General features: G+C 50.2%; 4 protein-coding genes across 16 annotated transcripts; 3 read left to right on the forward strand and 1 right to left on the reverse strand.

The window, feature by feature from the left end:
• Positions 1-258: 258 nt before the first annotated feature.
• Positions 259-28331, forward strand: LOC125684983 (excitatory amino acid transporter 4-like). 12 transcript variants are annotated; one of them, XR_007373371.1, is made up of 14 exons: positions 260-589; positions 1756-1799; positions 8447-8610; positions 13982-14229; positions 14652-14789; positions 15668-15872; positions 17784-17826; positions 18714-19054; positions 21224-21457; positions 22359-22553; positions 22990-23124; positions 24030-25584; positions 26034-26291; positions 26718-28331. XR_007373371.1 is itself a non-coding variant. In XM_048927637.1 (13 exons), the coding sequence occupies exons 3-12, from the start codon at positions 14016-14018 to the stop codon at positions 26036-26038; spliced, it is 1614 nt and encodes a 537-aa protein (XP_048783594.1). In that variant the 5' UTR covers positions 260-589; positions 8447-8610; positions 13982-14015; the 3' UTR covers positions 26039-26070; positions 26718-28331. The 12 variants fall into 12 exon arrangements, 3 of the variants coding, with proteins under 3 accessions (XP_048783595.1, XP_048783594.1, XP_048783593.1); XR_007373372.1 differs by lacking the exon at positions 1756-1799 and having other exon boundaries at positions 15668-15706; positions 15791-15872; XR_007373370.1 differs by lacking the exon at positions 260-589 and adding an exon at positions 2712-3890 and having other exon boundaries at positions 596-1799.
• Positions 28332-35605: 7274 nt separating this feature from the next.
• LONP1 (lon peptidase 1, mitochondrial) lies at positions 35606-50558 on the forward strand. Its single transcript, XM_048927329.1, has 18 exons — positions 35606-35829; positions 37086-37174; positions 37529-37648; positions 39792-40020; positions 40525-40586; positions 41096-41225; positions 41557-41640; positions 42295-42515; positions 43490-43628; positions 44506-44684; positions 45410-45497; positions 46259-46381; positions 46727-46843; positions 47122-47262; positions 47346-47511; positions 48583-48791; positions 49488-49652; positions 50188-50558. The coding sequence occupies exons 1-18, from the start codon at positions 35725-35727 to the stop codon at positions 50350-50352; spliced, it is 2532 nt and encodes an 843-aa protein (XP_048783286.1). The 5' UTR covers positions 35606-35724; the 3' UTR covers positions 50353-50558.
• Positions 50559-52032: 1474 nt separating this feature from the next.
• Positions 52033-54779, reverse strand: RPL36 (ribosomal protein L36). Of its 2 annotated transcripts, none has more exons than XM_048927333.1 (4): positions 54702-54779; positions 54426-54520; positions 52727-52861; positions 52033-52166 (listed from the first exon to the last, which is right to left on the reverse strand). In XM_048927333.1, exons 2-4 carry the CDS (start codon positions 54516-54518, stop codon positions 52077-52079), a joined length of 318 nt encoding a protein of 105 aa, XP_048783290.1. In that variant the 5' UTR covers positions 54519-54520; positions 54702-54779; the 3' UTR covers positions 52033-52076. The 2 variants fall into 2 exon arrangements, with proteins under 2 accessions (XP_048783290.1, XP_048783289.1); XM_048927332.1 differs by having other exon boundaries at positions 54656-54771.
• Positions 54780-67043: 12264 nt separating this feature from the next.
• LMNB2 (lamin B2) lies at positions 67044-97660 on the forward strand. The gene is made up of 12 exons (XM_048927330.1): positions 67044-67444; positions 78799-78935; positions 81605-81761; positions 82374-82499; positions 84039-84209; positions 86079-86204; positions 88087-88307; positions 88864-89155; positions 89592-89699; positions 90485-90604; positions 91457-91558; positions 92740-97660. Exons 1-12 carry the CDS (start codon positions 67142-67144, stop codon positions 92779-92781), a joined length of 1905 nt encoding a protein of 634 aa, XP_048783287.1. The 5' UTR covers positions 67044-67141; the 3' UTR covers positions 92782-97660.
• Positions 97661-139314: the final 41654 nt, after the last annotated feature.

Genomic DNA, 139314 nt, shown 5'->3' on the forward strand with positions numbered 1-139314 from the left:
CACATGGTTCATAATTAATGTCAGACAACATTAGTACCACTTGCAGTCACTTTTCTCTCCAGGACAAGCTGTCTCCCTCAGCTCTCTGCATTGCAAAAACTGAGTTCAGGCCTCCTGGCTCCATCACTTCAGCAGCTCCTGCTGCCCTCTGCAGCCCTTGCCCAACATCTGCCCACAGTGAGGGATTGGGGCACAAATCGTGCTCTTCCCACACCGCTGTCTGTGCAGCCTGGCAGATATCTGCAGTGCACTGGAGGTTGCACTCACACTGGCTTCCAGCCCGGCTGGGAGGGCAGCAGCGTGGCCTCGCTCTTGGAGGCCAGCAAGAGTCAAAGTCACGAGAAGGAAAAAGAAGCAAGTCAGATGTGATGCTGTGTGGGGCTGGTGGATAACTGCTCCTCTCCAAAGGATTTATTTCCCTCTCACCTTGGTGCCTGGCTTTTCTCTGCAGCTGGAGGTTTGTAAATGCTGTTGTTCAGTCTCGGCAGGCAGAGGTTGGCCTCTGGACAACGCTGGGCTCCCTGCTACCGTCCCGATGCTTCACTCCAGCTGGTGTTTTGCATGAAGATGCAGTGAGGGCCCTGTGAAGGTAATGCTTGGTTTGCTGACTGATTTTGCGTGAAGGTGTTATGTTATCCATACAGGAGATTCCAAACTTGGAGAGGACTCCTGTCCAGGGGAAGCGTTAAAGGTGCTAAGACTTGCAAGTACTGGGAAATACTTATTCTTCTTCCTGGGGTTCGTAGATTTTGTGCTATTTCCCGTTCTCACAGCAGTGGGTGATGATGGGATGTCTGTAATACAGTTTGCTCTTCTTACAGAATTTGTGCACATTCAGGCTTTGTGAGAAGCTCACACCCCTGCACCTTTCAAGAAGTAGCTTTCATTTTTGGTTTCATATAAGCATTTTTGGTTTCATATAAGCAAAGGCAGGACACTGACTGTCACTTCACTCACTTTAGTTCCATCTTTCACATTTTCTGCAATAGCTCTGCAAGATGCGCACTTTAACCAGAACTTGAGAATTAAGTTATGTGCTAGATGCCTGGAAATGTTGGTTAGAGTGAGCAAACTTCCCTTCTTCAAATGTCTGTCCCTCTTCTGATACCTTATTTTAAAATAGCTGACCTGGAAAGTGGTAACAGACCTCCTCCATCAACTCATTTTTGAGGCAGTGTTTCAAATGTGTAGATAAAACTTAGACATGCGTCTAAAAACCTGCCTAAGGGGAAGCATACAGTAGAATGGAAGCATTAGTAAATAGTCTTGTTATTCAGTACAGAAGGAAAATCCTTCAGAGAGCGTTTCCTGACTGCACCTCACTGCCCTTGTCAGTGCCAGGAGCAGCGGATTGCTGCAGGCTGCACGACTGTTTCTTGGGTAGTTGTGGAGATTTGCCCTGCACCTCCTCGTGCATCCAGTGATCACACGCAGCTGGGTGCCTTGTGGTTATTAGCAAGTGAGATGCTTTTTTAGGGATGTGACATTAAAAGTCTGAATAATGTTTGTTCCTTGATTTGCTGTTGAAATGTGTAGGTTTCTGAGATGCCCTCTGTACTCCTTTAGCATGTAGTATTAAAAGGAGCTCAGCAAAAGTACATTCAAAGCGTGGAGCATAGTTTCCAGGATTTACAGCTCCCTAATTCCTGTGGGATTTATTCCCAGTGGCTCTAATGGGTGTATGTGTGACCTAAGTGACATTGTAACACGAGGCTTTCCACCAGGCACTTGCAGGCATTTCTCACTTCCTAACAGGGGATGAAACATACCTACCGTGAGCACAGCTGCAAATCCAGAAGGTAAGAGCGTGTGGATGGGAGGGAAAGGGCAAGCATTAAAGAGGAAACGGGGAAAAGGTGTGCGAGACAGGCAAAGAGAGAGAGATTGGGGCTGGTAGCGCTTGAAAGCTTTCAGATCCTCAGCCTGTCAGTATTCCTTCAACAATGTAAGGCTAAATATATGTGCTGGGATTACTTTAGTCTTGATAGATGGTCAGAAGTAAGAAAACTCCACTGTACATCATTTTACCAACTTCACACAAGTTAGCAGATTTCAGGTTGGTCTGGGGCAGCGATGTCTGGGGCCGATCACATAGCAGAGGTGACAGTAGTGAAAACATCACACAAACTTGTTTCTTGTGCACTGCCTGGCCAGAGCCACAGGAGAAGCAGGTTCTGCTGGCAGCCCTGTTCCAGAGCTTCACCCATCATGTCGCCCTGTACTGACTGTCAGCAGTGCTAAAAAAAATACAGTGAAACAGAGCAAAGGAAGCAGGACGCTGCTCCATCACTACTCCTTATCGTGGTGCTAAGAGGGCTGAGCGGATAGCGCGGGTGTCCTGCTAAATGTGACATGGCAGCCAAGCAGAGCAGCAGCCCAGCGAGCAGATAATCACAGCGCCAGCAAGGCTTGCTTCCTAAGTGCCTGCGTGTGCTCTGCCATGGCCAACAGAGTGGAATTTTCCAGCTGGTTAGTCAGACTGCGCGTGCCATGCTCCCGGCTCCCCACCGTCGCCGCTTGCTGATGCCCGTTTAGCTTCAGGCTACAAACTGTGAGATTTCTCAGGGGCTTCTCCTAGGTCAGGAACAATCACTGGAAAAGTAGATCAGAGAGCTCACAGAGGAGGTGGCCTGATAAGCTGCGAACGTGCCTTCCCTCTAGCTCAGTTTCTGTAATGAGCTGTGAGACAGTTTGCGTTGCTCTGTTGACAGCGTGCAGCCAGCACCACTCCAAGATTCTCCATGCTGCTGTTTGGGCTTCGTGTGCCTGCCTGAGCCGAGTCTGACGGCCTCCTGGCCACCGCCTCACCCGTCTGCTTTAAGGTCTGCAACAGAGGAGAGGAAGAAAGCCGGGAACTCGGCGAGGATGCTGGGTTAAGGAAGGAGGCACCTCATATCGTGTGATAGCTCCCTTGTTGCCAGGCTGCAGGCTGGCAGGTGCGTCCTGCCCACAGCACCCTGAGTGCACACGCAGGCCTCCTGAATCACGACCCAGCGCTGCATGTACAGCTGGGTTCTTCCTGGGTGTTTAGGGAGACACAGGCTCCAAAGCCCTGCAGCAGGACCCAGACCCGCATGCATGCCCCAAACCCACACAGCAGGACCCAGACCCACACGGCAGGCCTTGAGCCCCCATGGTTGGCAGGCACCAAAGCCACGTGGCAGGCCCCAAGCCTTCTGTAGCTCTGCGTGGGGCAGAATTTTCCCTGGAACACAAGTTCTGGAGATCTCTGTGAAGGGAAGACTCTGCTTGCACCTGGAGTTCTTCAAAGTATTGGGCTTTAGAGCAACATTCTACACCAAGGCAAAAATGTGTTTTTGTCAACATTAGGAGTCAAAGAAACGTGACAAAAGGATAAAAAAAAGTGAACAAAGTCTCTGAAGAAGAACATGAACAAGAAGAAATTCTTTCCTAGAAAGAATTGGTGAGAACAAATTATGAAGTCCATCAGGAGTGGCTACGAGCAGCTGGTTTTAGAGGATTCTGCAATTCAGTGAAGGAAAGCCAAGGCTGTGGACTTCCTACACAGCTGTTTTCTCTGAGAAATCCTGTGATTTGGAATTATTCTCCTTCAAGAAAGTTAGCTGGTAAATAATTGGATGGATCTCTAAGGAAAAGCAAATTGCAAAATCAGAAGTCAATAAAAGAAGCACTTGGGTTTGCAGTCAAAGATCTCACTTGGGAATAGAAGACAGGGAAGCCATTAATGTGTCCTAAGGGAAGCAACTGTTTGAAGCGGGGATCTGGAAGAAACTTGGAGCTGCTAACTGTCCTGTCTGCTGCAGGACCATCCACACTGATTAAGCTTTTGTATCTCAGATCTCAAGCGCATTTTAGTCTGAGCCTGCAAGTGCTGTATGCACAGGTGTTTCCACGTCACATTCACTAAGGTATGCTACAGCCCCTTGGTGTGTTAGTATTAATATTAAGTTCTGCTCAGCTTATCTACAGCAGCAGCTGGCTGCTTCTTCCAAATTATCATACATACATTCAAGGGTCAGGTAGACCCAGGCTTATATAATTTGCCTGGAATTGTGGTGAATTCATCACCACCAGGAAAGAGTAATGCAGGTTCAGAAATATTTCTAAATAGTATATTCTACTTAAAAGAAAATTAATTAACACAGGGCTATTCCTGTCCTAAAAAAGGAGGTCAGACTAAATGATCACAAATGGTCCCTTTTGTCCTTGTAATACACACATACACAGAGTTGGGAACTGATGGAGAAGAGCATAATGCCAGTGGTAATGCCATGTGGAGAATACCAGAGAAAATGGGCCGAGTTAAATTTGGACAAATATATCATCAGAGCAGCAGAAGTATTGCCACCCTGTTTTCCCAGCTCAGAGAACGCAGACTTAACCCACGGTAGCACTGGAACAAGCCATGTGAAATATTAGTAAGGTTTTTTGATGCTCTCTAACTTGTACAGCTCAGTCATGTAGGGTGTAAGGTAATGTTGATGCAAAGCCACGTAAGCCATTCCCCTGATGTAATGAGGCGTTTTAGGATGTAAATACGGAGCATGGCATAGGAGAGCATGTGGCTGTGCTGCTTCACAGTGTCTCATCCTCAGAAACAAACCACACACGGAAGTAACAGTTGTACCCACTACGTTCTCTGGACTGCCAAGAAATATTGCTCACTGTTTTTGCATTGCTTGGCTGCACAGCAGTTGCAGTCAGACAGTATGGTGCATGCTGCATGCAGCTCGGCAGCTTCCTCTCAGCCCAACAGCTGTTCAGTTTTGGTCTTCCTACCTTGTGGCCGTCCTATGGGATGCTATTCCCCATATTAATTAAATCTTCCACCCCGTGACTTCCCAGGTGCCAGGGACCCACTCACACCCCTCAAGCCAGAGACCATCCCAGAGCAGTTGCTGCCAACCTAATAACCCATTTCCTTAGCGCCCACCTCTTATTTGAAAATTGGGTGAGATTCTCTTCTTCCAAGCTGCTCTGGCTGCCCCATCAGCACCCAGCTGTGTGGGCAGGGAGGCTGGGGAGGGGGAGCAGCTTCTTCAAGCCATCCTAACAACAAATGCAAGCTCTGTGCTAATGCACAATGAGGCAGCTGATGTCTGCTGGCAAATAGGATGTGACCAGAAGGCATGAGAGCTGGAGAAGCTGTGCAGCATGAAGTACAGCCAGGCATAGGGTGGTGGAAGGAGGGAAGTGTAAAGTGCAGTCTGCTTATGGAAGAGAAGAAATAGAGAAAACAATTCTCAATAAGCAGTGCCACGTGCACATGAGAACCGTGTCTGCATTGCACAAAGCCCATTCCCAATTAATGGGCAAGACATTAAGTAGAGTAGAGTTCAGTGTAAAAACACCGTAAGGGAAGTGAAACAAAGATCCTTAGGAAGAACTTGTTTGTGACATGAAACCTGAATAAATCCTCTTTCAAATACGTAAGGCAGAACTGCTAGACAATTTGTATTGCTGAGGGGAAAGCAAAGGGCTGAAAGGGAGAGTCAGAGGTGGGTTTGGGCAGAGAAGGGAATTTAAATGACTCCTTGTATCTCTTCCCCCCTATCGCTGGAGGGATTTGGGTGAGATTTTTATGGGAGCTGCCATTTCTAGGTATTTTGCACGGTAAAAATCTGATAGAGAAGCAATGTTACAGGTCAAGTGGGAGCAGATTTGCATGGGTCTGATTCCAAACAAAACATTACTTTTCTGCTAGGACTTTTCTGCACTTCATGTGTTGCAAGAGTTTAAATTTTGGCTTTTTGTTTCAAAATAGGGCAAAAATAAATGTCGAAATATTGGCTTTTCCCATAGGAAGGAAATGCCATTATTTGAGCAGCTCTGCTTAACACAAAGGAGATTCATTTGCAGAAACTCTGCTAACTTGGAATGAAGGTCATGGCTGCATAATTGGACTCTGCTCCCTGGGCCAAGCCGGCAGCACAAGATATAAAATTAATCCCAACCCCCAAATTAAGGTTACTGTAACAAGGAGAACCAGACCACAGAATTGCAAAATCCAGCAGAGGAAGATTTGAGGGATTGCTTAACATATCAGAAAATCACATCTTTCCCTGTGGCAATTAGCAAGGGGAATATTAACACCTGGGTTTTTGCACTTGAGATTCATGGCAGCATGCTTCCTAGTGGTTCTTCTCAGCAGCTGGGAGAAACTGAGTGCTGTCAGAAGGCCGAAGCGATAAATGCTGACTGGTAGGTAGCGAACATCTGGGCATAGGTTTCTGCTGGATGCTTTCCGACCCAGCACTGCAGCTGCTCCACTGCGCCTGAATATCTGTTAGATGACCAGAAGCCCCCGTGCAGACTTTACTTCAAGAGTCCTTTGCTCAGATCCTCACTCTTTTACGACTGAGGTCTCTTCAAGCTGAGCAGAGGCACAGGCTGAGGGCACGCTTCAAGAGGGTGCAAAACAAGCTGCCCTGCACCTATGGGACATTTTTAGTCTACTTACGAGATAAGCACAAATCTTTTTGAAAGGCTCTTTGTGAAGGAACTCGAAGGGAGATGATTTGGGAAAGCAGTTCCGTGCAGCGCCAGGTTGCTGCATTTGTCCTGTTTTATAACTTGAAGTGCCTGGGAGTTGCCCAGGTCAAAGTCAATATGAAATGTGGATGAATTTGGTGAAAGAGAAGTTCTAAGGTACTCATCATCATGTGTTCGTGGCTAAAGAAAGCACAGTGATATCAAATGGGGTCTAAGGAACTGGGTAGGAATTAGTACAGATTCTATGAGCCAAGCTGAGCTACAGGCAGGGAAGGTGGGAACAGACAATTAACCACCATTAATCAACCATTTTGTGCAACTGCTGAGCTGGCCATGTGCAGGGCAGCTCTGCCCCTCTCTGGGTAGTGCCAGAAATACACTGTGCATGTGAGGAGCACTTTTGTGACTGCAGCCAATCACCCAGGCCTGCAGCAGGCAGCTAACAGCAAGATCAGGTGCAATCCTATGGGGACAGCTGCTGGCTGGAGGTGGCTGAGCTCTGAACGCTCTCCTGAACGCTCTGCTGCTGGAGCCTGTGCCACATAACCAGAGGCATTTTGGAAAAAAATCAACTCACATTCCAATACATGCTTTGTTGAAAGGGTGGCTGACACTTTGCAGCGCACGGGGCTTGGGTTTCCAGTCCAGCTGATGCTCACATGAGCTGAGACTTCATTGAGCTTGTGCAGCCTTTGGTAGGAAAACCTGTGCCTGTTTCCTCCATTTACAGATGAGCCACTGAGTCATGTGCAGCAATTTGCCTGGTGCAGGCGGTGTGTCCTTGCCTCCTGATGCAGCAATGGCCTGTGTCCGTGCTGATTTGGCAGATAGAGGAAGGGATAGAGCTAGTCAGGCCTGCAGCTCCAAATGGCCCATCCAGAAAAGCCCCACGTGGGCACCCTGCGAGTGAACGTCTGCCTGCTGCTGCAGGAAAGCCCGTGTGTGCTGGGAGCTGTGACCCGAGGCTGAGGAGAGCTCTTCCCTTCCCAGGGAATCTGATGGGGTCGGAGGGCTCAGGGGCATTTCAGCGCCATGAGCTGACACTGAGTCTTTGATCTGCCCCTTGCTGGAGGAGTCATGCTATGGAGCAAGTTCTGGCTGCAGACACAGTGCATTGCTGCGGCTCTGCACTGGAGCTGGGTGCACAGCGAAGCCCCTGCTCTGGGGTCAGCTGGAGCAGGGGGGTGCACACCTCCATGTGACCTGTGTGTCTGGTAGGAATGGGCACAGAGGTGCTGCTGTAACCTTGGCACTGGGGCGTGTATTTGGGAACTCATTTTTTCACTCTGCCTCACCTGGCTGCATGATGCTTACAACCTGAGCTGTGCATTAATGTAAATATTGAGATGCAGGACTGCTACTGAAAGGAAGCACGGCAGGAACGGACATTTCACAGATCAGTGAACAAAGGCAGTGCCTCCTTCCTTGAAAGCAGAGTTTGGCTCTCTGACAGTCCGTGTCGCTAACACATTTCCTTTGCACACTCAGTGAATGTGCTCTGCCTTGGGACTTGCCTAACCCACCACCAGGAAACTGCAGCTACTTGGCTGAGGCACAGGCACATGTCCATCCCCTTGGGCTGCTGTGGACAAACCACGTCGGTTTGTCTGGATCTCAGAGGTCCTGCTCACAAGGACGGGGCTGAGAAGGATCTGCCTGCTCAGAGGGATGCAGATCCTGCTGTTCCTGCACACAGCCACCCCACCCAGGCAGCAGGGGATGGGGATGGAGATGAGAGTTGGTTCTTGGTGAACAGCTTGCCCTGCTAACTTTCTTGTGTGAGGAGGGAGAAGAAAGTGCAGTGATAGCGTTCAGCCCAGTATGGACTGTGTGCAACATCACGCTGACAGGTGCTTCTGTCCTCTGGTCTCCTGCAATCGTCAAAGATTTCTTCAGTCTCCTCCTCCATGCCACTCCCCCACCCCTGCTCCATGTATCCTGAGCATATTACAGTCTTCCTTTCCTCTCTCAGGAGGCATTGCTCAGAGCTCTCTGCTAACGCTGTGCCTTTCAAAGGAGAAAATCCTACACCCTGCCTTTGAGCTTCGAGAATCAAGGAACAAAACAACTCAGAATAATCCCCTGAGAAGAAAAAGACCCACTGTCCTTCTGCCTGACCACTGACACTTGTTCCAGGTGAGCAGTTTTGTTGGGAAATCTGAATGCATGAATCAGAGCGATGCCTGGTCCGGTGACGGGATAGGGGCAAGAGGGTGGATGGAGATTGCCTTGGGTACGGGTGTGGGGGGCAACAGGGACCCCCACACCCCACGTTAGGAGAGGGTACTGCCCACATGGGAATGCTTTGGAAGTGGGGCTGTATTTGGGACAGGGTGCCATAACGGTGGGCGGGTGGAGAGAGCCAGCATGACATTGGCTATAGGAAGAAAAGCACTTGTCTTCCCAAGGTTGGATTTAGGGCCCCAAACTGCAATTGGTCACCACTGTCACTGTGCTCAGCGGGGATGGAATTCCTGCCCTATGACATCCCCTTTGGTCCCCTCGCCCTGACAGCTGGTCCCCAGCACCCATGGCTGGGCCTGGGCAGATCTGCTCTCCTGCAGCGCCTGTTGTAGAGGGACAGGTTGGCTGGAAAGGAGCTGGGAGATGAACATGGGCAAACCCCAGCGCTTCCCGAGTGCAAAGCCTTGCCAGGGGCTGCTATAGCAACTCAGCAATAGCTGAGCCCACCCCAATTGGGCTGGCGAATGGAAGCCTTCGGCGTAGGCACTTTGGTGTCATTGCCTTCAGCGTGTGCTGCCCTTCTAAGGACAAGCAAGGGGCTGGGCTGCTAAGGCTCCAACTGGCGTAGGGATGAGGGTGACTCCAGCCCATGGCCCATGAGTCATCTCTGTCCTGTCCCTCTCAGCACTGGGGGCAAAAAAACAATAACGGCACAGAGGCTGGATTCAGTGCTGCTGACAGCAGGCGCTGAGCCACTGCTGGGGAGTGGGACAGGAGGGGGCAGCCAGGCAGCCCCTGTGAAATACTAGTTCTTGTGCCAAACCCCTTCCCAGCCCCTCTCCTCCTGCAGAGATTCCCCTTCCCTCCTCTCCCTGCCGGTGTGCTTCCCCACTACTCCCCAGGGAGACTTTCCTCCCTGAAAATCCTACTGCTGTTGACATTAAACATGATAGCAGAGTTTCCTTGGAGACGAGAGAAACAGTGGGCTCCAAAATGCTGATTATTTCACGGTTTCTGGCTGGCTTTCAGTGATGAAATAAAAAGAAAAGAGTTGTGATAGCAGAGGGAGCCCAGGGCAGCCTGTGTTGAGCAGGGCACTGACTCTGCTTTTCCAGTGCCACCTCTTTAACAGGGTTTCCTGAGTGTGCCCCAAGCAGCAGTGCAGCAGCACGTGCCATGTCAAACTGGCTGCTCTGCGACTGCGCTGCCCCTCTTCCCAGGCCCCTGGAGGCCAAAAAACTGGAGAGAAACTTTACTGTGGGCAGTTCTAATTTGGCTGACTTCTGCCAGTCCCAGGAGTAAAACTGGCTAATTAGATTAACCCTTCTGTATTATTGTACATCAGCGTTAGCAGTAGGGGGACAACAATATGAGTATCAACATTTGGATCTTTCTCTCCTGTCCATTTGTCCCAAATGGTGACAGTGAAGTTTGTCCCAAGATGACAGAACTTCAGCTTTGCTTTTACCATCCCCAAGCCAGTCACTATGGCAGGAGTGCCCTGCAGTGCCACGTCCCAGTGGTGGTCAGAAGCTTGCTTGGCCTCGAGGAACATCTCACAGAGGACCCACTAAACTGATAGCACCCATTCCTGCTGAGACATCTCTGGGGTCCCCACTCAGTCATTTCAATGAAGCAGCATTTTCTGTTTTATGTTTCAGACTGGTGTAAGAGTGCTGAGCAGGGTTTAGAGGGTGAGAGAAGAGGCGTGAGGAACCAGGTCTAGTTCTGTGCCAATTATGCAGAGACCTGCTCCAGGACACTGCTGGGGACAATCCTGCTGAGCCTTGTCACACAGTGTGCCACCGTCCCTGGAGGAGCATAAAGAAAGGGTAGATGTGGCACGAGTGACATGGTGTGGGGGGCATGGTGAAGATGGGCTGATACTCGGATTAGAGGATCTTAGAGTCATTCCCAACCTGAATGATTGAGTCGGTGATGATGAGATGGAGGGACCGCAGAATGGCTGAGGTTGGCATGGACCTCTGGAGATCATCTTGTGAGCATCTCTGCTCAAAGCAGCATCAACCAGAACTGGTTTCTCAGGACCATTGCTCAGGACATGTCCTGTCAGTTTTCAACATCTCTAAGGACAGAGATCTCACAACCTTTCTGGGCAGCCTGCTCAGTGCTGAACCACTCTTACAGTGAAAAAGTGTTGTCTTATGCATGAATTCTTGTATTTCAATTTGTGTCCATCACATCTCTTCTGATCACCGGGCACTTATTAGGGTCTGGTCCATCGATGCACACCGTGCTGTTAGTTGCCTTGTTCCATCTGCACAGGGATCCTGAATTCCAGCTCCCCACCTCTCCACCACATCCCTGTGAGCCCAGCAAGAGTGCAGCCCTATTGCTTTACATGGATCTCTACTTTCTACTCTTGATCCTGCGGTGCTGTGCCCATTCATGCAGAGGCACTTCAGAGGAGTTCTCGTTTGTGCTGTTCTCCCCACAAAGTGTGAGTTAGTGCCTTTGTCCCTTGGTGCCACATGCACACATCTCTTCAGTACCTCCAGGGAGGAGTACTCCACCATTTCCCTGTTCAGGCTGTTCCAACAACTGACCGCCTTCTCCATTAAGTAAATCTTCCTAATGTCCACCCTAAACCTCCCCTGGTGCAACTTCAGGCTTTTTTCTCATATTCTTTCCCTTGTCATCCAAGAAAAGACTGATGCCCTCCTTGCTGCAACCTCCTCTCAGGCATAAAAGTATTTTAAGAAACCAGCCTTAGTGCTGAGCACTGAGAAGGGCTGCTGGTGGCCAACTGACAACTGGATTGAACTTCATTCACTGTGGCTCTTTGAGTCCATCCAGTTCAATGCACCCCAAAATGTGGTTTGCCCCTGGCTGCCCGGGCATACTAAGTTGAGCGTGCATCACCAGCACCTCCAGACCCCTTTCTGCTGAGCTGCTCTCCAGTTTCTTGTCTCCCAGACTGTACCCATGTCTGGCATTGCTCATCCCAAGTGCAGAACCCAACCATTTCCTTTGTTGATCTTCAAGTCATTGCTAATCTCTCTGTGCTCCAATATATCCAAGGCTTCTTGTCCCTGCGCCTCCCAGTTTAGCACAATGGGGAAAACTGCTTAGCGTGCACTTCTGTCCCGCATCCAGATAATTGATAGGAGTGGTGAATGCAGAGCTGAGCCCTGGAGAACATCACTATTGACCATCTGCCACCAGCTGTAACCCCATGCACTGTGACCACTGGAGCTCTACCAGTGCTCCAGTTCATCACCAAGCATAGCGTGAACTGTCCAACTCACAGCTGGTCAATTTGTCCAGAAGGATGCTGTGAGGAATGGCACCAAAAGCCCTACTGAAACCCAGAATGGTCACATCCATCACCTTCCCTTCATGCACCATGACCTTACCCCAGAAGATCAGATCACTGAGGCAGGACCTTCCCTTGATGAACCCATGTTGACTATTGGATAGCAGCTTTGGTCTTTGAACAAAATGATAAACGTCTTCCTTCCCCATTTTTTACTTTCACCATCTTCTGACTGCTGGCCTTAAAATGGCCAACATTCCACTGGTTATGACAAACCTCACTGCCAGGAACCAGGCATTAGTTTTGCAACAGTGGGCTTTCTTACAAAATATCCTGTGCTTCCTCATCTATCCTTGAAGTTACCTCCAGAGCTGCTCTCTTGAATATCTCAGTTCTGGCAGAGCAGAGGCTGAAGAAGCAGTCATGATTAGGAAAGCCTTCACCAAGAAAGCAAAGCTACCTTTTTCCTTCTGGGAAGGAAAATCCATGCCATAGCAGACTGCTTGTCTGCAAGAAGTGTGTTTTGACAACTTAGCGCAGCAGCTGGAGGACTTCCAGCTGATGCAATAGAGAATATTTACACAATTACAGGCTGGCGATGCAGTGGGAATGTGCTGTAGAGAGGGCTGCTGGATTGCAAAATGTACAGATGGAGAAAGGCAGCTAGACAGCGAGAGGGTGGGGACATCACAGAGCGGGTCCTGGTGAGCTCTTCTGTGCCATGAGCATTGCTCTGACAAGGCTGCTGAGCATATGGTGCAGCATGGCATCCCAGTGATTCATCCTGAACTTTCCTGCATCAAAATAGAGATTTTGTTTTCTTTGCATGAAAATACCTCTTTCCTGGTACGTGTGGATGGGGAGACATCTGGAGAACAAAGCAGGTGAGTCCCTCTGCATGCGTGGGTGCTGCTCCCACCTTCCCTGTGTGGGAACCCTTGTCATTGCTGTGATGTGGTCTAAGGAAGGCGAGGTCTGGAGGAGAGCTCAGTCTGCATTCTCCTCAATCAGTGCGGGTCTCCTCAGGTCGCTGTGGCAAATGGGAAGCCTGCTTTGCACCAAGCAAGCCGTGGTGGTGACAGCAGATTCCATTCACTGAGAAATGGAGCACTGCATACAAAGTGCCTTTTGCCTTCCCGAAGTGTGCTGGGTGCTCGGTGAGGAGCAAGCAGTTTGGGAGCAAAAAAGCCTCAGAGGATCTGACCCTTTATTTGTCAATTCACTTTGCAGGAGTTTGTTTGCAGGAAGTCAGACTGCATCCCTCCAGCAGACACATTTCTCACCATGAGGGCAGTAAGCTCTGGGACAGGCTGCTGGAAATCCTGCAGATACATGTGATCTTCTTTGGCTCAGGGAAGGGATTGTTCAGGGAGTTTGTGACAGCAATGGGTGAGGTGTGAGAGGTGATGCTGGTAAGGTCAGACAGGAGGACACGAGATGTGTGAAAGGCCTTCTGGGGCACAGGGACCATTTCTTAATGTGCCATGAAGGCACAAACATTCTTGTGTGGCCAAAGGCTGGATGCTTAAAGCCTTCTTTCTAGAGGTGGCTGGATTTTAGGGAAGCAAAGAGATGTCTGAAGGGACTTTCTGAAGCATCAATGCATCTCCTGCATCTCTCAATTCTTACATATATTTAAAAATCTGCTTCTTGGTAGCAACTCAGATAAAGATGGAAAGATCTATTTAATCATTAAAATTTATAAAAAAAAAAAGAGGAGTCCAAATAAATCAAGTTGCACCATGAAGCATTGGCTGTTTAATGCCTCGATCTCATGGTAGGCATTTGTTTGGTCCAAAGCAGAGGCGGTGTGCACTTCATGAGGAATAGGATCTCGGTGCCTGGGGGTTTCTTTGACTTAAATTCAGGATTGCAAATGGAGAGGCTGTCATTTGCATTGCAGCACTGAAGAAAGGTCTCCCGGCAGCTGCTGAAGTGCCGAAGTGCCCCTTGGGTTCCTGTATCCATCCAGTCTTATATTTTCTTCGCAAACCCTTGGGAACAAGAGTCATTTTCAGCTCCTTTCCCTCCCGTGCTCCTCCCCAGCCAGGGCAGGCAGAGCAGCGTGCAGGGGCCGACCATGAGCGAGCAGAGCCACGTCAACAGCCTGTTCCTCAACGAGGACGCAGCCAAGCGGCTCCACGCCGAGGGCCGGGTGCAGCGCCTGCGGCAGGCCGTGCAGAAGCGGGCAGCGCGGGCCAAGAAGAGGATGAGCAGCATCACTGCTGACAGCGCCAAGATCTTCTTCCGCAGAAACGCCTTTGTCCTCTTCACCATCGCCGCGGTTTTGCTCGGTATGGGGCAGCGTTGGGCTCCGGGTGTAAGCGTGGGGGAAAGTCTGCTTATCTGGTAATGGTTTTGTTTTATTGGAGTGGTTTGGCTGGGGAGATGGAGCTGAAGGGGCCCTGTGTCTGTTGCTGCTCTCGTAAGAGTGAGCACTTTGGTGGTAATGGTCTCACAGGGAGCAGCCCAGCGGAGCAGCAGGAGGTGGCGGTTCAGCACAAGGCTGCCATGCATGTACACACGTAGAGGGGAGAGAGCAGGCAGAGAAAGCTAGAGTGCAGCATTGCAGAAAAGAAAGGGCATTACACTCCTCTGGGGAGGGCAGGAGCGGAAGGGAGAAGAGAAAGAGGGAAACCATGCTGTAGGATGGAGTGAGGGCAGGCCACCAGCTCACTATGACCCGTGTCCATTTTCATCCCTTGTTGACCCACAGGGATCATCCTGGCCTTTTCCCTCAGGCCCTACCAGCTGACCTACCGCCAGATCAAGTACTTCTCCTTCCCAGGAGAGCTGCTGATGCGCATGCTCCAGATGCTGGTTCTTCCTCTCATTGTCTCTAGCTTGATTACAGGTGAGAAGAGCTTTCTGGTGCTTTCAGCCAAGGCAATACTCAGCAAAGTCTGGTGCTGGCTGTTGTTGGAGTTCCCTTTGTGCCCTGCCTGCAGGTGCTCGGATAAGCAGGGCTAGTAATGACAAGCCTGAACCTACAGCTATAGTGACTGTGGTTTACACTCATAACCCAGCTGGTTCAGTAGTGGTGAAGAGAAGCAGAAGGCTTTGTGCTTTCTCAGAAGGCTGGGGAGGGCACAGTGTAGTGCTTCCAATGCCCAACAGTTGAGCATTAAGAAGGGTTTATCTGTTCCACGTATCCCTACTTGTGCAGGGGGGTTGGACAAAATAATTTCCAGAGGCCCCTTCCAAGCCAAACTTCAACTATGACTCTGTGATTTCATTCAGATTAACCTTGGATGTCAAAGTTTGTTGTCCAAGTGTGATTCAGATTTCCACTAGCCTAAATGAGGTTAATTTGTGCCAATCCAAGAGTCAGAGTTGATTCTCAGCTGGAGAACCTGCCTCATCCAGGTCCTGGTAGAAGACAGACCAGCCAGCCGACCCTTCAGAGGGCAGAAGGGGCTGCAATGCAATCCATTCTGTGAAACATCCCACCAGTAGGGAATTAAAGACCCGTTGTCCTGTGGCGGCATTATTTCCCTTCTGAGAGCTTTAGGAGGAAGTTGCTATATTCCCAAATTCAGCCTAAGATTTATAAATGTTCTGCATCTTCATAAGCTTAAGCAACTTCCCCCCATATCTACATCACCCTGGAGCTCCAAAGTCTGCCCCTTGCACTTCCTAGAGACTCAGCTCCCATCCCTGTCCCCTGCGTGCTTCGAAACTTCCTCTAAGATATCAGATTTGCTCACCTTGTCTGTCTGCCTGACTCCCCAGGAATGGCCTCTCTGGATGGCAGAGCCTCAGGGAAGATGGGTATGCGGGCTGTGGTCTACTACATGGTGACCACAATCATAGCAGTTTTCATTGGCATCCTCATGGTGATCATCATCCACCCAGGCAAAGGATCTAAGGACAAGCTTCACCGAGAAGGCAGAATTGAGCAGGTTCAGACCACAGATGCCTTCATGGACTTGGTGAGGTAGGTGGACCAGTTGGCCGCATGTCAGTCCGTGTCAGTGAGAGCAGACTCCTCCTCTGAACATCCCTTTGAAATGCCACAGCTTTAGGTTTATACTGTCAGGGAAAGAGGTCTTTGCTGAGTCTTTCTCAGCGTGCTACTTTTAGCTCAGTCAGGGGAGGCCTATCACCTTCCTGCAGAGCTGCAGCCTTTATCCCATGTTTGAGGGAACGGGGATTTTTTAGCCTGGGAAAAATTGGGGGTGATATATTTACAGTCTTCTGCTGCCTGGAGAGGAGCTGAAGAGAATATGGAACCAGATTTTTCTGAGAGGTATACAGGGAAAGGGCAAGAGCAAGCTGGAACAAGCAAAATTCTGATTGAGCACAGGGAATAAGCTGTACCCACAGCTAGCGCAGACTGGGTGCTGGGAGCCAAGGAGATGGAGGAATCTCTGTCCTTGAAGAAACTCAAAGTTCTGCTGAACAGCCTGAAGAAATCCAGCATTGAATGAGGCCACCAGCAGTCATTTTTCAGTAATTTCTATGACTTAGAATAATGGTGATCAAAATCAGTATTTAACAGTGAGGTTGGGCCAACACTTCTTGGTTTGACTACATTTGAAGCCAGGCTTGGAGGACTGCAAGGTGGTTACCCAGCTTTGTCACGCTGACATGCAATGCTTGGTCTGCAGCCCTGGAGTCCTGCCCTTCTGTTGGGAGTCAACGTGTGGCTTTGACAAGATCAGTTTAATCTAAAGGCTGTCAAACTAAGAGATGGACTGAGACCTGACGAGTGCACGAGGATCCAGTGTCACTTCTCCATTGGAAGTTCAGAGATGTGTTATTTCTGACATTGTTTCATTCATTCATTGCTCGTTTTACTTAAGAGTCTCTCCTGGTTGGGAAGAAAAGGGGCACCCCACAGTACAGTGTTTGCACAAAATAATCTGAAGGGATTGGAGAACAGTCAGATTGAAAAATAGCTGTAATGGAAATGTGGGAAGCAGGATTAGCAATGGCCATGTGCACTTCAGAGATCCATCTAACAAAGACTGCCCCAAGCATCCAGCAAGTTGAAGAAATGATACCCAATATATTGTCTGACCCCCCTTGCCATGACCTTCTGCAGCCAACTGTGACATGAAGCTTCGTTTCTGAGGTACAGGATAACTGAGATCAGATGAGTGCTGTAGAGATGAGGCTGAGAACATGGCAATATGGTACATTTTCAAGATCCAGTTAGTTCTGATGATGCTTTTGCAATGAACCCATGTCCCAGTGAAAATCTCCAGCCAGTGCTACCATCCAGGAACCAAGTGACTGGTCATGATGTCTAAGCACTGACTTTGCAGAATGGGAAATCAGTCAGAAGACACCCAGAAGAAATGAGGCTGGCTGCTGGATGCTCTGGGTTCAGCTGAGAATGATAGGATGGAGTCAAGAAAGAAACCATTCAGATTGAACTTCATGCTTTGTGAGGGTAGGCTGAGGGAGCCGACCTGCTTCGATGTGGGGGCCAAGGGATGATCTAATAGCAGCAAACAGCTACTTCAGTACAGCTACAAAGGTGACAGAGCCAAACTCCTCTCTGAGATGGCAGAAATCTTGACAAAATGTGCAAACCAGAAATATTGGCTTGGGGGGGCCCTGTGCTTAATAAGCCACAAAGATGGAAAGCATCGTTTCTGAGGCATACCTGCAATTTACTTCACTGCTCACCCTGCTTCGACTTTTTAGGATTTTTTATGCATGTGTCACCTAGATCCAGATCAGCTCCAGATCTTCAGCCAGACAGAAAGGGCCAATCTGCTCATAGGCGTTGTGGCTGTTGTGACAAACAATATTGCTTTCAGACAGAGGCCTTGGCCATGAAGCCCACATTTGCTGGGAAGTCAAACAGGACAATAACCTCTCCTTGTTTTATCTGCAGGAACATGTTCCCACCCAACCTGGTAGAAGCCTGCTTCAAACAGGTATGAGATCCCACCCGTCCTCCCTTTGTGCACTGTGCAGTAGAATATATTCCAGACTAATTCAACTAAGGGTGATTACAGGGATTTCTTTTATGCTTCCCTTCATGCTTCCCTAATTCCAAACACTCAAGGAGGCATTCTAGTCGTTAGTCTGTATTGTAGCATTCCCCAAGCAAGTGACCATGAGCCTTTATCCTGCAATTATATGGTCCTGTGTCAGTCCTGGATTACCAAAGAAAATGTTGGCATCTCTCACTGGAAAGAGAAATGTTGCATGTGGATTAAATAATCTCCTTTTTAGAGTTGTAAAAATTAGAAGGTACAGGAGATAACTGCAGTGCAGAGAAGAACTGATAAAGGATTAGATATAAGTGAACAACTTCAGTCCATCGAGTAAAGACAGAGCATTTGACTTGCAAGATTATAGACACATTCAAAGGAGAGAACAATTCTATCTTAAGACCAAAGAGTAGATATGGACTTAAAGGTAACAGTGACTTAAAATGAAAGCAAGAGTTCACATGGAGAATTTTATGCAGATTTCAACATTAAAACAAACTATTTAGGACAGAATGGAACTCTGTCTTTTGAAATTGACATTAAAAAAAAAAAAAAAAAGGATGTTTTGGCCATACATGAGTCAGGAGGTGGCATCTGGATGCAGTTCTCTAGATGCTCCAGTGCTCTCTTTTGACCTTAGGCTCTGTGAACTTCTCAGCCAAAGCATTAAAACTGGGAGTTCAAGAGCAAGCATGGCAAGTGTCCCACTGAGGTCAGTGAGAGCTTGCAGTTCTCTCTGTCCTTTGGGCAGAGATTCGACAGCCCGGCATGTTGTCCTGAGCTCCTGAGCGAGGGCCTGGAGTCACCTGAAGTCTCTGTCATTTCAGTACAAGACGCAGTACAGCACCCGAGTCTTCACCAGAACCGTCCTTCACAGCAGCAATCTCACAGCAAGCGTGGCAACCACTCAGCTCCCTGCGCCTGAGAACTCCACCGGCATCCTGGAGAATGTCACGCAGGCCCTGGGGACCATCTCCGAGGTGCTGAGCTTTGAAGAAGTCATTCCCATCCCGGGCTCGGCCAATGGGGTGAACGCGCTGGGGCTGGTAGTGTTCTCCATGTGCTTCGGTTTGGTGATCGGCAGCATGAAGCAGAAGGGACGGGCCCTGCGGGAGTTCTTTAACTGCCTCAACGAAGCCATCATGAGGCTGGTGGCCATTATCATCTGGTGAGGAGCACGGCCGGTTGGAGCAGGAGGTCTGCAGGTGCAGTTTCCGCTGACCTGATGAGAAATGGAGTAGCTTTAAGGATGACGTGCATAGGAAAAGTAGATGGGCACAGCTCTCCTCCAGCTCTCCATCAGGCTGGAGGGAAAAGTCCGGATGGGATATTTGTTCACATTTCATTTCCTGTTGTTCTTTGTTTGTTTGTTTTGTTTCCACCTTAGAAATATCAGGTACACCAGGACTTGCTTTCCCCGAGGCTGCTGGAAACATCCTTGGAAGACCAGAAAGCTGAAGTGGAAGATCTCTTAGCCTTACCAGCAGGCGTAGGGCATGAGGCTTTCCCACAGAAAGCTTTCCTTCCAGCTGTGTTCCAGGAGCCCGAGCTAGCTGAATCACAGTCACTACTGCCAGTTTCCTGCCCCTTGGGGCAGCACTCTCATGCCTTGGCTGTGAAAGCTGAGCTGGGTTGACAGGATGAACTCCAAGTTGCTGCCTTTCAGCTGGAGGTATCCCAGATCCCACCTCCTCCAGATCTCAGCTCCTTGTTGCTTCTTATGCCTGCACTACACGGTCCAGACAAGGAAGGCATTGCTGCAAAAAATCTTCTTAGTAAGCAGGATTTTACCAAATCTTGTTATGTTAAGCTCCTTACCTGTCTGTGGCTCAAGCTCTGAACGGGAGCTTGCTGTCGGAGAGATATGGGACTGGCAGAACATGTGGAAATGCCTGACAGGGAAGGATCTGTCAGCTCCACATCTTCTCCCCCATTCTCAGTCACTCCAGCTTTCTTTCCCTGGTGTCCCAGTGGCAGTCTTGTATTGCAGAGAAACATCCTAGGCACAGGATATGGCCTCACACAGAGATAAGGGGCAAGAGCAACCTTGATCTCACAGCAGAGCCATGCACTGCCTGGGAGCCCCAGCCCCTCTGGCATCTTTTCCTCCATGGATGAGCCAGAATCTGGGGCCTTGCTTTCCTGAGGGGAGATAAGAGTTGCTCAAGGGCAAAGGAAGGGAGAGCAGAGTGGAAGAAGAGGACCTGCACACTCTTTATTCTCAGAGACCATTTGAAGCTACCTTCAACTACCTCAAAAGGCAGAATGCTGATGGGTTGGACGTTGGTTATGCTCAGGAAATGGCCTGTGCAAATACATTAGGTAATGTTTGAAGACATCCCCTGCCTCACCAAAACACTGCTGGTGCAGGAGGCAGGAGTGTCCCCCCAGCACGCCTTCCTGGAGCCACAGCCTGCAGATTATCTCCCAGGAGCTGCTTTGTCCTGGGGAGATCTGGTCACAACCTGCAGCCAAGAATGTCTTCCAAGAAAAAGGTCAGAGGAAATGAAATATTTGTGAAATCCTTTCCTGAAACTTTTCCAAACCTCCCAGGCTAAATTGGAGTTTGGCATGTGGACCTCTGAGCTTTGTGCATGAGTTGCATGTGAGCTCCTGAGCTGTAAGAGGCCAACCCCTGAGAGGGGTGGCCACGGAGCTGGGATTTCCTTCGGTCCAATTATTTGTTTAGTTCAGTGCCCATGATAATTCCCTTGCCTGTGTTATGGCTTCCTTCCCATGGAGCCTCTGCTGCTCATGAGATGCACTGTTGGGAGAAAAAGCTAGAAGAAATGGGAAGGGTAGCAGCATGCCTCAAAAAGAGGTTGCACATAAACCACTGCCTTCACAGATTGTTGTCCCAGTCCTCAGCACACCAGCTGTGGGTGCTCTGTATGCTCCTCTTCCCTGCACGAGAACCTCTAAAGATAACAAGGCATATTGCTAGGCACACAGGACACTTGCTTTTACTCCCATTTCCTTCTTATTTCTGTAACTGTGCCTCTCAGTGAAAAAGATCCCCTCAGCCCAAGCTCTGCTAGGAAAGGAAGGGACCGTGAGGGCTCCTTATAACCCCCAGCAATGCCACAAGCAGTGTTGAGGAGAGAGATAGGAACCTGGAAGGAGGAAGAAGCCTCTACCAGTGCCCAAGCTGTGCACTCAGCTGGTTTTTGACTCGGAGATCTCTCCACATTGCCAGAAAAGAAACCAGCAGTACAGCCCACCAACCAGCAGGCTCCTGGTGTGCTGGCTTATGGAGATGTGCCCAGAAAGCATGCACTGAAGCAGGTGTGGAGATGGGATATCAGTTCTGAGCGCTGTCCGTGTGTTTCATCCACAGGTACGCCCCAGTTGGGATCATGTTTCTAATTGCTGGCAAAATCCTGGAGATGGATGACCTGGCGGTGATGGGAGGCCAGCTGGGGATGTACACCCTCACCGTCATCGTCGGGCTCCTCATTCACGCCCTCTGCATCCTGCCGCTGCTCTACTTCATCGTCACCCACAGGAACCCCTGGGTATTCATTGCAGGGCTTCTGCAGGCCCTCATCACAGCCCTGGGCACCTCCTCAAGGTACAGTGGCTGCATCGCCTCGGGGAGAAGTGAGGTTGGAGGTGGTGTGGATATTCCAGGGCTGCTGCTCAGTGCTTTGGTTGCCCTCAGTGCAGCTCTCAGGTCTCACCATTTCAGGCACTAACAGCATTTTGCGTTGGTCCAGACAACTCATTTCAGAGCAGAAAGATTCCCAGTTCCCTGCCCAGGAGACCTCATAGTGGGCTCCTCTCTACCCATCGGCTCACAACCAGCAGTCCTCACAAACATGGTGGTGACGGTGCTTGCAGCCCTGAAACACTCAGCTCAGGACACAAATCAAACCCCACTGAATCCCAGCATTATTTCCCGTGCTCACACCTCCACATATATATGCTCACAAACATTTGCACACTTCTTTTTTGCCTTGTGTCCAGCTGGTGTCAAACTGCCAGGAGTGTCCTCAGTCACTCACACACCAAAGCAGTGGATTGTGGGGTGCTGTTGCATCAGTTTCTCCTACATGCATTTTCACGCTGAAACACAAAAGATACCCTCACGTATTCTTTTCTTATGTACTGAGTTGGGGAGGGGAAAGGACACGAGTTTTTTAAGAGCTGGAAAAGAAGTTTTGGTCTTGAGGCTCCATTCTGTGCACCCAGAATCCCCCAAATCCTCTTCTTTTGGTGTTACACCAGCACCACCAGCACCACACAGCCCCTGCCCACCCCCCTGAGGAAAGCTGTGTCTGAGCGGGCAATGCAGCGTGCACCATACTGAGGAACCCTTGCTTAGACTGTTCTTTCTCCTAGCAGCATCTGGCCTCTGGCTCACATGGCAGGGTGAGAAACAGGTGGGTAAGGTGACAACCCAGGCAGCAGTTTGGTCCCCCTGGCACAGCCAGCACATACCTGATTTGTGCTGTTTTCTAAATCCCTTTTAGCTCAGCGACTCTGCCCATCACCTTCAGGTGCCTGGAAGAAAACAACGGCGTGGACAGGCGCATCACGAGGTTTGTTCTGCCCGTGGGAGCTACCATTAACATGGATGGCACCGCTCTGTACGAGGCCCTCGCTGCCATCTTCATTGCACAAGTCAACAACTACGAACTCGACTTTGGGCAGATCATCACAATAAGGTGACTTTTGAAAGGTCTAGGGGGTTTGGGAGGGATCCCATAGCCAGCCCTTGGGTAAGCCTGTTTTGTTGGCTTGCCTGAGCTTTAGGTTCCTCTGAACGGAAAGGAAGGGGAGACTTTCAGGAATGGAAGCTAATAGGGCTTGAGTGCCATGTCTTCGAGACCCCCCTGAGACCTTATTGCATTCCCAATTTGGGGCCAACCCTTGGGCAGAGCTGCTGTGTGCACTCTGCTGTGGCTGGTGCTGGCAGGACGTGCCGGGCTCAGTCTGATGCCCCACTTTCCTTCTCTGTGTCACTTTCCTTCTCTGTGACGGGGCAGAAAGGCTGCCAAGATGGTTTGTAGAAAACGTGCTGAGCCTCTTCCTGATGCTTCTGCAAATGTGACTGCCTGTATTCTTCCTTCTGCTGAGAGATGTGCTTTGCCTTCCCTCCAGCATCACTGCCACGGCAGCCAGCATTGGTGCTGCAGGCATTCCCCAGGCAGGGCTGGTGACCATGGTCATAGTGCTGACGTCGGTGGGGCTGCCAACTGAAGACATTACGCTGATCATCGCTGTGGACTGGTTCCTGTGAGTTCTCTGCTCAGCAGCATGCCCTGCCCTGTGCTCCCTGTGTCTGCACTCCCAATGTCTGTGCTACAAGCAGGCTCCGTGATCTGTATCAGGAGGCCTTTGCACAGAAGCCCTCTCTGTTCGTTCATCTTCACCATATACTTCAGTGACCCAATGCATCAGAATTCACTTACAGATCAGCTTGGTGACCAAGCAGCATGTCCTTAGTTTGCTTTATCTTACTAGATAACAATTGGAAATGATCTCCAGATCAACAGGGACAGGTTGTGTCAGTAACACAAAAATTCACACTGCTGAGTGACAGTGGCTCTGTGCTACCAAACAAGGACAGTGGGAGGGGATGGGATGGGATGGGATGGGATGGAAGGGACTGGCCGGATGAACCTGAGCATCTAACCAGCCACACAGTTCCACTTCTGTCCCTTTTAAACTCTGGGACAAGTGGTTTCACAGGAGCACCCTCAGGAATGAGATTGAAGAATGTTCTGTCTTCTTAAACAAGAAAAATACACCGGCAGTGTTTCCTCTGTTCTTCTGTCTTGTGTATTGCTGGTCTGTAGCCAAAGCAGCCCAAGTCTGCTCCCAGCCACAGCTGAACAGTGGGAAACAGTCTGGTCCAACACTTCCATTCATTCTGGGAGGGGTGCATAAGATCAGAACTGGCTGGAAAAGCTCACACCTCCTAAGATACTGAGTTATCTCTTGCACTTACCCAGAAAGATTGCTTTCAGTGAGGTACAAAAGTCCTACCTGCTGTTGTAAATGCTGCAGGATATTTTGGCTTGCTGGACTGATGACAGGTTTTCAATATTCAGGCTTATATATCAGGTTTTCTTGAAATGTTCTTCATCCCCTTAGCTGATACAAGAAGTTACATACCACTTTTCTCTCTAATTTTTCAGAGACCGCCTTAGAACGACCACCAACGTCCTGGGGGACTCTCTGGGTGCTGGCATTGTGGAGCATCTCTCCCGGCAGGAGCTGGATGCGCAGGAATGCGAACTCGGTAATTCTGGGATAGAGGAGAAAGAGCAGCCCTGCCAGCAGGTCTGCACACACAGCAACAGCCTCAGGCACCCCAGCAGGGAGACAGCGCTGTGAAGTCAGGCAGCATTACACATTCATGCTGTATAAAGCCAAGACTTGAAGCAGAAGTCTTGGGGGCCAGAGAGGAGGACAGAACACGACAGACTTTCCAACATCTACACTGTTCTCCCCCACATGCAGTCTCCCCTGATCCCTTTTATCCCCCATCTCTTTCTGACTGACTTTAAAGAGGAGAAAATTAAATGGCAAAGAAACTTTTGTTCCATGAAAGCCTGGTTTAATCATTCTTCCTGGAGTTCAAGAGCTAGACCTGAGTAAATAAGGCGCAGTGGATGAGCTGGACCAGGAGCTCTCTCTGTTGTGAGCTGAAGTTGAAGCATAGTTAATGGACAAGGTGGGCCGGTGACACCCCCCCTGCGGACTGGCACCAGGATGTTGGCATGATGACTATTGCTAATCCTGCAGATGCAGAGTAGCAAAGCCTTCACTTGGTCAGTGGCTTCCCTTCAAGATTTTGGCAGCTTTGAGACCTCTGGTGGGCACCAGGGCTCCACTTCGACTCTTCAGTGGCCAGTGCTTGTGAAAAACCAGTGTTCTCCTTGTGTGCACTGCCAGCATTTGCACAGTGACACCACCGATGCCTCCTGAGGTCTCCTCACCCCTCTGGCAATCCTTCTGGCTGTGGGTACTGAGGTCTTCTATCTCTCAAAAGAAGATGGGACCAAAGAATAGGGACAGGGCTGTGCTGGTTGGCAGCACAGAGGTCAGAATGGCTTTCCATTCATGGAAGCAGTGAATTATGAAAGCAGCAAACAAATAATGGAACGGATCCACTGTCCAGCCTTTGGACCAGTTCTCCTCTCAGCCAAGCTCTGCCGAACAGTTCACTTTGTTTCCTTCTAAAGATCTCCTCTCTTAGTGAAAGCAGAAGGGGAATTGCAAAGCTTAAGAGCAGTGCCTCCCCGAGCAGCTGGTGCTGCCTGCGTGCCAGGGCTGCTCTGTGCCAGCTGTTTCTCAGCTCAGAGGCAGGGACAAAATCACAGAGCTGTCCTGTGCTCTTCTTGCATTAATCACCTTCATCCATGCTGCAGTGTTGCAGGGAGAATGCTGCTGTCTTGGGCTTTTCTCACACTTAAAGTATACTTAAGCTGTGCTATCAAAGCTGGTCGGACTGTGCCTGCAGCATTTGCTGCTAGAGCAAGAGAAAAGCGACGGTCTGTTTCTCACAGATTTTTATAAGCTTTGATTTTGGAGTCCAATTTTTGAGGCAAAACTGAGCCCTCCAGGCAGAAGGCTGGAACACGTGGTGTGCAGCACTGTTTGTTACTCTCCACATTCAAGTAAAGGATTACGAATGTTCTGAACATCCGAGCAGCTCCTTGGGCAGCAATTCTGGGAGTACAGCTGCAGGTACAATTACAGAAGTGCATCATCTGGGAATGTCTGAAATGCTGAAAGGCAGCAAAATCCAAAAGCTGAAATCCAGCTGCCCCAAAAGCTGAAATCCAGCTGCCCAAAAACTTGGCTGCAATGCTGTTTCTACTTAGAAATAGAGCAGTTTCTATGGTTTTCAGAATATATTGGGAAGAAAACCAGTCTTTTATAAGACTTATGGAGAATTGGACAGGAAAAGACCCCCAGACCCCAGGCAGGAATGCAGGCAATCCCAACAGGCCTCTCTGAGCAGTGCTGATCTCCAGGTCATACGCCCCAGTGCATTTTCTCCCCCCTGACATAACCCTCTCCTTGTCACAGTGTAGGAACGTTGTCTCTCATCCTGACTTGGTGAGTGGGATAAGAAATCGTTATCCTCCCCTTTGCATGAATATAATTATGATGTCTGCTCTTCTCCTTTCTAGACTAAACAGAGGCAGTTCTTTCAGTATGCCCTCTCAGGTAAAAATTACTCACAGTCCCATCCTCTGGACTTTTCCCTCTCTGTTCCACACCTTTCTCCAAGTGGATTGAGGACAGCTGGGCAGAACGATCCAACTGAAGATCTATTAGCACAGAGGAAAGAACATTTCATGCACACTGAGATAGAGACCTTGGCTTCAGCTTAGCACGAGTAACAGCACGCTGCTCAGGGGAACCGCTCACAGCTGCAACAAATTCAGGTCTGCTCAGCTTATCTTAAATCCATCAGGTATCCTAGCGAGGTTAGACCTGAACTTTGATGAGATGGCTGTATCTGAAGGCTGGATCTTACCCTAAGAGTTCTAAGGTGCGTTAGCTTGCATCTACAGTGAGCTAGGACAGCACTGGCGTAGCACTGACACGGCTCAGCTGACGTGAGTCCAAACCAGCAGAAAGAACAGACCTTACAAAATCCAACAGCATGATGATTTCACAGCAGCATGACAGCATTGCCTCCACCCCGCTGATGGTCCACGATAATTCCTACTCCATTTTAAGTAGAGCTGCTGCCTAGCCAGTAATTTCCCAGCCTATGTTTGAGCAGTTGATTACTGACTGTTACCTAAAAACAGTAATTTCTATTTATCCTTATTGAATCACATCTTGCTTTTCTTTTTTTTTTGCAGATTATTTGTCCAACTTCTCAAGAAAGCATTGAATTCTACTCCTGAAGAGACTTCTTGTATATATATATATATATATAAAGGGCAAACCAAGGGATGAATTGGAAGACAAGGAGAGATGGTTGGATTGGACTCTAGCTCAAATGGAATTAATTCTGGGAAGCCCTACGGCGTGGGTTGTGCAGAGAGGCAGACGAGTTGATCATGAGTGTCCCTTCTGGCTTTGTAATATATGCACATGCTTTCTGGTTTAGAGGTACTGCAGAGGCTCTGCTGATTGTTTCCAAAAGCTATCAGAAAGGATCCTTATGGTAACTTCTCTGAACTCAGCAGGACTCTGACCTGTTTTCAGTTGCTGTTAGCAGATGTAAGCCTGTCACAAAGGGCTCTCATACTGTATTGCATTGGCATCATCTCACTTGTTCCCACCAGGCAGCATGCCCCAAGCCTTGCTGTGTGATTTCTTGCCTTCAACAAAAGATTAACGAGCACAGATGAGTAGATGGCTCCTTTTCCAATCTTGCAAGCCAGTTTGCTGTGGGGAGTTTCAGAATATTTTTTTGCTGTGGTGTCCACCCATGTTGTGGACCAATCTATGATCAGCATTATCCATTTGTTTACAACACCCAAGCAGTATGGTCAGGAATTTGCTTATATATGCACAAATATCTACATGCAGGTGTGTGTGTGCCTATGAATGGGGTGCACACGTACAAACACACAATCATTCTGCTGCTGATCCAAGGACAGGCAATGCTGAACCCTCACTCTGTGAGGTTGCATCCTTAATTTTGACACCCAGTGTGATTTGCAAAACTACTCCCATCCCTAAAACAACACAAACTGTTTGACATTACAGTAATGAGTCTTCTAAAGCAAGGTTTATTAGGAAGGAGCTCATTGTGCTGACTGTGGGCTGTGGCTGCTCCCGGTGCGTACATCCCAAGGTCTCGGGTCCCCACGCTGTCCAGCTTTGCAAGGAGGCAAGCTTTCAAGTGCTCAGCCAGCAATACAGAAGTGTTTGTACTCCTTCCAAGCTCAAACTCTGACCTCGTACCAACTCAGCCTTCAGAACTGCGCAACTGAAAACATGAAATCATTTTATCAGCTGTCTTTTTAAGTCATCGGCTATTTGGGAACGTGTGTGGTCTTTTCTTTACTGCAGTGCTGCTGCTTCTAGTTGCAGAAACACAGCGAGTTTCTTCTCGTGGCAAATAATTTATCCCTGATGATTGGGTGGGCAATGTTTGGGCTGAAACGGGGAGCTGCTCGATGCACACAGCCATGAGGAGCTCTTGGATCAGGACACATCCCTTCAAAGGGAATTTAGGAGAGCAAAGACACGGAACGCAGGTTTTCACACAGCGGGCCGCAGATTCAGCACATGGTTTTTGTGTTCCTTCAGGGGCCGGATCTGCCCATGGAATCCGGAATCACGAAATCTTTTGCTCTCCGCAGGGGTGAAGGCGGTAACTGGAACTCACTGCTGCAGTGTCGTCGTCGCATTCGGGCAGTTTGACTGTGTTGATTGCCAAGGCCTTTCTTTCCATGCTGTGAGTTTCAGTGTCAATAAAGATAGTTTGCAGATTTGAAAAATAAAGGGAATCTTTTTCCACAGTGCTCCTCCATGACCTTTTTTCCCCCCCCGCTCTTTTCCCTCAGAGCCGTGACCCCACGAAGTCAGGGATGCCGCGTTCAGCATTGCGTGTTACACAGCCTTATCTGCACGTCTCTGTGCTACAGGTCAAGAGCTCAATTCAGATTTTTACAAGGTCTTTCCCCAAAGCTTTTCCTTTGATGCTGCCTTCTGCGTATGTCTGCTATGGCACAGCAGCGCAGGGCTGGCTTACTTGCTGCGTGTGCTGTGCATCGCACACAGGCACAGAACTTCTGCCTGCAAATCTACCCAAAGGATTCTGGGGCTTAACAAGAATGAATTTATATTTCTCCCAGAAATGCTCCATTAGTGGCACGGTAATTGAGCAATGCTCAGCTCCTTCTCCCTTTGAGAACCCTTCTTTCTGCTCCATAAGGAGCCCCAGCGTCTCAAATGGAAGAAGAAAGTCTATGGAATGTGGGAAAGGGGCCTGGCTGTAGGGGGGGATATAGGAACACTGTCAGGGCATGCAGGGATGGCACAGGCAGGTCGAAGGCCCACATAGAATTGCATCTAGCGAGAGAGGTCACAGCAAAGAAAGGCTTTTGTAAAGCACAGCCAGAGCAAAAGGAAGACTGGGGAAAATGTGTGGCTGCTGATGAATGAGGTGGGCGCCGTGGTCAGGGAGGACACTGAGAGAGGGGGACCTGAACACCTCTGCTTCAATCTTTATTGCTAAGGCTGCCCCTCGAGAATCCCAGATGCTGGAGATATTTGAGAGCTATTGGTGATCAGTGGATGGTTGGACTGGGCGATCCTCAGGTCATTCCCAACCTTGGTGATTCTATGATTCTATGATAAGAGAGTCTGGGGGATGGAAGGCTTCCCTGTGGTGGAAGTGGATCTGATCAGAGATCATCTGGGCAAACTCGGTGCACAGAAATCCACAGGCCCTGACAGGATGCACCCATGTGTGCTGTGGGAACTGACAGAAGGGACCGCCGCTCTACATCATCGATCAAAGGTCATGGGGAGCAGGAGAGGTGCCCCAGGGCTGGAGGGTGGGCAACGTCTCTCCTGTGCCCAGGAGGGCAAGAAGGAGCATTTGGGAAGTCCAAACCAGTCAGCCTCACTGCCACCCTGGGAAAGTGATGCAGCAGTTACTCTGGATGTCACCTCCAGGAAAACAGAAGAGAAGAAGCTTATCAGGAGTAGTCAACATGGATTCACTGAGGGAAATCAAACACAAGGAAGCCGGTTGCCTTCTGTGATGCTGTGCCCAGATGGGTAGATGAGGGGAGAGCAGTGGGTGTTGTGAGCACTGACTGCAGTACATCTGACATGACCTCCCACAGCATCTCACAGTGAAGCTAAGGAAGCAGGGAAGGATGGGCAGGCAGTGAAGTGGACTGGACAGTGAGAAGAACTGGAATATGGGCAGAGCTCAGAGGGCTGCGATGAAGGGATGGAGTGCATCCTCAGCCAGTTTGCTGATGGTACAATGCTGGGTGGAGTGGGTGACACTGCAGAAGGCTGTGCTGCCATCCAGAGAGAGCTGGGCAGGATGGAGAGGGGCAGGGAGGAACCTGATGAGCATTAATGAGAACAAGAGCCTGGGGAGGGATAACTGCATGCATCGGGAGGCTCCAGGGAGACCAATGTGGCCTTCCAGCACTTGAAGGGAGCACCGTGGTAGCAGTGGTGATGGGAGGTTGGACACGATGATCTTGCAGATCATTTCCAACCCTGTGATTCTAGGATTCTCAGAAGGGCTCCTTTCAGCCACGGGAACCACAGGCATTCAACAAGCACGCAGCCACGTCTGCACGGGCTCTGGGAAGGAAAAAGCACTCCTCCCACTGCTGTGCTACAGGGCCTTGTTCCCCCTCCATCTCATCACCTCCTGCCTGGCTTCCCGTGGAGATGGGAGAAAGGGAATGGCTGTGATCCTCATGCTCACATGGCCTAAGTACCATCAGGCACCAACTCAAGAACGACTCATTGCTCTCTTTATTACATGCACAGCAAAAGGCAGCAGCCCCATCCCAGGCAGCACCAGCCCTGCTGTGTCATGGCCACATCACCAGGAGCAGCCACCAGCTCCAGGAACCACACCCCAACTGGCACAGCCATGTCACAACACAACATTGGTGGTGCCTCAGTTCCACAGTGAGCTTGATGTCGCAGCAACCTGGAATGCAGACCAGAAGGGCAGTGCCAAGCTGAGGTGGGCAGGAGCAGCCCATGGGGATGGATGGGAGCTGCTCCTCTTCTGCCTCGCAGCCACACACGGGGACACAGCGGGACGGCGAGGTGCTCCTGTCCTCACCTGGATTCACCTCTGGACAAGAGGGCCACTCTGCAGGACAGATAAGTCTCTCCCATACTGTAACCCACCTTGGTCCTACAGGACCCTGCAAGCTCCCCAAAGACCCCATGCTGCAAATCCCAGGTTTTGCCCTGGATTGCTGAAACCTGGCCCCACTGCAGGGCTGGCACCAGACCGACTGACTGCAGTGACCTTTTCAACACACAGCCATGGAAATGGTGGCAGACAACAACCCGGTGAGCAGGGCAATGTTGGGGAGGGCAGCACAGGGAAGCAGGGTACGTGGCTGCTCCTTTCTTCCTTCCCATGTGCCTTGCAGACGGCCATCCACACAAAGATGGAACCAAAGCAGGACACACGCTGATCCTCAGCTCTCTGTTTGGTCTCCATGCGGCCATACAGAAAAGATAAGTCAGACACAAACAGTGTCCTTTCCTGATCAGAAGGGAAAGCTCCCCAAGATCCCCCTGCCCTCACCCCAGCATTTTATATTGCTTTGCTGAAACCTGACCCCACTGCAGGGCTGGCACCAGACCTACTGACTGCAGTGGCCCTTCCCACACACGGCCATGGAAATGGTGGCAGACAACAACCCGGTGAGCAGGGCAATGCTGGGGAGGGCAGCACAGGGAAGCAGGGCATGTGGCTGCTCCTTTCTTCCTTCCTTTGGTTGGCCTTGCAGACGGCCAACCACACAAAGATGGACCCAGAGCAGGACACATGCTGATCCTCGCCGATCCTCAGCTCACTAACTGGTCTCCATGCTGCCATACAGAGCAGATAAGTCAGACACAAACCTCGCCCTTTCTAGGTCCTAAGGGACCCTGGAAGCTCCCCAAGATCCCCCTGCCCTCACCCCTGCATTTTATATCGCTTTGCTGAAACCTGGCCCCACTGCAGGGCTGGCACCAACCTACAGATTGCAGTGGCCCTTCCCACACACGGCCGGGGAAATGGCTGGCAGACAACAACCCGGTGAGCAGGGGCCTGCAGGGGCCCTGTGACTCTGTGATAGCACAGAAGCTATCACAGCATTAAAAAAATTACAGCCTTCAAAATAAACTTTGTGCTTCATTAAACCAGTGGTGCTCCTTCCATCTCGTGACGTCTGTAACACAAGCCTTTTGGGGGAGAGTTCACTTGTTTTCATCATCTCCTCCTGTTTATGTATCTGTGTACTTTAGCATCGCAGAACGGTTTGGGATGGAAGGGACCTTGGAGATCACCTCGTTGCAACCCCTCTGCTGCAGGCAGGGACACCTCCCTCTAGACCAGGCTGCTCACAGCCCCATCCAGCCTGGCCTGGAGCGCTTCCAGACAGACGGCATCCACCACCTCACTGGGCAACCTGTGCCAGCGTCTCACCACCCTCACAGGAAAGAATTTCTTCCTAATATCAGGTCAAATCTCCCTCTTCCAGTTTAAAACCGTTTCCCTTCCTCCTGTAGCTGCATGCCCGCATAAAAAGTCCCTGCACAGCTTTCCTGCATTTTGTCACAACAACCCTACAGCCTTGGGGAGGAGTGGCTGGAAGCTGCCTGACGGAAAGGGACCTTGGAGGACTGATGGACAGGCGGCTAAATGTGAGCCAGCAGTGTGCCCGGGGGGCCAGGAAGGCCAACGGCATCCTGGCTTGGATCAGGAACGGTGTGGTGAGCAGGACCAGGGAAGTCATCCTGCCCCTGTGCTCGGCACTGCTGAGGCCTCACCTCGAGTGCTGGCTTCAGCTTTGGGCAGCTCAGCACAGAAAGGACACGGAGGTGCTGGAGCAGACGCAAAGAAGGGCAACAAGGCTGGGGAAGGGCTTGCAGAATATGGCCTGAGAGGAGAGGCTGAAGGAACTGGGACTGCTTGTTCTGGGGAAGAGGAGGCTGAGGGGAGACCTTATGGCTCTCCTCAAACACCTGAAAGGTGATTGCAGTGAGAGCAGGGCTGGACTCTTCTCACTGGTGACAGGACGAGGGGAAATGGCCTCAGGTTGTGCCAGGGGAGGTTTAGGTTGGACATCAGGAAGAACTTCTTTACAGAAAGCTTCCCAGGGAGGTGTGGGGAGTCAGCATCCCTGGATGTGTTTCAGAACTGTCTGGCTGTGGTGCTCAGGGACGTGATTGAGTGGTGAATGGTTAGTTAGGGCAGTGTGGTTGGGCTGAGGTGGGACTTGATGATCTTGAAGGTCTTTTCCAACCTGAGCAATGTTATGGTTCTATATTCCTATGCGCCCCGTTCAGGCCCTGGAAGGCCACTATAAGGTCTCCTCAGAGTCTTCTCTTCTCCAGGCTGAAAAGCCCCAGTTCTCCATCCTCCAAAGCAGAAGAAATTGAGCAGAGGAGGCAGGCGACCAGCATGGCTAAGCACGGACCTGCAGCTTAAACTGAGGGCAAAGAGAGAGATGTACAGGAAGGGGAAGCAGGGTTGTGCAGCCTGGGAAGAATATCAGGACGTTGTGCACATGTGTATAAAGATGATCAGGAAAGACAAGGCACAGATAGAGGTGAACTTGGGATGGGATGTGAGAAATAACAAGGAGGAGCTCTGCAGGTACATAGGCAGAAGGAATCAGATGTAGGAGAGCATCACACCTCTGCTAAATGAGGATGAAGAACTGGCTTCCTCAGACATGCAAAAAGCTGAGGTGCTCAATAAATGCTCTGCCTCGGTCTTCACTGGTGGTCAGGCTTCTGCCCATGTCTGCCTGCACCCTGAAGCTCCAGGTGTGGCTGAGAGGAGCGGATTCCAACCCGCTGTTACAGTGGAACAAGTGGGAGAGCTCCTCATGAAGCTGAATGTGTGTAAGTCCATGGGGTTGGATGATAGCCATCCTGGGGTTCTGAGAGAGATGGCTGATGTGGCTGCTGAGCTGCTCTGCATCATCTGCAAAATATAACGGCTGTCCAGTGAAGTCCTGGTGACTGGAAAAAAGGAAACGTTACTCCCATTTCTAAGAAAGGGAGAAAGGAGGACCTGGGGAACGACATGCTGGTGAGCCTCACCTCTGTGCCTGGGAAGATCATGGAGCAAATGCTCCGAGGAGCTGTGTTAAGGCACATATAAGATAAAGAGGTGATTCAAGACGCCAGCATGGCTTCTCCAAAGGGCAGACCGTGCCTGATCAATCTGGTGGTCTCCTGTGATGGAGTGACAGCATCAATGGACAGGGGAAGGGAGGTGGATGTCATCTACCTGGACTTCTGCAAGGCTTTTGACGTGGTCCCTCACCACATCCTGCTCTCTAAATTGGAGAGGTGTGGGTTTGAAGGATGGGCTGTTCGGTGCATTAGGAACTGGTTGGCTGGATGCAGCCAAGGGGCTGTGATCAATGGCTGTGTGTCAGGGGAGGCCGCTCACAAGTGGTGTCCCCCAAGAATCAGTCTTGGGACCAGTGCTCTTCAACATCTTCATCAGTGGCACAGATGATGGCACTGAGTGCAAGTTTACAGGCAACACCAAGCAGAGCAGAGCAGTCGATATACTGGAGAGAAGGGAGGCCATCCAGAGGGACAGGCTGGAGAAGTGGGCCCATGAGAACCGAATGAGGTTCAGTAAGGCCAAGTGCAGGGTGCTGCATCGGGTCGGGGCAATCCCAGGCATTGATACAAACTGGGGGGGATCTCCTTGAAAGCAGCCGTGTGGAGGACTTGGGGGTCCTGGTGGACGAGAAGATGGACATGAGCCAGCAGTGTGCGCCTGCAGCCCAGAAGGCCAACTGTGTTCTGAGCTGCATGAAAAAGGGGCGACCAGCAGGGACAGGGAGGTGATCGCCCCCCTCTATCGGCTCTTGTGAGGCCCCATCTGCAGCGCTGCGCCCAGGCCTGGGGTCCCCAGTACAAGAAAGACGCAGAGCTCCTGGAACGGGTCCAGGGGAGGGCATTGAGATGAGCAGAGGGCTGGAGCAGCTCTGCTGTGAGGAAAGGTTGAGGGAACTGGGCTTGTTCAGCTTGGAGAAGAGAAGGCTCTTGTGGCCTTCCAGTATTTGAAGGGAGCGCATAAACAGGAGGGGGAATGGCTGTTTGTGAGGGTGGATGGTGATATGATGAGGGGGAATGGTTTTAAAGTGAGACAGGGGAGGTTTAGGTTGGATATAAGGAGGAAGTTTTTCACCCAGAGGGTGGTGAAGCACTGGCACAGGTTGCCCAAGGAGGCTGTGGATGCCCCATCCCTGCAGGCATTCAAGGCCAGGCTGGATGTGGCTCTGGGCAGCCTGGGCTGCTGGTTGGCCACCTGCACACAGCAGGGGGTTGGAACTGATGAGCGTTGTGCTGCTTTTCAACCCAGGCCATTCTGTGATGATTCTGTGATCTCACCAAGAGTGCAGTGCTGCCCAGCACATCCTCCAGCCTTCCTGCCCTGAGGCGTGCTCAGAGCAGAGCTGCTCTGGGGGCTTTAGCCCAGGGTTTGCCACAGCCCTTTGGTTCTGCCCTTCTACTTCACTGCGTACTTCTATTTCTAATTCCTTAATTGCAGATTGGTGCACACACAGTCATACATCAGCAGGCCATCCCGTAGTTCTATGATCAGTACACGTGGGGGCTGCCCTGCGTGCTCTGCGAAAGACCATGGTGGCCAACAGATGGCCGTGAGCCAGCAGCGTGCCCTGGTGGCCAAGAAGTCCAACGGCTCGGGCGCGAGGTTCGGATGCGGGACCCCTCGCTCCGCCCGCTCTCCCACAGCACCGGGCAGCGCCGGGATTCGAACTCGCGGCCCCACCCTCACGCTCCCGCAGACGTGCGCCGCCCCACGCTCCCCGCGCCGCTGCCTCGCCCGGCGCCTGCGCGGCGCGAACCGGAAGCGGCTCATCTCCCGCCGGCAGCATGGCGGCCGCGCGCTGCTTGCGGCTGTGCGGGCGCTGGCGGCCGGTCCTGCTGGGCTCCGCGCGGCGCCGTCTCCCGGCGGCCGCCTCCTCCGTCAGCCCCGCGGTCCCGCCGGGCCCCGCGCCGCCGCCCCGCGCCGCCCTCAGCACCGCCCCGCGGTGGCAGCGGTGGAGCTCCGGCGGTTTTGCGGGGAGCGACGGGCTGGAAGGCGGCGGAGGGGGCGAGGAGGGCGGCGGCGGCGGCGGCGGGGCGGACCCCGGCGGGAGCGGCCCGGTGATGACGGCGCTGACGCCGCTGATGGTGCCCGAGCATTTCCCCAACGTGCCGCTCATCGCCGTGACGCGCAACCCCGTGTTCCCGCGTTTCATCAAGATCATCGAGGTGGGCGGGGGCTGCGGGGCGGCCCGGCGTCCCCCGGTTGTTTGCCGGTCGCTTCTCCTGCTGCGGGTTCGGCGTTGGGCCGATCGCTTTGGGCCGCGGGGCGGTTCGGGTCGGAGGATCACCCGTCCCACCGCGCCGCACCGCGCTGCTCGTGGCTCCGTCCATTGACTGAGCGGGGCTGACGCTGCAGTGCCAGACGGAGCGTTTGGCCGTCTGAGAACGTGGATTCGTTCGAGGGGTTTCTAAGGGGAGCGCTCTCTCCGCCAGCTTTTCTAACTATGCTTCTCCACGTTGACCGCCGGTTGCTCGTCACGGATCCTTAGGGTTGGAAGGGACCTTTAAAGGTCATCTCACCCCACTGCCCTGCAGTGCATGGGGACACCGCAGCTCTGACAGGCTGCCCAGGGCCTGATCCAGCCTGGTCTTGAGAGTCTCCAGGGACAGAACATCCACCACATCACTGCAGCCTGTGCCACCTCTGACCAGAGCCACCATACAGGCAGCACTGGCACTGCTGGCTCTGCTTCTTCAGGAACTGATAGGCAAACAGAAAGGCTGAGCACCTCAGAGTGAAGCTTAGAGAGCAGGGAATGCAGAAGTTTGTGTATTGGAATCATTAGGTGTGCAGTCCTGCAGAACTTCTGTATGGAAATGGTTGATATCAATGCTCTGTGATCTTAGCACTTCTAAGCTGCTCTCTGCTCCCTGTGCTGGGTGCAGGAGGGGGCTGGAAGTCAAAGTGTGAGAGCTCATGGCTTGAGCTGAAGAGAGCTGAATGTGTAAAGCCAGAGCTGCGTGCATAAGCAAAGCACAACGGGATCCTTTGCTTCAGGACAGCAGGGCTCGCCTCGTTTATTGGGAACACAAACATTTTCTGAACATCCCCTGGTTCTGTAGTTCAGTGTGACATCAGGTGGGGTGGGATGTCCCCTTGGCCAGCGTGGATCAGCTGTCCCAGTGCTGTCCCCCCCAGCCCCACACCTAAAACATCCCCAGTTCTGTGCAGCACTGCTTGGCAGTGTGTTACCTCTGCTATGTTAATCAAAAACTCACAACACAGCGACTTCTTAAATATTCAGTGTTAGTGTCTTCTAATATTCTTCCATTTCTATGTTGCTGTCTTTTAATGTAGGCAAGATCAGAAGAAAGATTAGACTTCATAGTTCAGAGGGTTCCGGTTCCATCATGCGTGGTTTGGTGTGCTGAGAGTGCAAAGCTGAAGGAAAATCCTTACCTGACTGTGCTTCTTGTTCTAGGTGAAAAATAAGAAGCTGGTTGAGCTGCTGAGGAGGAAGGTTCGTCTTGCCCAGCCTTACGCTGGTGTTTTCCTTAAGAAGGATGATAAGTAAGTTGTTTCTCTTCATCTTTACGGCAGTGAGATGTTTTTGTGCCTTCACACTAGAGGCTGTGCTCTGAGATTCCTTGCCTGTCATAGCGTTCCAGTAATCATGCTTAGACCTCCTCTTAGCACAGCATCCGTTGCCACCAGCATTTTGTTGCTGGAAAGGCTGCTGCTGTCTGGGATGGGCTGAGCATGCAGAGATGTGCAGAGGGGCTGCCTAACCGTGAGGACAGTGTGAAATCCTTGCTTCCGAATGCAGGTCAAAGTTCTGCAACCAATTGCTTTTTTTCCTTTGTTGACATTAACCCACTCTTTCTCAAGTTTCTTTATATCCTGTGTTTTTTTCTTCCTCGATAGCAATGAATCGGATGTGGTGGAGGATCTGAACGAAATCTACCAGATGGGAACATTTGTACAGATCCACGAGATGCAGGACCTGGGAGACAAACTGCGCATGATCGTCATGGGGCACCGGAGGTACTGAAGCTGGGGCTGAAGGCACTGGAAGGACTGGAGAAGCACACCTCCCTCTGTCACTGTCACCACGTGTTTCATGTGCAGCTCCTGCATGACAAGCTTTTGTTACTGCACTGTGTTCTGATGCTGCTCATTCTTTGTGCTCTTGCAGAGCGAGGCAGCTTCACCCCAAAAATAAAGAGCTAGCACACATCATTCTCCCATAAGCCATTAGGTGATGCAAGCAAGTATTTGTTGTTCTGAGGTTCATCAGTTTCTTTGGAAAATACAGCAGGAAAAAAGGGAGAAGAAAAAAGAAAAAAGTGGTCCAGAACTGTAATTGTGATTGTCCTGGAAGTGGATTGAGTGAAACAGGATTATGCACGGGGCTGTAGGTTTGGCTGTCTGTGCTAAGTGTTTTGAGATGAGGCAGTGTAGAACAGCAGCTCTAACAGCCTCAGGTAACTGATTTTGGGCTGTGTGTTGCTTTGAAGCTTTGCTTTTTTTCTTCCTCTTGCTTTGCTGCACCAGGTCTGTTTTTATCTGGACAGCAAAAAATAGGTGCTGCTTCTCAGAGCTGAGTTTGCCTGAGCTTGCCAGGAAGAGGGTGAGATTTTGGTCCCAGTCTGGAGAGCTAAGGGTCGTGCTCTGTGTTTTAGATGTCTGACATGAGGCTGTTGGTAGAAGAGGCAAAATTCAAGGAAGTTTAAAAATACAAACAGGGAAATGGATTTTGTCTGGAAGGTATAAGGCCGTGCATCTAGCCCTTCCCTTTTAGGGCTTAGTAGTTAATTGCTATAGAATGCACTGTTGCTTTGATCTCTTCCAGTATCATCATGTAGGAAATAGAATGATGGTAGAATTTTGAATGTCTAGGTATGGAAAGGCTTCATGATACACAGGGAGTTTAGAATTAGGGTTGGTACTGCAGCAGGATTGATTGTTAAGAGTCAGAAGAGGGAAAAAGCAGAACAGGATGTTCAGAATGAAGGTGAAGGAGTGAAGCAGCTTTTCAAGAACAGGAGGGGCTGTGATTCCCCTTCAGATCGTAGGTTCGTATAGAAAGCCAGCAGTCTGAGCAGCCACACTCACAGTGATACCTTATTAATCGTCCTGTCTGTGTGCTGTGATGTTTCAGTCTGTGATCCTGAGCTTCGTCGGTGTGTATTTGTTCACCAGGTGATTTAGCTGTGGGTTTGTTAATGGTTTTGGTCCTGGCTTTGCAGTTCGGCAGCTGATCTGAGCAGTAGAGCTGGGGATGGAGATGAGTCCCTGCTGTGCAGCTGCTCAGCCTGTGCTTGTGCTGACCTATGGAAGGGCATAGCAGCAGCAAGGTGGCAGAGGGGAAAAGGTGTCCACCACCTTCATCCCAATGCAGAACTGCACTGGAGATTCTGAAAAGCCTTCCGTATTACAGACAAATGGCTTTTTCTCGTGCTCGAGTTGTTTAGCAGAGCAGGCTCTCATAAAACGTAGTTACCTCTGATTATCAGGACTATGTGACATAAAGGCGTTGTTCAGAGTGAGCAGTTGTCCTTAAGCTTCATGAGGTGAAAAACCATTCAGCAGCCAAACACAGAGCAGTTCTGTGGTAATTTGGGCTGAAGTAAAGCCAATTCTGTCCTGTCAGTGGGAGTTAAAGAGAACATTTCAGGTGATTATTTTAATCCTGGAGCTCTTTGCTTTCCTACTTGAATGACTTACAAGAACTTGAGGAAGGAAATGGAAGAGCTACAATCTGGGAAGGAGATCCCTCTTCCCTTCCTTCTTTCTTTCAAGTGCCCCTTTTCCTTCAGTCTTCCTGTGATTTTTCCAGCTCCTCCTACTTTTATTAAGGAACCTTGTTAGACCGAACCTGCAGAGCAGAAACAGAAGCAGCTGTTTTTATGGCTGGTTAATTTTTGTATATTTCTGCTCACTTGTTGTAAACTTACTAAACAAGACCCACTGGTGTTTACCACTTGAGTGTTACGGTTTTGCTAAGTGACACCTTATTTTAACAGAGTGAACCAAAAATTAAATGTTACAGAAGTGTCTATTATCAATTAGTCACCGTTGTCAAATATTGGCATTTCAGCTCAAAACGAAAGGCTTTCCAGGCTGAAGCTGAAGTCACATAGAGGCAAAGGAGAACTGATTGTGTTTGGTTTCCTTTGGCTTTCAGAATCCGAATAAACCGGCAGCTGGAGGTGGAGCCTGAGGAGCCTGAGGGCAAACAGAAGGTGAGAAGGAAACAGAAGCGCCCTAAGAAAGAGGCTGAGGAGGAGCCTGGAGCAAAGGAGCAAGCTGTGGAGGTGGTGCTGGATCCTGTGGCTGCTTCGTCGCAGGAGGTTCTCATGGTAGAAGTAGAGAATGTGGTTCATGAAGATTTTCAGATCACAGAGGAGGTGAAAGTAAGTGAATTGAGCATACCAGCCTTGACCTGCCCTGTGGATGGCATCTGTGTTGCTTGCTGTAGAGTTCTAAAATGAAGCTCAGACTTCAGGCTTTGGAAACCAGTTCCTTCTTCTCGTAGGGAATTTTATGAAAACAGTGAGTTCTCCTCAGAATGGCTCAATTCCTTAGAACCAATCACTTCCAAAAATTGCCAGCTGAAGAGACTGAGCTGTGCTGAAGTCTGTGTGATAACCTATGTCAAGTTAAGTCTTTGCCCCAGGGTGATCTGAGTGGTCAGTCTGACTGTATCTTGTGTCCCAGCACAGGATACATGTTGTGCATGGAGAAATTCTGCCCCTCCTGCGTTGTCTTGCCTCCTAGGAGGAGTAACTGTGCAGCACGAGCAGCATTTCAGCACAGCACTGGAGATGAGTGGCCAGGGGCTGCCTGTCTGGGCTCCCAGAATGGGGAAGTTGGGGAATGTTGTGTTTGTAGTCATCAAATCTTTCTTGTTCTTACAGGCTCTGACTGCAGAAATTGTCAAAACAATCCGGGACATCATTGCCTTGAACCCTTTGTACAGGTCTGTGTTTCCCTTGTGTGCTCTGGGGATGGAGGACCCTAAGATTTCTGTTCCCCTTGACCTTTTGCTGTAACAAAGAGGAGACACTCACTGAATTGCTGCCCAGAATTTGGTTTGGGAATTAGCATCTGCTGTTGGAAAGTTTTGAAAACCTTATGCAAAGCTTTAATATCTGTTAGGAGAGCAGGACGTGGAGCAGATGGTGTGGGTGTGAGGGGAGCTCACTGCAGTAAGTGCTGCAGCCTTATGCACGTGTTGTGGACGTGAGGCTCAGCACGGCAGGTCACAGATTGTGGACATTTCACATTCATAGCTGTATTTATCAGTGACCATTGCTTTTGTCAAGGTGTGTGTATTTGTCACTGAACACAGCTTTAGTCAGGCTTTTGAAAGCTATTTTGCTATGAAGCAGAGTTGCATTTCATTTCTTTAGATAACTCAACAAGGCTACTCCTTTATGAGTGCAAGAATTTACTGAACATTTTGGGTTTTATCACCATTTTTTCCAGGGAATCTGTACTTCAGATGATGCAAGCTGGACAGCGTGTGGTAGATAACCCCATCTATCTGAGTGACATGGGTGCAGCACTGACAGGGGCAGAGTCACACGAACTTCAAGACATCTTGGAAGAAACCAGTGTAAGATGAAGCTTTCAACTCATGCTGTACTAGCAGAAGTGTGCCTTTCATTTGTCATAATTTCTCTGGCAGCCTCAGTACAGAATGGGCTCCTGTGCTACATTTGGTGGTAGGTTAATATCAGCTCAGAGATTCCTGCTGAAGGATACAGGGAGTAAGTAATAATCTGCTTTCAGGGAGGGTCTGGATGCTCTGTGTCTTTGTGACAGTTGTCTCTTGCGCTGTGGTTGCGTGTTGCTGAGTTGGTCTTTCTACACCTGCAGGTGCTGTGGGGCAGGGAGTCGACACGAGTGCAGTGTCTGACAACTCATTTTGCATCTGTCATTTCCAGATTCCCAAACGGCTTTACAAAGCCCTTTCCCTTCTAAAGAAGGAATATGAGCTGAGCAAACTGCAGCAACGTCTTGGAAGGGAGGTAAGCTTTCAAGTCAGGTACATCTTACACACATTTATAGCATGTCCATCTCTTAATAGTGCAGTACTTAGCACTGCCAGTGGAGAATTTTAAAACAAGACCATGGTGCACACTGAAGGAATGACATTGATGCAGTTAATAACTTGGTACTCCTCTCCAATTGGAAACTTAATTTTTCGTGCTCGTTTGGAAAAGTAATACAGGATCTGCTATTAAATCTGCTTCCTCCTGGAAGCCCTGCAGGCAAAGGAGGGAGGTGATGTAGAGAAGCAAAAGGGGTTTTTGGAGAGCATACCACGCTTATCCTACTTGATTTTCTTCTCTTATGAGAAGGCCTAGAGGACAAAGGGAGAACAGCAAGTACTTTTACACTGACTTCAGCAAGGCTGTAGTCGTGGTCTTTGGTTTTCTTTTGGACAAGCTGGGGTGATGTGGACTGGAAAGATGAAACTCTGAGTTTGGTGTAGATGCTGTGAGAATCAAATGAGCACAGTGAGATTGGAAGTGGCACAACAAGCGGCCGTTCCTTTAGATGCTGCTGAAGATCTCTGCTGTATTTTCAGCCTCCAAAAACTCAGAAGTGCAGGAAAGCATTTGATGTTTATTGCATGGTGCCAGGAGCAGGACAGTCACAGTGCTTGTTGCTGTGTTTAGGTTGAAGAGAAAATCAAGCAGACGCATCGCAAGTACCTTCTTCAGGAGCAACTGAAGATCATTAAGAAGGAGCTGGGTCTGGAGAAAGAGGACAAGGATGCTATAGAAGAAAAATTCCGTGAGCGGCTGAAGGAGCTGGTGGTGCCAAAGCACGTGATGGATGTGATTGATGAGGAGCTGAACAAATTGAGCTTGTTGGATAATCACTCCTCAGAATTCAAGTGAGTGCGCGGCTGTGTCCTGTCAGGTTAGTTAGGAGAATAAGAGCAACCAGCCCAGTTCTGTTAAGCTCTTACCCAGGGAGTTTTTCTCTTTTCTGTCTTAACTGCTTTCTCGGGATGTGTCATAATTGCGCTCCCTCCTTGCAGCCTAAAGCTGCACAGAAATGCTGTGCCATTCCTTTCTCCTCATGAAAAGTGCAGTGATTCCTGCTGCCCTTAAGTGTTGCTCTTCTCTCTCCTCAGATGTTTTCATGAGATGCAGGAGAAGAGAAGCAAAACTCAGCTCCTGTAGTGCTGGGGCAGGGCTGGAGCTGCAAAAGAGCAGCTTTTATCTTCTGTCACATCATCTGTGTGTCACAAACTGAAATTGCTTTGAACATTCGTGTCTGTTGAGGTGCATCTGCTTTGCACTGAGCAGTCAGCACGGTCACCAGTGCAGGTTTGCAACAAAAATATTTGGCAGGAAAACACCAAAGCTGCACACAAAGCTGGTATTACTTTTTCAGGTCTAATTCCAGCATTGCTGTGCACCCGGTGGTTAACAGATCTTTCAAGCCCTTTTTGCTTCACTACAAATAGGATTTTCATGCAGCATTTACTGTGACTGTTCTGGTTATAATAGGGTAATGTGGGGTTATTGTGGCAGACTGACAACTTTTGTCTCCTGAATGATGGAATCAAAAGGGACTAAGCTGCTGAGGGAGTTCAACAGAAGAAAATCACCACCCAGGCCAAGGTTCTTGCTCACATATTTTGGTGTTCTGAGACAAAAGTTTGCATTTTTTGGGAAAGGGGCAAGGGATTGAAGACTGCAGTTACAGGCTAGCAATGCCTGCCCAGATAACAGGGGTATTTTCATCATCTGCCTTTTATGAGTCTGATTCATCCTCCACTTTTTGAGGGGTGAAATTGTTTTGGAAGGCAGTGGAGGAAGAATGGGTTTGTTGCTGAATCACTTTGTTTGTTTCTGTCAGCGTTACACGGAACTACTTGGACTGGCTGACATCCATCCCATGGGGTAAATGCAGTGAGGAGAACCTGGAGCTGAGCAGAGCCCAAGCAGTTCTGGAGGAGGATCACTATGGGATGGATGACGTCAAAAAGCGAATTCTGGTAAGGTGGGAGTGGGCAGAGGGCACAGCTTCAAACTCAGCCCAACATCAGGTGCTTTGGTTACGTTTCAGCTCGCAGCTCTCCGTTAATTTTCGTTAGATCACAAATCACAAAAAGCTGCAGGAATGTTCTGGTGATAAGTTAATGTGTTTAATTGCTATTGGCAGTGAAAGTCACGTTCTGGTTTCGAATGACAGCGTATTCATTTTGTTACTTAAATGCTGAGGAAATGAATAAATATCCCAGGGAAGCACTGCCAGGATTTCAGTCAGTGCACTGAGAAGTTCCTGAAGAGGTTCATCGTGACAGGCAAAGCTCCTGCCTTCCCAGAGCACACCAACCCTCAGTTGAGCAGGGGAGGAGTGTTAGCCAACAGTGAATTGTTGGTGTACGTTCTGAGGCATCCTAGAACGTTGCTTTTATTAAATTGTTTTGCTCCGATCTGGAGAGAAAGATAAAGGCAGTGAAATGCTTTTTCTCTCAGGGGAATTCTGGGGTAACTTTCCCCCAGCAGTACCCAACAGCAGGAACTTAATCTCACTATCTGATTCATTATTTTAAATGGTAAATACTCTTTGGAGTGGCAGCCCAGCACGTTGCTCATCAGTTCCTGCAATGTTCATGCTGACTAGCCTGACAGAAGTGCACTGAGTTGCATCATGCAGGCCTGTGGCTTTGATTACTAATAGAGTTAATTCCATGCAGTGGCAGAGTCCTACCAGTAACCTCAGCATCTCCCCCTGCCCTCCCCGGCTCTTTTGAGGACCTGTTTTGTGTAGGAATCTCATTCTGGAAGCACTGCTTGACCCAATAACAGATACGTTTTGGTGTTGCTGCTGTTTTCCTGTTCATTTTTGCTGCTTCCCTTGCTGTGCAGGAATTCATAGCAGTCAGCCAGCTGCGTGGGTCTACCCAGGGGAAGATCTTGTGCTTTTATGGCCCCCCTGGGGTTGGCAAAACCAGCATTGCCCGCTCCATTGCCAGAGCCCTGAACAGAGAGTATTTCCGCTTCAGCGTCGGGGGGATGACCGACGTGGCAGAAATCAAGGGACACAGGTCAGCGTGCTTGGATTTGTGTTAAAGTTGTGCAAATGGGAGCATGACTGAATTTGAACAGTGCGTGTGATTTAATTCTCTGTTCTGCCAGCTCCTGCTGAAAGGGTTTGGATGCAGGAAGAGGAGAAAGTTAATGCAAAGGGAGGGATTTGTTGTGATCGTGTTCCTGCCTCAAACTGCAGTTGGTTCTTGTGTGTTCTTACAGGAGAGCTTTGGACAGTTGTGTGAGCTTCTCAAAGGCATCAGGCTTAGATGCCAGAGTCATGTCTGTCTACAAATGCCAGCACTTGAGGATAGGAACAGCTTGAACATGGTGATTTCTGTGTGTTCAGGTGTAACTGAGGCCAGGTTTCTGAAGGATCAGGAGGGAGGAAATCTTTGGAACAAGAAAATGCACTGTAATGGTTCTTTAACCCAAACCAACAAGTTGCTGTTCAATGCTCTCTGTGCCCAGCCTCACCTTTTGCTTCTGTCTGCCTTAAAAGAGGATAAAACTAAAGCTGAAAGCTGCAGGTTCAGGAGTATTCTGCCAAAATTCAAGGCTGCTCTCTCCAAAAAGCAGAGCAGATGGATCTCAGTGCTTCTCATGGCAATGGAGAATGCTTTGGTAGATGTTTGGTTAAACACCTTTCCCAGCAGGATAAGCCTGTTCCATCACCTGCGGGTGTTGCTGGTCTGTGCCGTACTTCACAGTTCCCCCCTAAATGCAGTCTCTGGTAAAACAGGAGGACGTACGTTGGAGCAATGCCAGGAAAAATCATCCAGTGCCTGAAGAAGACCAAGACAGAGAATCCCCTGATACTGATTGACGAGGTGATGTCTGCTCTTTTTGGTTTTGCTGTTAAAAACCTGCTTGGCAACTATTGGCTCCCGCAGCTGAAAGATGCAGCAGTGATGGTCCCAAAAGTCATAGATTTGGTGGGGGTGTTCAGTTGTGCTGGGCTGTAATGTTTGGGTTACAGAGATACTTCAGACATTTGTTTTCTCTTCCTATAACAGACCTCAGCTTTTACATTTCAGTCGTTCCTTTCCTTTTCCATTGCAACTATTAGATTCATGAGGATCACAGCCAGAGAATTCAGCAGCTCTCATGTTCCCCACCACTATTGTACATGTGATATTAAATGTGTCACTCTCTCAGCAAGTCTGAAACAATACTATAAGAATTAAGATGCTTACAGTCAAGTTTAGGTCTGCTTTGAGAATAGGTAGGAGCCAGGTCTTCCATCCTACTGCTTTGCACCAAAGCAAGTAAGGACAGGGTGTAACAGCAGGGCTTTAGGGCAGACCAGAAGCTTCTGTGGCTTCATTGTGTGCCACGGCTGGGAAAGACCCAGCAGATGGCCTGGGAATGGAACAGAGGATTAAGCAGCAGTTGTCTGCCCTGTTGTTCAAGCCCTGAGCCTTGTCAGTGCATTGAGTGCTCCTGCACTGGGGGAACCCACAGTGAACTGGTGGAGTGGTGGTGGCTGTTCATAAGCACGTGAAGATTTTGAGATGGAGCCCTTAAACAGTGCTTGCGTGGGAACCTGCTGCCGTGAGAAACTTCTGACTTTAAATCTCATCTCCTGCAGGTGGATAAGATAGGAAGAGGATATCAGGGGGATCCATCCTCAGCCCTGCTGGAGCTGCTGGACCCAGAACAGAACTCCAACTTCTTGGATCATTACCTTGATGTCCCTGTGGACTTATCAAAGGTATTTCGTCTCTTCTGCAGTGCTGTGGAGCTGCAGGGTATGAGTGTATATCAATGCACAGATCTGCACGTGGCAGCAAGAAAAGTCAGGAGTCTGTTTTTCATAGCGACAGGCAGAGTTGCTGTGGTTTCTGCTGCTGTCTGGCTTTTGTATTTGGCTGCCTTTACACACATAGCTCTAGAACCCAAAGCTTTGTCTGCAATAAAAACTAGACTTCACAGAGAAAATAACCTTGCTCCAAACCTTCAGATCCTGCTCCAGCACATCAGCCAGAGAAACACAGCAGTGAGGGAGCAGTGCTTGGAGTAAAGCAGCAGGTCACCTCATAGGCTCTTGTGCTTCCAGGTGCTTTTTATTTGTACTGCCAATGTAACAGAAACCATTCCAGAGCCGCTGCGGGACAGGATGGAGGTCATCAATGTGTCAGGATACGTCGCAGAAGAGAAGCTTGCAATTGCAGAGGTGAGAGGAACTGCTTCAGTGATGTGAATTCCATCTGATAAAATGGTTTTGGCAATGTCAAGCTTACGTATTTACATCCAACCATATCAACCGATAGGAGGCACGTGGTATGATGGACAGAGTTCCCCTAATTTGAAACAATTCCAGCATTCTATAATAGAGAGGCAGTGAACTCTAGAGAATGGCATTGAGCTCATGGCAGAACAAAGGTGGGAAATTGGAGCCATTAGGCTTTTCTCCACAAATGGACAGAAGGATGTGTGCATGTTCTCTTTCAGAGGTACCTGGTCCCTCAGGCACGAGTTCTGTGCGGTCTGGATGAAAACAAAGCCAAAATCACATCAGATGTGTTGACTGTTCTCATCAAGCAGTACTGCAGAGAGAGTGGGGTGAGGAATCTACAGAAACAAGTGGAGAAGGTGAGGGAGAACTGTGTAACCGTGACTTCTTTGCTTCAGCATTCTAAGCTCTTTCTGCAGAAACAAATCCCTGTCTCACACAGGTACTGAGAAAATCAGCCTATAAAATTGTGAGTGGAGAAGCCGAGATGGTCCAGGTGACACCTGAAAACCTGCAGGACTTTGTAGGAAAGCCCATCTTCACCGTGGATCGAATGTATGAAACCACTCCTCCAGGCGTGGTGATGGGTCTGGCTTGGACAGCTATGGGTAAGAGTTGTGCAGGCACAGCGTGCAGTGACACAGTGACCTGAGGGTTAATCGTGTTACCAGGGAATTTGTTGATCTTCTACGTTGGAGTGAGGCTGCAGGTCCTGAAAGATAAAGACTGGCTGGAAAACTCAAATGTGTGTCTCCATCTTCATGTCACTGTCAAGAACTCAGTCTAGTCATTTAGTTTAAACTTCTCTAACCAAGTCCAGTGAAGCTCTTCTGCCATTAGCAATAGTAACTTCTGAGGCTTTTTAGATTCTGACTTCCATTTTCCTGAAGATAAGAGCCTTTTTTAATTAGCCCAGGCTGATTGTGACTTCTCTTCGTGTGCTGTACCCGTGTGAGCCACATCCATTACAGTGGCAGTGATTAAAAGCATAAGCTTTGCTAAGAGCAAGGACCAAACCTTAGAAGAAGGAGGTGTTGTTCTGACTTGCAGCGTGCCTCAGCTGTGCTGTATCTCTCCAGTGATGTGTCACCATGGCTTTCGGTGCCAAGGGCAGATGCAGGCATTCCAGCACTGACTTGGAGTGAGTGAAGGCAGTAGTTACGCTTCACTGGATTGCTCCCCTGCTTATCTGGGGTCCTGTGTGCACCACTGAGGAGACTTACAGCACACGTTAAAGGATTAGACGTCCAGATGTGTTCCCTGTGTGTTTAATTGGCTTTGGGTGGGATTGAAGTCCTGGAAGTGGTTAGAAAGGAAATAATTGTACAGTGGAGAAGGTGAACAGATGCACTGGGAAGTAGAGCTGACAGGTGTGGTGTGAGCATGTCTTATAGCCAGGAAGTGCCTACAAAGATTGCTTCCACTAAATATGGGCTGTGTCTATGGGTGATTGTGAGGTTTGAAGGAGCAGTGAATGGAGACCATCAGTGCAGTCCTGTTGAGATTTCTAGCTAAGCTTTCTGAAGGGATTTGGGGAACAGCTCTCAATTGCTCTTTCCTCAACAGTGTCTCATTAGAAAGCCTTGACTTGAAATTCCTCTCACAGTATCTGCTTCACCAAAGCCACCTGCTTTGATTTTCTTTAACCTTTCTCAGGATGTTTTTCTTCTCTTTCTCAGGAGGTTCCACTCTGTTTGTTGAAACATCCCTGAAGCGACCCAAAGACAAGGAGGGCAAGGATGGGTCCCTGGATGTGACAGGGCAGCTGGGGGACGTAATGAAGGAGAGTGCCAAAATTGCTTACACGTTTGCAAGAGCCTTTCTGATGCAGAAGGAGCCCAACAATGACTTTCTCATGTCGTCCCACATCCACTTGCACGTCCCAGAGGTGATCTGATGGGGAAGTCAGAGACATGCATGGCTGCTTGCCTGTCACGCTTTAATGTAGTCCATGTTTTTCCCGTTGCTTCTTCCAACACAATGGGAACCTGGTTGTTGTTACCTGATGATTGGTTTCTTGCAGGATCAGAAAGCAGTAGATGTTTTCTCTGCCTCTGTTCCTCTCCCATAGCTGTTTCTTTCTTCTCAGAGATCTGTTTGACCTCAGATCCATGCAGACTGTCACTAGCTGAGGTTTTGCTGGGTAAACTGAGCAGTATTTTCTGCCTTGTTTTCAGTATTGCTCTCCACTACTTTGTGATTCTTTATCTGCCCTTGAAATACTGCTTCTTGTTCCCATGGTTGGCTTAGGCCAACAAAAAATGTCAAGGTATTGATGCTCATTTTTTGCTTGAATCAGTTATTCAAAATCCTGAGCTTGATGAATATCACAGATGTATCAGGCCAGAGATCAAGCTGTAGGCTCAGTTTATTATTGTGAATAAGATGAGGAGTGGCACAGTGTCACTGCATGTGCCATTTCAAACAGCACTTTCCCCAGAACCTTTGTGCAGTTAAGTGCAAGACCCCCAGAAATTGCTGCTATGTTAAAACAGCAGTGGACAAAGGTATTGTCTGGCTTTGCTGGTCTGCAAATGGGTTGAAAATATGATTTTTTTTTTTTTATTTTTTATTTTTTTGGCAGGGAGCAACACCAAAGGATGGACCAAGTGCAGGATGTACCATAGTAACAGCACTGCTGTCACTGGCCATGGATTGCCCAGTGAGGCAGAACGTGGCCATGACTGGAGAGGTGTCCTTAACTGGGAAAATTCTTCCTGTGGGTGGAATCAAGGAGAAGACCATTGCAGTAAGAGCCCGTGTGGGCAGAGGCCCACGTTTGTCTTGGGGGGCCGGGCACAGCCAAGCGGGTTTTGCTCCTGGAGTGGCAGAGAGAGGCAGAAATGTGTTGTGGAGAAACCTGCTGGTGGGTGTGGGCATCTTGCTGGTGTCTCCAGGTGTGAGGAAGGAGGTGAAAACCGAGGCTGCTTGCCGGATTTTTCTGTTCTAGAATGGAGGGGATTTAGAACTTGGAATTGCATTTCATCACTGTGAGCTTTTTCTCTGTAAAACATTACGAATCGGCACAGCAGCCCCAGGTGTGCTGTCACTGTTCTGCTAACAAAGCTTGCAGTCCATGCAGCTGCTGCAGGGCGCCTTGGGGCTGGGGGAGCTGCATGGCTGCAACGCCCTGACTGCTCTCTGTAGGAGGGTAAAGCCAGATGGTGCTCCTGAACCAGAGTGCTTGCTCCTTTTCCAAAATGGGAAGGAATCTCTGTTCCTAGTGGACTGATGGATTTCTACGACTGAACACACAGACAACATAACTTTCTTTCTCCCCATAGGCGAAGAGGGCAGGTGTTACCTGCATCATTTTGCCATCAGAGAATAAAAAGGATTATTATGACCTTGCTGGATTCATCACAGAAGGACTGGAAGTGCATTTTGTTGAGCACTACAAGGAGGTATTCGATATAGCGTTTCCAAAACAGGATTCGGCTGCAGGATGATGCCCAACACCTGGGGCTGGAGGGAGGTTTGTCCCTCAGTGCTCTGCCTGACATGGGCTGATCCTGACGTGGGACACGGAGCTATTGCTGCTGCGCAGCTGCTGACATGAGCGAGGGCTTTGGTCGAATGATGTATTTCTCCCCCTTTAATACTGAATTACGATCCAACTTAAGTATTTCCAATAAAATGAAGTTGTGAGATTTTACCAGAGGAATGTGCATGTTATCAGCCACCAGCAGCAGAGCTACTTCAGCCTCTTACACTCCAAGGAGATTTTATAGTTATTTCACTGCACACCAAACATCTGCTTCAAGGAGTATGAACACAAGTGAACACTGTACTGGCGGATGAGGAGTTCCCTGGAACATCTCCCTGCCTTGGTGGGGAATGCTGGAATTCTCGTAGGACACAGAAGCAGAGCTAGCACACTGTGTGGTGGAGGGACATGGATCTCCCAGCATAAGCCATAACTCTAAGCTTAAAGGGAGCACACTGGGACAAAAGAGCAGCCTGCTCAGTACCAGCAGTGAGTTCTGCACACCACTGTTGACTCTTCACCGCAGCAGCTGAATTATGTTCAGAGTGAAAAAAGGAATGAAATGCTTTAGTGTGTCTGTTGTGTATGTCAATAAACACAGGCTTGGGCTTGAGTTTGAGAGCTTCACCTTAGGGTGAGCTTTAGAGAAACTGAGTTTGAGTAGGACTTAATAAATAGAGGAAGAGAAATTCCAAGGAGCATTTGAAATGTATTCCTTCCGCTGGAAGAACTGCACTGTCCCATCTTTCAGCTAGGTGGGCTCTAGCAGGAAATAAAGGATTTTCCTGCTGAAATTCAAGCAGCTTTTAGTGACTGCGTTTCTCTCCTGATTGGAAAACGTGCTGCTGAATGGGCAGAGACTGGGTTTTGAGAAAGGCAGTTCAGTTTGGATCCTCAAAATGTCTCAGTGGGGTGCGAGCAGGAGCAACTCCAAGATGAAATGAGGGGGAAGGGATGTCCCAGCACAAATGAACCCCCTGGTCAGCCTGCTGCTGTCCTGGGATGTTTGCAAGCACCCACAACAGCCCTGGGGGACAGATGCACACAGGCTTTTTTATTGGACCTTGCAGCTCCCAGGACTGGCAAGGCACAGCTCTAACCCCTGTCAGTTTGGGTTTGTTTTGGTGTTGCCCTAATTCCCGATGCAGTGCTGCGCTGTGCTAGAAAAAGTAGGCTCTGTACTTTGCAAAGTTCTGTCACCAAAGCAGGGAGTGGGGGCAGCATTGTATCTCTCTGATGATTTGGGTGCAAGCGTGAAGATAAAGCAGATTTGTTTGTCTTTGCTACAGGAGTGGCAGGAGGCAGGCAGCAGCTGCCCACCACTTGCGGCAGCCATTCCCTCTCTCTCTCAGCAGTACTGATGAACTTGCTTGTTCTGCCCTCTGGAACTTTCTCCTCCTCTTGCACCAATTCTGAGGCAGAACTATGAACAGAGAAGCCCTCCTGGTACCTACAGGCACAAGGAAGGAATGTTAAAAGGAGCAGAAATTCCACTTGGTGAGAATGGGCAGAAGAAGGGAATAAAAGAGCGATGCAAATTCTGGATTGCTGTATTTTAAGGATTGTCAGCAAAACCCCTCAGCATCCCCAGGAGCCACCCAACCCTACGGCCTGAAGCAGGTAAAGCACTGAGCCATTACACTTCTTTTATCAGAAAGGGCTTTATTGAGCTCCAGGCTGTACAACTCAGTCCTTCTTTGCAGCAGCTTTCCTCATGGCTGCCAGGACATTGCTGAGTTCTTCCCGCTTTCGCTTGGCCCGAATGTGAGTGCCAACCTGCAGAGAGCAGAGCAGCATGGTCAGCAGAGCCCAGCAAAGCAGAGAAAAGCAGCTGGTTGGCTTCAGGCATTCACTTGAGAAGCAAATGAGACAGTACTGCCCCAGCATAGATTTGAAGCCCAGCAATCTCAGCTGGCCAGAAGGAGCTGCTTCATGTGATGCTTCAGTAGTGTTTCTACTCTATTCTTGGGGGGAAAGGCAGAGAATGTTCCCAGCCACCAGGGCTGCCTCCAGTGAGCTCTCTTTCAAGTCAGCTGGTTAATGGCCCCCAGCCTCCGCCAGCATCGCTCTACCTTTCCCAGCATCAGTTCACAACTAATGCAAGAAGAGCAATGGAAGTCTGAACTCAGGACCTCAAAGTGTCTCTCCAAATCCAATATCTAAGTCCATCTCCCTCTCTCCCACCCTCCCTCAGGTCAGACACTAACTGCCCTAGCAACTGGAAAAAAAATAATAGAGCAGACCTCGAGATAATAAATAATAGAGCAGAGGACAGAAAACTGGCAGCTCAACCAAAGAGTTTCTGACAGCCTCGTTCAAGCATCAGCTTGACGCACCCGTTTCTTGATGAACTTCAGAGCACGTTTATCTTTGGAGACTTTCAGCAGTTCCATAGCACGTCGTTCGTAGGGCGCGAAGCCGCAGACCTCCCTGATCATGTCTCGCACAAACTTGGTGTGTTTGGTCAGGCGCTGTTGGAAGGGGAAAGAAAAACAACATTCACAATCAACATAAGCACAAAAACAGCCAGGGTGCCAGAGCCACCCCTGCCAACAACACAGCCCTTCCACGTGCTCTGCAGGGCTCTGAACTAGTGGGCTGTGGAGACACGAAGACCTGACTGGATGCTGACCTGTGTGGCCTGTCGGGGGAGCTGCTTTGCAGGGGGTTGGACTCAATGATCCCTCAAGGTCCTTTCCAACCCCTGCGATGTGCAAATTTAAAGCCACACATGCAAGTTCAGGGAAAAAAAAAAAATCAGAATGCTGATGTATGACTGTGTGTGCACCAATCTGCAATTAAGGAATTAGAAATAGAAGTATGCAGTGAAGTAGAAGGGCAGAACTTCTACTGGGCTAAAGCCCCCAGAGCAGCTCTGCTCTGATCACACCTCAGGGCAGGAAGGCTGGAGGATGTGCTGGGCAGCACTGCGCTCTTGGTGAGATCACAGAATCATCACAGAACGGCCTGGACTGAAAAGGACCACAACGCTCATCAGTTCCAACCCCCTGCTGTGTGCAGGTCACCAACCAGCAGCCCAGGCTGCCCAGAGCCACATCCAGCCTGGCCTTGAATGCCTGCAGGGATGGGGCATCCACAGCCTCCTTGGGCAACCTGTGCCAGTGCCTCACCACCCACTGGCTGAAAAACTTCCTCCTAACATCCAACCTAAACCTCCCCTGTCTCACTTTAAAACCATTCCCCCTCATCATATCACCATCCACCCTCAAAAACAGCCGTTCCCCCTCCTGTTTATAAGCTCCCTTCAAATACTGGAAGGCCACAATGAAGTCTCCCCAGAACCTTCTCCAAGCTGAACAAGCCCAGTTCCCTCAGCCTTTCATAGAGAGGTGCTCCAGAGAGATGTGCTACTCTGCTCTCTGAACAGCACCTGAGATGTTGGACATCTGCAGGCACCACCATTTGTATCAAAAAACAGGGCCATAGGAAATGCAGGGGTGCGCTGCTGCACATCTCCAACACAACACGGCGTTTTGTGATTTTTGTGAACACATGACAGAAGCTGCAAACAATTTCTCTCTCTCTCATCAGCACACACACTTAGTGAGCCTCGCTCAGTAAGTCTCATTAGTGGTCATTAACCTGGAAAGCACCTGTTGTCATTACCTAAAGCACGGTGCCAGGAAGGCCTTCCAAAGTCCCCCAGCACGTTTTCTATTTTGCTGCCCGCATTTAAGCTGTAATGTACACGTATCCATCTTATCCTTCCATTACAGGGCGCTCCACTGCTAATTCTGCTCTCACTCAACACCTACACCCATGGATTTCATCCTTGCCATAAACTACACAGCCCCTCCACGCCTGCCAGTACCCCTACCTGTCCCTCTCCATCCCATCGCAGTTTCCTGCCCGTTTCCCACTGCTCTCTACCCTCGCAGCTCGATGCCGCTCGGCACTTTGCAGCCCGCAACCCTCACTGCCGCCAATGGCCGCTCCCGCGTATCTGTACCCGCGACCACCGGGCAGGGCCCAGCTGCACCCCAACCCTCGGCGAAGCGCCGAACCCGCACTCACCCCTCGGCGGCGGCAGTGCCTCGGCTTAGACACGTTCTTCGTCACCTTGTAGCCCTTGTTGAGGCCGACGGCCATAGGGTAGCGGATCGCCATGTCTGCGGGAGAGAGCGGTCAACGCTGCGCCGCGGCCCGGCCCGGCCCAGCCCGCCCCCGCTGCGGGCCCCGATCCCCGCCTCGCTGCGGGCCCTGGCCCGACCCCCACGGGCGCGGATCGCGGCCCCGGCCCTCACCGGCCGCAGATGCCCGCGGATCCCGGGGGCTCCAACCAGCACCAACCTGCAGCCGCACCGCCGGCGCCGCACCGGAAAGAAGGAGCGCGCGCGACGTGCTGGGACAGCGGAACTTCCGGTCCGGCCCTAGAGGGCGCTCTATCCCTGGCGAGACCATACAGACGGGCCGCGGCGGGGCGCTGGGCGGCCGCCCGGTGGCGGAGCGATACCGCCGCTGATAGCGCCGCTGATAGCGATGCCGAGCGGTGCTGGCGCCGAGCTACAGGCGGGCGTTACCGGCGGGTTGGTGGGGCCGTGGTGGGGCCTTTGGGCTCCAGGGCACGCTGCTGCCTCAGACCCGACCAGAACCCCAGGTCCCGTTCTGCAGGCTGCTGTCCGGCCTCTCATCCCCCGCCCGTAGCCGTGGCAGGGCTGCACACCCAGGGGCAGGATTCGGCCCTTGCTCTGGCTGCACTTCACGCTGCTGGGGATTGCCCAGCCCTGCCGTGTGTCAAGGTCTCTGCAAGGCCTCTCTGCCACTGAGGGAGTCAGCAGCTCCTCCAGTTTAGGGCTGTCCTCACGCTCAGCATCCACTCGAGTCCTGCGTCCAGACACCGTCTCCAGACCAGACCTCTCCTTACAGATAAAGCACTGGATCCCATAGAGAGGGGTGTGACTTAAGCTTAGAGAACACCGTTGATCTCACTGGATTGCTTTCTAAATGTCTGAAATATCAAATAAAAGCATAGGAACCAAAGAGGGGTTACACTCCTGTTTATGCCGTCAGCAAAACACACACAGTGTCTTTTTGTAGTTGGAGCTCCAGAGCAGCCTCTGGGAGACTGCTGGCATTGCAGAGCATTGCCTGGGTCCACAGCTACTGCAGCAGAAGCTGTGCTATGGAAATCACGGAGCATTTGCAAGAAACAGCATCAAACTGATTTGAGATTGCTGTCTTCTTTGGTGGCCATCGCGTGGGAACTGATTTGCACCTCCAAAGGTAGAGGGTGGGGACACCAAGGAGACCAGAAGGGAACTATTCAGGGGCCACCCCTGCCATGAAGGTGCCCTAAGAAAGCTGCAGCCTGAATCTGTCTGAAGTCTGAAGATCCCATGAGAGATGCAACAAGTTGACAAAACATGAGATTTGTGTGACACGTTCAACCCAATGAGCTGTTTTCTACTTTCTCCCATTCCATGAGAGGTAAACACCTTCTCCCATATTTCCAGCACTTGCAAATGGTTTGCATCTCAGCAGAATTTCCCCCTTTAATTAATTCTCTGTGCTCTTTGCCCTATTACTCAGAGCTGTTGTAAGCAAAGTTCCATGAGGTGAGTACACACTTTCCCTATTTTATAACGTAACAGGGCAAAGAGTGCGGAGAGTTAATTAAAGGGGGGAGTTTGGGGGCCTCTTCATTCAGCTATTTCTGAATCTCCTTTTTAGAACTGGTAAAGGTCCCAATGACTCTGGGATGACTAATTCCTTTTCTTATATATGACTGTCTTTTGTGCTCTGTAAGGCCTTTTTCACTTGACTCAGCCTTATCAAAGAATAAGGAAGGAAAATGTGGTGTCCATGCTAAATAGGACTAATATGGATAAGGCTGACTCAGTGCCTTTCATGCTTTGGTCTACACCAATAGGTTCTCCCAGGCTTTTGTACCCATAGACAGGATGTTCTTAGCTCTGTGGGATCAAACAAGATGGATACTCTTGGATAGTTTTGTGTCTTTTTTGCACAGTGGTGCCCAAATCTGCACACAGTACCCAAGGCAGTGCAGTGTAGAGCAGGACAATCCCCTCCTTTGCCCAGCAGCGCCATTCTTGATGCACCCGAGTACAGTTGGCCTTCCTGGCTGCCAGGGCACACTCACGTTCAACTTGCTGTCCACCAAGAACCCCAAATCCCTTTCAGCAGATCTGATCTCCAGCCTCTCGTCCTCCAGTCTGCAAGTACATCAATGGCTGCCAACCTCATGGCAGCTCTTGTTGAATTTCACACTGTTGGCAACCACCCAGATCTCTCATTTCTCTAGATCCCTCTGCAAGGCCTCTCTACTCTCAACAGAGTCAACAGCTCTTCCCAATTTAGTATCTTCAGCAAACATGCTCAAAACACCATCGAGTCCTTTAGCTGAGTCATTTAGGAAAACTTAAGAGAACGAGCCCTAAAATCATCGAGGTTGGACTCGATGATCTCTGGAGGTCCCTTCCAACCCCTGCGATTCTGTGATTCTACGATTCTGTGAAAACGGAGCCCAATCTTTTACTATAACCCTTTTGGGCCCAACTCATCAGCCAAGTGCTCACCCATCACATTATGGTTTTGTGTAGCTGTATGCTGGACATTTTGTCCTGAATGATACTGTGAGAAACGGTATTGAAAGCTTACTGAACTACTTGGGCAACCTTGTCAGAAAAGGAAATTCAGTTGTTAAACAGGACCTTTCCCCTCATGAACATGTGTGGCTGGGACCAATGACCACATTGTCCTTAAGTATTTTTCAGTAACTTCCAGCAACATTTTCTCCATCATCTTATCAGGAAAAGAAGTGAGACTGATGGGCCTGTACTTACCAATGTCTTCTTTCATGCCCTCTCTAAACTGGAGTGTTTGCCAGCTTCAGCACGATCCACATAGGCAGCCTGCTGCCTCCCCTATGAGCTGAGACCTTGCTGTTCTCAATGCTGTGGTCTCTTTGGGAAGTGCTGCCCCCCTGTGCACTTCTGGCAATCCCTTCTGGACCTCAGACCCCTGAAAGCTGCATTCACTTCTGCAAGGCTCTGGGCTGAGGTCTGCCCTGTGCTGGTATGTTGCATCAGCTCAACCCCATATGCAACACAGGGTGTTTCCCCAAGTGACAGAACTGCAGTGTTTCCAGGAAACAATTACTCACAAATGTAACCAGCAAAAATCCCTGCACAGGATTCATCATCACAGTTCGGGATGCACCTACACACCAAGCTCTGAAAAGAGGATGTGGGCACAGCAGCAGTGATAACATCTCTGTGCCCCCTAACAAGTGACAGCGGCTGTCAGACACTGAAAGTCCTGCCTGTGCCCCTGCTGCAGACACACCATGCTGTGCTGGCACTGCTGCAGCATGTTGTACAGCTGCCATCAGTTCTCTGCTGTGCTATTCTGAGAGCTGAGGAAGGGGTCAGGGCAGCTTCTGTTGGTGAGATGCTGAAGGTGGAGAAGATCCTGATGTGCACCGGGGCTGATCAGAGCTTCACCAAGGGCTTTGGGAGTGAAGGCCGCTGGGAGCCTGCACTGCTCTATGTTTTAATAAAAACAGCCCTCCTGTGCTGGAACAACTCCAGGGTCTTCGGACACTTTGCCTATCTCCTCTGTAGTGTTTTCTGTGCATACCTCAGCACACAGGAACGCGTTGCATCAGTCCCAACCCAGGCTGACCTCTGGCTGGCTCCCACCAAGCAGTCACTGAGCTGTTTGCCATCCCTCTTGCAAAGCACTGTCCTATTGTGGGTCAATTATTAACTCTGAACACTTTCTTTGGTGGTGCTTTATTAGTTAGATTTAAGCACACCTTATACAAAGCACTGCTTTGCATATCATACGGCAATTTTTACATCGGCTTTTGATTCTTGCAGCTGAAGCAGTTTGAACAGAAGTTAAAGAAAACTCTGCTTTTGGTAAATAAAGTGAGATCCAGACAATATCCCCCAGAAGGGAAGAAGGGCAGATGACCCTGCAGCAGTTCTCCTATTGCTGTATGTAACAGTGAGGGATGGAGAAGGCGAGGTGTATTTCTAGCGCTGAGCCTCGTGCAAAGGCTTCTTTCTGTTAGAGCCTTTCACAGCACAGGCACAGTGCTAGAACTGTTGCCCGAGCTGACCCACACCAGCATCTGTTCCTGAGCCCACCTGCTCCAGGAAAAGCTGGAGAACAACCCCTATCTGTTCCTTGGAGCTTGTGCTGAGGGATGGCTGCTCTCCACCTGGCCAGCACAAATGCTGCTCCTGTCAGAGCAAAGGAACCATCTGCAGCTGCCATTTCGGGCGGCTGCTTCTACTGGAGGCAATGACTTAACCCTTCCAGGGCTGAACAGGAGCTTTTCAAGACAGGCTGATATTAAATCTGCTACTATGCCATGGGATGCCTTTGGTTTTGATCCATTTCTGCAATTATAGGTGGCTGAGTTTTGGTTTTCCTTACAAGCTGCTCCTCACTTCCAAGTGAAAAGGCTAAGCTTAGGTAAAAGATATTGCTCAGAGGGACACAGATTCTTTCTTGTAGGAAATCACACAGAGGAGGACCTCGGTTCCCCTGCAGCTGCTGTACTGGCAGATCACGTGCTGCTTCTCCCTCATGCCAGCATAGCTTTCAGTGGGACCAGTGACTTATCTTCCTATTTGCCTCTGCTGCTGGGGATGGAAAGGTTTCACCCTTATCAGGAAGGAAAGGCCATTTCCAGCCCCTGGGATTTCCCTCAGAATTAGCCATTTCAGTCAGAATGCAACAACCATTTGCGTCACTGTTAACTTTTAGAAGATGTCCGATGTTTTGCAGAGGCTGAATGCCATATGAATATGAATGACTTGCACAGGGATGAACCCATGGCCCCTTCCTTGCAGGGCTGTTCAGATATCTCTGCAGGCACAAAGAAGAGTGGGGCAGCAGGCTGCATTGACCCTTGGGGCAGCTCGGGATGCCAGCTGAGCTCAGCCCAATGGTCGGTGTGTGCCAAGGCCTCGGGCTTCTCCTATCCATCTGCAAGCCAGGTGGGCCAGGCAGGGCAAGAAGGGCTCCAGCACAGGGCACCCCTTCATTTCTCTAGTGACCCCAGTGCAGAGGAGCAGAAAGCTGTGCTGTCTGCTTGCATTGTACACCACCGGGCAAGCTATAAGTTCTAACGTTTCCCACTCCTTGCCTGGAAGAATGGATTACTTGCCCACGTTGTATCCCTGGAGGTTGTGGACAACTGAAGAGTCCAAGGCACACTTTGTGACCTCGTGCTGGGCAGAGGGCAGGTACCCAGCATGGGGGAGGTAGGAAAGATGGAGTGAGGAAAAGATGGATAAAGTGGATAAGTGCTGGCTTAGAGGTGAAAGACAAGAAGGAGGGAGTGGAGAGGTGGAGAGGGGCTGTTGAACTTCAGAGGCAACAGTGATTGTGCAACACAGCTTCCCACTTGTCCTCAGGTCAGGAGAAGCCAGAAAAGCAAGAAGAATGATGCAAGAGATGGGTAAAACGAGGGGACTGCAAAGAGCAATGCCTTCCCAAGGGGAATTCTTACAGGAGAAGGTCCACCTGCCATTGCAGGGTGGTACTCAAGGCTGTACCATTCAAAAGGAAGAGTAATGAGGTTTTCCACCCACCAAGGAGGTGTTGGTCCTTCCTTGTATGTACACCAATGGGAGAGTCCTGTAGAAAGCAAATATTGCTGTTGATTTTACATCAGAAGGTATTTTGACAAGAATGAACAGGAAAGTTGGTCACGAAGTGGTTGGTATGGGCAGAGTGCTGCTGCTGTCAACATCAAAGGAGAGGTGTGCAGGGTACAGAAAAACTGAATGAAAAAGTAAACTGAATTCATGAGATTTGTGCAAGGACAGAGCAAGGGCAAACAGGTGAGCAGTCACAGTGCCCATAGATGGCCTGCACAAATGTAGGCTTTTCAGACAGGATTTTCTCCCTCTGGAAGTCCTGCTTTCTGGTCATGCAGCCAAGATGCCCGGAGGCTTTCTGAGCACCGCTCCAGGTGCCCATCTGCTGCACTGGAAGGAGTCCCAGCTCCTTGCCAGAGGCAGATGGAGGTGCTCTCTAGCTCTGCAGACCCCACCGCTGGGATACTGGGTGCGGTGGCCGCTGAACCAGAACCACTGGGTGATTTATCATTCAAAACGTATTTGCTTAGTAGGAGGAGTGTAGTAGGTAGGCAGTGATTTCTATTTAACAGTTGCATGATGAAGTCTATCACCTGTTTCTTTGTTGTCCAGCACAGCCCAGATGAACCTCACTGAAGCCAGGCAGAGGTTGCTCATGCTGCGTGGGGCTTTCAGGCAGATCGCTCTCACAGACCAGCTGCTCAGGCCTCAGCAGGCACCAGGAGCAAAGTGTGCACGGGGGCTCTGTGGGGGGATTATGGCTGAGGTGAGTGCCTTGGGTTGTGGTCACTGTGCTGGTGAGCACGGCTGGCAGTCTTTCCAGATGCACTTTCAGATATGCAGAGGGAGAACCGGCCTGGGGCATGGGAAGAACTGCCAGCTAGCGAATGCATATTATTTATTAGCTGTTGGCAGACTGGGAAGCTCAGCACTTTAAACTCACCACTTGTTTCTCTGGATTCCACAGAGTGATAATCTTTTGCACTCAGGGGAGCTCAGGGCTTCAATTAGAGCAGGCCCAGTTGTGAAATTGCCCACTCCTGGCCTTACCCACTGAGTAGCGACATCCATGCCTACAGTTCCCTCTGCATGATGTCTCCCATCCTTTCAGTGGGCAAAACAAGCACTCCGTGGCTGCACTGTGTGGGGTTTCACAGCACTGGGCAGCTAAGCCCCAGCACAGCACTCTGTCCCACTCCTCAAAAGAAAATACAATGAAAAAAGGCTCAGGGTTGAGATGAGGACAAAGATCATTTACCAACAGCTGTCACAGGCAAACTGGACAGTACAGGGAGATTAATGAAACTTATTGCCCATTACTAACAGCTTAGACCAGTGAAAACTAAAAACAAACTACAACACCTTTCCCCCATTCTACTGAGATTCCTTGCATATGCAAGATTTCTGCCAACACTGTGAAACAAATTAAGTTCTACAAAGCTATCAAAATCTGCTGTCCAGAAGATGGGGCGGCCTGCAAGCATCTCAGTCAGTTCAGAGCTTCTCCTCATTTGCTGCAGTTCCCATTCATTTACTTCATTAAAGCTCATGCCATTTGTGGCTGCCACAAATATCTGGTTATTGCATCTATCCATTCACAACTGCCTACAGTCCATGGGTGGTAGAGAAACAAGCAACATGGTGATGCTGGCCTTCAAAATTCAGTACACAGAAAGAGAACTGGGTAGGGAAAGTCTCACCTGGTTTGTGTGGTCATGTGCAAAGCTCAAGGCAGCAAAGGGCTTCCTGTTGTAGAGTTGTGATTAATCTGAGCTGTCCCTCACATTAAGAACACACAGCTCCAACACAAGTGATGAATGAGCCTGAGCACCTCGGCGTTGTCACCAATCATGGACTGGAAAAACGATTTCCAGTGAAACTGGTAGAGCCTGACAGCCAGGTCCACCGTGAAGCTCAACAAACTTGACAAATGTTAACCAGGTAAACTTCACACTTAATTTTGGTGCAAGACCATTATAACATTCACTAAGTTATCCTTTGTAATAAAACAGTGAGGTCCTGGGGCAGAGCGTGCTTTGGCAGTGCAGAATGCACTCCTTTAATCTCCTTTATTCATCATCTAATATGCACAGCACAGCACCCCTAAGCTCACACCTTTTTATCTCCACCGCCCTGTCTTCTTCCTCCTCACCTTCACTCTGTGAGCTGCACCTTTGACAGAGGTGATCTGAAAGAACTGCAGCACACCTGGCTGCACAGAGCACTTCTCACCAGTTCTATTTCACAGGAAAGACAATGATTTCTGCTTCCACCTTGCTTTGCTGAACACTGAATTCCAGCTGTTGGGGGCTCCGGTTGTTTGTGAGCACAACCTTAGATCAGCCCAAAGAGAACCTTGTAGAGGCTGAGCCTGCAGGGCCAGACACAAGGTACACAGCAGGTTGTTAGAGCTGCTGCAGGGAAATGTGGAATAGCTCTGTGCTGACGGGCAGTGAGCCAGCAGCAGTGCTTGGTGGATTTCAAAATAAGGCGCCAAATGGTTGTTTTGGGGAAAAAAAAAAAAAGAGACCATAACAAACAAACACTGGGTTTGTTTTCATCAGCGTTTGAGATCGGTGCCAGGCTTTTATATAACAGCAGCACAGGGTGTGAGCTGTGTGTGCTCCCCTCCCACAGCTCCAGTGGGGCTGCAATGATCAGAGCAATTCTCGGAGCCTGCAGCGCTGGGATTGCTTGTGATAAAGCCAGCTTTGTGAGCTCAGAGGAACTGCAGCTCGGCAGCAGCCCACACCCTCCTGCACTGCTCTTCCCAGCTGCCAGCAGGCCGGGGACCTGCCGTGCCCCGAGGAAATCCAAACTGCGCAGCACACGAGGAGCACGATGGCGAGGATTGATCAGCTGGAATGAAACTTGGCTGTGGGTGTGAAAGTCCAAACTCACCACATCTGATTATTGGCCTGATATTTCAATAAAGGCTGTAAGGATAATCTTGACATTAATGTTGTTATACCTCTACATCAATAGGTAAACCCACAAGGGCTCTGACTCCGTGGGCTCCAGGACTGCCTGCAGCCAGGCTAGATATCATTTTGTTCTCAAGTGCATCTCATTTCATTTCAGCTGTATTTTCACAGTATTCTCTCAACAAGAAATCTGTCTTCTTACTACCTTGGAAGAACCCCAGAGCTGTGGGGAGCCAGTGAAGGGAAAGTTCAGTACCGAATGCTCCTTACCCTGATAAAGGCTCTGATTGAGTTTGATTGGGGAATGCTCCTCTGTTGCTCTTGTGTGACAGAAGTGGCTCTTTTTGGCACTGGTAAGAGAAACCACCACTGGGAGAAGTGACAAAGCAGGATTGTTTTAAGGTGCAGAACTCTGAGCCCCCGCCTTATTCCTCTGTTTCTTTTTTGTTGAGATGGGGAAAAACTGAGTTCTCTTTTTTCTTCTTTTTTTTCTTTTTTTTTTTTTTGGTAAAAAGTTCTTAATTCTGGTCACATGAGACCAGTTGCAGCACAAGAGTCTAAAGGGCTGCCCAGGTCATCATAGCAACAGTCACTCCATATCTGCCACAGAAACAAGCACAGAGCTGAGTTCTCTCTCCCAGGTTTGGTTAACACTTCCCCCATTGCAGTTCAGGCTGAATTCTGCCTCAATGAGAAGGCAGATGCTGTAGCAGAAGAGTATTATTATCGAAGCCCTACCAAACATGATCTGCCTGGAATAAGACGTAAATACTTCCTCTATTCATTAGGAGGTGTCTTCTTGTCTTGAAAAAAATCCTTCTACATGGAGTTTGCTGTCTGCTTTAATTCCACAGCTGTGCACTCTGTTCCTCTTTTGACACACCTCTTTCTCATTAGAAGCTGAGGAAGATCTCATCCATGCCATACTACTAATTTTCTCTCCTTGCTTTGGTGCTTTCTGTCCTGACACTGCCAGAAGCAATTTCATTCAGTGAAAGATAAAAATCTATAGTAAGATATGAGCACTTCTTCCAAGCTTGAAGTCATTGCTAACAATTTTTAAATTACTGTTGAGCTGGGCTGAATTTGGACACCTAGTAAATGTTCTGGGCTGTGTGCTCGATTCATGTCTCATCCTGAAATTAATGAAAATATCTGAGACAACTAAACCAGACAGGCAGTTCAGAGTGAGATAAGGAACATGAGGCAGAGGGGAAGTTTGATGACTACAGGAAAGACAGAAATAATCTCACTATTAAAGACGTACAAGTAATACAGGGAGAAAACAGGACACTGCAGCAGCTGCTAAGGTAGGCAGTTGAGGTAAAAATCAGCCACGGAGATGTGGTGTTCCCACTTTTGTGGCAGTATCAGCATTCAGCATCATTATGAAATCCAAGATAGCATCAGAAAACTCGTCACACCAAACTATAAAGTGGCCAACAACTGAAAAGATGCTTAGCATCAAAGGATGTGCAAGGCTTTCCTTTGTCTTGATTCCCTGCTGTAAGCAATCTCTTCATGTCTTTGGTGGGAAGAAGCACCCTGGTGCAAGGCAGAACCTGCCACTGCTGTCTCCATTATCTGACATCTCAAGAATTTATGCTTAACCTACCCAGATAGCCAGATATGTTGCAAGCACCTCCGAGCTGGAGCTCCACATCAGAACCCAGAGCACTTCCAAGCTCCTGACTTGTTATCAGAGCGAATGCTGTACATGCACAGCTTTCACCTGTGCTGTGCTGCCCACAAAAGTCAGTGTGGGGCAGAGGGTGAGGCAGCAACCTTGGCATCTTCCCATCCCACTCCCCGAAGTGTCCTGTTCTCAGTGAGGAAAAGTGAACAAACACGTTCAGCAACAAAGAGGTGAAGCCAATAACAAGGATGAAAGTCTGCAAGTGTTCTGGTTACTGCTTAAGAAAGGCACATTCTAAATATTGTAGAAAATATGAGATCTCAAGTGTGAGGGAGTATAAATATAAAAGGAAGATATTACTGTGGTGTGGTATCATCACTGTAAAAAAAAGAATATTAAAAGGCAAAAAAAAACTTGAAATGTACAAAGTTTATAGGATAAAAAAAAAAAAATCTGACAGAATAATGGAAGAGTTTTGACTAAACTTCATGACCAAAGCAGACTTGCATCTGGATTATATTCTCAATCAAAAAGAGGCAAAAGTTGTAAAAGAATTTCCAAACTATGATCAATGTGCAGAGCATCATGTTAAATCACATGAGAAAAAATGAGCCAACCCAAAAAACGTTTACGCAGAGGCTTTCAGCATTCCTAAAATACTTCTTTTTTTTCAGCTTTATATAATCAAATGTAATTACTGGTCTTCCACAGATTTGTTAGTGCTGGAAACTGCATGTTGGGTCAGAACAAGTTCATTCTAAGCACATGGCTTCACACTCACTCAGAAGCGTTATTTTTTAATGAGTTTTTTTTTTTTTTTGCTTTGCTCGGGGGAAGGCAGCGATGTCTGATTCGCTGCAGGCTCACAGCAGCTCCGGCTGGAGGCACGCGCTGGGCTCTGGAGCTGATCCAGCAGCAGTTGGTTTACAGTTTGCAACTGGCGCCGAAATTCAAAAAACGCACTGTACTTCAAATCCAGAGCGGGGATGGAAACAATGAGGAAGGAGGTGGCTCTGCAGGCTCCTGGGCTGTCCTTGGTGTGGCTCCCAGCCCGAGCGCGAGGTCAGACCTCCCTGCTGAGAAATGAGGCACAGCGCTCTGGGATTTGTAGTCTGTCCTTCCTGCTTCCTCCTGCAGATGCATTTCAAGGCAAAAACGACTGCTTTCAGAGAGCGGTTTCACACTGAGTTTATATCAGATCTCACTAAGATCCGACAGCAGCGCTCTTTACATTCTGATGTGCCTACGCGCCTATAGAAATGACAGAAATGAGGTGGTGATCAGCACGATTATTTTCATCCCTCTGAGTAACCCGCTGACACCCACAGCTTTGCAGGCTCTGTGGAAACCCCTGCCCTCAGCTCTCTGCAGGTGGAGGAGCAAAACTTACCTGAAAACCTACTGCTTACACAGGCAGCTGCTACAGATACATAGCAATTGCAAGAGGGACTCAGAACTGCTCACCCACAGCAGAGCTGTACTGAAGTTTTCCAGTTTGACAAGTACTTGATCTTAGGTTCCCAGATCCTCTAACATGAGAATCAGATCGCTTCTGTTTTGATCATAAACACCTATTTGTTCAGCTTGGCTCCCTGAGTTTCTTTTCATCTATTGCATGCAGTATTTTCTTATTTGTTTTTCTATTTAGTTGTCTTCTATTGCTGGCTTGCATTACACTCATACTCCTTTTTCTTTGCCGTTGTACCACCAACTTCAAACTCGTTTTTCCCGGAAAATCTTCCTCTTCTCAGCCTTCCCTGTTAGTCACAATGCAAAAAACCACACTGAGTGCTTTTTAGTCTCAAGGCTGGGGACAAAAGGAATTCACTGCTAATGCATTTTATACTGGTTAAATGTGTAAGAACTTACAGAAGTCGGAGTATAATCACTAAAAACATGCTTTGGGAAGGTAATACTCCAAGTATTTAGGAAATGAAAAATTCCCAACGGCTCCATTGTGAACTAGCAGCATCCCTTGGGATAGCAAGAGCACTTTCTTCCTGAGCAGCCTGACTTGGGAGCATTGCACCTTCTCAGCATCACCATGGATGTTTTTAATGCCTGCAAAACAGCCCTCCTAAAAATCCCCACTAGGAAGCAGTTGATTGAAACCCCAAGCAGCAAACTGCAGTTCTCAACCTACAGATGCTGAGGGGGAAGCACAGCAAATTAAGGTTAACAGGCCTTGCTGCTAACCCATGCCCCTCTCCCGGGACAGGGAAGGCAGTTCGTTCCTAAGAGGCCGTTTCTGAGGAGCACAGGGGCTGCACCTGCTGTGACACGGGCTGACGAGAAGGAACCCTGATCCCACAGCTCCGCTCCCTCAAGCTTGGAAGGGAAAAACGAACCGAACCCAACGAGCGGTGTCTGCTTTCAGAAGTGGCTTTATGCACACTCAAGGTTATTACGTACAAGGTTATTAAATAACCTTTCTCCTGTGCTTTATTCCCAGTCTCAATGGCTTAACTGTATTCAAAACGCGTTACGAGCGAGCGCGGAGCGGCGGCGGGCAGCCCACAAAATGGCGGCGGCGCGGACTCCTCCTCCCGGCGCGCCCCGCGCGGCCATCTTGGCGCCCAGACTTCATTTCCCATGCGGCGCGGCGGCGGGGCAGGCGATGTCCGCCATCTTACCGCTCCCTCCTCCCCCGGTGCGGCCGGATTGAATGAGCCTGCTGCCCGCGAGCTGAGCGCCATGTCAGGCACCCCGATCCGCGGCACCCCCGGCGGGACCCCGCTATCGCCGACCCGCATCTCCCGCCTGCAGGAGAAGGAGGAGCTGCGGCAGCTCAATGACCGCCTGGCCGTCTACATCGACCGCGTGCGGGCGCTGGAGCTGGAGAACGACCGGCTGCTGGTGAAGATCTCTGAGAAAGAGGAGGTCACCACCCGCGAGGTACGGCCTGCCGCCTTTCCCCAGGGCTTCCGAGGCGGTGGAGGCCGGCGGGGCCGCTCCGTCGCAGGGAGCGGGGCTGGCGGTGCTGCGCTCGGCCCATCCTTCCCCCGCAGCGGCGGTGCTCTGGGTTGTGGGGGTGTGCGTGTAGGGGCCCGGGGGCTGCGGAGAGAAGCGGCTGCCGGCGGCGCGCTGAGCGCGGCTCGGGCTGCTCGCGTCACCGAGCGAGAGCGAAAGGCGGGAAGGAGCGCGGCGGGGGGGGGGGCGGCGGGCCGGGCCTGGGCCGCGCCGGGTGGGGCCGGCGGGAAAAAGCGAGCTTCCCGCCGCGCTGCGGGTCTGGGCGCCGCGCTGTGGGCTCGGGGCCGGCCCGGCCCGCCGTCGCATAAAAACCCGTGAGTGGCTTTTGGTCCCCGCCGCGCGGCTCAGCGCTGGGGGATTTGAAAGGGTCGTGCTAAGTTTGCTTTTTGCCGGAGAAAATCTTTCTTGGTGCCTACAAATAGTGTGAACCGAATCCGTTACGTGTGGCAGATAACCTGTTCTGCTTCCTGTGGCCACTTCTTTTTTCTTGGGAAGCCACGTTTTATTTTTCCATCTTGTCCCGTACGTGCTGCCCCCACGACCCTCCTTCCCGTGTGGGGGATGGCTGGCGGTCCCACCAGGTCCATACCAGCGCACAGCCCTCCTGTGGGATCACTGAGGCTGGGGAAGGGCTCTGAGATCACCGGCTGTCAGCCCGTCCCCTCCGTGCCCACTGACCATGTCCCCATGTGCCACATCTCCACCGTTCTCCAACCCCTCCAGGTGACCTGGGCTTCCACCGTGCTTTCTGAGAGGAAATTGTTCCTCATATCCAACCTGCATCCCCGGAGGCAGCCTGCAAGGCGAGGTGTCCCACTAAGTGAAGTTTGAGTTGAAACTGGCAGCTGACAGGGCTGTGAAGGGGGCGATGTGAGGGATTGCTCTGCCACTTGTGTAGGCTTTTTTTTTTTTTTTTTTTTTTTTTTTCCTTCTTTAAGGATCTGGTGTGATGGTGGCAGCGGGAGAAAAGTTTGAATTTGAGCAGTTTGCTTAAGTAGACCAAATATGGTAATGTCTTGTTGGGGGGAGGTCAGCCTGCCTGCAATCACTGCTCACCAAAGTATCTTGAAATGCGTTTGTGTCACTTAATGATGTAATGTAACATGTGTTTTCAAAGTAACCAGATATTTCTTATCATAAAGAATGCCTGCATCTCTTGTCCTATATGAAATCGTGCTATAAACAAAATAACCATGTCTGGCTCCAAGCACTAGGAAGCTGTGGATTGCTGGAGGCTAGAACATAAAAACAGGGAGTAAACACTTTCAATATATAAAGCAGAATACAATTAACAAGAACACACGTAATCAAAGTAGGTACAGGCACAAGACAGTCTTACATGTAGTGTGAATGTAAGCCAACTTATTGTAGTTGTTCTGTGTGTTACTGAGCCTGGAAAATACTCTGCATTAAATGGGGAAGGTAAGCTTGTGGGTTTTCATACATTTTGCTTAATTTTCCCTTTCAATTATCTTTTTATTAAATCTTAATTCTGAGATTCTGCTCTGGGTCCCTTCCAACTCAGGATGTTCTGGGATTCTTTTGTATTGTGTTAGAGCCAATGCTTGTACAGTCCTTCACCAGGACTGTGTGCTAAAAGCTTGCCTGCTGTCTCTAGGACAGCTTATTTTTTTTCATATGTGTGTCCAGAAGGGGGCTTTGCAGTCTTATAGAGTTTCAATTCAGGCCTGTGGGCAGTGGATTAGGGCTGTGTGAGCAGTGAAACTTCACGTGGCTGTGAAGTTCTGGGTGCACTGAGATAGGAGAGTTCTGTCCTTCTGGCACTGATGTGGTAAGCTGGTTTTTCTGCTGATGCTTCAGTTTCCTAGTTGAATTTGTGTTCCTAAAATAATCAAACTTAGAGTGAAATAAAGAATTTAAGAAAGCAACAAAACAACAGTAGCTTCTATGCAGAGGCACTGTTGAGTGTAGTCTGTTGCCATTCTGTTTGGGATGCATCATTATCTCTTTGTATTAACTCTGCGTGGTTGAATTGGGCTATTTAATTTTCCGGAGTGTTCATGATGAAAATTCCCTTTGGTGATTATCCTCAACCATCTTCAAATTTTAGCTGCTTTGCGCTTTTTTTTTTTTTTTTTTTTTTTTTTTTTTAGCTTAATATTCCTAGTAGCTTTGACTTATTCATGGTTACGTGCTTTCTCTCTGCTGATACTCTCACTACTCTGCCTTTAATAACTGTCTTGACCTTTTATGGATGAGGGAGCCTTTTTTTCCCCCATTCGAAGACTGTTTAATTTCAGTACTTACTAATCACAGAGTTGTAGGGGTTGGAAGGGACCTCCAGAGATCATCGAGTCCAACCCCCAATTAGGTCTGCTACTGTTTCTTCTTCCCAATAAATGCATTGCTTACAAGGAGCCTTCTGATTTTTGTTAATCCATGATGTGTGGCAGACTGCCTGATGGAATAATCATGAGTAACTGAGTGAAGTGATGGTTCCCTTCCCACAAATGGAACGATGGCATTTTAATGTGAATAAAAGAGCAGCTTGTAGAAATGGAGGAATTCCCATATTTTAATTGTCTACTTAATTATGCATTGAATCAGAAAGCATTATTTTTTCTTCCCAGCAGGGAGCAGGCCTGGTTAATTTTTTGTTTCTGCTCCAGAAGGTTTGTTACAGCTTCTGCATGCTCAGTGGGAGACAAGTTGCTGCTGTTACTGAACTGTTTGGGATAATTTTAGCTTAAATTGGCTGAAGATTTTCAGAAGGACCTCAGTGACTGATGCCAGGAGCACATGGTGGATGCAGCCACGTGTGCTGTGGATTGACAAGCACTGCTCATCTGCTGGGCTCTGTGTTAAACCTGAAACTTCTGCCTTGATAGCAGTTGACGCATCTGCTTTTTTTTCGTGACAACCTTTAGCAACTCCTGTTTGCCTTAAAACATGGACACATGGTGATGTTACAGTGGTGTTTGGCCACTGCTTGTCACCCTGGTGTCCTCCCACATGTCCGTGTCTCACTGCAGGTTGGGTGAGACCATTACTGCCGTCTGACCACTGCATGCATGGGAGCAAAGGGGGTGGCATTTCTAATTTGGTTCTGAGAACTCTGGTTCTGTGGAATCATTTCTACATGATTGAATTGTTACTGGTGCTGTTCAGGCAAGGACTGCAGCCACCGTTACACCAGGCTCTTCAAACATCAGCTGGTCATGATGGTTTTTTTCTAATTATTCAAACTGCCAGCCTGCAGAGGAAAGAAGGGAGCAGCCACTTCCTACCAATGCTGGGTCACCTCCTCGGGTCTGCAGGCTTACAGCTGCATGTAGCCTTGGAACAAAATAGCTCCTGCTGCCAACTTTTAACATGAAAGAAGAACTCAACAGAAGTTGAGATTCATCTCCAGTTGTCTGCTAATTACGTTCATCTTTCAAGCTTTTGCAAACCTAATCTAATGCTGTTGTGCCTTTACTAGCATGCAGTTGGCCTCTATCAATAAAACTATGCAATAAGCACTTGGATAAATAAAAATAAAAGTTGCCTTTTCAGCTGGGGAAACCAATGACTGTCCTCATTCTCAGTTTCTTCTCTGGTGTGAATCCACTCGTGTAGCTTAGCCTATGAGAGTAGATAAATTGAGTGTATCCCCTTGTTTTTGTATTCACTAGTATTTGGTTGATATTCTCACCATGATGGGGTCACTGATACATGATCTGTGAGGTTGGGAGAAGGAGTGATTGAAAGGATGAAGGTGGGAAGACTGCTTTCTGATAATACCTTCATTCCTGGTGGTGTTTATGATTGCAGTCTTCCAGAACAGACATTTTTTATGAGTATTGGAGGGCTTATTATGCTGTTCTGAGAGAGTTGTGCTGTCCTCACCCACAACAGAAAACAAGAAAGAGTGGGATGGAGAAAGGAAATGAAGATCCGTGGGGAATCTCAGCCACCCACAGCAGTTGCACTTGGGACAGAAGCAGTATGTAGAGGCTTCCCTCTTCTCTGTCTTTTTAACCTCTCTGGATGTCATTGCAGGCAGCTGCAGTCTTGTGTTAGAGCCATTAAAACTTTACTGCAGCCTCACCTGGTCTCTTCTTACCTGCCAGTGCTGCAGCTGCTGGCCCTTTGCTGCCCCAGCTGTAGCAACCAGAGCTAGCACTAAACTAGGATAGGTGCCCTTGGTGCGACCTTGTTGTCATCTGTGAAACATTTGGATGCTTCTGTGGATGGTGGATCACCTGAGTCCTAACCTGCAAAGCGCAGGATTAGGCAGTGCTGTAGAGATCAGCTGAAGGGAAATGGTGCTGATACACAGCACACATCTTCATTGCTCTTGAGAACTTGGGTCTTCCGGAGGTTATGTTCCATCTCCATGCTGCCCTCTTAGTTTTCTTTTTCCTCCAATCTTCCTGGCCTGTAACAACTCCATTATCTGCTTGTGGTCCCTGTCAGAGTTAACACTGTAGTAAGCAGCCATCTGCTTTGCATGGAAAATGTTTCCCCTGTTAATTGCTGGGAGCATACTTTGTACTACCCCTTGGCTTGACACCTGCCAGACTGCCATGCCGGGCTGAAAAAAAAAAGGAGGAAGTGTATTTTAGCTCTCTTGCTGAAGTATCTGGGCAAAGGCATCTCTGGTCATCTTAGATCCATGACCTCATGGATTGGGTTTTAGTGAGGCTGTGCTGTGGCACTTATTAATCTCTGTGAAGAAACTGGTTCTTAACCATAGGGGCGGGTGACCAGATTTCCTTGGAAGAATGTGATGCTGTTTACAATTTTTGGATAAACTGCCTTTGATGTTGATACCGATGATTGCCTGGCTCTGAGCAGGCATTTCCACATCAGAAGGAGGAATAGCTATATGCCTCCACAGGTGTTCCTGGGGAGGCCGTGAGCCTTCATCAGTCCATAACTGGGTGAACAAGAACACTGTGAGCCATGCCTGGTGGGAACGCATTTGTTTTGCACATTGATGCATATTAAGATAATTAAAGCTTTATCGCCTAATTTGTCCAGCCTAGCAGTCTGGCACATTCCTTGTGTCTTCACTGAGTGCTGTCTCGCAGCTTCTTCCTACTAGTTGCTGTAGGAGGTCTGTAGACCTGACCTGTCTTCTGGGTGGGGGGTGCTTGGGTGAGCAGGTGGGAATGGCAGGACAGATCCTGCAGAGCAACTGCTGCTGGCAACTGTGCAGTTGTATTTCAGGGCTGGTGACTGCTTGGAAGAGACGGGATCTGCCTGGCTAGGCAGGACAAAGGTGTCTTTGCCAACAAGCGGGTCACCTGGGTAAGAACTTCAGACTGGAAGTGATGGGGGAGTGTGAGGTTTCTCTAAGATCGGGTGGGATGGGGTGGACAGGCAAAGGGCCGGGGGCTGTGTGAGCAGGGTAGACAGTAATCAACAAAGCAGTTGTGGAATCATCAAGGAAGTGCCTACAGGACAGTCTGATGGGGAAAGCTCTCCTGTTCTTCCTGACAAATCATCGTGGTGCCTTTCTGAAGTGCCTGCAGCACAAATGCTTGCAATGTGGAGAACAGCCAGGAGGAATTAGCCACCATGGTGGGTGGGTGCTATGACCTCAGTGGGATCATGGGCATGAAGTGGGAAAACTCACAGGATGAGTGCTGCCATGGACATCTAATGAAACTGCGTCCAGGAGAGGCTGGTTGGTTTCATTGTTGGGTTGCTACAAATTATCTTTGAAAAGTCAAGACTGGTGGCTGTAACAAAGCACGTGTCACACCTATGGTTAGCAGGGGGAAGGTGGGAGATGCAGGGGACTACCTGCCTGTCTCCCTCCCCTCAGTCCCTAGAATATGATTTGTGTCATTGTGGACTTCTCAAGTCCTTGTCTGTATCCTTTCTGACTGTTTCCTCTGAGATGGACGAAGCTGTATTGGCTGTTTTTTTTCCATGCTGATGTTCTTCGTGTGCCTGCTGCTTTCCTTTTTTTTTTTTTGTTTTGTTAGATCTGTCATGAAAGCCCATTTCCTGATTTACATGACAGGTCTGGCTGTGAAACTTGTGTTTTGCAGCAGACACTGATTCTTCCTCAGTATGACCCTTACGTGCTTGCCCAGCAGTGCTGTTCTTCAGACTGTCGGCTATCTCGCTGTACGCTCCAGCTTAGTGACAGGTAGTTCCTCTTTAACAACTCCTTTCTAATGGTCAAGAAGAAAGTGAACCCTTATAAGATTAAATATTCACCTAATTGAAAAAGTGGGCTTAGAAAGCTCTTGATACTGTATAAATCTGATGACTTGTTACTGCTTGATTTGTAGTCTGTTCTATGATTCTTTCAACTCATGCTTAAGTGCAGGAAGCTCTTAAAGATTTCTCTAGTATGAATGTAAGTTAAATAATAACAAAAAAATGAAGATATGTTTGTACTTCATCTTTCTGAGATGGTACTTTTGCTTAGCAGATGAGCTTTGGGCCGCAGGCTGTTTATCATGTCTATCTGTACCTTTCTGTAAGTGCAGCAGGAGTGATTATTTTCTACGCCATTTATGAGTTTTCTTCAAACTTAATTTTTTGGCTTGCCATGTGTTTGTCAGAAATCACTATCAGTTTTTATTTGGCATTTGTGCACGAGCTTTGCTTTTGGACAAATGCTGCTCCATGTTCCATATCCTCCTGCTCTGCTGTGTTGCCCAGTAAGTAACCATACCAGTTTTGTTTTATCTTGAATTGTGTGTGATCTTCTTTTAGTTAAGTGCCTACAGTGATGTCTTATACATATTCTGCTTTTTTTTTTTTTTTTTTTCGGTTGCTCTAATAAATTCTTCTGTTTTCTGTAGTTGTCATAATTGCAATGGTTGTAATTACTTCTTGGTTTCTTTTGCTTCTGCAAGGCTGCTGAAAGCAAATCTGCTGAGGTTCTTGACAGTGTTGTGGCAGATCTGGTCCCACCTGCTGCAGAGAGTGAAGAGCTTCCTCTCATGGTTTACCAGATTGACTGCTCCATGATACTCTCACTGCAAACATATAAAATGTAGCTCTGGTATGGTATCACCTCTTGGATTACAGCCTGAGCTATTTGACACCTGCTGGAATGCCTCTCTGATCTCCAGTACGGTTCCTGTTTTCCTTTATAGTTAGTGATTAATTAGCACTGCATATACCAGAGTTGTTTCCCTACTCTGGATGCTGCGTAGAAAATCTTTTTCAGAATGTGTCGAACCTGAGCAAAGTGTGCTCCAAGAATTCCTGGGGCATTTGGGGCATTTAGGCACTGCTTGGTGGCACAGTGCTGAGATGGTGATGAGGCAAAGCACCAGAAATGGTCTTCACAGCTGCTAGGTTCATTTAGTGGTTTTCCTTCCCTTGCTGCTGTGGATGCTGTGATTGCTGGTCCTGTTGCCATTTTTCTTTTTTTGTCCATAAATTCTATATGAGGCATATCCTAGAAGGGCAGCAACAGCTTTTTAAGAATGTGAGCTTGAAGTGTCACTACTGGAGACCAAATTGAGCAAAGTCGTTGCAGTTGCAAAGTAAATTTAAGAGGGAGGAGGCTAAAGAGTGATTGTAGTTTAGAAAGAAAGCAGATTGGAGGTGGACGATCACTAGAGGCAGTGTGGGGACCATACTGCTCTGGTGATTTCCAAGTCAGTGGACTCTGAACGTTACGTTCCTTCCACCAGAGCAGAGCTTTAGGGGCGAAAGTTTCAGACAACAGAAATACTTGCCAGAGTTTCTTTCAGTGCTAGAGAGTGTCCTCGTATCTCAGTTGCTTCTGTCTGTCGGTGCATTAGCTTAAAATGCTGCCCTAAGTGGTGTTCTTGCTAACAACCTGCATTGGACCTGTGTTTACTTTTCATTCAAGTTTCCGGAACAGGAGCAGAGCAGAAGTTCAATGTGCTACAGGAGAAAAGATCCATGCTAAGCTACCACAACAGGTTTTGCAGTGAGGGCGAATCAGACCTTTTTAGCTCGAAATTGTTATCTCTGGTTCTCTTTTTACCAAAAGGTTCTGAAATGGCTTTCATCATTCAATATTTAGTTCGTTCCAGCTATCTTCTATCAAGGCAGGGGTTACTTTAAATGTTTGTTTGCAGTTCAGAGTGTTGTCCTTTTGATGTTGTTAAGCTGTGTGGTGTTTGGAGTACTTTGAATATAAATTGGAGTACTTTGAATATAAAACAAGCATAAATTATTCACTATTTGTTGGTTGATATTGTATTACCTTTTTGTAGCGATGTTTACAAATAGAGGGAAACCTGCAGGTTTTCTCAGATAAGCTCCTTGTCTTGTATGTGCACAACATCTCTTCCAGGATGGGCTGCTCCATGATCTTCCCAGGCACAGTGGTGAGGCTCACTGGGCTGTAGGTTCCCAGACCTTCCTTTCTCCCTTTCTTAAAAGTGAGAGTGATGGTTCCCTTTTTTCACTCGCTGAGGACACCCCAGTCAGCTGTGGTTATTTTTTTCCTTGCAGTTCTCTGGAATGCATGTTGTCTGGCCCCATGTACTGTATGCACTCAGTCTTGTGAGGGGGTCTCAGACAGGCTCTTACAGAGGGGGGGATTTTACTCCCCCCAGCCCACATGCAGAGGGTTCAAGACATGAGGTATGTGGGAAGCCTGACTGGCAGTGAAGATTGAAACGGAGAACTGTTGAGTACCTCAGCCTTCTCCATGTTTGTAGGAGCTGGTTCTGCCTCCTCGTTTAGCAGAGGAGGTATGCTCTCCTTGGCCTGTCTCTTCTGACCATTGTACCTGTAGAACCCGTCATTATTTGTCACATCCCTCCCCAGGTTCAAGTCCATCTGCACTTTGGCTCTCCTGATCACACCATACATGTTTGGTTGGTGTTCCTGTATTCTTCCCAGGCTCCCCATCCTTGCTTCCAGACCTTGTGCACGTCCTCCTTACCCTTGGTCTGACCAGCAGCTCCTTGCTCAGCTGTGACAATTTCCTGCCTCCTCCAAGTTCCCGTGCTCTCAGGAAGGCATCCTTAAAGAGCTGCCAGTTCTGTTCCATTCTCGCCTCCCTGAGGGCAGTTTCCCAGGGAATCCCATCCAGTCCTTAAACAGTTGGAAGTTTGCTGTCCTGAAGCTCAGATCCCTGACTGTTCTTTCCCGGACCCACAGCCCTCGCTCAGCCATGGCACAGCAGCTACAGTGCCTCTGATCTTATCCCCTGTAATGATCCCTCTGTGTTGGCGAGCACCAGGTCCAGCAACACCTCACCTCTGGTTGGTCTGGGCAGTACCTGGAACAAGAAGTTATCCTCAATGGACTCCAGGAGTCCCCTGAATTGCTTGCAGCCCACCATGTTGTCTTCCCTCCTGCTCCTGCCTCGGGGAATCCCTTCTGAAAAGCACGTAGCCCTCAAATGTAGTATTCCAGTGTGTGATTTTGTGTTGTGATTTGCAAATACTGTGTTTTCATGAAGGCTCACAGTTATTGAGAGGCTTAACAATTAACATTTGATTGGCGTGGTGGAGTGGTGTAAGAAGGATCTTAGCACAGTCGTAACTCACATCTTTGTGGAACTTTCTGCAACTGGTAAAGCAGAGTTGTATTAGCTTGTGCCATAGGGAATTTCTGGCTGTAAGCTGTGACAAAAGAAGAGGAAAAACAAACAAAAAAATGGAATAAATCTTGAAAGAATAATTCTTCAGAAAAAGAATTCTCAGCTCTCAGACTGTCACATTGTTGGAAATATCCAAGTCATGTTTGTCAGGACGGTATCTCTGGTAACAGCAGAATTTATTCGCGATTGCAATGGCGGCATCCCGCAAGCAGGAGCGCCTATGGACACAACATGGCAGCCTTTAGACCCTGTTTGCTCCCCCTTGCCTCCCCCGTCCCCTGTTTCCCCACTGGCTGCTACTCCAGGTTCACAATCTTACAGAAGGTTGACATTTGCTATTTACTTGTTAATTTATTTGTTACCTGCTGTCAGTCAGCAGCCGTGCTGTTGTTTCCAAGCTGTCTCGGTGCTCTCCTTGCCGTATTGATGTGGTGATTTTCTTTAAAGACTTCGTTAAACAAAGAGCACTGGGGATGATGCCAGGCCTGCCGATGTCTCTTCAGGCGCTTCCTCGGGCAGGCCATGGCTGTTCCCTGGTTTGCTCTCGTTCAGGATATTCCTGCAGTGTGTGACCAAATGTACAGATATACACCTCTATACAGAGTGTGCGTGCCTGGGAAGGTTCGTCTAGAGGATCAGTGATGCAAACTATCAGAGATCTTCCCGAGGTGAAGTAGAAGGGTTCCCAAAAAGAACTATGATAGCGGAGATCATGAAATAAAAATAATATTGTCTAATTCTAATGCAGAAACAACACTTAATTCCCACAACATCTAGGTTCATTTCAGAAGTTTTATGAAAATATGTTCTGTCAGGGTCTTGATTTATTTTCTGACTGCCTTTAATCTGTCTTTCTGAAGACCAGATGGTTGAGTCTGTCGTTGGGGCTGTTGGAATAGGCACTCCTAGGAACAGCACAGTTGCCTCGTGTCTGCAGTTGATGCTTTGTTATGAAATTTCTCTTCCTAAAGCTGTTGTATTCTGCTTTTCGCTCTTCCCACACCACGATTGCTCTGTTTCTGAATTTACATCAGTAAGAGCTGTTCTGATATCCTTTGATAGAAGCAATGCCACCAATCTTACCTTCAGTTTTTAGCTATCTTGATACGCCTTTCAAATGATCCTGTGTTCTACAAAGAGTTATTGGTGTTGAAGACTTTGAGGTGCCTTGTTCCAGTCTGAATGGTGGATTATCTTATCTTTTTTCTGAGCTGGGACAGGGAGAGATCTGCAGATCCTTATCGTCTGAGGCAGAGAACAAGAGTAGAAGCATGTTTCTGAAGGTCTCTGGAGTTCATCTCATTTCAGAGTCTTCTTTTGCTTTGTAGTACAGAGCAACAGAATTGAATGAGGCTTCCATTTGTATTCCAGAAAGTGTTTTTCCTACTTTGTTTTTAAATGACGTTGCTGCTTAAAAAAATGGTTCAAAGCAATGGTCTGTGGAATGGGAGCAAATGGTTCAAGGTCTGTGTGCAGGGTGTGCTGCTCTGCTTCAGTCTGTCTCTTTGGAAGACACACATTTCAAACACGTTTTGTTACATCCTGCTGGGAATGAATCTCCAGTGTTGTCTTTGGGGTTGGGTCACAGTAGATCACAGCACATAGGCATGCAGGTGCGTATTAATTGAAAATGGTCAGAATTTCATGCACTTCAACAACAGAAGTCATATCAAACGTTCTCTTCCAAAGAAAGCTGAGTGAAACCTGTGAAACTCAGTTTGCTGATGCTTAGGCTTGGGAATGTTTCATGTCTGAACACTTTTTTCCCCTTTAGGTCAGTGGCATCAAGAACCTCTATGAGTCTGAACTGGCTGATGCTCGAAGAGTTCTGGATGAAACAGCCAAAGAGAGGGCGAGGTTACAGATTGAGATAGGAAAACTGAGGGCTGAACTTGAGGAGTTCAATAAAAGGTAAGGAAAATCTTACGTGCTACATTGTGGGTTTTTTCTTTAAATGATGAATTGGTGATCTGCAGTGTGAACGACACTGCTGTTGCCTCTTAAAATGCCTTAGTGGGTGTCGTGAGGAAGTGATGCAGGCTTGTCAGTGGAATTCCTCAGATGGTATAGCTAGTATATACACAGATCTATTTGTAGATAGAGGATGAATAAGCTGCGAGTTGATGGGCTGTTCACACTGCAGATGTTAAAACAATCAGTCGTACCTCCTTCCATCCTGGTCTCTTTGTTTCTCTCTCCCTCCCCCCCTCACGGATTGTATTGTGTGCCGCTTGAAGTTAGACAGCCATCAAGGTTGTCTCCGTTGTCCTGGAGGCAGCAAATCCTTTGCTTGATTGTGTTTTAAAGCAATTTCCAAAAGTGAACTGCAGCAGGAACTGTGGGAATTTGGCTCCGGTTATCCTCCCTTCACTGCCCAGCTAGTGAGAATCGCTGCAAGTTGATCTCTGTTTTTTAGGCCTTTGCTAATACTGAGAGATTTTACAAATACCCTGTTGGAAAACACTGTGCACTTGAAATGCTGCTGCTGCTTTCTTTTGGGTCATCTCCCTTGCCCTGTGTTTGGGTGGTTGAGTTGTCCCTCATCAGTCACTTCGGGGACTTGACAGGGTAATTCTACCAGCCTCTTTCAAACGTACTTGGTATTCTGAGATACACTAAATATGAGGAAAGTGTGCCAGGTTTCCTGTCCTCTTAGTTCATAATAGAACTGAATTATTTCTTGGCTCAGAAGTTTCTTTTAGCAGATTGCTTTCAGTCCCTTGAGGTGTACTTGCAGAATCTTGCTGTGCCTGGTGTATAACCAAGATGTTATAATCACTATATAATTGTGTATAATCAATAGATATCAAGATGTTATAATCGCAATATAATCAAGAGAGTAAGGCAAAGCAGACAACGATCACAAAAGAGAATAAGTGGAAGAGCTTACCCTTGGGTTGAGCTCACCAGAAGACACCAAAAGAGGGGATCTCCAGAAGAGATCCTTCCCCTCTGGTAGCCAGCTCTTAAATAGGTCCAGGAGGGGTGGAGCCTGGCTCCACCCCTTCCAGCAGCACAGGTGAATTGCCTTCACCTGTGCTCCTCTGGCTGACTCATGGCTCACCTCAGGTGATCTATCAGAGGTTCAGGCCGTGACTCAGCAGTTCCCATGCAGCCTGGTGTAATACGTACAGAAAGTCACGCCTGGGACATACAACCTGACTTCAGATGCAATTCTTGAAAACAACTTTGTGTCTGTTTGCACAGGGTTCCTTGACAGGCAGCAAGTGATGAAGTCCTCCCTGCACACTGTCCTGCTCACCTCCCAAGCTTCAGTGCTTTGTGCTTGAAGGAGGAGGATGGCGATGTATAACACTGTGTTTGCTACAATTTCCTCAGTGTCTCTTTCAAGTTCACTGCATGGTAGACCCAACTCCTGAAGGATTGGGGAGCAGCAAGAACTTGGCTGATACACGAGGATTTGTAACAGGTTATGGTATAGAAAGCATATGGTTTTCCTGCAGTGTACAGGACTTCAGAGCTGTTATCTTTCTGCCATGTATGTGCAGCTCGTTGATGACAGATGTCATCAACGATGACAGATGATGACAGCTGTTGTCACCCAGTGTTCTCCATGTGTACAGATTATTCTTTTGGGATTTTGGATGCCCTGGCACATACTTTGGTCATTTTGTTTCTTTATACTTATCTGCCATGTTTGATGCTGATCTGATGTTTTCTGGATTTTTTAGTACTTAGGGTAATTGGACAGTAAGAAGCATCCCAAGCTATTGTTTAGACAGTGGGCAGTTGTCAAATAGACAGTGGGCAAAAAAAATCAGCTCCAAAAGGCTGCACTTTGAAGCCAAGTTTGAGATTGAGTGGTACTTTTTACATGTTTAGAGTTATATTGTGATTGTTTGTCTACCTTAGGAGTGAGAACAGCCTGGAAAGAAAAGGGAGGTACAAGGCCAGTGGGATGAGTCAGAAGCTCCCAGGCTTTGGAAGGTTCTAGGGCACAGAAGTGATAACAACTATAACAACTATAACAGTTGTTAACCATTACAGGACTCGGGAGCTGCCCTTTGTCAGCAGTACCTGAAGGGAGCCTAGAAATGTCGTGGCTCCAGACTCTGAATGCTGCGACTCTCCATCGTGGAAGAGAAGTGATTTGTTGCCATCATCCTTTTTCACAGGAAAGCACTTCCCTGGGCAAGGCTCTCTTCTTTAGGAAGGGATTCATAGTTCTTGGAGGGAACTGAAGGGGACATACTGGTCTGGAACCAGCAGAGAAGCGACTGCTTGTGGGCTTCAGTGAGAGAAATGTGTGCTCTGCTCCTTGGGAGCTGTAGTCCAAATGTTTCCTCTATGAGATGAGGAAATGCTCTTTAAGGGATTGTTTTTGCCCTTGCCATCCAGTAATGAACTTGCCAGCTGGGCAGTACGTATACAGAACATTGTTCTAAAACTCCATTTGTACCAGGTTTATAATTATTTTAAGTAACTGTAGTTGCAGATTACTCCAGAGCCACCTGCTGGTACAATGACTGTATACCAAAACATCTGTAACTGTAACCAAAGTATTCTCCAGGTGTGTGTGTGCACCCATGTGTAAATATGGTAACTTTTGTTTGTTTCAGCTACAAAAAGAAAGATGCAGATTTGTCTGTTGCTCAAGGTCGCATTAAGGATCTTGAAGTCCTCTTCCATAGAAGCGAAGCAGAACTCAATACTGTTCTGAATGAGAAACGCAGCCTGGAGGCAGAGGTGGCTGATCTGCGTGCCCAACTTGCAAAGGTATCGCAGCGAGTGCTTGCTTGCTTGAGCACAGCAGGAGTTACTGCTTGTGAAATCTGTTGGGACTTTGCTCTTAGTTTGTCTGAACATCATTGCTTCAGCTCCCTTCTGCTTAACCTTTCCCTGCCCCTCTTAGATGTGGAAATAAATTAAGAGGTCTGTAAAACAAGCTAAGTATTAAGGTGTGTTAGAAATATTGATAGCATAAAGATTGGTGCGTTCCTGGTTACTTAATGTTCTGCTTTGTAACATCCTGGGTAACTTTAATTTATGGTGAAGTATCCAGAGGAGCTGTGTTGTCAAGAAAGAGAAGAACATACAGTTAATATTTGAGAAGTTAATAATCTTTGGATTCGTTACCAAGCTACACTGAAATAATCCTGTGTTTTATAGGTGGGGTAGAATCACAAAAGCTTTTCTAAGTATCCATACATGCTCACACATGCATTTTCCTTTTTTTCTTTTTCTTTACTTTTGTAATAGCTTGAGATGAGATTTATTGTTGTGTGTTGTTGATCCAAAGATGTCAACTGAAGGCTGTGAAGGGCTCGTGGATGGGGAGAGAAGGGATCCAGTCAAAATTAAATATTTATCTTTGCAATTCTCTACCAGGCTGAAGATGGTCATGCTGTGGCTAAGAAGCAGTTGGAGAAGGAGACACTTATGCGTGTGGACCTGGAGAATCGGTGCCAGAGCTTGCAGGAGGATCTGGATTTCAGGAAGAATGTGTTTGAGGAGGTAGAACCAGCCTTGTAATCTCATTATATTCTGAAGCTTATGTAGTTCTTACTCAGACTGACCATAAGCAATGTCTAATGAGACCAGGTAGTGAAAATCAGTATTATTTCATCTTTGCTGTGAATCAGCTGATTTTAAAGGTTGTGTAAGAGTTGCATAGCAGATCAGTGGCAGAACTAGCATAAAAGCCAAGTGACGAGGGTATTATTGTTCTGTGGGTTAACTTAACAGCTTGCTTCTGCTTGAGAGGGAAGTCCTATTCCCTCTTTACACAGACTGCGTGGCCCTGCCCCTAGTTTGCTGTGGTGTCTGTTAGAGCTGACTGTAACCTGTTTCCATTGGTGAGAACACTGCACCAAAAACTGCTTTTTGCTGGGAGTAAAGCAGTAGTTTTGTAAACAGTAGGAATGCACAGATGGGGATTGGGAGGAATGGAGAAAGGAAGCATGGCCACTTCTTGAAAAGTGAGGTCAGTTTATTCCTTGGAGTCCAACCCTGACCTTTGATTCTTCAGCAGCACAAACTCATTCCTTAGTGGCTGCTGAGCAGCTGCCACAGACTCCTGCCCTTTGTCTCACCCGTGTGATGTTTGGCTGACCATGCACCAAACTCTTTCAGCATGATTAATGAGAAAATATTTTGACTGTTTTGTTGAGTTGAATGTTTGCCAGTTTAATGGCTGAGTTTTGTTTCAGCATGGAATAAAATGAGTGTACAGACCGGGTGGAGGGGTTAGGCAAGGCTCTGTGGCTAGGGACAGGTATTGGGAAATGAAGGAAGACATCCTGAGCTATGATCGTTGTTTGACCTCCGTGCCACAAAGCAGTTGGGTTGCTGTGTGTACCTGCAGGTGACAGACCCTTCCTTGTTGGTAGGCCATTAAAGTAATTTTTTGCTCTGTGAGGACTTCTGCAAAGCAGCTCATATACAGTGGCCCTGAATTTTTGTTAGTCTGCTGTGACTTCAGTTTAGCCATGGGAAGTAAGCCTTAATTCTCTTGTCCTCTGCTCCATCTCATGACTGCACTGCTATTTTCGGGCCTCCTGACGGAGTTTACAGCTGCTCCTTTAGTTTGCCTTACTCTGAAGGCAGAAATGAATTCTTTCTCATACCACGCATTCAGACCTGGGTGGGTCTTTGCAGGGCCCAGCATGAATAAGTTAATGAGTAAATCTCAACTTCACTGGTTTAGGTGCAGTGTTACAGACACAGAGATCTCATCATTCACCAGAAAAAGAGTATTTTGTACAAACTGACAAGAAAAAAGATTGTTTTCAGAGCAATAGCATAGAGAATTTGTTTGGGTTGTTTCTTTATTACTAATGTTATGAAAACCTAATTAGCAGAGGTCATAGAATATATAGAAAAAAGAGATCTGCATATGCCTGAGTGAAATTTGAACATCTGTATTTTGTTTATCTTCAGCATTCAGAATGGTTGCAAAACGTGTTGATTTTATCTGGCTCCTTGTAGACTGCTTGCTGTTGTAGGCACAAACACGTTGCTGTGTAGGACTTTGTCCTCTTTTTTTCTGTGTAGGAGATAAGAGAGACAAGAAAGCGGCATGAGCATCGCTTGGTCGAAGTGGACACCAGTCGCCAGCAGGAGTATGAGAACAAAATGGCTCAGGCCCTGGAGGATCTGCGAAATCAGCATGATGAGCAAGTCAAGCTGTACAAAATGGAGCTGGAGCAGACCTACCAGGCTAAGGTAACTGCTGCACTCCCCTTCTGGTGGGCAGGAGGTCCAGTCGGGAGATAGAACCATTTCCATCAGACCTGCTGTCTTTAAGGACACAGGTGGTAGTGATGTGAAGCTCCGTGATGATGTCCAAGTGGTTCCTCCTGTTCAGGTCACAGGCACGTTTCCAGCGAGGTTTAGCCCAGGGTAACAGCTTGGAACAGCAGTAGCCAGGAGAACATGTGGAACTGCTGCTCCCTGAGGACAGGGTGCGAATAGAGGATGTCACACAATAGCTGATACAGTCGTTTTTTTCCTGTGGTTTGGGGTTGTTTTTTTTTTTTTTTTTTTGGTGCATTTGTGGTTTCATTGGGGCTGGTGGTGGGGAAATCAGACAAGATACTGGATGCTTTTTTGACAAGTGTGGGTGTTGAAAACTGTGGTGTGCAGTTTGGAAGTGTGAACATAGTGAGGCGTAATTTGATGCAGAAGAATGCTCCTTGAACTTCTTAAAATGCAGGCACTGCTTTGTTTTACCTGCCTGTGCAAATCCTGAGTTAGCAAATCCCCGTTAATTCAGCTGGCAGTGTGGGGGAAGTAGTATGCTCAGTATTACTGGTACAGTTGCTGGCTACAAGTATGTATTTTTTTAATATTATTATTACCCTACCTGAAAAAATAAAGTAGGTGTCAGTTTTCTGGTTATGAAAATCCTTACCTGTAATTATAGCCACTTCTCATTCTCCTGTGGTGGAGAAATTATGGTGCTGCTAACATTGTTTTCCACGCCCTTGACTTTGAGACTCTCTTAAGAATTCTTTGGTTTGCAGTTTGAGAAATACTGATCTAAAAAGTATTTAACTCCTTCTTAGGGCAGCAACAAAATAAGTAATAGGTATTAAAAAGCAAGATAAAGAACCTTTAGCAATCTTAGCATTATTCAGAGAGGTTAGGAACAACCAGATACTTGGATTGACTTGTCCGAAGAGGATCCAAAGTATATCCTTTGTAGAGAAAGCACTGTTTGCTACTTTGCCTTTGGTAGAGAAGAAAAAAATGACAAGATTTGAACAGGAGAGGAAGAAATTAAGGTTCCTCTTGAAATAAGGAGGAGAGGGAAAGACAGGTTTAGCTGTCTGGGTAACATTGGTGTCTGTGTCCAGGGTCATACTCTTATCAGAGAGATCTTGGGCTGCTGGAGAATATGGTGTGGCATATGCCAAACTTCTCCAGGATGAGCTCAGTGTGCTCTTCCTCGCTTGGAGCTCTTGGAGCAGTGCAGTTGATGAAGATCAATTTCTTGAAGTCTTGTGCTATGTGGTTAAGAACAATGTTCTGCCTGAAACTGTTCTTAGAGTTGGAGCACTTTGGTTCCTGTGTGGATTCTGTGGTGTGTGTAGTAGTAGATGAACTTAAGCTGCAAAGCATGAAAAATATGCATTTTCCAGCTACCTTGATGAAAGTTACAATGTAATGTGATCCTGCCTGAAGAATCCATGGAAGAGTGTAAGCATCAAGATCTTCCTCTTACTGAGGAAGTCAGTAAGTTGCTACTGGCCAGCTGAGATTTGGCACTAATAAAATGTTTTATTCAGCTTGCTCTCTGGGCATGCAGAGAACTGTTGGACCAGGACATGAAACTGGGGGCCTGTGTGATCATTCTGACTTCAAACAGGCTGGTAGTGATAACATAAACCTAAGCATTGTAAGGCTATAATCCTGTAGGAATAGAACTGAAATATGTGTTCTCGTTCCTTTAGAGTATGTCTTTGAGGTTCATAAACTTACTAGATTTCCATTTTAAATTATTTAAGATTAAAAAGCTTATATGCAGTACTGCAGGTATATTTATGAGATGTCTAACTTAATACAATGACTCGTGTAAAACCTGTCTTCCAGTTGGAGAATGCCATCCTGGCCTCTGACCAAAATGACAAAGCTGCTGGTGCAGCTCGGGAGGAGTTGAAGGAGGCTCGCATGAGAATAGAATCTCTCAGCTACCAACTTTCTGGCCTTCAGAAACAGGTAAAAGGCACTAAATCTGTTCTTATTTCTAATATAAAGCACTGTAATGTTTGAATATATTCAGATTTGTCCTCTCATATTTTCTGAATTTTATGGAGAGAAGTGGTTGTGCTCTTTGTGGTCTTCGAATCATAGAATGACCAGGGTTGGAGAAGACCTCTGAGGTCATCCGGTTCAACTGTCCTCCAATATCCAGTATTTCCCACTAAGCCATGATGTCACTACAACATCTGAATGTTTCTTGAACACCTCCAGGGTCTGTGACTCCTCCATCCTGAGGCCTGGCGAGGAGTAAAGTTGGGACCCTGAACTTTAGAAGAGTGAAATTCCAGTTGTTTAAAGGATCACAGAATCACAGAATCAGCCGGGTTGGAAGGGACCTCAAGGATCATGTAGTTCCAACCCCCCTGCCTAGCAGGGCCACCAAACATACACATTCAGATCAGGTTGCCCAGGACCCCGTCCAACCTGGCCTTAAACACATCCAAGGGGGAAGAGTTTCCTTGGGATCTGTCCCTAGAGACAAAAGAGCAGAACAGAGCTGATAAATCCTTAAGGCTGCTTTGTTAGGGTGAAAATTCTCCATCTGCACGTGTAAGAAATTAGCCAGGGCTGGCAGGAAAGGCTGAGCTAGGATCTGCTGGTCAAAGTGGGGAGTAAGAAGGAAATACTTGGGATGGATGAAGAGCAGAGATGATGTGCAGAGATGCAGAGATGGGATCAGGAAAGCCAAGGTGAAACTGGACTTGGCAGGGGATACAAAGGATAACAGGGAGTTCTGTGGGTACACTTGTTAGAAGTGAGAGGCCAAGGAGAGTGGAGCCCCTCTAATAAATGGGAAGGGAGAACTGGCTTCAACAGACTGAGGTATTCAATTCTTTGCATCAATCTTCACTGCCAGTCAGGCTTCCCACATCTCATGTCCTTGAACCTTTGGCAGCTGGGAGCAAAATCCCTCCTCCCATAAGCAGATAACAAGTGCTTGACAACCTGATGAAATCGAACATGTACTATGGGGTCCATGGGGCCTGATGACATTTATCTCAGAATCCTGAAGAAACTGGCTGATGTGGTTGCCAAACCACTGTCCATCACATCCAAAAAATCATGGCTGTTTGGTGAGGTCCCTGGTGACTGGAAAAAGGGAAATCACTCCCATTTTTAAGAAGGGTAAAAAAGCCTCATGTCTGTGCCAGGGAAGATCGTGGAATTCAGTGCTCCTGGAAGCTGTATTAAGAGACGTGCAAGATGAGGAGTTGATACTGAAACAACAAGCAGGGCTTCACCACGGATAGATTGGGCCTGAGCAACCTGATGGCCTTCTATGAAGGAATGATGACATCAGCTGATAAGGGAAGACCAACAAATGTTATCTCATGTCTTGAGTTTGCTGATAACACTGAGCTGAGTGGTGCAGTTGGTGTGACAGAAGGAAGGGGCACCATCCAAAGGGACCTGGACAAAGTGGGTCTGCAAAGACAGGAGGGAGCCTGGAGAAGATGCAGGGGAGACCTTGTTGTGGCCTTCCAGTTTCTAAGCAAGATGAAAGATAGACTTTTACATAGGTGCATAGTGATAGAACTAAGGGGAAACAGTTCAAAGCTAAAAATAGGAAGATTTAAGTTAGATGTGATTGGGGAACTTTCCTCCCGGAGGGCAGTGAGGCCCTGGCACAGGCTGCCCAGAGGAGCTGTGGGTGTTCCATCCCTGGAGGTGTTCAAGGCTGGGTGGTCTGGTGAGGGGCAACCAATGCATGGCAAAGAGTTGAACTTGTATGGTCTTTAGGGTGCTTCCAACTCAAGCATTCTGTGATTGTGGTGGGATGGAGGTGATTTCTGTCCTGCATCCACATGGATACAACTAGGTTTTCTATTATCCCTAGGCCAGTGCAGCAGAAGATCGCATTCGTGAGTTGGAGGAAACGATGGCTGGTGAACGGGATAAATTTAGGAAGATGCTTGATGCCAAGGAGAGGGAGATGACAGAGATGAGGGACCAAATGCAGCTGCAGCTTACAGAATACCAGGAGCTGCTTGATGTGAAATTAGCACTTGACATGGAAATCAGTGCTTATCGAAAACTCCTGGAGGGAGAAGAGGAAAGGTATGAGCTCCGTTTTCTTAGGACTAATGTTACTTTGGCTTTTTTTTTTTTTTTGTTCAATTTTAACAGAAATGCTCAGACTTTGTTTCACTGAATTCACATTGTTTTCACACTGTGATGTAACCCCTAACAGGTGTAGAACTCTTACAGCTGTTCTCCTCTGAATATCTGCCTTATGTTTTGGTTTTCATGATGGTGTCAAAGTGCACTGGAATATATAATTCTGAACTCGACATTCATCTCCTCTTTTTAAGTGTTTACTTATAGGTCTTTTCTTGTTTTTAAGTGATCAGACACAAGAATAACAATAGTGTACTGGAGTATATGTAAGTAGTGGATGAGGCAGTCTGTGCTGCCCTCACCGTCGCTGCTTTTCAGGTCACGTATCACCCTGGACAGACCTGTTCCTTCATTTGCAGCCCCGCTGACAGAACAGTGAAGCACAGCAGTCTGGTTACCGAGTTTTGTGCTGTTATTGCTTTGACTGTCGCTCTGTGGACCAGCTAGAAAAATGTTAATTTCCTTCCATCTGATTGAAGTACTTGATCGTTTCCAGGCTGAAGCTCTCTCCCAGCCCCTCGTCCCGCGTTACTGTCTCTCGAGCCACGTCCAGCAGCAGCAGCAGCAGCACTTCACTTGTCCGCTCTTCCCGAGGCAAGAGGCGACGGATTGAAGCAGAGGAGCTCTCGGGCAGTGGGACAAGTGGGATTGGCACTGGAAGTATCAGTGGTAGCAGTAGCAGCAGTAGCTTCCAAATGTCCCAGCAAGCTTCAGCTACAGGAAGTATCAGCATTGAAGAGATAGACCTGGAGGGCAAATACGTTCAACTGAAGAACAACTCGGAGAAGGTGAGTGTCAGCAGAGCTCCTTAAGGAGGAGCTAAACTGAAATGCTGCACTGTGTGTTGAGCACACGTCACTGAGAGAAATGGTACCTTTCAAGGTATGTCGTCTTGTAAAAGCGGCGTGGCATTTGAAAGGTGAATTTTGCTACAGGTGTGATGTTGCAGGATGACCATAGTCCTGAATGTCTGATCCCGTATGCTGGTGCTGTGCTGCTGGGAATGGCCTCGCTGGCTCTAGCAGAGCATTTTTTCGTGTGAAAAATCTCTTTTAAGTTTTTGTTGAATGACCTTAACACAATTACTGGGTGTGGAAAAGTATTCTCAAGTTAGATTGCAGATGTCTAACAACCACATAAGTAAATGGAATGAAGAGATGTAGCAAGACGTTTGATGCCTGTTTGCTCACCCTAAATAAATAACCTTACAACTCTCCTCACTAGGATCAGTCTTTGGGTAACTGGAGACTGAAAAGACAAATTGGAGATGGAGAAGAAATTGCGTACAAATTTACTCCGAAGTATGTCCTCAGGGCTGGGCAGACTGTAACAGTAAGTCATGTTCCATGTGTCAGCAACGTTCATCTGTTGATGTTGTGGCAGCTGTAAATCTGAAGTTTGGGGTGTAACTTTTGGACTTGTGGTTCTTGTTTTAGAGGAGCAGGACTTCAGTTGTAGAAAGGCAAAAAAAAGTTCCATTTCTGTATTAGCACTTCAGTATCTAAGGCCATTTAGCTGAAAAAGAGTTCTGTGGGGGGGGGGGGAGGCAAAGATTGTTGTTTATTTTATTTTTTTCAAGCACCTCTGTTGAAGTTTGGAATACTTAATCCTGCTCTACCCCTTCATGGAACATTTATTTAGTCTGGTAGACTTGTGTTAAGTTTAATACTTGACATTCTCAGCCTTAACTGTAGTATTGCTTTTTGCGATTTTGTTTGACGTTTGGTCTGCAGCAGAATGGCTTTCCTTTAGTCAGCTGCAGTTATTTCTGCCCGAGTATTGATTGCTCAGATGCTTATCAGATGAAATTTGTCTGCACAAGCTGCGGTTTACGTCCCTCCTCTAGGCATTGAGGCTGTGGTGGGAGTGACTGTGTTCAGGACTGATGACTGCAGCGTTAGATTTCTTTCCTCTTGCTATGGCTGGTGATAGCTGTTGTTGCAGACTGAGAGTCATGCCTTCCCACAAGCACTGATGTAAATTAAAGTAGAGTAAATTTACCACTGGGATTTGGAAGCAAAACTGATAAGGAGAGACAAGTGGGAGAGTTAGAAGGTTTGGGATATTTAAAAATGAAATGTGCACGAATAGCTGATGACTGAATGTCTTCTCACCAGATCTGGGGTGCGGATGCAGGTGTATCTCACAGCCCCCCTTCTGTTCTCGTGTGGAAGAATCAGGGCAGCTGGGGCACTGGAGGAAATATCCGCACATACCTCGTGAACTCTGATGGAGAGGTGGGAAGAGAGTTTTCTTTTCATTGTTGGAATTACAGCAGATGTTTCCATTTGGTTCCTTTGTGTTCTGCATTGTCCTACATCTGCCCACAGCTGATTTTTTTTGCAATTCTATGGATGCACTTTGTGCAGGAACAGCAGCACAGGACAGAATAGGAGGGAGGGTCACTTGTACCACAGGAAGCTGGCTTAGAATTCAAACTGGAGAAACAGTTAAAATACTGTCTGAAGGCATTTCAAATCCGTGTCCCTTCCTGCTGTGGTTCCCTTTGTTTCCTTGCTCAGGGTGTCTTGTTCCACAAGTGAAAATTTGCATCTGCAGTTTCAAGGCTGCAAGCGCACAGTACAATTCTGGTTACTAAGAAGTGCTCAAAAATAGTTTAGTAATAAAGGAAGCTTCCTGATGTTTTAAAATTCTTTGTAGTGCCTGATTAGGAATTCCTAGTAATTGACATGAACAGTGGATATAAAGCATTTAGCAGAAAGAATGGCAGTTCCTAATACTGTGTAATCATACAGAGAAACTTCAATTTCTGACATCACACATCTTGGAGAGCTCCTGGGTCAGTTTGCTGTCAGCTTGTCAAACCAACAAGCACCTGCTTCTCAAACACCTGCTAAAGAAAGGAAGCTCCTGAAGCTGCCTTACACCACGATGCCTTTTGGTAGCTGGAATGAGGAATGTTTCTGTGGCTTGCAGGATCTTCAGTGTTTGCTTATACAGCTAACTGTGATCGTGGGGCAAACTGATTTATATCATCCAAACATTACTGGGATTCCTATACTGATGATGCAGCAAAAACTCAGAGCTGGATATGGACCATTAGTCATCTTCTCTTTCCTTTTGTGCAGGAAGTTGCAGTGAGAACTGTTACTAAATCAGTTGTCGTGCGGGAGAATGAAGAGGAAGAGGATGAGGCAGACTTTGGAGAGGAGGACCTTTTCAACCAACAGGTAATGAGATATAGACCGCATTTTTAATTTGTTTTTGGCTGGTTTGAACAATCAGCCAGGAGATAATGGGTTTCCCTTCAGTTTTCACTAGTTCTGAGTTTCTTGGTCCATTTTCTAATGGGTGCTTGCAGAAGATGATGCTAGGGCAGCTTGCAGCCGTGCAGCATTGCTACAGCATGCAGAAAGAATGTTCAAGGAATTGCTGCTTGAATCATTAACTGTACAGCTCAGGCAGTGCCTAATGTCAGTTTGGATGCTGGGTATCTATGGACACACACTGCAGATCAAGTTTACAACACTGCAATGACTTAAACTGTTTTTGGAGTTGGTAAGAGGAGGTTTAGCAGTCAATAATCACTGGACTGCTGTTCCCTATCCCAGTATTGCTTTCTCTGAAAAAGAAAAAGGTATCTGTGGCATTCCTGCTGTGAGCAGAATGTAACCATTGGGAAACAGGAGCTCAAAGCCAAGTGCTGGAGGGAGCTTCTGTTGTTTCAAGTTTGTTTATTTTCTGGTAATATTTGAAGTGACCTTGGGTTTCCTTTATAACATCAGCCCTGTGTTCTCCTAGCTCTCAGTTAAGTATTGTATGGTGACTAAACTAACTGGCTGTTGGCAGAGTGAAAAGGAGAAATATGCTGTGTACAGGGAATATTAGGAAATAGATTAAATGTATTTCAAACCTGACTGCTCGGTTCTTTGGTTCAGTGGCCACAAGTAGCCCTTCTCAAGAACTATTTCTCTGCAGGTTTGAAGTTGAGTTGTGCAAACTTCCTTTGCATTTAGCAGCGTAGTTGAAGCGTAAGGCAACTGAAACACAAGTAATTTTTGCCCCCCAAGAAGCAGCTTTGCAGCACAGATCTCTTGAAAGGAAAGACGTGAACTAAAGGAAGAGAACCTGTTAAGAAGCCGGTGGTGTTGTGATTTTCATTTGCCATTTTTGTCAGTGTTGAAAGTGTGGACGTGAAGCACTCAGCCCATCACAGCAGACCATGGCAGCAGTGTCTTACTGCTGTGCACAGACTGAGTAATGTGCTTCGTTTGCAGCTGCAGTGCTCCCTGAGCACAGCTGAACTAGAGGCAGGAGGAAGGTGCTGTTAACAGGGGGATAACCAGAGTCTGGTGTTACAATACCAAGAGCTGGTAGGAAAGTAGTTAATGCTGTGTCTTTCTGATTTTAGGGGGATCCCAGAACAACTTCTCGAGGATGCTCAGTGATGTGAAGAAAGAAAGAAAAAAAACTATTACTTGCTATTTTTTTCCATTTATTTCCTTTTATTTTTGCTATTTTTTTTTCCTCCAGAGCCACTGAAAACTATTTTTATACGTATCATCTGATTTCTTTGATGGTTACTCCTTGGTACATTTTTATATAAAAAAAAATCTAAAAAAAAAAAAACCTTTACTGAACAAAACTGCCAGAGTTTTTAATAGATTTCTTAATTTCTCTCTCTTTGTTGAAACACTGTATTGGAATAATTGTTTTTCCCTATACAGAGTTTAAAGTCTTATGCACAAACCTGCGGCAGAAATTTTTAGCTAAAATGGGACGAGACCTTGAGTGTATGGTGAACCTGTGCTGTGTGCATCCATGAGCAGGATGACTTAAAAACAAAGCTTAAGAAAGGATGTTTACCTGCAGGGCCTTGGGAGGTCGGTGGTAATGTTTCTCTGACCTTTAAGAAATGATAGGATCCTGTGGGTGCCCAGCTTGGAAAAATTATGCCCCAAATTCATTAGAAGTGCTTCTCCAGCAGTGGAAGTAATAAAGGGTAGCTGCCTTTTAACCAGGTCTTGGCTCAGGACTGTGGATTTCTGTGCTACTCCAGGATTGACAGCCTGATGATCGTCTGAATCCCATCAGTGCTGTGGCTCCAGGCCGTTATTTCAGGAGGTGGAGAGCGATGGCTTCTGCTGTCTGCAGATGTGTGGGAGTGTCAAAAACAGACTTGTAATCATTGTGTTCTCAAAGGATTTTGACATTGTAACAAATGAGATCTTGTTAAATTGTGAATGCAAGTCGTGATGTATAGTATTTATGATGTTAAGCATCATGATTTAACGATTTTGACATATTCAGCATTGAACAGAATGACTAAGATTTTAATGTTGAAAATATTTTTATTTCTGGCATTGATAAATATTTGGGGTTTCAAAGGTTATCTGTGTAAATGTTGATTTCTTTTTGTTTTGTTGAATCAGACCTAAATGCAGCTTATCCATACTTGTCTTACATCCAGAGGGCCGTTGTCAGACACACTGAGTGTCTGCAAAGTAGTACAGAAACAGCTGAGTGCCGTTTTAGAGAGTTAGAAGGAACTGCTGCTGCTGTGGATGGGAGCATTACTTTGCAGATCCTCACAGTAACAGTGGGTGATGTGAACAGTCTTTTTTTTTTATGAAGATGGTTTTTATTTCAGGCAATGACTCTGGTATCTGACAGCGTCCCTTTGGCTTAAGGTTTCTTCTGCTGCACTTCTGTGGAGGTAGCAGTGGCTCTCCTAAGGCCAGCATTCAGATAGCAGCACATCTTCAAGCACTAGGAAGACTTGACTGCCCCAAAGAATGTCTGGGCTGCACTCAAGCAGCTGGTTTTTGCATTGGTTCTTAATTTGGATGCTGTTGGCAGCACAGAACGCTGTTGTTACCTGCACTCTCAAGCTCTGACCTGCCGTTCAAGTAGTTGAGACTCATCAAACCAGCAGCGAGGTTTGGATGTTTTCGGTGGCTTTTGGACATTGTGTTCTCTGAACAACATTATGACTGACAGACGTAACCGAGGAGGTCATTGTAGTGGCTCTGACCGGTGGCTATGCAGTGCAAGCAGAGTGGGAACAGAAGTGAGATTTCTAAGCTTAGGTTGTATTTTTTGCCATCTAAAAATAAATTTGAGACGCTACTTTTCTCTGTTTGGGTGGCGTGATTTAATTACTGAAGTTAATGAGCCGAATTCAGATTTTTGTGTTAGTTCAGCAGGCGGAGCGTTGCAAAAAGCAGTAGGAAGCCTTGGCTGTTGGGGCTGGAGGGGTCGCTCCATGGCTGTCGTTGGCCATTTTTCAAGTGTAATTTTCCCACTCTGCTTGAGTAGAAGGTGAAATATGTAGTAAATCATGTCTCTCTTTCTCTGTAAAGTGTATCTAATGAAATTATGTTTCTCAGACATACTGTTAACCAATTGCCTTTCCTAAATTCATTGGTATACAAATAGATGCAATCAGTGTAAAAGTTTTTTCACAGTGCACCTTCCAACCACTGGGCAGCATTTCCCTTTCTGACCCACACTTCTGTACCACACTCACAGTGTTTCAGAGCTTTTTGCAGTTTTTCCCTGTATTTATTTTTGTTTCACATTGGCCAGTTTTCAGGTTGCTTATTCTTGAGGGTTTTCCTGTAAATATGATTGCTCTGTGATCTTAAATTCTAAAGAAATGAATGTGCTTTTTTTTTTTTTTCTTTTGATTTTTTTGTTTTTTGCTTTTTCTGTGAAGAATGGGCAGAAAGGCAGCTTGAATGAGGGGGAACCTCTTGCTACCTGAGCCACTGATTTCTTAACAGCTGCTGTATGGCAGACGTGTCGCCTTGTAGCCCTACGGAGAGGTGTTTTCTGTTACACCCCTCAGTGACAGCATGCAGAATTTCTCCTTGGATTTGGAGCCGTTTCCTGTAAGTTTGGAAATACTTTCTTTTCTTTTTTCACATATAGAGGTGCTCACAGAAAGCACTAATGTGGGAGAATCTGAATTCAGCAGGCAAAGTGTTGGTGATTCACAGTGCCTTCTAAAAGGCAACCTAGAGTTTGAGAATAATTCCTCACTGTAAACTACAGACACAGGCAAACTACTGTATTCCACTTGTTTTCTTTGTGGGTGTCTGTCTGCTTCAGACAAATTTCCTTCCTCTTGCTTTTGATGCTGAGCTTCGGCATAACTTCAAGTTGGTGCTCGGCACTGGAGGATTTCTTCTGCTTTACTGAACCAGAAAGCATTGCTGCTGCTTTTTCTCTTCATCAAAGATTTTCTCTCTTCATTTTCAGGATAATTGAAATGTTCTGCTCACGTAAAATCCAGTGCCACCTTGCCCTCCTTTCCTGTGTAGTCATGCAGGTGAACCAGCTCTCAGGGATTTGGAGGATAGTCAGCATTTGTGCTCTGCTGTCTGATAGCAGGTGTGGAGCTTGAAGGAGATGTGCAGCGAACTTGTCAGGAAAAATGACCTTAAGGCTTCTCTGATGGGAGAAGTTAATCAGTGCATTTCGTGTCAGTGTTTGAGAGTAACTACCCATAGAGAAGGAACAGTTTTATTCTGGGTGGAACAGTGCAAATGAGTTCTGAGTAACTTACAGTGGGGGAGTCAGGGGGAAGGAATAACAGCCTAACGACAGAAAAAACAATTAAGCTGATCTTCTAACTGCAGATGGGCACAGTGGGGCTCTGTGGGGCCTCTGGCCTTTATGCTTTCCCCACACTTCTGTCTGTCTTGCTTCAGCTGTTGTGTTGCAGTGGCTTGCTCCAAGCAATGCAATGGCTGTGATTCCTGTGTCGCTGCACACCTTTAGCTCACGGTCTGTGTGCATGGGCTGCTTCAGGCCCTGACCGAACCAGCAGCTGATCCTCAGCACCCTTCTGCCGTTAGATGGGCACTGTGTTTGTAGCAGGAGCCAAAATTCTCAGGAAGAAAACAAACATCTGCTTCCCGTGGACTGTAATGGAAAAGCCACACAAGCTGGTCTGCAGCTCTTGTTCATCACCAAAGCTGGACTGCAGTGTGAAGCAGAGCAAACTGTGAAAGGAGATTTCCTTTTGTGCACATTTATCCTCGAGCAACAGGACGCCTCATGTTCAGTTTAGGGATTGTAGAGTTTTTTGTGCAGCCTTTTTCTTTGTAATCCTGTGTGAAGCCTTTTAGCTGCAGCCTGAGCAGGGAGTGGTTGGGAGAGGCTCCTAGAAATCCTCTCTGTCCCCCAGAATGTTTGAGAACCTTTTTCTTCTGTGTGTACTAAGAAGAGTGTGATGCTGTTTGCCAACGCTCTGTGTTGGGAGCCTTGTAGCCACTTCCCTCCCTTCCTTAAGCCATTCATTCTCTTTTTTCTTTTTGAAATCTTCTCTCCAAACAAAGGAGTATCCATATTCCACCCTGGATTTCATTGCCACTGTTGGGTCCAAACCCCAAGCCCTGCGCAAGCAGGGACAAAAGCTCTGTTGTAAACCAGTGAGTGGAAGGTGAGATAGTGATTGCATTTCGGAATCGTTGTTGTAGCTGAACAGCAAGACACATGAGAGGTGGTCATTGGTCCGACGTCTCAAATGGCCTGGGAAACAGAATTTTAAATTGCGCTTCGATGTGCTTAGCTTTAAACCACTTTAAAATAATTTAAGTGTTTTTTATACAAAATCATATTTACATGCAATTACCATTTGTAAGCATAATGCCTTTCTTGAAATGCTAAGGTCTAGAGAGTGAATGGGACTCTTCATGTCACAAGACTCCGTTCAGAGCCACACGAGCAGCGCATGGACACGGAGTTCAGGAAGAAAGTGTTGTACTGGACCCACATTTCCCCATTAACAAAGTGATGATCCTTTGTCTGTAAGGTAAATGCTGCTGTGTATCTCAGCTGCCCAGTGTTCATCACACTAAATCATGAGCAATAAGCTGTCTTAAGCAAGGCGAGGCCAAAGCGCTTTACATCTGATCAGAACAGTAACTTCTCTGTTCAGCTGCTCATAATGATGCTGGTGTTGCCCTGTGATCGAGTTGTGGATTTCGTTCTGCATCACCTTGTAGTTCTGGCAGTGTCACTGCCTGCACTCAGCTGCTGCCAACCCATTTTCAGAAGGCTCTCATTTTATTTAAAAGAAGGGATTGTGAGAAATGTACAAATTGGAAAGCAGGCACAAAAGGACGGGAGCATTACATGGAGCTCATGAAAACTACGTAATGATCTAGACTTTACCATTTCAAAATGTTGTGGTTTTATTTTCATTTTTTTTCCTCTTAGAATATGCATGCCAAATGTCTTGTCTTTTTCAATGATTTGTAATATACATTTTAAGACTGGAAACTTTTTGTACAACAACACTCAAATAAATGTTTTGCATTTTATTTGTTTTGTTTTGTTGAGGGAAATGCAGAGGGCTGTTGAGTCACTCTGTCCCAGGGGAGGATGGCCTGGTGTCCAAGAGACACAGGATCACGGACTGTCCACACTCCAAAAGGGGCTCAGTGGGATCACATGAGTGGAGCGGGTGAGCAATAAACCAATGAACCCTTTCCTTTAAATGTAGTGCAGGCAGCGCTATGGGGAAAACGCTGCCCTTAGCACTGCAGAGAGCCGGCATAGCAGGAGCAGAGGAAGGCACCGCAGTGAGAGCTGGATAGACTGCATCGATGGGCCAAAGTAAACTGAGTTTCAATAGGGCCAAGGGTCGGCTCCTGCATTTTGGTCACAGCAGCCCCAGGCAACCCTACAGCGTTGGGAGGAGTGGCTGGAAGCTGCCTGACAGAAAGGGACCTTGGAGGACTGATGGACAGGCGGCTGAATGTGAGCCAGCAGGGGGCCAGGAAGGCCAACGGCATCCTGGCTTGGATCAGGAACGGTGTGGTGAGCAGGACCAGGGAAGTCATCCTGCCCCTGTGCTCGGCACTGCTGAGGCCTCACCTCGAGTGCTGGCTTCAGCTTTGGGCAGCTCAGCACAGAAAGGACATGGAGGTGCTGGAGCAGTTGCAAAGAAGGGCAACAAGGCTGTGGAAGGGCAGCAGCCCCATCCCAGGCAGCACCAGCCCTGCTGTGTCATGGCCACATCACCAGGAGCAGCCACCAGCTCCAGGAACCACACCCCAACTGGCACAGCCATGTCACAACACAACACTGGTGCTGCCTCAGTTCCACAGTGAGCTTGATGTCGCAGCAACCCGGAATGCAGACCAGAAGGGCAGTGCCAAGCTGAGGTGGGCAGGAGCAGCCCATGGGGATGGATGGGAGCTGCTCCTCTTCTGCCTCGCAGCCACACACGGGGACACAGCGGGACGGCGAGGTGCTCCTGTCCTCACCTGGATTCACCTCTGGACAAGAGGGCCACTCTGCAGGACAGATAAGTCTCTCCCATATTGTAACCCACCTTGGTCCTACAGGACCCTGCAAGCTCCCCAAAGACCCCGTGCTGCAAATCCCAGGTTTTGCCCTGGATTGCTGAAACCTGGCCCCACTGCAGGGCTGGCACCAGACCGACTGGCTGCAGTGGCCTTTTCAACACACGGCCATGGAAATGGTGGCAGATCAACAACCTGGTGAGCAGGGCAATGCTGGGGAGGGCAGCACAGGGAAGCAGGGCATGTGGCTGCTCCTTTCTTCCTTCCCATGTGCCTTGCAGACGGCCATCCACACAAAGATGGAACCAAAGCAGGGCACACGCTGATCCTCGCCGATCCTCGGCTCACTAACTGGTCTCCATGCTGCCATACAGAGCAGATAAGTCAGACACAAACCTCGCCCTTTCTAGGTCCTAAGGGACCCTGGAAGCTCCCCAAGATCCCCCTGCCCTCACCCCTGCATTTTATATCGCTTTGCTGAAACCTGGCCCCACTGCAGGGCTGGCACCAACCTACAGATTGCAGTGGCCCTTCCCACACACGGCCGGGGAAATGGCTGGCAGACAACAACCCGGTGAGCAGGGGCCTACAGGGGCCCCGTGACTCTGTGATAGCACAGAAGCTATCACAGCATTAAAAAAATTACAGCCTTCAAAATAAACTTTGTGCTTCATTAAACCAGTGGTGCTCCTTCCATCTCGTGACGTCTGTAACACAAGCCTTTTGGGGGAGAGTTCACTTGTTTTCATCATCTCCTCCTGTTTATGTATCTGTGTACTTTAGCATCGCAGAACGGTTTGGGATGGAAGGGACCTTGGAGATCACCTCGTTGCAACCCCTCTGCTGCAGGCAGGGACACCTCCCTCTAGACCAGGCTGCTCACAGCCCCATCCAGCCTGGCCTGGAGCGCTTCCAGGCAGACGGCATCCACCACCTCACTGGGCAACCTGTGCCAGCGTCTCACCACCCTCACAGGAAAGAATTTCTTCCTAATATCAGGTCAAATCTCCCTCTTCCAGTTTAAAACCGTTTCCCCTCCTCCTGTAGCTGCATGCCCGCATAAAAAGTCCCTGCACAGCTTTCCTGCATTTTGTCACAACAACCCTACAGCCTTGGGGAGGAGTGGCTGGAAGCTGCCTGACGGAAAGGGACCTTGGAGGACTGATGGACAGGCGGCTGAATGTGAGCCAGCAGTGTGCCCAGGGGGCCAGGAAGGCCAATGGCATCCTGGCTTGGATCAGGAACGGTGTGGTGAGCAGGACCAGGGAAGTCATCCTGCCCCTGTGCTCGGCACTGCTGAGGCCTCACCTCGAGTGCTGGCTTCAGCTTTGGGCAGCTCAGCACAGAAAGGACATGGAGGTGCTGGAGCAGATGCAAAGAAGGGCAACAAGGCTGTGGAAGGGCTTGCAGAATACGGCCTGTGAGGAGAGGCTGAAGGAACTGGGACTGCTTGGTCTGGGGAAGAGGAGGCTGAGGGGAGACCTTATGGCTCTCCTCAAACACCTGAAAGGTGATTGCAGTGAGAGCAGGGCTGGACTCTTCTCACTGGTGACAGGACGAGGGGAAATGGCCTCAGGTTGTGCCAGGGGAGGTTTAGGTTGGACATCAGGAAGAACTTCTTTACAGAAAGCTTCCCAGGGAGGTGTGGGGAGTCAGCATCCCTGGATGTGTTTCAGAACCGTCTGGCTGTGGTGCTCAGGGACGTGATTGAGTGGTGAATGGTTAGTTAGGGCAGTGTGGTTGGGCTGAGGTGGGACTTGATGATCTTGAAGGTCTTTTCCAACCTGAGCTATTCTATGATTCTATGACTGTTGGCAAGGGAGAAATTGTGCACTGGCAGTGAAATCCGTTCTGTTCCGTGCCCTAAACCCGACCAGGTAATGCCTCCCCCGGCACTCCCTGCTTGAGCGTCTCAGGCTCACAATCTTCCCAACACTGTTGCTGTGATACATCTCCACCTATGGGCCGCTACCAATCTCTCGTCTTTAGGAATGCTTTGTACTTTGCAATATCTGCAGCGTTTCGAAGTTAGCACATCCGTTCTGCTTTGTGTTTGGACAGGAGAGCAATATTCCAAAGTTAGCACATCTCTCCTGTCCTGTGCTCAGCTCTCCCCATGCTTTGCCTGACTGTCCCCATGCCGTCCTATGCTGCTCTCTCCCATCCTGCGTACTTTCCTTATCTTGTGCCGTCAGTCCTACCCGAGTCACTACAGCCCATTTCCAACTTCACTCCATCAGCTTTCTTTACGAATCAATAACATTTAGGACTCTTTTGTAAGTTCAGTAAGGGCCCCCGCGGCATACAAACAAACAAACAAACAAATAAATAAATAAATAAATAAATAACTAGAAACAACAGGTTCACAGGAAGGTTCTAATTTCAGGAATACACAACATAGAAAATAAACCTGGAAACTTCTACTGCAGAAACACAGTGTGCCTCTGTTGTGGTTCTGAGACTTTTCGTGGTCACTGTTGCACACCAGAACGCCGTGCGGAGCAGTGGGACTTCACGAGGGAATCTTCTGCTTGCGTTTCCCGCCTTCTACGGGCACGTGGAGCAGCTGAGGGGGGAGGGGCGGCTTCCCGGAGGAGCCGGCGGGCAGCGGCAGCAGCAGCTCTGCTCAGGACCCGAGCGTCTGTCTGTGTCGCTCCTGCCCCAGCTCAGCCCTGGCAAACCTGTGTGCCTGGGAGAAGGCTGCGTAGAGACGTGTTGGCGCCCCATCCCCGAAGACTTCAAAGGCAAGGCTGGAGCAGGCAGGGCATCCGATGGAGCTGTGGTGTCTGTGTTCATAGTGGGGCAGTTGGACGAGATGGCATTCAGAGTCCCTTCCAACTCTACGGATTCTGTGACTCTATGATTCTATGCCTTGGGATATGAATGGATGCAGCATTTGATGTGATCCATTCTCTATGCAGCATGTGAGCATAACCAGATGTGTTTGGTCTGCGCCCCTACAAGCTGCTGAGGGTACAGGCACAGTTCTAAAGGCCGCCCATTGTGTGTCATCAGTGACATCACAAAGGGTGAGGGCAGCCTAGGTAATAGCCAAGGGAAAGCCAGAACAGTCGCACGAGCGACAGCGACAGGAGCACAGGGACCTTCAAGGCTTCTTGAGCACAAGGACCTTCAAGGCTTCTTGAGCACAAGGACCTTCGAGGCTTCTTGAGCACAGTCCACTTCTCGCCATGCCACTTCCGCCTGCCCGTAAGAGCCGGCGAATGTACCTTTCCTTCTCCCCTCCCTATGCCAGCTCTGATTCTCAGTCTGGTGAGATGGAGGTGAGACCCCCCCGCAAGCCAAAGTTGGCTTGGCAGGCGTGGCCTCCTGAAAAGGAGGAGAAGGAGAAGGAAAAGAAGATCACAAATCCACGTGAGTAACGGGTGGGAAGCACTGGGCACAGCGGTCATGCTTGATTCAAAGCTGGCACCCACTTCTTCCTGCACCTCCTTTCCTGAAACTCCCTTTCCCAGCATGGAGTCCAGCTCCAGCTAAAGGGAGCGTGGAACCACGGGATCCAGGAATGGTTGGGTGTGGAGGGACCTCAGAGCCCTCACAGGCCCAGCCCCTGTTGTGGGCTGGTTGCCACCCACTGGATCAGGCTGCCCGCAGCCCCATCCTGCCTGGCCTCGAGCACCTCCAAGGATGGGGCAGCCGCAGCTTCTCTGGGCAGCCTGCGCCAGTGCCAACCTCTCCCAGACTGTTGGGATGGGTGCCGAGAGGCTGCTGGGCTGGCAGGATGTCAGGGAAGCAGGCAGGCAGGATGGCTCCGTGCCATGCGCTGGGGCCGTTCTTTCCCTCACTCCTTGCCTTTGGCCCCTCTCTACGGTACTCATTCTTCTCCTCTTCCTTAGGTATGCGCATCTTGGAGCTGTGGAGAGAATCAGCCATTGCATGCATCTGTGAGTTTCTGCAGAGAAAGGACAAGGTAAGAGCAGCTGTTTCCACTCACTGTGGAAACAGCCCCGGTTCTTCTCCAGGCCGCTACCCTGCAGGCATTGCACCGCGCCCCACGATGCTTGGGGTCCTGCTGGCCGTGGATCTCACCTTCATGCCCCCTCTTGTTCCCTCTGTGACTACCAGGATGTGCAAGAGAAAATCAAATTCCTGAGAGGCATCTGCACGCTGTGCAAATGCAGGGACACGTCGCTCAACTTGGATGCTTTCTGCCAAGAAAAGCAGCTGGCAGAGAATGTCCAGGTGGGGAGAAAGGCAGTGGGCTGGAAAAGGGGGCATGGACCCCCTGCACCCTTTTGTGGACAAGGCTGGCACGGGGAGAATTGAGCACGGACACGCAAGTGTCCTCTGGTGGCTGCCACGTCCCATCCATCCCATCCCTCCTGTGTTCTGCAGGCGCTGATCGATGAGGAGCCCAAGCACACTTTGTCCTCGGAGATAAAGCAGGAAGCCATGATGAGCTTTGCCAACATGAGGTAGCTGCCCAGGCCCACATTTGGCTAGCACGGCCCCATGGCAGGCTCCTGGCGGCCCTGAAGCTGGCAGGGAGGCTTCCTCCTGCCCGTGGAGGTCCACGTCCTCCTTCCCGTGGCCTCGAGGCACGGTGTCCAACGGGCTTCTCTCTCCCCTTGCAGCACTGTGGAGACAGCGCTGGAAGGCAAAACGGAGAGCATTCTGAATTCCTGCTTCAACAGTGTCTTCTTTTTGCCTCCGGAACTGAGCATACCAGAAAAGGAGAAAGAACTCTACAATGAGGTGTGTGCTGGGTGAGCCACTGGAGCGCCAGGTCCCTTTGGGCTGCTCCCTGGCTCCTTGTGCTGAGACCGCAGGAGAGCCAGGCAGGGCAGGAAGCCAGCTTTGCTTTTCCACCCTCGTCTCGTCTCTTCTCTGGGGATAGGGTTAGCATGAGGCGCCCCGTGAGGTGCCGCAGCCGCCCTTCTGCAACTCTCTGTCCTCTTGCAGACCATGTGTGCCATGGACGTCATGCTGGAAGCCTTGGTGCAGAACTGCCCCAGCAGGAGAATGAGCGAGGAGCTGCACAGCATGTTTCAGGTCTGGCAGGCAGTTGCAAAGAGCGGGGTCACTGGGAGGGATGCGAATGTCCCTAGTGCAGTGACACAGACCCTCCTTGCACGTGAAGGTCCTGCAAAGGATCCTGCCCCTGCTGCTCTGTTCTTCTTCCCCCGTGGGGAAGATCCCAGAGCTCCTGCTGGAGCGGCAGAAGCTCCCAGGGCAAGTACCAGCAGATTCTCTCTTTGCAGGTTCTGCTCCGCTTCCTCAGCTCCCAGGATGTGCATGTCCGTACGAGAGCCCTGCGTGGGGTTTTACAGATGATCCGTAATTTTATGGAAAAAGTAAGGAGCCAGGCACCCTCCAGCCAGGCTGTCTCCCATTCTCCATATCCCAGAGCAGCTCAGGGGTGCCTGCAGCCGGGCTGCGGCTGGGAGCTCTCAGCGGGGCTCTGCCCCAAACAAGGGTCCTTGCCCCATCTTTGCCCCCGCTCTTCCCTCTCCAGGCCCTGCTCTGCCTCCACTCAGCCCTTCCTCTCTTCTCCTTCTCTCACCCAGGACTGGGAGGGCCCTGAAGCTTACGAGCCACTCATTGACTTCTACTTCCCAATCCTGGGAGAGCTGCTGGGTCACCTCAGCCTTTTCAACTGTGGCTACGAAAGCACCAGAGCTCCAGCTTTACAAGCGCTTCATCGCCTCCACGTGTTTGTCAAACGACAAAGAAGTAAGAGAAGACGGGTTGGGCAGCATCTCTGCTCCTATGTCTGCTCCTTTCTCCTATTCTTATGCTTTGTGAAGCCTGACCGTGGAGTCCGCAAGCTCTCTGAGCTCCTTTACTCTTCCGAGCAGCTTCACCATTCCTAAGCTGCCTCTTGCTCCCAGCACCCATCACCTTTAGCTGTAAATTTACAGATTTAGCTGTAATCCCTTTCCTTCACTCTCCTCAGCATGGGTCCCATCAACCCATGTCTGCTCACCATTGGTCTCCGTGCTCAGGTCTCCTATACCACGGGTCCCCTCTACCGTGGGTCTCCTCAGAACTCCGTTTTCAGCTTAAAGCACCGTTCACCAATTGCTGAGTTTGATGGCAAAGACATTGTTTCCTTCTGACTCTTCTGTGTTCCCTCCCTTTTAGCAACAAGCCTGTCAGAGGAGATGGAAAACTACGTGCGTCTCCATGAGAAGCCGGAGGATAGAAAGTTCACAGATAATGACTTTCCCACTCCCAAAGATTGCGCCGAGGTAACGTCCTGCCTTGCTGAGGATCTTGTCCATGGCATCAGCAGGAAATGTTTGTGAGCAAGGGGAGTGCAAGGGCAGCAGATCCAGCCCTCCTGGCTGGAGGACCGCAAGGCCTTCTTACCAAATGCCCATGCCCCCACCTGCAATCCATCTCCCAGAACCCTCTCTTGCCATCCTGCGCCACGCAGTGACGGAAGCTGATGCTGCCAGCTTTCCTACAGGCTCTGCTGCCCAGCATCTCTGCAGAGCTGCTCTCCCTGCACTGGAGTGCTCAGTGTGGCATCTCTTCCCTCCCCTGCTTCCACCCACAGTTGTTTGGAGGATACCTCAAGCCTGCTGAGAGGATGGCCGTCGTCCTCACAGCCCTTCAAGCGATGGTTGACTCCAGCATCCATGACAAGGAGGCGGCCTGCAGTGTGATGGCCGTGGCCATGGAAGACCACGCCTTCTGGATGCCAGATGTAAGCCCCTTTTGGCCACTGCCCCATCCTTGAGCCCTTTCAGGCGCTGTTCTTCCCTCCCCAGCCGAGGCCTCTGGGGCTCCTGAAGCCGTTCTCAGCGATGGGAAGTGCAGTGGTTTCAGCGGCACCTGTGCTAATGGTTGTGGTCTGTTCTCGCGTGTGTCCCCTTCAGAAAGCCCAGTTCATGACCTTCATCTGCAAGAACTTGAGGAGCATCACCACAAAGGCAGCGCGGCACTGCCTGGACTCCCTGCTCCTCCTTCTGACCAGCCAGATGCCCACGGAAGAAGTCAGGAGCCTGCTGAAGTCCTCTCCACCAAGCGACAGGTACTGTCCTCAGCAGCCTGGAGGGCTTCTTCCAGGTGCCCTCCTGCTCGCCCAGGGCTCTCCAAGCAACGTGGGCCTGCAGGGTTTTAGCTGTGCTAAGGTAGCTCTGCCTACAATGTATTTGGGCTTGCAGCAACGCCCTGGACACGTGGGAGGTGATGCTCTGCATGCCGCGGACCTTGGAGAAGGTCTTGAAGGAGGTGACCAAGGGCTCACAGCTGAGCAGGCTGGTAGAAGGAGTCACAGAAGACACCTGTATCCTCTTCTTGGCTGTGAGTTAATGGATAACACTTTGCTGCCCTTCGGGGCTGCGTGTGCCCCTGCAGGCTCTCACCTGGCTATGTCTATGTTTCAGCTAATGGCAAAGAGTGAAGATAATGAGGACTTTTTTGGTGACCTACGCCACCTCAAGACTTTTCTGAAGCATCCAAGCGTGGAGATGCACAGCGTGGTGCTCAGAGGGCTTGTCATACTCTCCGAGACACGGGAGAAGGTGAGTGGGGCGTTGTCAACCAAAGCGGCACTGGGCTTCTTGGGCAGCGACGGGAGAAGGGTGACGGTCACGGTGGGGCCTGCTGGCTTTGAGGAGCTTTGAGGATGGGACATCAAAGCCCAGTAAAGTCAGCTTTTACCGTGGGCTAGTTGTCACCTACCAGAGCAGGTTGCCCCTGGCCCCATCCGTCCTGGCCTTGGGTACCTCCAGGGATGGGGTACCTACTTCTCTGGGCAGCCTCACCGCCCTCTGAGAAAAGGACTTCCCCATTGGCCTTGTGACTGCCGTGCCCGCTGCCAGCAAGTGAAGCAAGAGACTGGAGCTCAGAGACGGGAGCGTTTTGCCCAGACGGTCGTTCCCCGCATCAGACAAAGGAACTTGCGTTTCCTACAGGCAAGAAAAATGCAGGTGGTGCTGCCAGAGATCATGGCCACCCTGCAGGATGCCAGCGCAGACATCAAGATGAAGGCCCTGTTTGTCATTCAAAACATCATGGACTGCGCAAAGAGGAAGGAGGCCAGCTCCATCGCCGTGCAGCACGCCGAGGAGCTCCTGCCTCTCTTTGTCGATGTAAGTGAGGCTGCTGCAGGAGGCAGAGCCCTCGCAGGGCACTCTGCAGTGCCCCCGCCTCTGGCCCAGCTGTGTGGGCAGCACTCGCATCGGGCCCTCTCCCCTCCCCGCTCCTCCTGGGGCTCCTTCCGGGCAGTGGGACGGCTGTGGGCCCTCGGAAAGCCCCGCGCCCAGCATCTGCTCCCCACCGTTGGCTTCCGGCCCTCCGTGCCTCCTCCGCTGCCTGTGCAAGGCCAGGCCATGCCTGGTCCCCACGCACAGTGCAGGAAGGCCCGCAGGCGCTGCGTGCCACAGAGGCGGTGTGAAGGCGGCCCGGCCTCCTCGTGCTAGAATTCTCTTCCTTCCTCCCTCCCTCCCAGGAGTCCAGTGATGTGCGGGCGTCCTCCATCCGTCTCTACAGAGACATGGTGCAGGCCGTGGTCTGGTGCCACCGGAGCAGAATGAAGGGGACGGTGCGCAGGGGCCTGGTCCCACTGCTCCTTCGGATGCACGATGAGAACCAGGACGTGGCCCAGGTACAGTTTTCCGCCCCACCGAGGGCACGGTGACACCGTTTGGGTGCTGTGGGTGCCAGGGTGCGTGGCTGCTGCCCGAGGCCCGGAGGACAGGCCCAGCTCCCTGCCGTTCCTCGCACCGGAGCAGGCGGAGGGGTCGTGCATCCACAGCCTGGGCTCCGAGCTCTGCTACCCGCAGCCTGGGTGTTGAAGGCCTGGGATAGTGCCAGCTGGGAGCCCAGCGTTGTGCTGGGTGACCACGGAGGGGCTGTGGCTCCGTGTCTCTGTGTGGCCATCACACCCTGCTGTCCGTGTTCTGTTCCCTTCCCACAGCGTGCTGGGAAAAGGCTCCCGGCCCTGCCGAGAGGAGGGCAATGCCGGGTCTCCTTCCTCGGGCCGTGGTGCCATCTCCCAGCTTCTGCTTCCCCACAGGCTGCCAGGAAAGCCATTGTACAAATGGCCCGTCTCCTGCGCTGGAACGACCTCCTGGAGCTGGCTGAGAAACAGGAGACGTGGAGGATCGCACAGTGCTTGGTAAGGAGAGCCCCAGAGCCCAGAGCAACAGGAACAGCGCGGGGAGCTGGGGAGCGTCTGCAATCCCCACGTTCTTATGCTTTCTCCAGCTGCAGCGGGACCAGAGCAGGGCAGAGGAATACCTGCAGCAGAGCCAGCCCTACCTGCAGGACCCTCAGGCCGCCGTGCGAGTGGAGGCCGTGAGGTTCATTGGTGAGCCACAGCCCCTTTGTCCCTCTTGGCAGTGGTTGGCGGTCCCAGCCACTGCCCTGTGGCCCTAAGAGCCCCTTGAGTGGGTGCCAGGGCCCTGCTGCCTTGCTCAGGCCGCCCTCGGCCACTCTCGCTGCTGGGGAGCAGTGCGGCTCTGCTGCTGGCAGCAGATCTGACGGGTGCTCTGTGCCTAGGGCTTGCTGCGCGCTACTCAAGGGACCTGAGCGAGAAGCAGCGACAGGACATCATCACGGGTAAGTGAGGGCTGTGGTGTGTGTACTGAGGCTGGGGGCAGAGACTCCCATGCCTCGCTCTCCTCCAAGGAAATTCTTGGGGAGATGCCTGGGGTGTGTGAAGGAGAGCCTCCTTTGCAGGATGTGAGAGGAAAGGAGGGAATGTGTCCACCTGCAAACAGGGAAGGACATGTGGGTTATGTGATGCTAATGATCTCAAAGGTCATTTCCAATTGAGATGATTTGGTGATTCTAATGCATTTGGCTCTTACCTGATGGGCCGCTCCGTTTGTCCTACCCAGCCTGGGACAGAGACGTGTGGCATTGGATGGTCTGCAGAGTTCGCCTGCGATCTCTGCAGGTTGCTTCATCCCTGCTCTGTCTCTTCCTGTTGCAGCCCTGGTGCCTTTGGCCCGTGACGCGGAGAGCTCGGTCCAAAGCTTGGCAGTGCAGACCACGTTGATCCTCAGAGCGACCACGAGGACAGCGACATCACGACGGGGCCTGCGAGCGCTGTGCTGTCTGTTCCGCTGAGCTGCAGCACTCCTGTGACAGCTCTGTCCCTCGGAGGAGCACAGCAAACCCAGTGCCCTGCTGCCCTTCTCCCTGGGGCGTCCCTGCCCGTGCTCAGCAGGCGCCGCCATTCCCGGCCTCTGCTCCCGGCGGCTGGACGGCGCATCCCTCTGCACCCCCGCGGCCACGGCTGCCCAAGCTGTTGGCTTGGCTGAGCAGCACTGAGTGAAGAGGGATTGTCTCAGGCCGCATCTGCGCACATATATATCATGTGTAATGTAACATGTAATAATGTAATGGGCTGTGTGTAATGGATAACATTACGTATACATATATGTTCAATGTATAGAAACAACCAACCTTGTATATCTTTTTGTATATCTATTTTTATATTTAATAAAATATTTTTATAAATACAACGGTCCCTTCAAACTTGTGGGAGATTTAACCTTTGCTTCCCTAAAACTAATGCAGCAATTTCTGTTTCGGTGGAAATGGCTGCAATTCTGAATGAGTTCTCGTGGTGCTCATCAGAGATTTTGGATCCAGTTTCACACATGGATTCTCCATGGGGAAATCATGAGCCAACCCGGTAGCTTTCTCTAATGTCATCACCGGCTGCGTAGTTGGGCGGAGAGCAGTGGGTGTTGCGTCCCTTGTCTTCAGCAAGCTCCCTCAGCTGGCTGTCATCAGTGGCGCTGAGTCTGGCTGGTGGCCTGCAATGGTGCTGGGGCTTTGAGAGGTCTTGGAGGACGGGGGAGGTGCCTGAAGACTGGAGGAGAGCCAATGTCACTGCGGTCTTCAAAAAGGGCAAGAAGGAAGATCCAGGCAATTACAGGCCAGTCAGCCTCACCTCTGTCCCTGGAAAGGTGATGGAACAGCTGTGCTGGATGCCATGTCCAGACAACTGGAAGAAAAGGAGGTGATCAGGAGCAGTCAGCACGGGTTCACCAGGGGGAGGTCGTGCTTGACCAATCTGGTGGACTTCTGTGATGTTGTCTCTGGCTGGGTGGATGGGGGGAGAGCAGTGGATGTAGTCTACCTTGACTTCAACAAGGCTTTTGATACTGTCCCCCACGACATCCTTAAAACAAAGCTGAGGAAGTGTGGGATAGATGAGTGGACAGTGAGGTGGGTTGAGAACTGGCTGACTGGCAGAGCGCAGAGGGTCGTTGTTGGCGGCGCAGAGTCTGGCTGGAGGCCGGTAACCAGCGGTGTTCCTCAGGGGTCGGTGCTGGGTCCGGTCTTGTTCAACATCTTCATCAATGTCCTTGATGAGGGGATAGTGGCCACCCTCAGCAAGTTTGCTGATGATACGAAGCTGGGAGGATTGGCTGACACGCCTGAACCAGCTCTCAGGGATTTGGAGGATAGTCAGCATTTGTGCTCTGCTGTCTGATAGCAGGTGTGGAGCTTGAAGGAGATGTGCAGCGAACTTGTCAGGAAAAATGACCTTAAGGCTTCTCTGATGGGAGAAGTTAATCAGTGCATTTCGTGTCAGTGTTTGAGAGTAACTACCCATAGAGAAGGAACAGTTTTATTCTGGGTGGAACAGTGCAAATGAGTTCTGAGTAACTTACAGTGGGGGAGTCGGGGAAGGAATAACAGCCTAACAACAGAAAAAACAATTAAGCTGATCTTCTAACTGCAGATGGGCACAGTGGGGCTCTGTGGGGCCTCTGGCCTTTATGCTTTCCCCACACTTCTGTCTGTCTTGCTTCAGCTGTTGTGTTGCAGTGGCTTGCTCCAAGCAATGCAATGGCTGTGATTCCTGTGTCGCTGCACACCTTTAGCTCACGGTCTGTGTGCATGGGCTGCTTCAGGCCCTGACCGAACCAGCAGCTGATCCTCAGCACCCTTCTGCCGTTAGATGGGCACTGTGTTTGTAGCAGGAGCCAAAATTCTCAGGAAGAAAACAAACATCTGCTTCCCGTGGACTGTAATGGAAAAGCCACACAAGCTGGTCTGCAGCTCTCGTTCATCACCAAAGCTGGACTGCAGTGTGAAGCAGAGCAAACTGTGAAAGGAGATTTCCTTTTGTGCACATTTATCCTCGAGCAACAGGACGCCTCATGTTCAGTTTAGGGATTGTAGAGTTTTTTGTGCAGCCTTTTTCTTTGTAATCCTGTGTGAAGCCTTTTAGCTGCAGCCTGAGCAGGGAGTGGTTGGGAGAGGCTCCTAGAAATCCTCTCTATCCCCCAGAATGTTTGAGAACCTTTTTCTTCTGTGTGTACTAAGAAGAGTGTGATGCTGTTTGCCAACGCTCTGTGTTGGGAGCCTTGTAGCCACTTCCCTCCCTTCCTTAAGCCATTCATTCTCTTTTTTCTTTTTGAAATCTTCTCTCTAAACAAAGGAGTATCCATATTCCACCCTGGATTTCATTGCCACCGTTGGGTCCAAACCCCAAGCCCTGCGCAAGCAGGGACAAAAGCTCTGTTGTAAACCAGTGAGTGGAAGGTGAGATAGTGATTGCATTTCGGAATCGTTGTTGTAGCTGAACAGCAAGACACATGAGAGGTGGTCATTGGTCCGACGTCTCAAATGGCCTGGGAAACAGAATTTTAAATTGCGCTTCGATGTGCTTAGCTTTAAACCACTTTAAAATAATTTAAGTGTTTTTTATACAAAATCATATTTACATGCAATTACCATTTGTAAGCATAATGCCTTTCTTGAAATGCTAAGGTCTAGAGAGTGAATGGGACTCTTCATGTCACAAGACTCCGTTCAGAGCCACACGAGCAGCGCATGGACACGGAGTTCAGGAAGAAAGCGTTGTACTGGACCCACATTTCCCCATTAACAAAGTGATGATCCTTTGTCTGTAAGGTAAATGCTGCTGTGTATCTCAGCTGCCCAGTGTTCATCACACTAAATCATGAGCAATAAGCTGTCTTAAGCAAGGCGAGGCCAAAGCGCTTTACATCTGATCAGAACAGTAACTTCTCTGTTCAGCTGCTCATAATGATGCTGGTGTTGCCCTGTGATCGAGTTGTGGATTTCGTTCTGCATCACCTTGTAGTTCTGGCAGTGTCACTGCCTGCACTCAGCTGCTGCCAACCCATTTTCAGAAGGCTCTCATTTTATTTAAAAGAAGGGATTGTGAGAAATGTACAAATTGGAAAGCAGGCACAAAAGGACGGGAGCATTACATGGAGCTCATGAAAACTACGTAATGATCTAGACTTTACCATTTCAAAATGTTGTGGTTTTATTTTCATTTTTTTTTCCTCTTAGAATATGCATGCCAAATGTCTTGTCTTTTTCAATGATTTGTAATATACATTTTAAGACTGGAAACTTTTTGTACAACAACACTCCAATAAATGTTTTGCATTTTATTTGTTTTGTTTTGTTGAGGGAAATGCAGAGGGCTGTTGAGTCACTCTGTCCCAGGGGAGGATGGCCTGGTGTCCAAGAGACACAGGATCACGGACTGTCCACACTCCAAAAGGGGCTCAGTGGGATCACATGAGTGGAGCGGGTGAGCAATAAACCAATGAACCCTTTCCTTTAAATGTAGTGCAGGCAGCGCTATGGGGAAAACGCTGCCCTTAGCACTGCAGAGAGCCGGCATAGCAGGAGCAGAGGAAGGCACCGCAGTGAGAGCTGGATAGACTGCATCGATGGGCCAAAGTAAACTGAGTTTCAATAGGGCCAAGGGTCGGCTCCTGCATTTTGGTCACAGCAGCCCCAGGCAACCCTACAGCGTTGAGAGGAGTGGCTGGAAGCTGCCTGACAGAAAGGGACCTTGGAGGACTGATGGACAGGCGGCTGAATGTGAGCCAGCAGGGGGCCAGGAAGGCCAACGGCATCCTGGCTTGGATCAGGAACGGTGTGGTGAGCAGGACCAGGGAAGTCATCCTGCCCCTGTGCTCGGCACTGCTGAGGCCTCACCTCGAGTGCTGGCTTCAGCTTTGGGCAGCTCAGCACAGAAAGGACACGGAGGTGCTGGAGCAGACGCAAAGAAGGGCAACAAGGCTGTGGAAGGGCTTGCAGAATATGGCCTGTGAGGAGAGGCTGAAGGAACTGGGACTGCTTGGTCTGGGGAAGAGGAGGCTGAGGGGAGACCTTATGGCTCTCCTCAAACACCTGAAAGGTGATTGCAGTGAGAGCAGGGCTGGACTCTTCTCACTGGTGACAGGACGAGGGGAAATGGCCTCAGGTTGTGCCAGGGGAGGTTTAGGTTGGACATCAGGAAGAACTTCTTTACAGAAAGCTTCCCAGGGAGGTGTGGGGAGTCAGCATCCCTGGATGTGTTTCGGAACCGTCTGGCTGTGGTGCTCAGGGACGTGATTGAGTGGTGAATGGTTAGTTAGGGCAGTGTGGTTGGGCTGAGGTGGGACTTGATGATCTTGAAGGTCTTTTCCAACCTGAGCTATTCTATGATTCTATGACTGTTGGCAAGGGAGAAATTGTGCACTGGCAGTGAAATCCGTTCTGTTCCGTGCCCTAAACCCGACCAGGTAATGCCTCCCCCGGCACTCCCTGCTTGAGCGTCTCAGGCTCACAATCTTCCCAACACTGTTGCTGTGATACATCTCCACCTATGGGCCGCTACCAATCTCTCGTCTTTAGGAATGCTTTGTACTTTGCAATATCTGCAGCGTTTCGAAGTTAGCACATCCGTTCTGCTTTGTGTTTGGACAGGAGAGCAATATTCCAAAGTTAGCACATCTCTCCTGTCCTGTGCTCAGCTCTCCCCATGCTTTGCCTGACTGTCCCCATGCCGTCCTATGCTGCTCTCTCCCATCCTGCGTACTTTCCTTATCTTGTGCCGTCAGTCCTACCCGAGTCACTACAGCCCATTTCCAACTTCACTCCATCAGCTTTCTTTACGAATCAATAACATTTAGGACTCTTTTGTAAGTTCAGTAAGGGCCCCCGCGGCATACAAATAAATAAATAAATAAATAAATAACTGGAAACAACAGGTTCACAGGAAGGTTCTAATTTCAGGAATACACAACATAGAAAAAAAACCTGGAAACTTCTACTGCAGAAACACAGTGTGCCTCTGTTGTGGTTCTGAGACTTTTCGTGGTCACTGTTGCACACCAGAACGCCGTGCGGAGCAGTGGGACTTCACGAGGGAATCTTCTGCTTGCGTTTCCCGCCTTCTACGGGCACGTGGAGCAGCTGAGGGGGGAGGGGCGGCTTCCCGGAGGAGCCGGCGGGCAGCGGCAGCAGCAGCTCCGCTCAGGACCTGAGCGTCTGTCTGTGTCGCTCCTGCCCCAGCTCAGCCCTGGCAAACCTGTGTGCCTGGGAGAAGGCTGCGTAGAGACGTGTTGGCGCCCCATCCCCGAAGACTTCAAAGGCAAGGCTGGAGCAGGCAGGGCATCCGATGGAGCTGTGGTGTCTGTATTCATAGTGGGGCAGTTGGATGAGATGGCATTCAGAGTCCCTTCCAACTCTACGGATTCTGTGACTCTATGATTCTATGCCTTGGGATATGAATGGATGCAGCATTTGATGTGATCCATTCTCTATGCAACATGTGAGCATAACCAGATGTGTTTGGTCTGCGCCCCTACAAGCTGCTGAGGGTACAGGCACAGTTCTAAAGGCCGCCCATTGTGTGTCATCAGTGACATCACAAAGGGTGAGGGCAGCCTAGGTAATAGCCAAGGGAAAGCCAGAACAGTCGCACGAGCGACAGCGACAGGAGCACAGGGACCTTCAAGGCTTCTTGAGCACAAGGACCTTCAAGGCTTCTTGAGCACAAGGACCTTCGAGGCTTCTTGAGCACAGTCCACTTCTCGCCATGCCACTTCCGCCTGCCCGTAAGAGCCGGCGAATGTACCTTTCCTTCTCCCCTCCCTATGCCAGCTCTGATTCTCAGTCTGGTGAGATGGAGGTGAGACCCCCCCGCAAGCCAAAGTTGGCTTGGCAGGCGTGGCCTCCTGAAAAGGAGGAGAAGGAGAAGGAAAAGAAGATCACAAATCCACGTGAGTAACGGGTGGGAAGCACTGGGCACAGCGGTCATGCTTGATTCAAAGCTGGCACCCACTTCTTCCTGCACCTCCTTTCCTGAAACTCCCTTTCCCAGCATGGAGTCCAGCTCCAGCTAAAGGGAGCGTGGAACCACGGGATCCAGGAATGGTTGGGTGTGGAGGGACCTCAGAGCCCTCACAGGCCCAGCCCCTGTTGTGGGCTGGTTGCCACCCACTGGATCAGGCTGCCCGCAGCCCCGTCCTGCCTGGCCTCGAGCACCTCCAAGGATGGGGCAGCCGCAGCTTCTCTGGGCAGCCTGCGCCAGTGCCAACCTCTCCCAGACTGTTGGGATGGGTGCCGAGAGGCTGCTGGGCTGGCAGGATGTCAGGGAAGCAGGCAGGCAGGATGGCTCCGTGCCATGCGCTGGGGCCGTTCTTTCCCTCACTCCTTGCCTTTGGCCCCTCTCTACAGTGCTCATTCTTCTCCTCTTGCTTAGGTATGCGCATCTTGGAGCTGTGGAGAGAATCAGCCATTGCATGCATCTGTGAGTTTCTGCAGAGAAAGGACAAGGTAAGAGCAGCTGTTTCCACTCACTGTGGAAACAGCCCCGGTTCTTCTCCAGGCTGCTACCCTGCAGGCATTGCACCGCGCCCCACGATGCTTGGGGTCCTGCTGGCCGTGGATCTCACCTTCATGCCCCCTCTTGTTCCCTCTGTGACTACCAGGATGTGCAAGAGAAAATCAAATTCCTGAGAGGCATCTGCACGCTGTGCAAATGCAGGGACACGTCGCTCAACTTGGATGCTTTCTGCCAAGAAAAGCAGCTGGCAGAGAATGTCCAGGTGGGGAGAAAGGCAGTGGGCTGGAAAAGGGGGCATGGACGCCCTGCACCCTTTTGTGGACAAGGCTGGCACGGGGAGAATTGAGCACGGACACGCAAGTGTCCTCTGGTGGCTGCCACGTCCCATCCATCCCATCCCTCCTGTGTTCTGCAGGCGCTGATCGATGAGGAGCCCAAGCACACTTTGTCCTCGGAGATAAAGCAGGAAGCCATGATGAGCTTTGCCAACATGAGGTAGCTGCCCAGGCCCACATTTGGCTAGCACGGCCCCATGGCAGGCTCCTGGCGGCCCTGAAGCTGGCAGGGAGGCTTCCTCCTGCCCGTGGAGGTCCACGTCCTCCTTCCCGTGGCCTCGAGGCACGGTGTCCAACGGGCTTCTCTATCCCCTTGCAGCACTGTGGAGACAGCGCTGGAAGGCAAAACGGAGAGCATTCTGAATTCCTGCTTCAACAGTGTCTTCTTTTTGCCTCCGGAACTGAGCATACCAGAAAAGGAGAAAGAACTCTACAATGAGGTGTGTGCTGGGTGAGCCACCGGAGCGCCAGGTCCCTTTGGGCTGCTCCCTGGCTCCTTGTGCTGAGACCGCAGGAGAGCCAGGCAGGGCAGGAAGCCAGCTTTGCTTTTCCACCCTCGTCTCGTCTCTTCTCTGGGGATAGGGTTAGCATGAGGCGCCCCGTGAGGTGCCGCAGCCGCCCTTCTGCAACTCTCTGTCCTCTTGCAGACCATGTGTGCCATGGACGTCATGCTGGAAGCCTTGGTGCAGAACTGCCCCAGCAGGAGAATGAGCGAGGAGCTGCACAGCATGTTTCAGGTCTGGCAGGCAGTTGCAAAGAGCGGGGTCACTGGGAGGGATGCGAATGTCCCTAGTGCAGTGACACAGACCCTCCTTGCACGTGAAGGTCCTGCAAAGGATCCTGCCCCTGCTGCTCTGTTCTTCTTCCCCTGTGGGGAAGATCCCAGAGCTCCTGCTGGAGCGGCAGAAGCTCCCAGGGCAAGTACCAGCAGATTCTCTTTTTGCAGGTTCTGCTCCGCTTCCTCAGCTCCCAGGATGTGCATGTCCGTACGAGAGCCCTGCGTGGGGTTTTACAGATGATCCGTAATTTTATGGAAAAAGTAAGGAGCCAGGCACCCTCCAGCCAGGCTGTCTCCCATTCTCCACATCCCAGAGCAGCTCAGGGGTGCCTGCAGCCGGGCTGCGGCTGGGAGCTCTCAGCAGGGCTCTGCCCCAAACAAGGGTCCTTGCCCCATCTTTGCCCCCGCTCTTCCCTCTCCAGGCCCTGCTCTGCCTCCACTCAGCCCTTCCTCTCTTCTCCTTCTCTCACCCAGGACTGGGAGGGCCCTGAAGCTTACGAGCCACTCATTGACGTCTACTTCCCAATCCTGGGAGAGCTGCTGGGTCACCTCAGCCTTTTCAACTGTGGCTACGAAAGCACCAGAGCTCCAGCTTTACAAGCGCTTCATCGCCTCCACGTGTTTGTCAAACGACAAAGAAGTAAGAGAAGACGGGTTGGGCAGCATCTCTGCTCCTATGTCTGCTCCTTTCTCCTATTCTTATGCTTTGTGAAGCCTGACCGTGGAGTCCGCAAGCTCTCTGAGCTCCTTTACTCTTCCGAGCAGCTTCACCATTCCTAAGCTGCCTCTTGCTCCCAGCACCCATCACCTTTAGCTGTGTAATCCCTTTCCTTCACTCTCCTCACCATGGGTCCCATCAACCCATGTCTGCTCACCATTGGTCTCCGTGCTCAGGTCTCCTATACCACGGGTCCCCTCTACCGTGGGTCTCCTCAGAACTCCGTTTTCAGCTTAAAGCACCGTTCACCAATTGCTGAGTTTGATGGCAAAGACATTGTTTCCTTCTGACTCTTCTGTGTTCCCTCCCTTTTAGCAACAAGCCTGTCAGAGGAGATGGAAAACTACGTGCGTCTCCATGAGAAGCCGGAGGATAGAAAGTTCAGAGATAATGACTTTCCCACTCCCAAAGATTGCGCCGAGGTAACGTCCTGCCTTGCTGAGGATCTTGTCCATGGCATCAGCAGGAAATGTTTGTGAGCAAGGGGAGTGCAAGGGCAGCAGATCCAGCCCTCCTGGCTGGAGGACCGCAAGGCCTTCTTACCAAATGCCCATGCCCCCACCTGCAATCCATCTCCCAGAACCCTCTCTTGCCATCCTGCGCCACGCAGTGACGGAAGCTGATGCTGCCAGCTTTCCTACAGGCTCTGCTGCCCAGCATCTCTGCAGAGCTGCTCTCCCTGCACTGGAGTGCTCAGTGTGGCATCTCTTCCCTCCCCTGCTTCCACCCACAGTTGTTTGGAGGATACCTCAAGCCTGCTGAGAGGATGGCCGTCGTCCTCACAGCCCTTCAAGCGATGGTTGACTCCAGCATCCATGACAAAGAGGCGGCCTGCAGTGTGATGGCCGTGGCCATGGAAGACCACGCCTTCTGGATGCCAGATGTAAGCCCCTTTTGGCCACTGCCCCATCCTTGAGCCCTTTCAGGCGCTGTTCTTCCCTCCCCAGCCGAGGCCTCTGGGGCTCCTGAAGCTGTTCTCAGCGATGGGAAGTGCTGTGGTTTCAGCGGCACCTGTGCTAATGGTTGTGGTCTGTTCTCGCGTGTGTCCCCTTCAGAAAGCCCAGTTCATGACCTTCATCCGCAAGAACTTGAGGAGCATCACCACAAAGGCAGCGCGGCACTGCCTGGACTCCCTGCTCCTCCTTCTGACCAGCCAGATGCCCACGGAAGAAGTCAGGAGCCTGCTGAAGTCCTCTCCACCAAGCGACAGGTACTGTCCTCAGCAGCCTGGAGGGCTTCTTCCAGGTGCCCTCCTGCTCGCCCAGGGCTCTCCAAGCAATGTGGGCCTGCAGGGTTTTAGCTGTGCTAAGGTAGCTCTGCCTACAATGTATTTGGGCTTGCAGCAACGCCCTGGACACGTGGGAGGTGATGCTCTGCATGCCGCGGACCTTGGAGAAGGTCTTGAAGGAGGTGACCAAGGGCTCACAGCTGAGCAGGCTGGTAGAAGGAGTCACAGAAGACACCTGTATCCTCTTCTTGGCTGTGAGTTAATGGATAACACTTTGCTGCCCTTTGGGGCTGCGTGTGCCCCTGCAGGCTCTCACCTGGCTATGTCTATGTTTCAGCTAATGGCAAAGAGTGAAGATAATGAGGACTTTTTTGGTGACCTACGCCACCTCAAGACTTTTCTGAAGCATCCAAGCGTGGAGATGCACAGCGTGGTGCTCAGAGGGCTTGTCATACTCTCCGAGACACGGGAGAAGGTGAGTGGGGCGTTGTCAACCAAAGCAGCACTGGGCTTCTTGGGCAGCGACGGGAGAAGGGTGATGGTCACGGTGGGGCCTGCTGGCTTTGAGGAGCTTTGAGGATGGGACATCAAAGCCCAGTAAAGTCAGCTTTTACCGTGGGCTAGTTGTCACCTACCAGAGCAGGTTGCCCCTGGCCCCATCCGTCCTGGCCTTGGGTACCTCCAGGGATGGGGTACCTACTTCTCTGGGCAGCCTCACCGCCCTCTGAGAAAAGGACTTCCCCATTGGCCTTGTGACTGCCGTGCCCGCTGCCAGCAAGTGAAGCAGGAGACTGGAGCTCAGAGACGGGAGCGTTTTGCCCAGACGGTCGTTCCCCGCATCAGACAAAGGAACTTGCGTTTCCTACAGGCAAGAAAAATGCGGGTGGTGCTGCCAGAGATCATGGCCACCCTGCAGGATGCCAGCGCAGACATCAAGATGAAGGCCCTGTTTGTCATTCAAAACATCATGGACTGCGCAAAGAGGAAGGAGGCCAGCTCCATCGCCGTGCAGCACGCCGAGGAGCTCCTGCCTCTCTTTGTCGATGTAAGTGAGGCTGCTGCAGGAGGCAGAGCCCTCGCAGGGCGCTCTGCAGTGCCCCCGCCTCTGGCCCAGCTGTGTGGGCAGCACTCGCATCGGGCTCTCTCCCCTCCCCGCTCCTCCTGGGGCTCCTTCCGGGCAGTGGGACGGCTGTGGGCCCTCGGAAAGCCCCGCGCCCAGCATCTGCTCCCCACCGTTGGCTTCCGGCCCTCTGTGCCTCCTCCGCTGCCTGTGCAAGGCCAGGCCAGGCCTGGTCCCCACGCACAGTGCAGGAAGGCCCGCAGGCGCTGCGTGCCACGGAGGCGGTGTGAAGGCAGCCCGGCCTCCTCGTGCTAGAATTCTCTTCCTTCCTCCCTCCCTCCCAGGAGTCCAGTGATGTGCGGGCGTCCTCCATCCGTCTCTACAGAGACATGGTGCAGGCCGTGGTCTGGTGCCACCGGAGCAGAATGAAGGGGACGGTGCGCAGGGGCCTGGTCCCACTGCTCCTTCGGATGCACGATGAGAACCAGGACGTGGCCCAGGTACAGTTTTCCGCCCCACCGAGGGCACGGTGACACCGTTTGGGTGCTGTGGGTGCCAGGGTGCGTGGCTGCTGCCCGAGGCCCGGAGGACAGGCCCAGCTCCCTGCCGTTCCTCGCACCGGAGCAGGCGGAGGGGTCGTGCATCCACAGCCTGGGCTCCGAGCTCTGCTACCCGCAGCCTGGGTGTTGAAGGCCTGGGATAGTGCCAGCTGGGAGCCCAGCGTTGTGCTGGGTGACCATGGAGGGGCTGCGGCTCCGGGTCTCTGTGTGGCCATCACGCCCTGCTGTCCGTGTTCTGTTCCCTTCCCACAGCGTGCTGGGAAAAGGCTCCCGGCCCTGTCGAGAGGAGGGCAATGCTGGGTCTCCTTCCTCGGGCCCTGGTGCCATCTTCCAGCTTCTGCTTCCCCACAGGCCGCCAGGAAAGCCATTGTACAAATGGCCCGTCTCCTGCGCTGGAACGACCTCCTGGAGCTGGCTGAGAAAGAGGAGACGTGGAGGATCGCGCAGTGCTTGGTAAGGAGAGCCCCAGAGCCCAGAGCAACAGGAACAGCGCGGGGAGCTGGGGAGCGTCTGCAATCCCCATGTTCTTATGCTTTCTCCAGCTGCAGCGGGACCAGAGCAGGGCAGAGGAATACCTGCAGCAGAGCCAGCCCTACCTGCAGGACCCTCAGGCCGCCGTGCGAGTGGAGGCCGTGAGGTTCATTGGTGAGCCACAGCCCCTTTGTCCCTCTTGGCAGTGGTTGGCGGTCCCAGCCACTGCCCTGTGGCCCTAAGAGCCCCTTGAGTGGGTGCCAGGGCCCTGCTGCCTTGCTCAGGCCGCCCTCGTCCACTCTCGCTGCTGGGGAGCAGTGCGGCTCTGCTGCTGGCAGCAGATCTGACGGGTGCTCTGTGCCTAGGGCTTGCTGCACGCTACTCAAGGGACCTGAGCGAGAAGCAGCGACAGGACATCATCACGGGTAAGTGAGGGCTGTGGTGTGTGTACTGAGGCTGGGGGCAGAGACTCCCATGCCTCGCTCTCCTCCAAGGAAATTCTTGGGGCAGAGGGCCATACAGAACCACAGAGTCCTAGAAAGGTTGACTTTCAAGCGACCTTAAGGATCTCAGAACCAGGGAATCCTAGAGAGATGGGATCAGAAGGGACCTGAGAGATCATGCAGTCACGAGATCCTAGAATAATTCAGTGGAAAGGGAGCTCAAAGGTGGTACAACCATGAAATCCCAGAGTGGGAGAATGGTTTGGTTGGAAAGAACGTTTAAGGCCATCCTGTGCCAACCCCGTACTGTGTCCTGGATGCCCCTGGACACAGGATCAGGCTGCCAAGGCCTCCATCCAACCTGGCCTTGACCGCCTCAACGGGTAGGGAACCCGCATGTTTTCTGGGCTGCCTGTGCCAGGGCCTCCCTGCCCTGTAAGGAAAGAATTCTGTCCTAAGTCAGAGTCAGAGGAAAGGGCAGCAAGGCTGATATTGTGGTGGGAGCCCAAGCTCGATGAAGAAGGAGATGATATCATGTCATTGTCCGTGATGTCTGCTGGGAGTAGAATGCCTGGAGAGGAAAGTCTTGGGGAGATGCCTGGGGTGTGTGAAGGAGAGCCTCCTTTGCAGGATGTGAGAGGAAAGGAGGGAATGTGTCCACCTGCAAACAGGGAAGGACATGTGGGTTATGTGATGCTAATGATCTCAAAGGTCATTTCCAATTGAGATGATTTGGTGATTCTAATGCATTTGGCTCTTTCCTGATGGGCCGCTCCGTTTGTCCTACCCAGCCTGGGACAGAGACGTGTGGCATTGGACGGTCTGCAGAGTTCGCCTGCGATCTCTGCAGATTGCTTCATCCCTGCTCTGTTTCTTCCTGTTGCAGCCCTGGCGCCTTTGGCCCGTGATGCGGAGAGCTCGGTCCAAAGCTTGGCAGTGCAGACCACATTGATCCTCAGAGCGACCACGAGGACAGCGACATCACGACGGGGCCTGCGAGCGCTGTGCTGTCTGTTCCGCTGAGCTGCAGCACTCCTGTGACAGCTCTGTCCCTCGGAGGAGCACAGCAAACCCAGTGCCCTGCTGCCCTTCTCCCTGGGGCGTCCCTGCCCGTGCTCAGCAGGCGCCGCCATTCCCAGCCTCTGCTCCCGGCGGCTGGACGGCGCATCCCTCTGCACCCCCGCGGCCACGGCTGCCCAAGCTGTTGGCTTGGCTGAGCAGCACTGAGTGAAGAGGGATTGTCTCAGGCCGCATCTGCGCACATATATATCATGTGTAATGTAACATGTAGTAATGTAATGGGCTGTGTGTAATGGATAACATTACGTATACATATATGTTCAATGTATAGAAACAACCAACCTTGTATATCTTTTTGTATATCTATTTTTATATTTAATAAAATATTTTTATAAATACAACGGTCCCTTCAAACTTGTGGGAGATTTAACCTTTGCTTCCCTAAAACTAATGCAGCAATTTCTGTTTCGGTGGAAATGGCTGCAATTCTGAATGAGTTCTCGTGGTGCTCATCAGAGATTTTGGATCCAGTTTCACACATGGATTCTCCATGGGGAAATCATGAGCCAACCCGGTAGCTTTCTCTAATGTCATCACCGGCTGCGTAGTTGGGCGGAGAGCAGTGGGTGTTGCGTCCCTTGTCTTCAGCAAGCTCCCTCAGCTGGCTGTCATCAGTGGCGCTGAGTCTGGCTGGTGGCCTGCAATGGTGCTGGGGCTTTGAGAGGTCTTGGAGGACGGGGGAGGTGCCTGAAGACTGGAGGAGAGCCAATGTCACTGCGGTCTTCAAAAAGGGCAAGAAGGAAGATCCAGGCAATTACAGGCCAGTCAGCCTCACCTCTGTCCCTGGAAAGGTGATGGAACAGCTGTGCTGGATGCCATGTCCAGACAACTGGAAGAAAAGGAGGTGATCAGGAGCAGTCAGCACGGGTTCACCAGGGGGAGGTCGTGCTTGACCAATCTGGTGGACTTCTGTGATGTTGTCTCTGGCTGGGTGGATGGGGGGAGAGCAGTGGATGTAGTCTACCTTGACTTCAACAAGGCTTTTGATACTGTCCCCCACGACATCCTTAAAACAAAGCTGAGGAAGTGTGGGATAGATGAGTGGACAGTGAGGTGGGTTGAGAACTGGCTGACTGGCAGAGCGCAGAGGGTCGTTGTTGGCGGCGCAGAGTCTGGCTGGAGGCCGGTAACCAGCGGTGTTCCTCAGGGGTCGGTGCTGGGTCCGGTCTTGTTCAACATCTTCATCAATGACCTTGATGAGGGGATAGTGGCCACCCTCAGCAAGTTTGCTGATGATACGAAGCTGGGAGGATTGGCTGACACACCTGAACCAGCTCTCAGGGATTTGGAGGATAGTCAGCATTTGTGCTCTGCTGTCTGATAGCAGGTGTGGAGCTTGAAGGAGATGTGCAGCAAACTTGTCAGGAAAAATGACCTTAAGGCTTCTCTGATGGGAGAAGTTAATCAGTGCAGTTCGTGTCAGTGTTTGAGAGTAACTACCCATAGAGAAGGAACAGTTTTATTCTGGGTGGAACAGTGCAAATGAGTTCTGAGTAACTTACAGTGGGGGAGTCGGGGAAGGAATAACAGCCTAACGACAGAAAAAACAATTAAGCTGATCTTCTAACTGCAGATGGGCACAGTGGGGCTCTGTGGGGCCTCTGGCCTTTATGCTTTCCCCACACTTCTGTCTGTCTTGCTTCAGCTGTTGTGTTGCAGTGGCTTGCTCCAAGCAATGCAATGGCTGTGATTCCTGTGTCGCTGCACACCTTTAGCTCACGGTCTGTGTGCATGGGCTGCTTCAGGCCCTGACCGAACCAGCAGCTGATCCTCAGCACCCTTCTGCCGTTAGATGGGCACTGTGTTTGTAGCAGGAGCCAAAATTCTCAGGAAGAAAACAAACATCTGCTTCCCGTGGACTGTAATGGAAAAGCCACACAAGCTGGTCTGCAGCTCTTGTTCATCACCAAAGCTGGACTGCAGTGTGAAGCAGAGCAAACTGTGAAAGGAGATTTCCTTTTGTGCACATTTATCCTCGAGCAACAGGACGCCTCATGTTCAGTTTAGGGATTGTAGAGTTTTTTGTGCAGCCTTTTTCTTTGTAATCCTGTGTGAAGCCTTTTAGCTGCAGCCTGAGCAGGGAGTGGTTGGGAGAGGCTCCTAGAAATCCTCTCTATCCCCCAGAATGTTTGAGAACCTTTTTCTTCTGTGTGTACTAAGAAGAGTGTGATGCTGTTTGCCAACGCTCTGTGTTGGGAGCCTTGTAGCCACTTCCCTCCCTTCCTTAAGCCATTCATTCTCTTTTTTCTTTTTGAAATCTTCTCTCTAAACAAAGGAGTATCCATATTCCACCCTGGATTTCATTGCCACCGTTGGGTCCAAACCCCAAGCCCTGCGCAAGCAGGGACAAAAGCTCTGTTGTAAACCAGTGAGTGGAAGGTGAGATAGTGATTGCATTTCGGAATCGTTGTTGTAGCTGAACAGCAAGACACATGAGAGGTGGTCATTGGTCCGACGTCTCAAATGGCCTGGGAAACAGAATTTTAAATTGCGCTTCGATGTGCTTAGCTTTAAACCACTTTAAAATAATTTAAGTGTTTTTTATACAAAATCATATTTACATGCAATTACCATTTGTAAGCATAATGCCTTTCTTGAAATGCTAAGGTCTAGAGAGTGAATGGGACTCTTCATGTCACAAGACTCCGTTCAGAGCCACGCGAGCAGCGCATGGACACGGAGTTCAGGAAGAAAGCGTTGTACTGGACCCACATTTCCCCATTAACAAAGTGATGATCCTTTGTCTGTAAGGTAAATGCTGCTGTGTATCTCAGCTGCCCAGTGTTCATCACACTAAATCATGAGCAATAAGCTGTCTTAAGCAAGGCGAGGCCAAAGCGCTTTACATCTGATCAGAACAGTAACTTCTCTGTTCAGCTGCTCATAATGATGCTGGTGTTGCCCTGTGATCGAGTTGTGGATTTCGTTCTGCATCACCTTGTAGTTCTGGCAGTGTCACTGCCTGCACTCAGCTGCTGCCAACCCATTTTCAGAAGGCTCTCATTTTATTTAAAAGAAGGGATTGTGAGAAATGTACAAATTGGAAAGCAGGCACAAAAGGACGGGAGCATTACATGGAGCTCATGAAAACTACGTAATGATCTAGACTTTACCATTTCAAAATGTTGTGGTTTTATTTTCATTTTTTTTTCCTCTTAGAATATGCATGCCAAATGTCTTGTCTTTTTCAATGATTTGTAATATACATTTTAAGACTGGAAACTTTTTGTACAACAACACTCCAATAAATGTTTTGCATTTTATTTGTTTTGTTTTGTTGAGGGAAATGCAGAGGGCTGTTGAGTCACTCTGTCCCAGGGGAGGATGGCCTGGTGTCCAAGAGACACAGGATCACGGACTGTCCACACTCCAAAAGGGGCTCAGTGGGATCACATGAGTGGAGCGGGTGAGCAATAAACCAATGAACCCTTTCCTTTAAATGTAGTGCAGGCAGCGCTATGGGGAAAACGCTGCCCTTAGCACTGCAGAGAGCCGGCATAGCAGGAGCAGAGGAAGGCACCGCAGTGAGAGCTGGATAGACTGCATCGATGGGCCAAAGTAAACTGAGTTTCAATAGGGCCAAGGGTCGGCTCCTGCATTTTGGTCACAGCAGCCCCAGGCAACCCTACAGCGTTGGGAGGAGTGGCTGGAAGCTGCCTGACAGAAAGGGACCTTGGAGGACTGATGGACAGGCGGCTGAATGTGAGCCAGCAGGGGGCCAGGAAGGCCAATGGCATCCTGGCTTGGATCAGGAACGGTGTGGTGAGCAGGACCAGGGAAGTCATCCTGCCCCTGTGCTCGGCACTGCTGAGGCCTCACCTCGAGTGCTGGCTTCAGCTTTGGGCAGCTCAGCACAGAAAGGACATGGAGGTACTGGAGCAGTTGCAAAGAAGGGCAACAAGGCTGTGGAAGGGCAGCAGCCCCATCCCAGGCAGCACCAGCCCTGCTGTGTCATGGCCACATCACCAGGAGCAGCCACCAGCTCCAGGAACCACACCCCAACTGGCACAGCCATGTCACAACACAACACTGGTGCTGCCTCAGTTCCACAGTGAGCTTGATGTCGCAGCAACCCGGAATGCAGACCAGAAGGGCAGTGCCAAGCTGAGGTGGGCAGGAGCAGCCCATGGGGATGGATGGGAGCTGCTCCTCTTCTGCCTCGCAGCCACACACGGGGACACAGCGGGACGGCGAGGTGCTCCTGTCCTCACCTGGATTCACCTCTGGACAAGAGGGCCACTCTGCCGGACAGATAAGTCTCTCCCATATTGTAACCCACCTTGGTCCTACAGGACCCTGCAAGCTCCCCAAAGACCCCGTGCTGCAAATCCCAGGTTTTGCCCTGGAGTGCTGAAACCTGGCCTCACTGCAGGGCTGGCACCAGACCGACTGGCTGCAGTGGCCTTTTCAACACACGGCCATGGAAATGGTGGCAGATCAACAACCTGGTGAGCAGGGCAATGCTGGGGAGGGCAGCACAGGGAAGCAGGGCATGTGGCTGCTCCTTTCTTCCTTCCCATGTGCCTTGCAGACGGCCATCCACACAAAGATGGAACCAAAGCAGGGCACACGCTGATCCTCGCCGATCCTCAGCTCACTAACTGGTCTCCATGCTGCCATACAGAGCAGATAAGTCAGACACAAACCTCGCCCTTTCTAGGTCCTAAGGGACCCTGGAAGCTCCCCAAGATCCCCCTGCCCTCACCCCAGCATTTTATATCGCTTTGCTGAAACCTGGCCCCACTGCAGGGCTGGCACCAACCTACAGATTGCAGTGGCCCTTCCCACACACGGCCGGGGAAATGGCTGGCAGACAACAACCCGGTGAGCAGGGGCCTACAGGGGCCCTGTGACTCTGTGATAGCACAGAAGCTATCACAGCATTAAAAAAATTACAGCCTTCAAAATAAACTTTGTGCTTCATTAAACCAGTGGTGCTCCTTCCATCTCGTGACGTCTGTAACACAAGCCTTTTGGGGGAGAGTTCACTTGTTTTCATCATCTCCTCCTGTTTATGTATCTGTGTACTTTAGCATTGCAGAACGGTTTGGGATAGAAGGGACCTTGGAGATCACCTCGTTGCAACCCCTCTGCTGCAGGCAGGGACACCTCCCTCTAGACCAGGCTGCTCACAGCCCCATCCAGCCTGGCCTGGAGCGCTTCCAGGCAGACGGCATCCACCACCTCACTGGGCAACCTGTGCCAGCGTCTCACCACCCTCACAGGAAAGAATTTCTTCCTAATATCAGGTCAAATCTCCCTCTTCCAGTTTAAAACCGTTTCCCCTCCTCCTGTAGCTGCATGCCCGCATAAAAAGTCCCTGCACAGCTTTCCTGCATTTTGTCACAACAACCCTACAGCGTTGGGGAGGAGTGGCTGGAAGCTGCCTGACGGAAAGGGACCTTGGAGGACTGATGGACAGGCGGCTGAATGTGAGCCAGCAGTGTGCCCAGGGGGCCAGGAAGGCCAATGGCATCCTGGCTTGGATCAGGAATGGTGTGGTGAGCAGGACCAGGGAAGTCATCCTGCCCCTGTGCTCGGCACTGCTGAGGCCTCACCTCGAGTGCTGGCTTCAGCTTTGGGCAGCTCAGCACAGAAAGGACATGGAGGTGCTGGAGCAGATGCAAAGAAGGGCAACAAGGCTGTGGAAGGGCTTGCAGAATACGGCCTGTGAGGAGAGGCTGAAGGAACTGGGACTGCTTGGTCTGGGGAAGAGGAGGCTGAGGGGAGACCTTATGGCTCTCCTCAAACACCTGAAAGGTGATTGCAGTGAGAGCAGGGCTGGACTCTTCTCACTGGTGACAGGACGAGGGGAAATGGCCTCAGGTTGTGCCAGGGGAGGTTTAGGTTGGACATCAGGAAGAACTTCTTTACAGAAAGCTTCCCAGGGAGGTGTGGGGAGTCAGCATCCCTGGATGTGTTTCAGAACCGTCTGGCTGTGGTGCTCAGGGACGTGATTGAGTGGTGAATGGTTAGTTAGGGCAGTGTGGTTGGGCTGAGGTGGGACTTGATGATCTTGAAGGTCTTTTCCAACCTGAGCTATTCTATGATTCTATGACTGTTGGCAAGGGAGAAATTGTGCACTGGCAGTGAAATCCGTTCTGTTCCGTGCCCTAAACCCGACCAGGTAATGCCTCCCCCGGCACTCCCTGCTTGAGCGTCTCAGGCTCACAATCTTCCCAACACTGTTGCTGTGATACATCTCCACCTATGGGCCGCTACCAATCTCTCGTCTTTAGGAATGCTTTGTACTTTGCAATATCTGCAGCGTTTCGAAGTTAGCACATCCGTTCTGCTTTGTGTTTGGACAGGAGAGCAATATTCCAAAGTTAGCACATCTCTCCTGTCCTGTGCTCAGCTCTCCCCATGCTTTGCCTGACTGTCCCCATGCCGTCCTATGCTGCTCTCTCCCATCCTGCGTACTTTCCTTATCTTGTGCCGTCAGTCCTACCCGAGTCACTACAGCCCATTTCCAACTTCACTCCATCAGCTTTCTTTACGAATCAATAACATTTAGGACTCTTTTGTAAGTTCAGTAAGGGCCCCCGCGGCATACAAACAAACAAACAAACAAACAAATAAATAAATAAATAAATAACTGGAAACAACAGGTTCACAGGAAGGTTCTAATTTCAGGAATACACAACATAGAAAATAAACCTGGAAACTTCTACTGCAGAAACACAGTGTGCCTCTGTTGTGGTTCTGAGACTTTTCGTGGTCACTGTTGCACACCAGAACGCCGTGCGGAGCAGTGGGACTTCACGAGGGAATCTTCTGCTTGCGTTTCCCGCCTTCTACGGGCACGTGGAGCAGCTGAGGGGGGAGGGGCGGCTTCCCGGAGGAGCCGGCGGGCAGCGGCAGCAGCAGCTCCGCTCAGGACCCGAGCGTCTGTCTGTGTCGCTCCTGCCCCAGCTCAGCCCTGGCAAACCTGTGTGCCTGGGAGAAGGCTGCGTAGAGACGTGTTGGCGCCCCATCCTCGAAGACTTCAAAGGCAAGGCTGGAGCAGGCAGGGCATCCGATGGAGCTGTGGTGTCTGTGTTCATAGTGGGGCAGTTGGACGAGATGGCATTCAGAGTCCCTTCCAACTCTACGGATTCTGTGACTCTATGATTCTATGCCTTGGGATATGAATGGATGCAGCATTTGATGTGATCCATTCTCTATGCAACATGTGAGCATAACCAGATGTGTTTGGTCTGCGCCCCTACAAGCTGCTGAGGGTACAGGCACAGTTCTAAAGGCCGCCCATTGTGTGTCATCAGTGACATCACAAAGGGTGAGGGCAGCCTAGGTAATAGCCAAGGGAAAGCCAGAACAGTCGCACGAGCGACAGCGACAGGAGCACAGGGACCTTCAAGGCTTCTTGAGCACAAGGACCTTCAAGGCTTCTTGAGCACAAGGACCTTCGAGGCTTCTTGAGCACAGTCCACTTCTCGCCATGCCACTTCCGCCTGCCCGTAAGAGCCGGCGAATGTACCTTTCCTTCTCCCCTCCCTATGCCAGCTCTGATTCTCAGTCTGGTGAGATGGAGGTGAGACCCCCCCGCAAGCCAAAGTTGGCTTGGCAGGCGTGGCCTCCTGAAAAGGAGGAGAAGGAGAAGGAAAAGAAGATCACAAATCCACGTGAGTAACGGGTGGGAAGCACTGGGCACAGCGGTCATGCTTGATTCAAAGCTGGCACCCACTTCTTCCTGCACCTCCTTTCCTGAAACTCCCTTTCCCAGCATGGAGTCCAGCTCCAGCTAAAGGGAGCGTGGAACCACGGGATCCAGGAATGGTTGGGTGTGGAGGGACCTCAGAGCCCTCACAGGCCCAGCCCCTGTTGTGGGCTGGTTGCCACCCACTGGATCAGGCTGCCCGCAGCCCCATCCTGCCTGGCCTCGAGCACCTCCAAGGATGGGGCAGCCGCAGCTTCTCTGGGCAGCCTGCGCCAGTGCCAACCTCTCCCAGACTGTTGGGATGGGTGCCGAGAGGCTGCTGGGCTGGCAGGATGTCAGGGAAGCAGGCAGGCAGGATGGCTCCGTGCCATGCGCTGGGGCCGTTCTTTCCCTCACTCCTTGCCTTTGGCCCCTCTCTACAGTGCTCATTCTTCTCCTCTTGCTTAGGTATGCGCATCTTGGAGCTGTGGAGAGAATCAGCCATTGCATGCATCTGTGAGTTTCTGCAGAGAAAGGACAAGGTAAGAGCAGCTGTTTCCACTCACTGTGGAAACAGCCCCGGTTCTTCTCCAGGCCGCTACCCTGCAGGCATTGCACCGCGCCCCACGATGCTTGGGGTCCTGCTGGCCGTGGATCTCACCTTCATGCCCCCTCTTGTTCCCTCTGTGACTACCAGGATGTGCAAGAGAAAATCAAATTCCTGAGAGGCATCTGCACGCTGTGCAAATGCAGGGACACGTCGCTCAACTTGGATGCTTTCTGCCAAGAAAAGCAGCTGGCAGAGAATGTCCAGGTGGGGAGAAAGGCAGTGGGCTGGAAAAGCGGGCATGGAGCCCCTGCACCCTTTTGTGGACAAGGCTGGCACGGGGAGAATTGAGCACGGACACGCAAGTGTCCTCTGGTGGCTGCCACGTCCCATCCATCCCATCCCTCCTGTGTTCTGCAGGCGCTGATCGATGAGGAGCCCAAGCACACTTTGTCCTCGGAGATAAAGCAGGAAGCCATGATGAGCTTTGCCAACATGAGGTAGCTGCCCAGGCCCACATTTGGCTAGCACAGCCCCATGGCAGGCTCCTGGCGGCCCTGAAGCTGGCAGGGAGGCTTCCTCCTGCCCGTGGAGGTCCACGTCCTCCTTCCCGTGGCCTCGAGGCACGGTGTCCAACGGGCTTCTCTCTCCCCTTGCAGCACTGTGGAGACAGCGCTGGAAGGCAAAACGGAGAGCATTCTGAATTCCTGCTTCAACAGTGTCTTCTTTTTGCCTCCGGAACTGAGCATACCAGAAAAGGAGAAAGAACTCTACAATGAGGTGTGTGCTGGGTGAGCCACCGGAGCGCCAGGTCCCTTTGGGCTGCTCCCTGGCTCCTTGTGCTGAGACCGCAGGAGAGCCAGGCAGGGCAGGAAGCCAGCTTTGCTTTTCCACCCTCGTCTCGTCTCTTCTCTGGGGATAGGGTTAGCATGAGGCGCCCCGTGAGGTGCCGCAGCCGCCCTTCTGCAACTCTCTGTCCTCTTGCAGACCATGTGTGCCATGGACGTCATGCTGGAAGCCTTGGTGCAGAACTGCCCCAGCAGGAGAATGAGCGAGGAGCTGCACAGCATGTTTCAGGTCTGGCAGGCAGTTGCAAAGAGCGGGGTCACTGGGAGGGATGCGAATGTCCCTAGTGCAGTGACACAGACCCTCCTTGCACGTGAAGGTCCTGCAAAGGATCCTGCCCCTGCTGCTCTGTTCTTCTTCCCCCGTGGGGAAGATCCCAGAGCTCCTGCTGGAGCGGCAGAAGCTCCCAGGGCAAGTACCAGCAGATTCTCTTTTTGCAGGTTCTGCTCCGCTTCCTCAGCTCCCAGGATGTGCATGTCCGTACGAGAGCCCTGCGTGGGGTTTTACAGATGATCCGTAATTTTATGGAAAAAGTAAGGAGCCAGGCACCCTCCAGCCAGGCTGTCTCCCATTCTCCACATCCCAGAGCAGCTCAGGGGTGCCTGCAGCCGGGCTGCGGCTGGGAGCTCTCAGCAGGGCTCTGCCCCAAACAAGGGTCCTTGCCCCATCTTTGCCCCCGCTCTTCCCTCTCCAGGCCCTGCTCTGCCTCCACTCAGCCCTTCCTCTCTTCTCCTTCTCTCACCCAGGACTGGGAGGGCCCTGAAGCTTACGAGCCACTCATTGACGTCTACTTCCCAATCCTGGGAGAGCTGCTGGGTCACCTCAGCCTTTTCAACTGTGGCTACGAAAGCACCAGAGCTCCAGCTTTACAAGCGCTTCATCGCCTCCACGTGTTTGTCAAACGACAAAGAAGTAAGAGAAGACGGGTTGGGCAGCATCTCTGCTCCTATGTCTGCTCCTTTCTCCTATTCTTATGCTTTGTGAAGCCTGACCGTGGAGTCCGCAAGCTCTCTGAGCTCCTTTACTCTTCCGAGCAGCTTCACCATTCCTAAGCTGCCTCTTGCTCCCAGCACCCATCACCTTTAGCTGTGTAATCCCTTTCCTTCACTCTCCTCACCATGGGTCCCATCAACCCATGTCTGCTCACCATTGGTCTCCGTGCTCAGGTCTCCTATACCACGGGTCCCCTCTACCGTGGGTCTCCTCAGAACTCCGTTTTCAGCTTAAAGCACCGTTCACCAATTGCTGAGTTTGATGGCAAAGACATTGTTTCCTTCTGACTCTTCTGTGTTCCCTCCCTTTTAGCAACAAGCCTGTCAGAGGAGATGGAAAACTACGTGCGTCTCCATGAGAAGCCGGAGGATAGAAAGTTCAGAGATAATGACTTTCCCACTCCCAAAGATTGCGCCGAGGTAACGTCCTGCCTTGCTGAGGATCTTGTCCATGGCATCAGCAGGAAATGTTTGTGAGCAAGGGGAGTGCAAGGGCAGCAGATCCAGCCCTCCTGGCTGGAGGACCGCAAGGCCTTCTTACCAAATGCCCATGCCCCCACCTGCAATCCATCTCCCAGAACCCTCTCTTGCCATCCTGCGCCACGCAGTGACGGAAGCTGATGCTGCCAGCTTTCCTACAGGCTCTGCTGCCCAGCATCTCTGCAGAGCTGCTCTCCCTGCACTGGAGTGCTCAGTGTGGCATCTCTTCCCTCCCCTGCTTCCACCCACAGTTGTTTGGAGGATACCTCAAGCCTGCTGAGAGGATGGCCGTCGTCCTCACAGCCCTTCAAGCGATGGTTGACTCCAGCATCCATGACAAGGAGGCGGCCTGCAGTGTGATGGCCGTGGCCATGGAAGACCACGCCTTCTGGATGCCAGATGTAAGCCCCTTTTGGCCACTGCCCCATCCTTGAGCCCTTTCAGGCGCTGTTCTTCCCTCCCCAGCCGAGGCCTCTGGGGCTCCTGAAGCTGTTCTCAGCGATGGGAAGTGCTGTGGTTTCAGCGGCACCTGTGCTAATGGTTGTGGTCTGTTCTCGCGTGTGTCCCCTTCAGAAAGCCCAGTTCATGACCTTCATCCGCAAGAACTTGAGGAGCATCACCACAAAGGCAGCGCGGCACTGCCTGGACTCCCTGCTCCTCCTTCTGACCAGCCAGATGCCCACGGAAGAAGTCAGGAGCCTGCTGAAGTCCTCTCCACCAAGCGACAGGTACTGTCCTCAGCAGCCTGGAGGGCTTCTTCCAGGTGCCCTCCTGCTCGCCCAGGGCTCTCCAAGCAACGTGGGCCTGCAGGGTTTTAGCTGTGCTAAGGTAGCTCTGCCTACAATGTATTTGGGCTTGCAGCAACGCCCTGGACACGTGGGAGGTGATGCTCTGCATGCCGCGGACCTTGGAGAAGGTCTTGAAGGAGGTGACCAAGGGCTCACAGCTGAGCAGGCTGGTAGAAGGAGTCACAGAAGACACCTGTATCCTCTTCTTGGCTGTGAGTTAATGGATAACACTTTGCTGCCCTTTGGGGCTGCGTGTGCCCCTGCAGGCTCTCACCTGGCTATGTCTATGTTTCAGCTAATGGCAAAGAGTGAAGATAATGAGGACTTTTTTGGTGACCTACGCCACCTCAAGACTTTTCTGAAGCATCCAAGCGTGGAGATGCACAGCGTGGTGCTCAGAGGGCTTGTCATACTCTCCGAGACACGGGAGAAGGTGAGTGGGGCGTTGTCAACCAAAGCGGCACTGGGCTTCTTGGGCAGCGACGGGAGAAGGGTGATGGTCACGGTGGGGCCTGCTGGCTTTGAGGAGCTTTGAGGATGGGACATCAAAGCCCAGTAAAGTCAGCTTTTACCGTGGGCTAGTTGTCACCTACCAGAGCAGGTTGCCCCTGGCCCCATCCGTCCTGGCCTTGGGTACCTCCAGGGATGGGGTACCTACTTCTCTGGGCAGCCTCACCGCCCTCTGAGAAAAGGACTTCCCCATTGGCCTTGTGACTGCCGTGCCCGCTGCCAGCAAGTGAAGCAGGAGACTGGAGCTCAGAGACGGGAGCGTTTTGCCCAGACGGTCGTTCCCCGCATCAGACAAAGGAACTTGCGTTTCCTACAGGCAAGAAAAATGCGGGTGGTGCTGCCAGAGATCATGGCCACCCTGCAGGATGCCAGCGCAGACATCAAGATGAAGGCCCTGTTTGTCATTCAAAACATCATGGACTGCGCAAAGAGGAAGGAGGCCAGCTCCATCGCCGTGCAGCACGCCGAGGAGCTCCTGCCTCTCTTTGTCGATGTAAGTGAGGCTGCTGCAGGAGGCAGAGCCCTCGCAGGGCGCTCTGCAGTGCCCCCGCCTCTGGCCCAGCTGTGTGGGCAGCACTCGCATCGGGCTCTCTCCCCTCCCCGCTCCTCCTGGGGCTCCTTCCGGGCAGTGGGACGGCTGTGGGCCCTCGGAAAGCCCCGCGCCCAGCATCTGCTCCCCACCGTTGGCTTCCGGCCCTCTGTGCCTCCTCCGCTGCCTGTGCAAGGCCAGGCCAGGCCTGGTCCCCACGCACAGTGCAGGAAGGCCCGCAGGCGCTGCGTGCCACGGAGGCGGTGTGAAGGCAGCCCGGCCTCCTCGTGCTAGAATTCTCTTCCTTCCTCCCTCCCTCCCAGGAGTCCAGTGATGTGCGGGCGTCCTCCATCCGTCTCTACAGAGACATGGTGCAGGCCGTGGTCTGGTGCCACCGGAGCAGAATGAAGGGGACGGTGCGCAGGGGCCTGGTCCCACTGCTCCTTCGGATGCACGATGAGAACCAGGACGTGGCCCAGGTACAGTTTTCCGCCCCACCGAGGGCACGGTGACACCGTTTGGGTGCTGTGGGTGCCAGGGTGCGTGGCTGCTGCCCGAGGCCCGGAGGACAGGCCCAGCTCCCTGCCGTTCCTCGCACCGGAGCAGGCGGAGGGGTCGTGCATCCACAGCCTGGGCTCCGAGCTCTGCTACCCGCAGCCTGGGTGTTGAAGGCCTGGGATAGTGCCAGCTGGGAGCCCAGCGTTGTGCTGGGTGACCATGGAGGGGCTGCGGCTCCGGGTCTCTGTGTGGCCATCACGCCCTGCTGTCCGTGTTCTGTTCCCTTCCCACAGCGTGCTGGGAAAAGGCTCCCGGCCCTGTCGAGAGGAGGGCAATGCTGGGTCTCCTTCCTCGGGCCCTGGTGCCATCTTCCAGCTTCTGCTTCCCCACAGGCCGCCAGGAAAGCCATTGTACAAATGGCCCGTCTCCTGCGCTGGAACGACCTCCTGGAGCTGGCTGAGAAAGAGGAGACGTGGAGGATCGCGCAGTGCTTGGTAAGGAGAGCCCCAGAGCCCAGAGCAACAGGAACAGCGCGGGGAGCTGGGGAGCGTCTGCAATCCCCATGTTCTTATGCTTTCTCCAGCTGCAGCGGGACCAGAGCAGGGCAGAGGAATACCTGCAGCAGAGCCAGCCCTACCTGCAGGACCCTCAGGCCGCCGTGCGAGTGGAGGCCGTGAGGTTCATTGGTGAGCCACAGCCCCTTTGTCCCTCTTGGCAGTGGTTGGCGGTCCCAGCCACTGCCCTGTGGCCCTAAGAGCCCCTTGAGTGGGTGCCAGGGCCCTGCTGCCTTGCTCAGGCCGCCCTCGTCCACTCTCGCTGCTGGGGAGCAGTGCGGCTCTGCTGCTGGCAGCAGATCTGACGGGTGCTCTGTGCCTAGGGCTTGCTGCACGCTACTCAAGGGACCTGAGCGAGAAGCAGCGACAGGACATCATCACGGGTAAGTGAGGGCTGTGGTGTGTGTACTGAGGCTGGGGGCAGAGACTCCCATGCCTCGCTCTCCTCCAAGGAAATTCTTGGGGCAGAGGGCCATACAGAACCACAGAGTCCTAGAAAGGTTGACTTTCAAGCGACCTTAAGGATCTCAGAACCAGGGAATCCTAGAGAGATGGGATCAGAAGGGACCTGAGAGATCATGCAGTCACGAGATCCTAGAATAATTCAGTGGAAAGGGAGCTCAAAGGTGGTACAACCATGAAATCCCAGAGTGGGAGAATGGTTTGGTTGGAAAGAACGTTTAAGGCCATCCTGTGCCAACCCCGTACTGTGTCCTGGATGCCCCTGGACACAGGATCAGGCTGCCAAGGCCTCCATCCAACCTGGCCTTGACCGCCTCAACGGGTAGGGAACCCGCATGTTTTCTGGGCTGCCTGTGCCAGGGCCTCCCTGCCCTGTAAGGAAAGAATTCTGTCCTAAGTCAGAGTCAGAGGAAAGGGCAGCAAGGCTGATATTGTGGTGGGAGCCCAAGCTCGATGAAGAAGGAGATGATATCATGTCATTGTCCGTGATGTCTGCTGGGAGTAGAATGCCTGGAGAGGAAAGTCTTGGGGAGATGCCTGGGGTGTGTGAAGGAGAGCCTCCTTTGCAGGATGTGAGAGGAAAGGAGGGAATGTGTCCACCTGCAAACAGGGAAGGACATGTGGGTTATGTGATGCTAATGATCTCAAAGGTCATTTCCAATTGAGATGATTTGGTGATTCTAATGCATTTGGCTCTTTCCTGATGGGCCGCTCCGTTTGTCCTACCCAGCCTGGGACAGAGACGTGTGGCATTGGGGCGGTCTGCAGAGTTCGCCTGCGATCTCTGCAGATTGCTTCATCCCTGCTCTGTTTCTTCCTGTTGCAGCCCTGGCGCCTTTGGCCCGTGATGCGGAGAGCTCGGTCCAAAGCTTGGCAGTGCAGACCACATTGATCCTCAGAGCGACCACGAGGACAGCGACATCACGACGGGGCCTGCGAGCGCTGTGCTGTCTGTTCCGCTGAGCTGCAGCACTCCTGTGACAGCTCTGTCCCTCGGAGGAGCACAGCAAACCCAGTGCCCTGCTGCCCTTCTCCCTGGGGCGTCCCTGCCCGTGCTCAGCAGGCGCCGCCATTCCCAGCCTCTGCTCCCGGCGGCTGGACGGCGCATCCCTCTGCACCCCCGCGGCCACGGCTGCCCAAGCTGTTGGCTTGGCTGAGCAGCACTGAGTGAAGAGGGATTGTCTCAGGCCGCATCTGCGCACATATATATCATGTGTAATGTAACATGTAGTAATGTAATGGGCTGTGTGTAATGGATAACATTACGTATACATATATGTTCAATGTATAGAAACAACCAACCTTGTATATCTTTTTGTATATCTATTTTTATATTTAATAAAATATTTTTATAAATACAACGGTCCCTTCAAACTTGTGGGAGATTTAACCTTTGCTTCCCTAAAACTAATGCAGCAATTTCTGTTTCGGTGGAAATGGCTGCAATTCTGAATGAGTTCTCGTGGTGCTCATCAGAGATTTTGGATCCAGTTTCACACATGGATTCTCCATGGGGAAATCATGAGCCAACCCGGTAGCTTTCTCTAATGTCATCACCGGCTGCGTAGTTGGGCGGAGAGCAGTGGGTGTTGCGTCCCTTGTCTTCAGCAAGCTCCCTCAGCTGGCTGTCATCAGTGGCGCTGAGTCTGGCTGGTGGCCTGCAATGGTGCTGGGGCTTTGAGAGGTCTTGGAGGACGGGGGAGGTGCCTGAAGACTGGAGGAGAGCCAATGTCACTGCGGTCTTCAAAAAGGGCAAGAAGGAAGATCCAGGCAATTACAGGCCAGTCAGCCTCACCTCTGTCCCTGGAAAGGTGATGGAACAGCTGTGCTGGATGCCATGTCCAGACAACTGGAAGAAAAGGAGGTGATCAGGAGCAGTCAGCACGGGTTCACCAGGGGGAGGTCGTGCTTGACCAATCTGGTGGACTTCTGTGATGTTGTCTCTGGCTGGGTGGATGGGGGGAGAGCAGTGGATGTAGTCTACCTTGACTTCAACAAGGCTTTTGATACTGTCCCCCACGACATCCTTAAAACAAAGCTGAGGAAGTGTGGGATAGATGAGTGGACAGTGAGGTGGGTTGAGAACTGGCTGACTGGCAGAGCGCAGAGGGTCGTTGTTGGCGGCGCAGAGTCTGGCTGGAGGCCGGTAACCAGCGGTGTTCCTCAGGGGTCGGTGCTGGGTCCGGTCTTGTTCAACATCTTCATCAATGACCTTGATGAGGGGATAGTGGCCACCCTCAGCAAGTTTGCTGATGATACGAAGCTGGGAGGATTGGCTGACACACCTGAACCAGCTCTCAGGGATTTGGAGGATAGTCAGCATTTGTGCTCTGCTGTCTGATAGCAGGTGTGGAGCTTGAAGGAGATGTGCAGCGAACTTGTCAGGAAAAATGACCTTAAGGCTTCTCTGATGGGAGAAGTTAATCAGTGCAGTTCGTGTCAGTGTTTGAGAGTAACTACCCATAGAGAAGGAACAGTTTTATTCTGGGTGGAACAGTGCAAATGAGTTCTGAGTAACTTACAGTGGGGGAGTCGGGGAAGGAATAACAGCCTAACGACAGAAAAAACAATTAAGCTGATCTTCTAACTGCAGATGGGCACAGTGGGGCTCTGTGGGGCCTCTGGCCTTTATGCTTTCCCCACACTTCTGTCTGTCTTGCTTCAGCTGTTGTGTTGCAGTGGCTTGCTCCAAGCAATGCAATGGCTGTGATTCCTGTGTCGCTGCACACCTTTAGCTCACGGTCTGTGTGCATGGGCTGCTTCAGGCCCTGACCGAACCAGCAGCTGATCCTCAGCACCCTTCTGCCGTTAGATGGGCACTGTGTTTGTAGCAGGAGCCAAAATTCTCAGGAAGAAAACAAACATCTGCTTCCCGTGGACTGTAATGGAAAAGCCACACAAGCTGGTCTGCAGCTCTCGTTCATCACCAAAGCTGGACTGCAGTGTGAAGCAGAGCAAACTGTGAAAGGAGATTTCCTTTTGTGCACATTTATCCTCGAGCAACAGGACGCCTCATGTTCAGTTTAGGGATTGTAGAGTTTTTTGTGCAGCCTTTTTCTTTGTAATCCTGTGTGAAGCCTTTTAGCTGCAGCCTGAGCAGGGAGTGGTTGGGAGAGGCTCCTAGAAATCCTCTCTATCCCCCAGAATGTTTGAGAACCTTTTTCTTCTGTGTGTACTAAGAAGAGTGTGATGCTGTTTGCCAACGCTCTGTGTTGGGAGCCTTGTAGCCACTTCCCTCCCTTCCTTAAGCCATTCATTCTCTTTTTTCTTTTTGAAATCTTCTCTCTAAACAAAGGAGTATCCATATTCCACCCTGGATTTCATTGCCACCGTTGGGTCCAAACCCCAAGCCCTGCGCAAGCAGGGACAAAAGCTCTGTTGTAAACCAGTGAGTGGAAGGTGAGATAGTGATTGCATTTCGGAATCGTTGTTGTAGCTGAACAGCAAGACAAATGAGAGGTGGTCATTGGTCCGACGTCTCAAATGGCCTGGGAAACAGAATTTTAAATTGCGCTTCGATGTGCTTAGCTTTAAACCACTTTAAAATAATTTAAGTGTTTTTTATACAAAATCATATTTACATGCAATTACCATTTGTAAGCATAATGC

The sequence above is a fragment of the Lagopus muta genome, chromosome 26 (assembly GCF_023343835.1).
Source record: "Lagopus muta isolate bLagMut1 chromosome 26, bLagMut1 primary, whole genome shotgun sequence".
Taxonomy (NCBI): Eukaryota; Metazoa; Chordata; class Aves; order Galliformes; family Phasianidae; genus Lagopus; species Lagopus muta.

What these genes read in the sequence shown, in the direction of transcription:
- LOC125684983 (XM_048927636.1), top strand. Translation starts at nt 14,016, where the DNA reads ATGAGCGAGCAGAGCCACGTCAACAGCCTGTTCCTCAACGAGGACGCA. An exon ending in ATCGCTGTGGACTGGTTCCT is followed by an intron (nt 23,125 to 24,029) that starts GTGAGTTCTCTG and finishes CTAATTTTTCAG; the next exon opens with AGACCGCCTTAGAACGACCA. An exon ending in TGCGCAGGAATGCGAACTCG is followed by an intron (nt 24,134 to 26,717) that starts GTAATTCTGGGA and finishes TTTTTTTTGCAG; the next exon opens with ATTATTTGTCCAACTTCTCA.
- LONP1 (XM_048927329.1), top strand. Translation starts at nt 35,725, where the DNA reads ATGACGGCGCTGACGCCGCTGATGGTGCCCGAGCATTTCCCCAACGTG. An exon ending in TCCCTGTGGACTTATCAAAG is followed by an intron (nt 46,382 to 46,726) that starts GTATTTCGTCTC and finishes TTGTGCTTCCAG; the next exon opens with GTGCTTTTTATTTGTACTGC. An exon ending in TCAAGGAGAAGACCATTGCA is followed by an intron (nt 49,653 to 50,187) that starts GTAAGAGCCCGT and finishes TTCTCCCCATAG; the next exon opens with GCGAAGAGGGCAGGTGTTAC.
- RPL36 (XM_048927333.1), bottom strand. Translation starts at nt 54,518, where the DNA reads ATGGCGATCCGCTACCCTATGGCCGTCGGCCTCAACAAGGGCTACAAG. An exon ending in GGCACTGCCGCCGCCGAGGG is followed by an intron (nt 52,862 to 54,425) that starts GTGAGTGCGGGT and finishes CCCTTCCAACAG; the next exon opens with CGCCTGACCAAACACACCAA. An exon ending in TGAAGTTCATCAAGAAACGG is followed by an intron (nt 52,167 to 52,726) that starts GTGCGTCAAGCT and finishes TGCTCTCTGCAG; the next exon opens with GTTGGCACTCACATTCGGGC.
- LMNB2 (XM_048927330.1), top strand. Translation starts at nt 67,142, where the DNA reads ATGCGGCGCGGCGGCGGGGCAGGCGATGTCCGCCATCTTACCGCTCCC. An exon ending in GGAAGAATGTGTTTGAGGAG is followed by an intron (nt 82,500 to 84,038) that starts GTAGAACCAGCC and finishes TTTTCTGTGTAG; the next exon opens with GAGATAAGAGAGACAAGAAA. An exon ending in TCGTGAACTCTGATGGAGAG is followed by an intron (nt 90,605 to 91,456) that starts GTGGGAAGAGAG and finishes CCTTTTGTGCAG; the next exon opens with GAAGTTGCAGTGAGAACTGT.